Below are 144,179 nucleotides of genomic sequence, written 5' to 3'. Positions count from 1 at the left end.
CTTCCACTGCGGTGTACCAATGGCCACAAACTTATGGAAAGCCTCCGACTCCACCAGCTTGTATGGTAATAGCTGGCGAGCTAATAGTTCCGCCACGCCAGCTGTCAGATGCCTAGCAAGAGGGTGACTGGCAGACATTTGCTTCTTATGCTCAAATAATTCCTTCACGGACAGCTGGGTACTGCTGTGGGCAGAGGAGAAGGAACCGCTGAAGGGAAGAGGGCGGCTGTGAAGGTGGATGAGGACGATGCACCTGAAGGAGGAAGAGGAGAAGGAGGGTGGCTTGTCTTTTGAGGGGTGCTGCTTTTCCTCAGGTGTTCTTGCCATAGCTGTTTGTGCCTTCTCTCCAGGTGCCTTCGTAAGGCACTTGTCCCTACGTGAGAGTTGGCCTTTCCACGGCTCAATTTTTGCTGGCAGAGACAACAGATGGCTTTGCTCCGATCTGAGACACACACGTGAAAAATTTCCAAACCGCTGAGCCCCCCTGGGGTGATGGCGCTACGGTGGCATCAGCAGCTGACGTTGAAGGGCATGTTGGCTGGCTGGCCATAACTGGCGATACATGGCGCCGGACACTGCCCCCAGCTGTTTCGGAGGACGAGCTCCCTCTGCTTCTATCATGGAGTCATCTCCTCCTACTCCTCTCTGACTCCCCCTCTGAACTGTCCCCCTGGTCATCTCCTCTACCGGGAACATATGTGGTATCCGTATAATCATCATCATAATCCTCCTGGCCAGCTTCGCTTTCCTCAGACACCTCCTCATCTGCACCAACTTCAGGTGGTTCATCATCCCCCTCCTCACACGATACGTCCATACTATCGCCACCTAACTCAGACGTATGAGGTGGTGTACCTGCGCCTTCTTCTTGTTGTTGCAGTAGTGGCTGGGAATCAGTGATTTCACCACCACCACCAAATAACTCCTGCGAAGTGTCAAATTCCACGGATGTGGTGCTTTTTGTAGCGCTGGTGGCTGCGGGAGATGAGGTGTTCTGTGTTAAATAGTCAAGCACGTCCTGATCTTGGGAAGTGATGGCAGGTGCCTTCTTCTGAGCACTGTATTTTTGGGCAGGTCCGCATGAAATCACAGCAACACCACCTCGCACAGACCTGCCGGTGCCTGGTGGCCTTCCTCTGGGTCTGCCTCTACCTCTTCCTCTACCTGGTTTGTCCATTTTGTCCATCTCGGGTGGATGCTAGGTATATGCAGTGAGGTGGGTTCACTCAACACAACAGGTAGTAAGATGCAGTGAGCTGGGTTCACTGAACAGTAAAGGTATTTAGATGCAGTGAGCTGGGTTCACTGAACAGTAAAGGTATTTAGATGCAGTGAGGTGGGTTCACTCAACACAACAGGTAGTAGGATGCAGTGAGCTGGGTTCACTGAACAGTAAAGGTACTTAGATGCAGTGAGGTGGGTTCACTCAACACAACAGGTAGTAGGATGCAGTGAGCTGGGTTTACTGAACAATAAAGGTACTTAGATGCAGTGAGGTGGGTTCACTCAACACAACAGGTAGTAAGATGCAGTGATGAGGTGGGTTAAGTAAACACAACAGGTACTGCAGTATATGCAGTACTGGGTAGTACAATGTGCAGCTCCCTGTCACACACACAGGTAGTCAGTAGTCACTGAATATGCTGGGCTGCTGGCAGTGGCACACACACTATCAATTGCAAGGCTGTGCATGCAACAAAAGTGTCAGTTTGACACACAGAAAAAAAAAGTACAGGATGAGCTCTGAAAAGAGCTATTGAGGGGTGCTATAAAAGCAATAACAATCAGCCAGGAGCAAGATAACAATAACAATAACAATAATATTTATATAGCGCTTTTCTCCCTGGGGACTCAAAGCGCTGTGACCCTGCATTATGCAGTCTCACAGGCTAGGGAAAAGAGGTGAGTTTTTAGCCTTTTTTTAAAGCTGTCCAGAGAAGGAGCCTCTCGTACTGATTGTGGAAGTGAGTTCCATAGAGTAGGGGCTGCATAGGAAAAGGCCCGAGCACCAAATGTTAAGTGTATCCTGGGAATAACCAGCTTCATCTTGTTGGCAGAGCGGAGGGTGCGTGGAGGGGCATAAAGTTCCAATAGATCCGCTATGTATTTGGGTCCCATGTGGTGTAGAGCCTTGAATGTCAGCAGGCAGATCTTAAAATTGATTCTCCATTTTACTGGCAACCAGTGAAGAGTTTGCAGTACTGGGGTGATGTGTGAGCTGCGGGGGGCATTGGCTAGGAGTCTGGCTGCAGCATTCTGTACTAGCTGTAAGGGGCGCAGAACCTTATCTGTAGATCCGATTAACAGGGCGTTGCAGTAGTCTAGGCGGGAGGATACAAATGCGTGAACCAGGGCAGGTAGGTCTTCAGCTGGGATAAGGTGTTTGATTTTCGCTATATTTCTTAGATGGAAGAAGGAAGACTTGACAACAGCTGATACCTGCTGTCTGAGTTTTAGATTTCCATCCAGGATCACCCCAAGGTTTCGCACAGAGTCTTTATACTGTACAGTATCTCCCCCAATTGCTAGTTTGAGGTGGTGAGCGTTTTGAACTTTATCCATCATGTGTGGACCACCTACCACCAACACCTCTGTTTTGTCAGAGTTCAGCCTCAGCCAGCTGGTGTTCATCCAATTTTGTAAATCCACTAGACACGCATTTATGGATGCTGATGGGTCTTGGGTTCCAGGCTTGAAGGACAGATACAGTTGTGTGTCATCTGCATAACAATGGTATCCTAAACCATAGTTCTGGATTATTTTGCCCAGTGGGAGCATGTAGACTGCAAAGAGTAATGGTGATAGTACAGAACCCTGTGGAACTCCATAGGCAAGTGGCACTGGATTAGAGTAGTGTGTGCCCAGACATACTTGCTGTGTCCTGCCAGATAGGAAGGTCTGAAACCAGCTAAGAACAGTACCCCTTAGGCCACAGTAATTCTTCAGTCGCTGGATTAGTATTTCATGATCCACAGTATCAAATGCTGCTGACAAGTCAAGAAGAATCAGAATTGAGCAATCACCCTTGTCCCTTGCAGTAAGTAGATCATTCATTACTCGGACTAATGCTGTTTCAGTGCTGTGCCTTTTCCTGAATCCTGACTGAAAAGTATCAAAGATGTTGTTAGCTGTAAGCCTGGCTTCTAGCTGGTTGGCGACTGCTTTCTCGATAACTTTTGATAGGAAAGGTAAGTTCGCCACAGGTCTGTAGTTGGTTACAGAATCAGGATCTAGTGATGGTTTCTTCAGGAGGGGTTTTATGATTGCTTTCTTTAGTTCTTCTGGGAAAAGTCCACTTTGCAAGGAGCACTGAGTGATTTTGTGAAGTGCTGGCCTGAACAGCGCTGGGCACTGCATTAAGGATCCAGTTGGGCCAGGATCCAGGTCGCAGGTAGTGGGGCGGAGACTTTGAATGAGAATTCCAAAATCTTCTACACTCAGAGTGTCAAAGACTTGCCATGGTGGTACGGTAGTAGGCATATGCAACGTCCAGTGGTCAATTGATGTTGGTGTAATGCTGGCACGGATGGTAGACACCTTGTTTGTGAAGAAGGCAGAGAATTCTTCACACCTTTCCCTGGAGTATGTGGTTGGGGCTTTTAGGCAGGAAGGATTGCAGAGTGATTCCACTGTGTGGATGAGTTGAGCAGCTCTGTTGTTGGCTGTAGATATTTTGTGCGAGATAAAGTCTGATTTTTTCTTGGTTATTGCTTGTTGGTATTGTCTGAGGTGTTGAACTAGGCTAGATTTGTGCTCCCCAGTCCCTGATTCACGCCACTGTCTTTCTAGTCTGCGCCCTTTCTTTTTTAGATCCATGATGGTTTTGTCAAACCAATTAGCTTTCTGCTTTTTGGTTGCTGATTTGGTGCGCCATGGGGCAATACTGTCAAGTGTTTCATATATCGTGGTGTTGTACTGGGTTACTAGAGTGTTTGGGTCCATTTGGCTGTGGAGCAGATTTGTAAAATCCAGGTTGGCAGTTATCCTCTCCGGTGTTAATTTACTCAGGGGACGGGTTTTGATTGTTTCTTTAGGGAGCTGCTTGATAGGGTGATGTTCAATAGTAAACTGTATTATGTGATGGTCTGACCACACCACTGGGGTTACTGTTATGTTACTAATGTCCATTCCGAGGTGGAACAGTAAGTCTAGCGTATGCCCTCCTCTGTGGGTAGCTGATTTTACAACTTGTGTGAAGCCTTGTGTGAAGATAAGCAGCCAAGAGCCTAACGAATCTGTCCCTAGAAGAACAAGTCTGCAGCAGCTGTCCCTAGTATGGCCGCTGGTGCCTGCCTTATATAAGGGGGGATGGGGCTCCAGGGCTTAGTGTAGCCTGAATGGCTACAATGTGCCTGCTGACTGTGATGCAGAGAGTCAAAGTTGACCCTCATAGTGCATTATGTGGCGAATCGAACTTCCGCAAAAGTTCGCCTGGTGCAGGCGAACGCGAACCCCCAAAGTTTGCCTGGAATCATTCGCAGGCGAACCGTTCGCTACATCTCTAGTTATCAGCCACCATTGTGGCTGTTGCAGCCACTACACTGTGAAGCCACTATGCTAGTAGCAGTAACAGCCACTAATTAGCAGCTGCCAGCACTCTCAAGAATGGCAATATGGCCCTTGGCCTAAAACGTTTGGACACCCCTGCTGTAGAGGCCTCCCATGCCATCCTCCAGTCCTCTGTTGCTGCTTGCGAACCCTCGAAGAAAACAACAAGTGTTGCTTTTATGTGTTTTAATGTGCATGCTGATAAACATTTGCATTAGGCTTTAAAAAGCAACTCCATTGTATGTGCAAGTTTAAGATCCTCTATAATAAAATCCCTGTGTCCCTGCATCCTCTCCTGTCCCTGTGTCCATGTGTTTGCGCTACTGCGCATGTGTGGCACACGGGTGAACGTTGGAGAGCAGGAGAACGAGTGCAGGGGGAGCGCGGCCGTGCACACACAGCGGGGAGCGCAACTTGTGGCATGGGCAAGGTGGTGGTGAGGGGGGTCACAGCCGAGCACTAGTGCCTGTTTTAAATGGGCAGGCTTATGGTTGGTAATTAAATATAATCAAATTATTCCTCCAACACTTTGCTATGCAGTACTGCCATTTACCACAACGCTTAAAAGAGTGCACAGAGTAATACATATCAACACAGCATAGTCTAATGTACTAAATTACTGTATAATCTTGGGGCACGGGGGGGGGGCAGTTAACCTACCAACATGTTTTTGGGATGTGTAAAGAAACTATAGTATTGCTACATTGTGGTGCATGAAAAAACAGCCTGCCTGCCAGTATATAGACAGATTCCGGCTGTCCTATCCCTGTATGCCTCTTACTCACTCCATGCTGTGTATGCTCTCTGATGAGTTAATGTTTCCTCAATCTCGAGACGTGTGTACAAAAGTGCAATTAGGCAAACAACGCTTTGCGAAGCTGTGATAACAACTGTCATGGCAGATTGGATCTTTAAAAACCCCTGATGACTCTTGCGCAAAGTACCATGATCGTTTGAACTCTTGTTTGCACCCATCGCATGCTGTAGTATGTTCCTGCAGGCAGGAAGATGGATTGAGGAATGCTCATCAGGTGATGTTGCTGTAACCCATCTTCCTGCGTCTTAAAGGACTCATGAGGCAAAATAGGGAAAAAAAGTTAAATACCTGCATGACATTTGAGTGCACGGAGGACGCCATCCGCGCCCTCTGTGCCATTCCGCCGGGTCACCGCTGCTCAATGTCCCCCCGGGTTGGCTCCCGGCCCCACAGCCCGGGTCGGCCTCTCCTGCCTCCAGTAAAATGGCCGCCGGAGCTGGCCGCGGCTGCGTAGTCCACATATGCGCGAGTGCAGCTGCACAGCTCTAGGGCCTCCCCCCGATCCACACTACAGGAGACAGCCTGGGGGCTGTGGGGTCGGGAGCCGGCCCGGGGGGACATTGAGCAGCGGGGACCCGGTGGAACGGCACGGAGGGCGCGGATGGCATCCTTCGTGCACTCAAATGTCATGCAGGTATTTAACTTTTTATCCCTATTTTGCCTCATGAGTCCTTTAAGACGCAGGAAGATGGGTTACAGCAACATCACCTGATGAGCATTCCTCAATCCATCTTTCCTTTAAGGTGAGTATTCAGCATTAGAGACTGTGGCCCAGGAGCCAAGCCTTAGCAATACCTCTGTTGGAAAGGATTTTTTTGATTTTCAATAGATGTGTAGAGAGAACACTGTAAGTAAGTTTGGTGAGAGTGCTCTGTTCTTTAGGAAACTTTATTAGACTGTGTTTATGCTTTCCCTTGTCTGATAAACGCATTCTATGATTATGTAGAATAGGGATTTTGGATTCATTTTTTATATTTGACACATACATATTTCCAGGCTACAGAAAATAAATCTTGTACTGCAGAATACATTTGTTTAGATCTCAAGCCTTTTATTTTGTTGCCAAATATGTTGCAATTAATTTCAGATATATACTTTGAATACATCTAAAGAGTGTGGTTTTTATTGTTGTGAACAACTGTACAAAAAAATGGACATTGGTTCAGATTAAGGTCATGGTTAATATTTTTCTAGTCTTTCATCTGATTAGCCACGTGTATTACAGTGGATTCTAATGTGATCTTCTTAAAAGGCAGATGTCGGCCATAAGAGGGGGAAAAAACAATAAACTGATTTGCAGGAAACACTGAATTGATGAAATCTACTCATAGTACCTTTAGTTTAGCTTTAAGATGGAACTCTTGCAAAGGACAAAAGGATGGGTAGAAAAAACAAAGTTTTGTAAAAGTAATACCTTTTAATGGCTAACTGATAAAGTTAAATTATGCAAGTTTTCTGGGATCTAGTCCCCTTCTTCAGGCATATTTCCAGATATTGGCTGAAGTAAAACACTGATGAAGGTACATACACGTAAAAAGGAAAATGACAGTTGTGCTGATTACTGTTTAGCAGTTAGATGTCAGGTGATAAGCAGGCTGTAGCCAGTGAGCTTCATGACAGGATAGGAGGAAAACACTGAGAAATGCACCCTATATGTATTTAGAGAGTTTAGCCTGTCTAATTCCTCCCCACCTGTGCACTGTAATTTGATCTGTTAGCTGTGTCAGCTCAGAAATCTCATCTGCCATAAAAGAGCTGCTAATTGGTAAACACAGGATATTAACAATATGACTGCTTCCATGAAAGCTGGAAGTAGACACACTGCAGACTTATTGCAGGATTTGTGTCAGCTGTAACAAATAAATGTTTTTCTTTAAATGGTATTATGCTGTTTTGTATATTTTAGCGCAGAGAGCAAGTTCTGAGTTCAGGTCTGCTTTATATAATCTGTGCTAGTCACAGTCAGCTGTATTTTAACATTGCTGCTGAGAAACAATTAGCTACTTGTATTATCATCCTTCAGGGTTGGTAAACATCACGGCAGACCCAGTTGGAGCAGGTACCAGATTTCTGTGGTCCATTGAACTCTGTCTGTTAATAACTATGCAGGTCAGAAGTGTTCCAAGAAAGAAATCTGAAAGTAAACTTTGTGCACAGGAAACATTACCTTAGTTTTACATATACATACACAACGCGATCCGGCGGCTCGATTAGCTGCCGGATCGACTTCCGCCGCATTCCCGCGTGTCCCCGCTCGTCCCCGCGGGCGCCCGGATCGATTCTTCTTATCTTCTCTTTGTCTCTCTTCCATTGTCCGCCTGCGGGGATCGAGCATGGAATCGATCCGCCGCGTGATTGGACACGTCATAAAATTATCAATCAAGCCTTCAGCGGCTCGATTGATAAGAAAAAAAAATGCCGTGTATGCCCAGCATAACTCTCATGAAGAATTTGGACCAGTCTATTGAAAAAGGTCTTTTATTTGAATACATAAAATTGACAGTTAAAGATTTGCAACCCACCTTTTTGAGTATATAAATGCTTAGCATTTTGTTTTTACGAATCTTACACGATTCTGCACCATTGGGCTCCTGGTCTCCTTTTGTCTTTTAGATGAGCCTGGGGTTGTTACAATCACAGGAACCATCGACATAACCTACATTCAACAAGGTGACAGTTAAAATCAATGAAAGTGAGTGAGTCTACTGGAAAAAATGACCCATAAAAGTTTACCTTAAGTGTTATAATTTACCTTTATAATATTAAACTAATTAGGAGCCTTATCTACAGTCAGGTGAATTTCTTATCATGTGGACCATGAGCAACTTGGCTGGTAAATTACGAGAATCCCCCACAGTCTAGGGCGATGAAAGCTGTAACCGATGAAAATGGACTTTGTGAACAAGCCCACAGGTAAATTATGGGTGTGCTTTATATGCCTGCTGCTGTCTGGTACATGAAATGGTCAGGCACACTGTGTGTGGACCGATTGTTCTGTAGTGATGATTCTAATTTGTTTATGATTATGCCAAATTTGGCATAACATTTTGCAATTATGGCCACACATAGTTATACTTTGCAATTGATTTTGCATAATCCATTTGTAATTTTGCATAATTACTTTTACTTTTTTGTAATTTCATGCTAACTTAAGTGGTTAATAGCAAAGACCCCATACATGCTATCATTACCAAAATTGCTACTTGAAGAGGAAAAGTGGTAACAAGTAAAACATTTTTTTTTCATAAAGATCGTTTGGTTTTGGAGAAAATCGATTTTAAAAATTTAAAGGAAATTTTCAAAAACATTTTTCTCTAGTTCCCACACTTTCACTTCACATACGTGTATGGGGGCTGTGCTATTAACTACGGCGGCCGCAGAGTGGCTCCCCCAGGACTGCCTAAGGGCTCGTTTCCACTATCGCGAATCTGCATGCGTCCAACGCATGCAGATCCGCACATGTAATACAAGTGGATGGGCCTGTTTCCACTGTAGCGTTGTTGAGGTGCGTTTTTTTCAGCGTGAAAAAAACGCACAAAAGAGCCAACGATTTCGCCTGCGTCGGGAATCCGTGCGAATCGCCGCTAATGTATTTAATAGTAAAAACGCATGCGTTTGTTACATGCGTTTTTACCCGCGATTTCGCGTGCGATTTCGCACCTTTTTCAATTTTATTTAGCCCTGGCAGTGTCATGGTTAATTTCGCATGGCACCCTGCCATGCGAAATCGCATGCGAAATCGCGGGTAAAAACGCATGTGGAAACGCATCCGCATGCGTTTTTACAAGCGTCGGAATGCGGCCGAAATCGCGTCGCAACAGTGGGAATGAGCCCTAACACTTATTGGTGTCAAGTCCTGGGGCCGGAGATTAGCAGGGAACACTCGTGCGCATGTGCAATCGTTGACAGGCTGTGTAACAGAAGAAAAGAGCTGTTATTTGTAGGTACTGCGCTGCGATCTCCTGCAACAATGTACAGGGGACAGCTCTGTCACTGAGCTGTCCCATCGAGTGGCTCACAAAGTGATTGCTCTCAAAGGCTGATGCCTATTAGAGCCAATCACACTGATTGGCTCTTGGGGGGAGGGAAATTAAAAGATTTTAATTTTTAAAAAGTTAACATCACAGCAGCAATCAGATGCCACCAACAGAAAACTCTGTTGGTGGCTAGAAAAGGAAGTAAAATGCATTTGTGTGCTAAGTTGTATGGCTCTGCAGCAAACTGATAAAGCTGCAGAGCACTGAATTGTAAAAACATTGCCTGCTCACTAGGGGGATGTAAACCTGTGGTCCTCAAGAGGTTATGTTGGCACAAAAATTACATGTAATTGCAATTATGGCTGCTGATTATGGTTACAAATTATATTGATTGTGTTTTTTTCTGAAATTTGGCATTACAATTTGGCATCATTAATGCAAATTATGGTGCAAAATTACAATTATGCGGAATTTATGTTCATCACTATTCTTCTGTTTGTTGATACATATTTTGAAGTAATCCATCTTGGAATTGGACCAATGACAGTAAGCTGCAACTGAATATGGAAAATATTTGCAATTCTTTGATCATCTTTACTCATTTCTGTAGCAGTATTAACGAACTGTCATTTTTTTTTTCCATGCTTGATTGTTTCAGTCCCTCTTGTTAAACATATTCAAAGGCAGCAAGGAAAAAGACAAGTCTCTCTGCAAGTTATTTTATATGGTTCTGTAAAATGTATATGCTCTGCGTATTTTATTAATTAGTGTTTCTAAACTTATGTGTGCATTTTCAGGAACAAAAAAGAGTGATTGGACTATTCATTGACTGTCCTGAAGTGTTGCATTATGGGAGTAGCTATGTAGACAACATACACATGACTTCCATATTATTGCTCACATTTGGTTTGGTATCAATGCGAAGCACACTTCACAGAAAAGCTGCCTGAAATGACACTAGTGTCCTCTGTTTGGGGCTAGTGTAGTTAACACCTTAACTACATCTGTTATTTGCATATTCACTCATACCCTGGAACTGATGCACTATAGTGGTAAATTCTTGCTCATGTGAAACTGAATGCTTGAAAATACCTATTATATTAGGAGTGCAAAATTGTATGTGAAATAGTTTTATTGGTAGAAGGGCTTTTTTTTAGCTCTTTTTGGCCTGTTACAAAAAAAAAAAAGAATATGCTAATATCTCTACTTTGCAGTGTTTTTGTATGCGTGCCTGGATTTCCAGAAACATGAAAAAATGGTTTGCATGATTTGTGATTCATACAAGATAAAGTATGGGCTTATGTAGACACTATTCCCAGAAACTAGCATATGTGTGGAACTTGGGCATAGCACAGGTTGCACCAAGGCAATGAAGGTGCAAGGGAGCTGTAAAAATGCCACTGATGTTCAGGGAGGGTGTGAGTGTGTGTGTTGGGGGGTGGGGAATTGCTGTGATGGCTACCTACCTTTATTTTTGAAGCCTTAACCTCCTTGCCGGTCCAATTCCCACTGGCAAGGAGGCAGCGCAGCACTTTTAAAAAAAAAAAATTCAAATCATGTAGCGAGCCCAGGGCTCGCTACAGGATAGTCGCTGAACGGCGGCATCCCCCCACCCACTCCGAACGCCTCAGGCGATCAGAGTAAGCAGGAAATCCCGTTCAGAACGGGATTTCCTGCAGGGCTTCCCCGGTCGCCATGGCGACAGGGCGGGATGACGTCACCGACGTCATGGACGTCTGGACGTCAGAGGTAATCCCGATCCACCCCTCAGCGCTGCCTGGCACTGATTGGCCAGGCTGTGCAGGGGTCTGGAGGGCGGCACGGCGGGTAGCAGCGAATTGGCGGGTAGCGGCGGCGATCGCGTACCACACGCAGCTAGCAAGGTGCTAGCTGCGTGTAGGAAAAAAAAATTATGCAAATCAGCCCAGCGGGGCCTGAGAAATCTTCCTGTGCAGGTTACCCCGAGCTGAGCTCGGGATAACCGGCAAGGAGGTTAAAGTGTATCAGATGAAAACTTCAGGTCAAAAAAACACTTACTTACCTAAGAAGATGGAAGCCTCTAGATCATGTAGACCTCTGTTGCTGTTTACAACCCTCAAGGAAATCCAACAAAAAATTGTTGGATTGAAGAACTGGGCCTCACTCCTCTCCATATACAAGCGCACAAGTGCTTAATTGCGCTTGTATGAATAAGGCTGTGTCTGGGCAGTAAGCCGTGTACAAGTGCTTCCCTGCTAATGCGCATATGCGACCATGCTTGCATGGGTGCAGCATAGTTGCACTTGTGCATTAAGAGGAGCAGTGAGCAAGACACGGGAAGCCTCTGCAGCATACAAATGCTTTCCACTTCTTAGGTAACTTTACGTGAAGCAATATGTAATGATGGTGCACTGATGAGAATATTCCTAAAATATATGAGCATGGGAAAAGACATTCCCGCCAATTGCCCTGAAGTTTATGGGCCTGAGAAAACAAATTTTCGCCATGTGCATTGGCGTCTATGGTCTTGAGAGAACTTATTTTTGACAAATACATCACAATAAGTCTATGGACATGAGAAAAAACACTTTCACACAGATGAGAATATTCACAAAAATATGGGCATGCAAAAACACATTTTTGCCAACTGCATTGAAATTGGTGGGCATGAAAAATACATTTTGAAGAAACGTCCCCATTGCGTAAAAAAAATGTGTAATTTGTGAAAGTTCAATAAAATTTGAACAAATTTTGAATCAGACAGAAGATGACTTTGAGGAAAATCTGTGCTCATCCCTAAAACCCACAAAGGGGCCCACAGATTTTTAGCTAAGCCCCTAGTATGAATCCAATCATAGACCACTTCTTACCTCCTACAGAATATTATAGAATTGCTATCTATTTTTAGGGCCATTTCACACTATGCAATGAAATTGCAACACAACCAAGCCAAAAACTCTCTCCAAGCGGTAGTGTTGTGGTGGCACCATACAGTGAGGCATACAGCACAATAAAAGTATGGCTCACAGAAATGCACATGCTACCAGGTTAATGTACAGTATGCAGTGCATTACTGTGTTGGAACCTGCAACACTACGCTGCACTGCACTTAAAGGACCACTACCACGAAACACTTCATTTTTAATCACTCCCATAGTAGTTACATCAATGATAGAGAAGCTTGAGTGTGTAATTATTTTCGTGTTCTTGCATGTAACTTTAAATATTCACATATCACTCTGGCCTCAATTCACTAAGCTTATCTCCTGTCTTTAATAACTCTTCTAGAGTTATCACCATGGTGATAAGCCATGTAGTATTCTGGAAACATTTTACCTCAGGCAAACCTAAAGTTAACTCTTCTGTCTTTAAGTTAACTCTTCAATCCTTAAAATAACTCCAGAGTTAAAGACAGGCTGTTTATTAACTGCGTGTGAAAATAACTACAGAGGAGGTAAATTAACTACAGGGGATGTAAATTAACTACAGAGGAGGTAAATTAACTACAAAAGAGGTAACTTAAGGAATGAAGAGATAAAATAACTCTCTCACTGTGTGGAGGTAAATTATCTTTTGCCTTATTATCTCCAGCATGATCTTAGTGAATTGAGGCTTTTGTCCTGTAGCGTCAGCCCAGGCACTAAACGCTGATGGATTTCTGCAAGTAGAAATACAGCATAGGGGAAACCTAGGCAGGTAAACTAACTGTCGGTGTAATCCCTCCCCTCCTCCCCCCTCCCTTGCCCTGAACATGAACATGAAAATAATTACACACTGAAGCTTCTCTATCATTGATGTAACTACTATGGGGGTGATTAAAAACGAAGTGTTTCGCGGTAGTGGTCCTTTAATGTAAAAGTCCCATAAGAATATCATTGCATTGCATTACAATGTTATTGCTAACTGTGCCATCTAAGATTTCTCCTAGGAGAGACTTTTTTATCTTCTGTTTAAAATAACCTTTTAGCACTCTGAAACTAAGTACCAAAAAGTAGGTCAAATGGTTTGTCAAAATGATTCTGATTATTGTCTTGGTTGCTGGTGGGTTAAAGGGCATTTTATTGAAAAAGGTGTAACAATATCACCTAGGAGAAAACTTGGACCCATATACAATTCACTTTTTCTACTGAGTTTTCTTCTAGGTGATATTTTTACACCTTGTCATGAATAGCTTTTTAAACAACCAACAAGCAATAAAAGTGCTTAGTTAAAAGTTAGTTGAAAGAGAATATGAAAATTATCTCCCAGGATATACTGTTACTCAGGAGAAAAAGGTAGAGGCATACCCATTTTTTTCTTTTTCTACTGTATTTTGATAAAACATACCATATTTATGGGCATTTAGAAAATGACATGTCTGGCAATCTGGCATACTGTAGGTGATTCAGATTTACTGGCAAGTTAGTAGTGGACAAGACACGCTGAATGAGCAGGTGGGTTAACACATTTGTTTTTCTACTTTACTGGTTTTTGGAATGTTTTCCTGGAATCACCTCTCAGTCTGCCTACAAGACAGACACCCCGGCATCTGACTTCAGTCAGTGTAACTAAGCAGAGCAACTGTCTGCAGGCCATCTGTTTTGTCAAGGTACTATTTCTTAAGTATTTGTTTAAACAGTGTAAAGCTGTAAATATTGTAAACTTCAAAGCTGGTTAGAAAAAAAAATGATTGAGAAATAACAAACAACTAAAGTATATTTTTCTGATGGCATCTTTCATTTAAACTGATTAACATTATATCTTATACTTACAATAAATTAAAAGTACACATAAATGAGCAATAGAAGCCATGCAAAGGGATGAAAATTGCAAATTCAATATTTTATACAGTAAAATTAAATCTGCATATCAAACTGATCAGTAGTTAAATTCATACAAGCTTGTTAACCGAATGTGAAACTGCCACCATGTAAAGTAATATCCATTAGAATAGACTGATAGGGAAATTTGGGAGATGGAAGTTTAGGGGAAACTCTCGACTATGCCAGGAAAAACAAAACTGGTTTAATCTGCTTACATCTGTGAAACTGTTATTTCTTTTTGTTCTTTGCATGAATCTGCATTGATTATATTGTTGCCTAATTCTTAAAAAAAAAAAAAATATTACGTCATACCTGGAAATCAAGGTTTTCAGTTGGATGCTTGAAATCATAGTTTCTAAAGCAGGGGTAGGCAAACTACTGCCAGACCACAATTCATCCCACCGATGCAGGGCCAGATTCAATTCTGCAGATCTTGCTCCCCTGTAGGTGAACTGGCGTTGCAGACACCGCACCAGTTCACCAGCCACAGCTCAACTGTTACATGCTGCGAGAGTCTGTGTATGCCATCAGGAGGGCTATGGAAAAATGGCATCCATAGTCTAGCACTGGAGTCTACACTTACCTAAAGGATTATTAGGAACACATGTTCAATTTCTCATTAATGATTATCTAATCAACCAATCACATGGCAGTTGCTTCAATGCATTTAGGGGTATGGTCCTGGTCAAGACAATCTATTGAACTCCAAACTGAATGTCAGAATGGGAAAGAAAGGTGTTTTAAGCAATTTTGAACATGGCATGGTTGTTGGTGCCAGATGGGGCAGTCTGAGTATTTCACAATCTGCTCAGTTACTGGGATTTTCACGCACAACCATTTCTAGGGTTTACAGAAAATGGTGTGAAAAGGGAAAAACATCCAGTATGCGGCAGTCCTGTGGGCAAAAATGCCTTGTTGATGCTAGAGGTCAGAGGAGAATGGGCCGACTGATTCAAGCTGATAGAAAATAAACATTGACTGAAATAACCACTCGTTACAACCAAGGTAAGCAGCAAAGCATTTGTGAAGCCACAACATGCACAACCTTGAGGCGGATGGGGTACAACAGCAGAAGACCCCACCGGGTACCACTCATTTCCACTACAAATAGGAAAAAGAGGCTACAATTTGCATGAGCTCACCAAAATTGGACAGTTGAAGACTGGAAAAATGTTGCCTGGTCTGATGAGTCTTGATAGAGTCAGAATTTGGCGTAAACAGAATGAGAACATGGATCCATCATGTCTTGTTACCACTGTGCAGGCTGGTGGTGGTGGTGTAATGGTGTGGGAGATGTTTTCTTGGCACACTTTAGGCCCCTTAATGCCAATTGGGCATCGTTTAAATGCCATGGGCTACCTGAACATTGTTTCTGACCATGTCCATCCCTTCATGACCACCATGTACCTATCCTCCGATGGCTACTTGCAGCAGGATAATGCACCATGTCAAAAAGCTTGAATCATTTCAAATTGGAATCTTGACCATGACAATGCATTCACTGTACTAAAATGGCCCCCACAGTCACCAGATCTCAACCCAATAGAGCATCTTTGGGATGTGAAGGAACGGGAGCTTTGTGCCCTGGATGTGCATCCCACAAATCTCCATCAACTGCAAGATGCTAACCTATCAATATGGGCCAACATTTCTAAAGAATGCTTTCAGCACCTTGCTGAATCAGTGCCACGTAGAATTAAGGCAGTTCTGCAGGTGAAAGGGGGTCAAACACCGTATTAGTATGGTGGTCCTAATAATCCTTTAGGTGAGTGTATTTTTGTCTCCAGTGCTGGGCTTCGGGTGTCATTGTCCCATAGCCCTGCTCTGCACATCATCGTGGGAGATTAGCAGCAGTGTCTGCTGCACTGAAGATCGGGGAGTGATGCTGGAGGCCAAGAGATGAGTCACCAGCCAGGTGAGTAGATTGTTTTATTTTCAGGTGCCACCACTAACACCAGGAATATTAGAGGGTACTATAATTGGGGAGGACACACAGAAATAACTACATTAAAGGGAAATGCTGCCTATGTTATATAAGTGGTGAAATGCTGGCTCATGTTTTTATGTGTAACATTTGGTATGAAATGATGCCAAGTGTGTGTATTTTGTGGGAAATGCTTCTTCATTATGTGTATCTTGGGGAAACTGCTGCCAAATGATGTGTATTTTAGGGGAAACACTGCCCAATTATGTGTATTTTGTGTGGAAACACTGCCGCATTATGTGCATTTTGTGGGGAAACACAGCCTTAATTATGTATATTTTATAGGAAATGCTGTGTAATTAAGTGTATTTTGTGGAAAGTACTGCCACATTATGTGTATTTTATGGGAAAAGCTGCCTAATTATTTGCATTTTGTGGGGAATGCATTATGTGTATTTTGTGGGAAACACTGCCTAATTATGTGTATTTTGTGGGAAATACTGTCGCATTATGTGTATCTTATGGGAAATTCTGCCTAATTATGTGTATTTAGTGGGAAACACTGCCACATTATGTGTATTTTGGGGGAAACACTACCACATTATGTGTTTTTTTTGTGGAGAAATTTCCAATTTAAGATCGCTATGTGGTCCACAAGTCAAACGTCTGCCCATCCCTGTTCTAGAGTCTGCTGCATTTCCCTGGCTGCTAATTAGTTGCAGTGGTGGTCAATGGCATTAGGGTGTGTTCACATAGGTAGCAGTGCTCAGTGGCATACACAGTCAAGTACCACTGTAAGCTGCAGTGGAGCACAGAGTGGTGCCGTCCCATTCAGCAAAGGACAGTATCCTCCAGCTGACTTTGTCACAGGTGAATGATCATGTGAACACAGCTGTCAAACTGCCTGGCTGGATTAAGAAACTACAGACACTGCATCTTTAAAAAATCTTCTTAATGTGCCCCTTTCACATTGCCAAACATGGTGAAGTTACGCCATATTCTTACTGGACATACGTACTACTCTGAGTAAGGGCTGGTTCAGACGGACGTTTGCAGAGCGTTTACAGCCAGCGTTCAGGGCTTGGTGTTAAACGCTCCCATTCAAGTGAATGGGAGCGTTTGTACCAAGCTTTCAAGCGCGTTTACACAAACGCGGCGTTTGGGTCCCGATTTTCTCTGGCGTTCAAGGAGCCCCTGGAAGCTACATGTAGCTTCCAGGGGAGGTTAACCGCGACGGCTAATGTCCCCCTAGGGGAAGAAAAAACGCGACCGCATCCAAACGCACACGAACGCTGCTGAACGCGACGCCAGCAAACGCAACGCCTCCAAACGTCCGTCTGAACCAGCCCTAACTGGCTGTCATTGTCCCAACTTTCTGGATGTTTCAAACTAGATCCATGCCTATCTTACACTCACTAAGGCCGGAACTGATTTCTTGCCAAAACCTCATGAGAATGCCTGGGAAATGAGTTAGAGAAACTGCACTTTCAATGAATTTAAAGAGAAACTCCAACCAAGAATTGAACTTTATCCCAATCAGTAGCTGATACCGCCTTTTACATGAGAAATATAATGATTTTTTTGAAACAGACCATCAGGGGGCGCTGTGTGACTGATTTTGTGCTGAAACCCTTCCCACAAGAAGCTCTGAGTACCGCGGTACTCTGGGCAAACTGCCACAATGTAACAATGTTCACAGACAGGAATTAGCTGTTTACAGCTGTCTCTAACAGCCAAAACAGCTAACAGCAGCTACATAACCTGCCCACAGTAAAAATGTCACCATGTAATAAATGTCAGAATGTAAATCGGGGAGAGGAAAGATTTTACAATGAGCAAACACTGACTAAATCATTTATACATAATTATTGTAAAAAGGAAGCACTTTTTTTATTACATTATTTTCACTGGAGTTCCTCTTTAAAGATGTTGTGTAGCAATATGATCAAAGTGCTGGAGTGGGCAGTTACTTGCACCATGTGGTTACCTGTTTGTGACTATTCTCCCTGTTGTAGTACACCATGTTTATGTGGGGATTCAGAACCTCCCACCTTGTAACCACCTCTGATTCCCCTTGTCCAAGTCACACTGCCGTCTCAGGGCCTCTTTCCAATTGTGAGAATCTTCCGCAATGCTCTTCAAGCAAATTTAGATGGGGAATCACAGTCTATTGGAATCAATAGGCTGCTTCCAAATTTGCTTGCGGGGGAAGAAGTCGTACGACATGCAGCATCATTTTGGATCACACATGCGATTCCCCATAGCTGTACATGGCATTGTTAGAGGGGATCGGATGCAAACCAGAAGAGATTTTGCATCAGCACGAGTGCTGCGTCCGATTCAGATAGAGATGTGGCACCGTAGTGAAAATGAGCCCTTTGGCTTTATTATTTTGCCAAGCTGCAGAGAGTTTCACTTAAGTGACAGTAAGTTTCCAAATATGACTATACATTCAGTTTATAGTGGCTGGCTTGGAATACATTGACCTTATTTTCACTTGGCTGCCTTTTTTCAGGTGAAAAAAAGATGTGTGTTCTTAAAGACCTATAAAGCAAGTTAATTTGCTTTATAACTGGGTGTTATAATTACAAGCTACAAACATCTGTTTTTCTGAACATTAAGGCATTGCCTTGCAAGTTGGAAAATCAGAAAAACGAGAAACAGAACTTCAGAATGTCAGGAATTTGTTTACCAAACCATTGTACATTATGTAGAAAACCAACAAGCAATTTAAAATAATTGTAATGATTTACTATAATTGTAATGATTCTGTAACACTGTCGTTAATAATATATAATTCTACCACAATTTGTACTGTACATGTTAGCAGGATACTGTTCAGCCTCCATATAACTTTTTAGACTTGGAAAATTTGGTGAGACATGCAGTTGTATTTAAGGTTTCTAATTGATGTTCCTGAACTTGATTGACATTTCCCATTTCATTCCTTTCGCTGTAAACAAAAAACACTTGTGTCACCCAATATTACATATGAAAAGCAGAGCAAAATAATTTATTTGATTATGTTTCATTTCTTTAAAGAGGAACCATAGTTATATTGCCCTACTTTTGTTTTTTAACTTTTTACATAATAAAGGTTACGTTTTAAGTGTCTATAGGGTGAAATCTCCCAGTGGGGATATATTTTCTACCAACAGACTGCCCACACAATTAGGGCTTCTAGGAACATTCTTTTTTATGTGTTTAACAGTGTTCATAGACTAACTTGCATTTGCTCTAGAGGCTTATTAAATCTGGCTTCATATGCCCAGATGGTTCACTAACCACTATTTTCAGGAGATAAGGCAAAATCAATACAACAGAGAACTTCTGAGTGCAAAGAAGAAGTAAGCTTTAAGAACAAGTGAACTGATTTTTCTCAACAAAGAGCTATTTGAATGAAACGTAGGATACATACCTTTTAAAATGGCATCTTTCAGCACTACTTCACTGTGATCTCAGAGGATTGGTGCTTTTTATATAGATCATGTAAGTAAGATAATATATGGGCAATACATAGTAGAGAAACAAGTTTGTAATGGCATGTTATGCCAGACTGCATAACATGCCATTACAAACATTTGTGTGTGTGTGTGTGTGTTGGGGGGGGGGGGTGCATTAACTTATTTGTATGTTTTCGGGATGTGCAGGGAAACCGGAGTGCCTGGAGGAAACACATGCAGACACAAGGAGCATATATGAACTCTGTGCAGATAGTGCCCTGGTTGGAATTCGAACCAGGGACCCAGTGCTGCAAGGTAACAGTGCTATCCACTATGCCACCATGCTGCTTAGATATGTACATGCCTAGGATAATTTTTGGAACAAAAGGATTGTTTTTGGCGTCAGTTTAGGAATGAGCATTATACAGATATGCTGCCCAGTTATCTCCTAAGCAGATGATCTATGACATATATTAAATCAATATCTTTTTATTGCACAAAGTGAGAACCTGTGTACACTGTTGTTTATTTACCCTATGACAGGATACGCAAACACTACAACATAGAACAGTAGCTGCTGAATGGAGAATGAGAGATTTAGAAGGTATTTTATAACTTCTATGGATGGTGGTTGCAAGACAGCATTAAACACCAACATACACTGAAAGACTTACAAGTACAGGAAAATGTGAGGCTGCTTGAGTGTACAGAACCATTGATGAAAAGTCTTCAACACTTTGTTAAAATAAATCTTATGAGATAATGAATTGTATGTGTAGCCACAATACAACCTCTCTGCAGACTCTGTAACAAAATGTACACCCTTATTTCTGCATTCCTACATGCTACAATACCTGATCTGATTTCATGTGGCTAACTGCAGCCTCTTGTAGTTCCCCCTTCTCTCTAATATTCCACTTTTCTTGCCTTTGTCAAGGCTTGTCGAGCAAGATAGGGAAGGGGCTGCCTCTGCTATAATGAGAAGCATGATGCATGCCCCCTCCATGCCCCCTCCATGCGAGCTCCCGTCTGCTGTGTATTTTACTCACAGACAGCCTCCCTGCTCACAACGTGTCTGCAATGCTCATACGGCTGTCTGTGACATCCTGATCAGCTGTGATCAGTGAAGAGCCCAGACACGTGGCTCAAACAAACAGCAGTGAGGGAGTCGGATTCCAGTCACGCTTGACTGGCATAGAACAGAGGCAGAAGGTATGCATTCTTGCAAAACCTCTTAATTCACTGAGCAAACTGTAAGGCATGTATAGTAACTCATGAAATGGCCACAACACACGGGCACCCTGCTCTGCCCTGACATCACTTCCGGATTGGCAGCCATGTTTTTGGTTTATAAACAGTTTATAAAACTGTTGTTTTAAAGCCAGAATTGCAGCGGGGAGAGGCAGAAAAGGCACAGAGAAGAAAAGAAGATCAAAATGAGCAGAATGGTATGTTTATTACTATAGAATTTTCACAGTATAGATTCTCTTTAAGGGGTTATGTTTGATCTGTGGAGTATAAATACATGTCATTTCAGTTTGATGTACAATCTGGTTCATTTAGCTGCATTTAAACGTTCTGCTTTCTTTTGAGATCAGCAGACAGCAGTATTTACCCAGATAAAACAATTTGGTTTTGTTTACTATACAGGAGAGCCACCGTGCATTGGACTGTTCAACTGTTTCACTAACATACTATACACAGGCAGCACTGCACTTTTAAAATTTTGAATGAAGAAAAATCAAAGGTGGACCCAAGCAGGTTCTAAGTAGTCTCAGCACTATATGTACATAGTATGTTCATCTAATCATGTCACATGTCACGCTAGCTGATCCTTTAAGTCCCATTAACTGCATTGAGAGGTCTCCACAGATTGGACTTGTTTTTCCAACATATCTTAAAGATGCTTCATTGAACTGACACAGAGGACATTTGAAAGCCAAGATAATGTTATGCATCAGAGCAGGCCATCATCCTCCATAGCACAGTTATGGCACTTATGTGCCCAGCACATCTGAAGTTTTATCACTCACTGCTTTTGGCACTGGACAAAGTCAAGCATGGGTGGGCTTGTTGAATGGTCTGCAATTATGGAGTCAGTAAAAAGCAAGCTGTAATTAATTGTGTATTTACAGTATAAATAAACAGCAAATTATGCATCTCTGTACTATAAAAGGAGGGTGCAGATAACAAACATGCATTCATATAGTACAAAGAATGACAGAATGAGAGGAGGACCCTGTTTAATTGAGTTTACAATCTAGGAGGTAGAGACATGATATACCGTAGGTAGGAGAAAACAGAACAGTTGATAATTGGTGATGGTTAAGAGAGAGAGAAAAGGGGGCAGTTGAGTTAGAAGAGATGGGTTTTGAGAGATTGTGATAAAGAAAGAAGCAAGCATAACGGGTCAAGGAACATTGCATAAGACCTGTCATGTTGGAGTTAAAAGGACTCCGAGCAGTGCAGAAACTATGGAAAGATGCATATCATTTTAAAGCTCTTGTTCTCCTCTTTCCAATGATATATAAACCGCCACCCTACGCCTTTTAGTTTTCACTATTTACGCAATCGAAATTGCAGCGGCCACGACTTCGATTGCGAAAATAGAGAAAACTAAAAGGCATAGTGCGACAATTAAAGTCAGCAGCTCCATTCTGCTGAATGGAGCTGTTGACTTTGAGAAAAAGTCGCCCTGTGTAATACAATATAACTATGGAAAGATGGATATCATTTTAGAAAACTAAAAGGTGTAGGGCGACGATTTAGGTGTCGTTAGAGAGAGGAGAAAGAGAGCTTTAAAATGATATCCATCTTTCCATAGTTATATTGTATTACACAGGGCGACTTTTTCTCAAAGTCAACAGCTCCATTCAGCAGAATGGAGCTGCTGACTTTAATCGTCGCACTACGCCTTTTAGTTTTCTCTATTTTCGCGATCGAAGTCGCGGCCGCGGCAAATTCGATCACGAAAATAGCGAAAACTAAAAGGCGTAGGGCGGTGGTTTATATGTCATTGGAAAGAGGAGAAAGAGAGCTTTAAAATAATATGCATTTTTCCATAGTTTCTGCACTGCTCGGAGTCCCTATAATCTGACCCGATGGTTTAGCCATCACAAATTGATCCCTGTCAGAGTTGCTTATATTCTTTGACTTGGCTATTTATTTTGTCAGTTTCTAACACATCACCTTCAGAAACTTATTCTTCATTTGCTATCTATTATTAGAGATGGACTGAACATCAAATTTAAGAATCGCGAACGCAAATTTCCGCAAAAGGCGAATCTGGCAAATCTTCATAGACTTCAATAAACAGGCAAATTCTACAACCTACAGGGATTATTTCTGGCCACAAAAGTGATGGAAAAGTTTTTTTCAAGGTGCCTGGACTGCGGCATGCCAGAGGGGTATGCATTGCAAAATTCCCACCAAAAATTACCTAGTCGATGCAGAAATCACATTGCATTCCTAAATTGGTGGATTAAAGTGCTTTAAAACATCAGGCGCGTGTGTGTAATGGTTATGCCCGCTTCACACTAACAGATGAAATGACTCGTTTAACCTCCTGAGCGATAATCCCGAGCTGAGCTCGGGGTATATCGCGCAGGAGGATTTCTCAGGCCCTGGTGGGCCGATTTGCATAATTTTTTTTTTGTTACACGCAGCTAGCACTTTGCTAGCTGCGTGTAACTTCCGATCGCCACCGCTCGCCGCCGATCCACCGCCGCTCGCCGTACCGTGCAGCCCCCCCCCTACCGACCCCTTGCGCAGCCTGGCCAATCAGTGCCAGGCAGCGCTGAGGGGTGGATCGGGACTCCCTCTGACGTCACGACGTCCATGACGTCGGTGACGTCATCCCGCCCCGTCGCCATGGCGACCGGGGAAGCCCAGCAGGAAATCCCGTTCTGAACGGGATTTCCTGCTTACTCTGATCGCCGAAGGCGATCGGAGTGGGTGGGGGGATGCCGCTGCGCTGCGGCTATCATGTAGCGAGCCCTGGGCTCGCTACATGATTTAAAAAATAAAAAAATTTAAAAAATAGTGCTGCACCACCTCCTGGGCGATATAATTGTATCGCCCAGAGGGTTAATACACCGTAGTCCGCAAACAACCGCAAAGACCTTCAGTGATTATGTCAAGCGCGCATTTCTTTGTTTTTACTAGTTGACACCTCCAGGACATAAATGTCAGTCCTCTCAGTGGCAATCTTTGTGAAGTGGTGTGTAGTGGCTGCCATGCTTGTGCACACAATCATGAGAGTACAGCCTCTATTTTTAGCCTGAGGTAGTTCAATGACATTTAAGTGACCCAAAAAAAAACACTGATTGTACACTGAGGCCTTATACAGGGGGCAGTAGTGGATACTAGATGCCAGTAGTGGTGTAAAGGATTGTTGGGTTATGGTCAGTGACTACTAGGACCTGCACACCTGTCTCTAACAGCACTGAGTTCTTATACAGGGGCCAGTAGTGGATACTAGATGCCAGTAGTGGTGCGAAAGATTATTGGGTTATGGTTGTGCACTACTAGGACCAACATACCTGTCTCCAACAGCACTGAGGTCTTATACAGGGGCAAGTAGTGGATACTAGATGCCAGTAGTGGTGTGAAGGATTATTGGGTTATGGCTGTGCACTATTAGGATCAGAAGACCTGTCTCAAACAGCTAACTTGTACACTGGCCACAGAAGAGCAATACAATAGCAAGAAAAACAATGTATTAGCCCTAAGAATGGCTTAGTTGTTCAGGATAATGTGGTAGCAGCAAGAATCTGCACTGAGGACACAGAACAGAACACAGGCCTATCTAACTCTCTCCCTTTCACAACACACTGTTCCACATCTGCCTAGCACAGAAGCCAAACACAAACTGCAAAATGGCTTCTGTGCTGGCTTTCTGATAGGTGGGGGCAGTCCAGGTGAGAGCGATTGCTGATTGCCTGCCATGTGCCTGCTGACTGTGAGGTAAGGGGTCAAAGTTTAGCTCAATGAGGATGTATAGGGGGCGGGTCAAACATGCCATGTATTTGCCTGAGGGGGCAATCGCGAACACCCTTTGTTCGCTGCGAAAAAATTCGCCGGGCGAATCGTTTGCCCCATCTCTACCTATTATATTCCAAATCTTGGCAGGTGCCATTGTAACACCTTAACCAATGTTGTTCACCTTACTTGTCAGTACTTTCCATATTGTGACTCATTGGTGTATTTTCAGGTATTTCTCAAACCCAGGGGCGTTACTAGGATCCTGACTGCCCCAGGTGAAGAGGATCTTGTCAAATTAGACATAGGCAACAATAAAAACTAATTTTCTGTCAGGTAGATCTGGAGTTCTCTCAAGGATTATGAATGAAGGGCATGAATTTCAAGCAAACCTCTCCAACTGGTATTCAGGGCATTTTAAAATTGAGTCCTAACATTTCTAGACTCCATCATCAATCAGTACCAGGAAAAAATTGTATAAAGAGGTTTTGTTGTTGTTGTTTTTTTACTTTAAATATAACAAATTATAAGGGAAATTTCATTGTTTGAGATAAATCTATACATGCACATACACACACACATGCACACGTTTTTTACTTTTCTCAGTAATGTGATTTTTTTTCAGCATAGTAGGTTCACTACAGTAGTGCCTTTGTTGTCCCAAAGAAAAGAAAAATTGAACACAGCTTTCTTTAAATAGCTGCACTTGTCAGCACGTATGGTATTCTCCTTCTATAGAGTACGGAAAACCTCTTTGAATAGTCATCCATAAAACACTGAGCTTTATTGTGGCAGCTCATATTTCAAGATTTTCAAAGAATATTGTATAGTAAATGGGCTTGCAAAGAAGAAGAGAGAGAAAATGAAGAAAATATGTACCATCAACTGACATCATACTGTGGTTTTAGGATCACCTCATAAATTATTAAACATAGGTATATTATGGAAAATGTCCTTATCTGTTCAAAGGAATTAAATTCTTAAAACAGTTTCCTTATACAAAGCTTTCGTAAAGCTTATAATACCCAAAGATGTACAATGATGTAAAGTTGTAATACGTTTATAGGGCATGGATTATGATTTTGCAACATACCATAGGCCTGATTTACTGAGGCATTTCCAAGTACATCCTGATTTACTAAGGCGCCTCCATTGGGAATGTCACAAGTGATTCAGCAATCTAGGCTGTATTGAAAATAAATAAATAAATACATCTGCTATTGTTTCAATATTATGTTATTAAAAGTATCTTTCTATGTCAATCATCTGCCACCTAAAAATTTCCACAACTGACCATACACTCAGGCGGCTCTTCTTTGCAGCCATAGCAACTGTACTCTCTGTACTTTTTTAAAAAAAATACAGTTGCTCTCTAGAAACTCCAATTTTGCTGCATGTGAGCTGTACAAGGCCTTGTTAAAATTGGATCTCCAGCCTAAATGTAAAATCTAGTCATCATCCTGTAAAAGAAAAGTTTAGTTACTTGCTCTGCCTTGTCCCTCGAAGCCATCCTGAAGAACCCGACTTCCGGTGCATGGCCCTGACTTCCAGCGCGTGGCCCCAACATCCGACTCGTGTCCCTGCCTCCCCAAACAAAAACACCAAAATATTTACAGGAGTTTACTACAGTAAACATCTTGGTGTTTTTCTCTGGTTAGAGAGGGAAGGTGGGGCCTCACGCTGGAAGTTGGGTGATTCTGGTTCTTCAGGATGGCTTCGAGGGACAAGGTGGCGCATGTAACTATAACTTGCTTTCACAGGACTGCTGCTAGATTTTACATTTAGGCTGGAGATCCGCTTTAAGGTGCACACACACACACGTCACCCCTAACAATTGTGCCTTGATCATTAGTGTAACAGTTTGGGATATAAGCATTATATAGAAACATCACTTGCTTACAGCCAAGTGGCATGTACTGGATAATGGAGAGGGGAGGAAGGATGATTAAAGGGGCACTATGGCGAAAATTAGGGTAACCTGGTAAAATGTAGCCGTAATTAGCTGTACTTAACTTTACAGTCTATGGTGGCGCCCTAGACATGGCGCTGTGCAAGCACCTGACTCGACCTCTGCCCCCACTGTCCCCTGTACCTCCTCTGTGCCCTCCTGTGGCTCCATTGTTACCCCACGTTGTCAACTCTGTCCCCCATGTTCCCTCAGCATCCCCCTCTGTGCCACCTCTGCCTCTACTATGTCCCTCTGTACCACCTTTTCCCCTCCCGCTTTGTGCCGCCTTCCATCCCCCTATGTGCCTCCTTCTGTCCTAGTGATGATCGTAATGTGCTTATTTACTTACGCAAAATTTCACGTAAAATCTCACAATTATTATTATATGTAATTATGATTTTGAAATTGAATTGATTTCACATAATCCATGCAAACTTCCAGGGCCATCCCAGCATTGGATCAGAAGTTTGCTTTAAAATGTATAAAATGTGTGTGCAGTACTCAAAACTTGCTATAAAGTATAGTGTACCGCAGCAAAATGTCATTTTATTGAGTTTAACTACTTGCCGACCGTGTCACGCCGATGGGTGTGGCCCTGGCGGCAGCCCCAGGACCACCTAACGCCGATCGTCATAAAGTCCTGGGGCTTTGTTTTGCAGGAGATCGCGCGCAAACTGCACGTGCATCTCCTGCTCGGTGGGTGGAGCTGAGCTCCACCTTCAGTCTCCAAACGACGATCACCGCTTGGAAGACTGTTAGACAGCGAAATTAACATGTACATCGCTGCAATCTACAGCAGCGCTGTACAGGGGACAGCCGTGCGACACGGCTGTCCCCCTGGGAGACTCAGAAGCGATCCGCTGTGATAGGCTGAAGCCTATCACAGCCTATCGCTGTGATAGGCAGATGGGGGGAGGGAGGGTAATTTAAATAATAATAAAAAAAAGATGTAATAAAAAAAGAGACTATAAATATTGATAAAAAATAAAACAAACAAACCTGGGGGCGATCAGACCCCACCAACAGAGAGCTCTGATAAAGGAAAGGAAATAGGGGAGTTCTGTGGACACCAAGTTGGTGGGGAGAAATGGGGGGGAATCACTTGTGTGCTGTGTCGTGCGGCCCTGCAGCTTGGCCTTAAAGCTGCAGTGGCCATTTTTGTGAAAAATAGCCTGGTCTTTGGGGGATGGGGGGATTAAAGCCTGTAGTCCTGAAGTGGTTAAAGACCATTTTATCCTTGATTTTATTTGCAATTGTTTTTTTCAAAAACTACAGGTCTTTTTGAAAAAAACTTTTTTTACTTTTTCGGATCCATTTTTGGACCGTTCATATCGGCGGGTCGTTTGTAAGTTGGGGACTACCTGTATATCCAAAAAAGTGAGAATGCAGAATTAAGACTCTTATACAGGAAAGGAAATAGGGGAGTTCTGTGGACACCAAGACATGGTCAAGCAGATCAACAAAAATGTCACCCAGAACTACCCTGAGAATTGTTCAAGATGCAAAGAAACAACCACAAATGACTTCAGCTGACATCCAGGTTTCTCTACAGAAAAGTGGTGTAGATGTATCAAAATGAACAATGCCACAAAATAGCCTGCTTAAAATATGCAAAAACTGCACCTAGAAAAGCATAAAAGCATCTGGAAAAAGCCATTTGGAGTGATGGGAACAAAATTAAACTTAAAGGGAACCTTAACTGAGAGTGATATGGATGTTTCCTGTTAAACAATACCAGTTGCCTGGCAGTCCAGCTGATCTCTGTGACTGCAATAGTGGTTGAATCACACCCTGAAACAAGCATACAGCTAATCCAGTCTGACTTCAGTCAGAGCACCTGATCTGCATGCTTGTTCAGGGGCTGTGGCTAAAGGTATTAGAGACACAGGATCAGCGGGCGATTCAGGCAACTAGTATTATTTTAAAAGGAAAAATCCATATCCTTCTCACTTTAGGTTCCCTTTAATGGTTACAACCAAAGATGTTGTGTGTCAACAAGGCCTATGAAGAAAAGTACACCATTCTTACTGTGAAGCATGGAGGTAGATCGCTAATGTTTTGTGAGATGGCAAAATGAATGCAGCATGTTATCAGAGAATACTGGAAGATATTTGTACTCAGCACTCCAGAAGCTGAGCATGGGACACACTTTCACCTTCCATGCACAAGGCAATGTTGACCCACCATTGGCTACAGCACAAAAAAAGTAAAGGTTCTGGAGGTGTGATCATAGTCTATACACCTAAATATTATTGTGCCATTTTGGGGACATCTCCTCCATGCAGTGCATTCAAGACACCCCAATAATTTACAGGAAATGGAGCCATTTTGGCAAGAAGAATGGACAGCGTTACCATCTGACCCACAACTATCACAAAAGACTATAAGCTGTCATTACTGCTAAAGGGGGAAGTATACAGTATTAAATATTGTCCAGGGTATGCAAACTTTTGGACAGGGAGAATCTTAGTATTTTGTTGTTTTTTAATTGCTGTGTTTTCTTTAATGATTTTGTTATTTTAAGTTCAATTTGAATCTTGTGAAAAATATTAGATGTGTTTCTTCTGATTACTTATGTTTTCATTAAAGGGGAACTGAAGAGAGAGGTATATGGAGGCTGTCATGTTTATTTCCTTTTAACCTCCTTAGCGGTAATCCCGTGTGTGAAACGGGGTAAGCCGCCGGATGGTGCCGCTCAGGCCCTGCTGGGCCGATTTACATAATTTTTTTTTTGCTGGACGCAGCTAGCACTTTGCTAGCTGCGCCAGCACCCCGATCGCCGCCGCCGCGCGCCCGATCGCCGCTATCCGGTGCGGCGCACGCCCCCCCCAGACCCCTGCGCTGCCTGGCCAATCAGTGCCAGGCAGCGCCAAGGGGTGGATCGGGTCTCCCAATGACGTCCCGACGTCGCTGACGTCGGTGACGTCATTCCGCCCTTTGAACGGGATTTCCTGATCGCCTATCGCCGGAGGCGATCGGCGGGGCTGGGGGGATGCCGCTGAGCCCTGGGCTCGCTACATGATTTTAAAAAAAAAAATTAAAAAAAAACTGCTGCGCTGCCCCCTGGCGGTATTTTTCATACCGCCAAGGGGGTTAATCAATACCAGTTGCCTGGCAGCCCTGCTGGTCTATTTCTCTGCAGTAGTATCTGATTAAAACTAGAAACAAGCATGCAGCTAGTCTTGTCAGATCAGACTTATAAGTCTGAACCACTGAAACACCTGATCTGCTGCATGCTTGTTCAGGGGCTATGGCTAATAGTATTAGAGGCAGAGGATTAGCAGGGCTGCCAGGCAACTGGTATTGTCTAAAAGGAAATAAACATGACAGCCTCCATATACCTCTCTCTTCAGTTCCCCTTTAAAGAATGGATTGCCTTCTACAAAATCTGCCAGGGTATGTAAACTTGTGAGCACAAATATATATTATATATATATAGGTTTAAAAAAAATGTATGATTACCCCACACTGGAACATAATGTGTATTACAACATGGTGTTCTGCAGGGAACAAGAAATTGGTTAACAACTGCTGACAGCTGTTTTGCAACAATGGGGGTTGATCAAGCCTTGAAAGCCTGTTGCTACCAATTTCTACAGGTGCTGCAAGTTTTCCTACTTACAACCCTTTCAGTTTGTATACCCTAGTGCAGGGGTCTGCAAACTTATTCGTCAAAAGAGCCAAATACCAGCATTACGACAATAAAAATTTATTTTGATAGCCGAACTGAAAAATGGGCATGGCCACGCAACAGAACATGGGCGTGGTCATGGGTGGGGTCAAACATACATGACCTTAAGCAGTGGTAGAGATGGGCCTGCTGGGAAAGTTTGAGTGCCGCTGTAGCGCCCCCCCCCCCCCCCCCCAAAAGGATTGGACGGAGTCGGATATGGGGTTTCTGGTAGTCTAAGGCAGGGCTTTTCAACCTTTTCACTAATTGTACCACTTTTATTGCCTAAACATTTTCAAGTACCCCCAGTGTGCCTGTGCAGTAGATTGGATGCAATCAGGCTTGGCTGTTTCTGCTGGAGCCTGAACGGAGAGCAGCTACTGCGCATGCGCACATACCAACGAGGAGAACTTTGGGGCTCCCAGCACTGGATCCCACCTGCTGAGGAGGAAGGGGGAAACCTCTTTAGGATACAAAGGCCTCCCCTTCCCTGAGGTAAGTACCCCCCAGGGCACTTTTTTCTTGCAGGTACACTTAGAAAAAAGGCATTTGGGAGGGGAAAAGTAGGAGCCATTGGTGGGGCAATCTGTAGGTAGACTGCCAATATAGGTAGCCTTACAAGTTCCTCTCCACCCCTCACTCCCCCTTACTTATAGGTAGCCTGGCCCCTCCACCAGAGAGCTGCGAGCTAGGCAGTGACTCACCACAAAGTTCGGCTCCCCCTTGCTCCCTCCTTGCTGTGCTGCCCTGCGGAATAGTTCACACCTCACATCATCGGTAAGCCAGCCACAGTGAAGAGACAGCGAGTCAAACGGTGCATGGTGACGGCATGTATATTTCAAATACAGGAAGTGAGCAGTGATGTCACTTTCTGTATCTGCACTATTACTGTGCATCATTCACCTGGCTGTCTCTTCCCCACTGACCTGAGGTCTGAAGTATGCCGCACAGCAGCACAGCAAGGAGCAAGGGAGGGGGAGACAAACTTTGTGGAGGCAGGACAGGACCAGGACAAGTGGTAGGTGGACAAAAAAGTGGCAGGCAAACCCAGTGTGTACCACCTGGCCAACAGCAAAGTACCACAGGTGCAAAGCCCTGGTCTAGAGATTAGCCTGTCTCATTAGGCCTTATCAGCAAGTAAACAGCAAGTGTAATTTAGGGCTGTCAGGTGTGGGCTAATATGTAAACACAGGAGGTTAACCCTTTTGTGCTCCTAGGACACCAGAAAGTAAACACTGCAGGGTGGTTGTAAGATTTCTGTAAGTTGTAACAAAGAAATGTTTTTTTACTTTAAAATTATTATGCTGTGGCTTATTTCCTAAGAGCAGAGAGGAAGCTCTGAGTTTAGGTCCGCTTCAAAATCTGACAGAACCAACAGGTTTTGGACTAGTCCATCTCCTCACGATGGAGTTGGATGGGCAGTTGGAAAATCCCTTGTGAGTAGAGGTGGGCCGAACGGTTCGCCGGCGACCGGTTCCAGGCGAACATCGGGTGGTTCGCCTTCACCGGCGAAGGCGAACTTTCCCGAAAGTTCGATTCGCCCCATAATGCTCTATGAGGGTCAACTTTGACCCTCTGCATCACAGTCAGCAGGCGCATTGTAGCCAATCAGGCTACGCTAAGCCCTGGAGCCCACTGCCAGCAGCAGCAGCACATTCAGTGACTACTACCTGTGTGTGTGATACACTTGTGTTGTTTAGACAGCATTGCTAATTCATACTGTGTGTCCCACTGCCAGCAGCAGCAGCACATTCAGTGACTACTACCTGTGTGTGTGATACACTTGTGTTGTTTAGACAGCATTGCTAATTCATACTGTGTGTCCCACTGGCACTGCCAGCAGCAGCAGCACATTCAGTGATTACCTGACATCACTGAGTGAGGAAGAGCAATCTCGCCATGTTGCGCAGTAGTCCAGCACGGCCGTCACAACACACAACAAACAGCTATTTGCGGTGCGTTACACAGTGAGTTTGGTGTGTCAGTGTGAAGCAGTACTCTAATTACACTCCCTGATTGATGTATACACATGCAAGATGTTTTAAAGCACGTTAGGCATGCAATTTAGCATTCAATGTGATTTCTGCCCTTAAAACGCTGCTTTGCGTCACATCCAGATTTTTCCCCGGGACTTTGGGCATGTATCCCACTCCGCCATGCCCCCCTCCAGGTGTTAGACACCTTGAAACATCTTTTCCATCACTTTTGTGGCCAGCATAATTTTTTCTATTTTTCAAAGTACGCCTCCCCATGGAAGTCTATTGCGGTTCGCGAACTTTTCCGCGAACCGAACCTTCCGCGGAAGTTCGCGAACCCGGTTCGCGAACCTAAAATCAGAGGTTCAGCCCATCTCTACTTGTGAGGAATAAAAAGCAGAAGACCGAGAGCCCAATATAGTGTAGTATGTATTGGAAAAGGAAGGAATAAATGAAACGTAAGTATTATACTTACAAACTAGGGTTACCACCAAGGCAACCGCTGTAGAAGCAGGTGGGGAGATTAGACCTGTCCCCACTCAGGATTAAGATGTCGCTCTCTGTGGATAGAAGAAGATGAGGGTGTACCACCCTTCCTCCAAGGGTGGATAACTTGCTTTGTTAAGGTGTACTGAGGCACCAAAAGGATAAAATATGCTAAAATCGTTTAAAATGTTCAGGAGGCGGTGGTGGACCAGCCACTCCAAACAGACACGATGCTGTCGATAATGGTAATAACAATTTATACACATACTCCTAGTGACAACTGGCAACGCGTTTCACAGGCACAATCCCGCTGCATCAGGCAATAAACAAACGGAGTATCACACAGCTAGGGGTCCAATCTAAACTTGGCACCTCTGTGCCACAGAGGTGCCAAGCTTAGATTGGACCCCTAGCTGTGTGATACTCTGTGTCTATTTGGAGTGGCTGGTCCACCACCGCCTCCTGAACGTTTTAAACGATTTTAGCATATTTTATCCTTTTGGCGCCTCTGTACACCTTTACAAAGTTGGAAAATCCCAGTTGGAAAATGGCAGTTGGAAAATGACGGTTGAAAAATGGCAGTTAAAAATGACACTTGGAAAATGGCAGTTGGAAAATAGCAGTTGAAAAGTGACAGTTGAAAATGGCAGTTGGAAAATGACAGTTGGAAAATGGCAGTTGAAAAATTGCATTTGGAAAATGGCAGTTGAAAAATGACAGTTGGAAAATGGCAGTTGGAAAATGGCAGTTAAAATGTGACAGTTTGAAAAATGGCAGTTGAAAAATGGCAGTTGGAAAATGGCAGTTAAAAATGACAGTTGGAAAATGACAGTTGGAAAATGACAGTTGGAAATGGCAGTTGGAAATGGCAGTTGGAAAATGACAGTTGAAAAATGACAGTTGGAGAATGGCAGTTGGAAAATGGCAGTTGAAAATGACAGTTGGAAAATGACAGTTGGAAAATGGCAGTTAAAAATGACAGTTGGAAAATGGCAGTTAAAAATGACAGTTGGAAAATGACAGTTGGAAATGGCAGTTGGAAATGGCAGTTGGAAAATGGCAGTTGGAAAATGGCAGTTGGAAAATGACGGTTGAAAAATGGCAGTTAAAAATGACACTTGGAAAATGGCAGTTGGAAAATAGCAGTTGAAAAGTGACAGTTGAAAAATGGCAGTTGGAAAATGACAGTTGGAAAATGGCAGTTGAAAAATTGCATTTGGAAAATGGCAGTTGAAAATGGCAGTTGAAAAATGACAGTTGGAAAATGGCAGTTAAAATTTGACAGTTTGCAAAATGGCAGTTGAAACATGGCAGTTGGAAAATGGCAGTTAAAAATGACAGTTGGAAAATGACAGTTGGAAATGGCAGTTGGAAAATGACAGTTGAAAAATGACAGTTGGAAAATGGCAGTTGAAAATGACAGTTGGAAAATGACAGTTGGAAAATGGCAGTTAAAAATGACAGTTGGAAAATGGCAGTTAAAAATAACAGTTGGAAAATGACAGTTGGAAATGGCAGTTGGAAATGGCAGTTGGAAAATGACAGTTTAAAAATGGCAGTTGGAAAATGGCAGTTGGAAAATGACAGTTGGAAAATGGCAATTGGAAAATGGCAGTTGAAAATGGCAGTTGGAAAATGGCAGTTGGAAAACGGCAGTTAGAAAATGACAGTTGGAAAATGGCAGTTGGAAAATGACAGTTGAAAAATGACAGTTCAACTGTCATTTTTCAACTGCCAAATTTAAACTGTCATTTTTGAACTGTCAAATTTCAACTGCCATTTTATAACTGTCTTTTTTAAACTGTAATTTTCCAACTGTCAAATTTCAACTGTTTAAAGGACCACTGCGGTGAAAAAAGTGAGCAGTTGAAGGAGAATTGAAGTAAAGGTGTATCTTCAAGTATATCAGCACACCACAATTGTAGAAAATTCACGCTCTTTTATTGAGCCATTATATCCACAAGTAGCCGACAATTGTTTCGGGGCCTCACAGGGTCCTCCTTTCTCAAGGCGTGTGGAAAAGGGGGACCCTGTGAGGCCCCAAAACAATTGTCGGCTACTTGTGGATATAATGGCTCAATAAAAGAGCGTGAATTTTCTACAATTGTGGTGTGCTGATATACTTGAAGATAGATTTTTACTTTGGTATGCCTATACCATAATATCAAGCACCCAACTGAAAAGTGGTGGTGTGCCCATCCATAATCCTCAATACATTGAAGTAAAGGTGGTCACACACGATACAATAAAATGATCCAATTTTACAGTAATTCGATAAAAATGATCGGATCTCCCGAAAAAATCGAAAGCTTTTTTTTCATTCGACTAAAAAATCCGATCGGATTTGCCGTTTTCTTCGATTTTTATCGATCCGGAATGCCAGATATTTTTCTTCAATCCTTCCAAAGATTGTATGGTGTGTGTTAGATTGTGAATTTATTAATATACACAACCTAGCAATTTTGTCAGAGTTTCCAATCATTTTTATCATAATTAGGGAAAAATTTAACATATACGTGTGTGGTACATTGGTCATATTTTTGAAATGTTTCAATCAGTCAGAAAAATTGATTGCAATTCTTAAATTGAACAGATATTTTAAAAATTGTATGGTGTGTGGCCACCTTAAGAGGGATATTGAGGCTGCCATATTTACACTCACCTAAAGGATTATTAGGAACACCATACTAATACGGTGTTTGACCCCCTTTTGCCTTCAGAACTGCCTTAATTCTACGTGGCACTGATTCAACAAGGTGCTGAAAGCATTCATTAGCAATGTTGGCCCATATTGATAGGATAGCATCTTGCAGTTGATGGAGATTTGTGGGATGCATATTCAGGGCATGAAGCTCCCGTTCCATCACATCCCAAAGATGCTTTATTGGGTTGAGATCTGGTGTGATTCAGACTCTTCTGCAGAGACATAGATCAGCAGGGCTGCAAGTCAACTCATATAGTTTAAAAGGAAATTAAAAGCAGCCACCATATTCTTTTCACTTCAGTTGCCCTTTAAAGGAGTTCATTTGCATCCTAAAAATCAAACAAGCTTACACTTACCTGGGGCTTCTATCATCCTCCTGCAGCGGTAACGTCCCACGCCGTCTTCTTCAGATGCTCCGTTCCCCGCCACCGGGTCCCTGGTGTCATCGGGAGCTTAATGCGCAGACACAGTACAATAAATTTGGACGGTGCCTGTGCAGAAAGCTCCCGATGACGCGAGCAGGAGTGAGCATTATGTGTTTGTTTAGATGAATATTAAACCGGGACCGGCAGCGGAGAACAGAGCATTGTAGGAGGACGGCACGTAAAATTACAGCTGCAGGGGGCCGATAGAAGCCCCAGGTAAGTGTCAGCTTGTTTGATTTTTTAGAATCCCACAGAACCTCTTTAAAGAAGACCTAAAGGGTCAATTTGAAAAGGGCGCCTGGAAAAAAGGGCGCCTGGTGGAGCCCATATATGCCAAATTTGGCTACAAAAAAGGCGCCTGGTGTAGCCCAGATACCAACTTCGGCTGCAAAGGGCGCCTGGTGTAGCCCATATAATAACTTCGGCTACAAAGGGCGCCTGGTGTAGCCCATGTATTCCAACTTTGGCTACAAAGGGCGTCCGGTGTAGCCCATATATGTCAAATTCGGCTACAAAGGGCGCCTGGTGTAGCCCATATATGCCATATAGTTTAGTTTATAAAAAGGATGCTGTTATAGGCAAAATTTGTTGGGCTATAAAAGGGCACTAAATATAGTTGAGAAAAGTGATTACTATGACCTAACTTCTCCCTACTCTCACACAGAACCCTCCCCTGATGGTGCCTAACCCTAACCCCCCGGGTGGTGCGTAACCCTAACCCCTCCCTGGTGGTGCCTAACCCTAAGACAACCCTGGTGGTGCCTAACCCTAAGACTCCCCTGGTGGTGCCTAACCCTAAGACTTCCCTGGTGGTGCCTAACCTTAAGACCCCCAGGTGGTGCCTAACCTTAAGAACCCCAGATGGTGCCTTACCCTAAGACTCCCCATGTGGTGCCTAAGCCTAAGACCCCCCAGGTGGTGCCTAACCCTAAGATCTTCCAGGTGGTGCCTAACCCTAAGACTCCCCTGGTGGTGCCTAACCCTAAGACCCCCCAGGTGGCGCCTAACCTTAAGACCCCCCTGGTGGTGCCTAACCCTAAGACTCCCCTGGTAGTGCCTAACCCTAAATCCCCCTAGTGGTGCCTAACCCTTAGACCCCCCCTGCTTGTGATGCCTAATCCTAACCCCCCCCCCCCCCCCCCGCACCCCCGAATCAAAAATCTTGACTATAAAAGGTTGCCCTTTTGTAGCAGAATCAAAACCTTGTAGTCGAAAACCTTGTAGCTGAATTAAAAATATGGGCTACAAAGGGGCTCCCTTTTGTAGCAGAATCAAAAACCTTGTAGCCGAATAAAAAATATGGGCTACAAAGGGGTGCCCTACTGTAGCCGAAAACCTTGTAGCCGAAAACATATGGGCTACAAAGGAGTTCCCTTCTGTAGCCGAAAACCTTGTAGCCGAAAAAAATATGGGCTACAAAGGAGCTCCCTACTGTAGCCGAAAACCTTGTAGCCGAAAAAAATTATGGGCTACAAAGGGGCGCCCTACTGTAGCCGAAAACCTTGTAGCCGAAAAAATATGGGCTACAAAGGGGTGCCCGCTTGTAGCCTATATCAAAATTTGGGCACCCTTTTCACCACCTTGTAGCCCATATTTCCAGAAATAACACTGATGTCTATGGTGGCGCCCTTTTCATACAGGCAGCTCAGGTGCCCTTTTCAACTGATCCCGACCTAAACTTAAGCACTGCACTCAAGGAAAACAAATATAGATGCTGGGAATGTGTGTGTGTGTGGTGTGTGTGTGGTGTGTGTGTGGTGTGTGTGGACTGTGTGTGTTGTGTGTGTGGAGTGTGCGTGATTAGAGCAGAGCTTTTTATCCTTTTCACGAATTCTACCACTTTTATCACCTAAAAAGTACCACCAGTGTGCCTGCGCAGTAGATTGGACGTGATCGGGCTTGGCCATTTCTGCTGGAGCCTGAATGAAGAGCAGCTACTGCGCATGCGCACACACCGACAAGGAGAACATTGGGGCTCCCAGAGCTGGATCCCCTCTACTGAGGAGGAGGGGGAAAACCTCTTTAGGATACAAAGGCCTCCCCTTCCCTGAGGTAAGTACCCCCTAGGCACTTTTTTCTTACAAGTACATTAAGAAAAGAGGGCATATGGGAGGGGAAAAATAGGAGGCATTGGTGGGGAAAATTACATATTAGATTGCTATCAGACAGATTGTCAGTATTGGCAATCTGTAGGTAGATTGCCAATATAGGTAGCCTTGCAAGTTCCTCTCTCCCCCCCCCCACCCCTCCACTGCATACATATGAACTGGCCGACGGGAGAATTGGGCGCAAGATACAGCTGGTATACGGCTATTGCTGGAAGCCACATTACAGTGTTTTAAAAGCAACTTCAGCTCCATCTTCTGATGGCGCCGAGGTTACTGACTGTGCGCCACTATAGCCGTAATTCCTATTACAGCCTATGATGGCGCTGGCTGCACCCAAATCTCCTGCGCTGTTATTACAGCGCTTGCCCCCCTCCCCCGCTTAACCACTTCCCAACTGAGGGGTTTTACCCCCTGACCACCAGAGCAATTTTCACCTTTCAGCGCTCCTTCCATTCATTCGTCTATAATTTTATCATTACTTATCGCAATGAAATGAACTATATCTTGTTTTTTTCGCCACCAATTAGGCTTTCTTTAGGTGGGACATTATGCCAAGAATAATTTTATTCTAAATGTGTTTTAATGGGAAAATAGGAAAAAATGTGGGAAAAAATTTATTATTTTTCAGTTTTCGGCCTTTATAGTTTTTAAATAATGCATGCTACTGTAATTAAAACCCATTAAATGTATATGCCTATTTATCCCAGTTATAAAACCGTTTAAATTATGTCCCTATCACAATGTTTGCCGCCAATATTTTAGTTGGAAATAAAGGTGCATTTTTTCAGTTTTGCGTCCATCCCTAATTACAAGCCCATAGTTTATAAAGTAACAGTGTTATACCCTCTTGACATAAATATTTAAAAAGTTCAGTCCCTAAGGTAACTATTTATGTATTTTTTTTAAATTGTAAATTATTTTTTTTTTTTTTATTACAAAAAAAAAAAAATGGGGAGTGTGGGAGGTAAGGAGTTAATTTTTTGTGTAAAACAAGTTTATTTGTGTGTAAAAAATGGTTAGGGTGTAGTTTTACTATTTGGCCACAAGATGGCAACATTACAAATTAGTTTCAGGCGACCTGCAAGCGTCCTTCCGGACGCTTGCAGGAAGTAGAAAGAGGCTGGGACTTTGTTATTTTTCACAATGATCGCGCTGCTCAGCCGAGCGGCAGCAGGTCATTGCGGGGCTGAGATCAACGAACGGGAATGGATTTTCCCGTTCATTGATCTCCGGGCGAGCGGGCGGCGGCGTGTTTACTAGCGGCGGGCGGCGTGTTTACAAGCGGGAGCGCGGACAGCGGCGGGAGTGCGCAGAGTACGGATTTCTCCGTCCCTGGGGGTGAAAGGATGGAAAAAGGGGCGGAGAAATCCGTACGCGCGGGGGTAAAGTGGTTAATTATAGGTACCCTGGCCCAACCACCAGAGAGCTGCAAGCTAGGCAGTGACTCACCACAAAGTTCGGCTCCCCCTTGCTCACTACTTGCTGTGCTGCCCTGCGATATAGTTCACACCTCAGATCAGTGGTAAGCCAGCCGCAGTGAAGAGACAGCCAGGCAAATGGTGCACGGTGACGGTGTGTATACAAATACAGGAAGTCACTTTCTGTATCTGCACCATCATTGTGCACCGTTCGCCTGGCTGTCTCTTCCCCACAGATCTGAGGTCGGAAGTATGCCGCACAGCAGCACAGCAAGGAGAGAGGGAGGAGGAGCCAAACTTTTTGGAGCCAGGGCAGGACCAGGACAAGTGGCATGCGGGCAATAAAGTGGCAGGCAAACCTGGTGTGTACCACCTGGTCAACAGCAAAGTACCACCGGTGGTACGCGTACCACAGGTTGTAAACCTTGGTCTAAGGTACGCCTTGCAGCAAGGACCAAACGTTTCTAGCTACACCACTATTTATGGCTTAATTTTACTGAGCTCTGAAACTCAACTCTCACAGTTACAGTATTTCTGACTGTTTTGGGCTTTCATCAGGTTCATGAATAAGAAGGAGTGTCTCCATTAATTAGACACAGTTGGAGGAGGAGGGGCACAGTGCATGCCACCTGCAACTTACGATAAATGAAATAAATCTCAAACCATGCATAGCCAATGATGTGGGGTGGAAATGGAAATGACTAAGAGCATGTAATCTTCTCAGTTCTGCTGTGCAGCCTGTCTGCCTCTGTGTCTGCTAGTGGTCTGCCTGTAGTGGTCTGACTATTAGTAGTCAGCTTGTCCAGTGAATTTCAGGGGAATCTGGCTTGCAGTAGAATTTGCATGAATGGTATCTGGCTGTCTGTAGGTTCTGCTTGTCAATAATATCTGCACAACAATGGAATCTGCCTGTCATTGAAATCCCCTCACTCCCTAGGAAGTAGGCTCTGCTCTTCACATATGCCTAACGCCTGCTACACACCATGCAATTTCCTGTCAGATTTTGGGTCGAATCAATATTTTCCGTCAAGTCCCATCTGATTTCTGATTGTTTTTATGATTGATTTTCCAATCACTTCTGTACAAAATCGAGCAGAAAAAAAAAAGATAGGAAATTAAATTGGACCTGTTGGAAATTATCAGTTTGCCCAAAATCTGATGGGAAATTGTATGGTGTGTACCAGGCATAAGGACTAGTTCATATGAATGTTTGACAGCAGTGGGTTTAATATTTGTATTTAATATTAAATACAAATATTTGTATTTAATAGTTAACGTTTGTAGCGGTGGCTGGATAGTGTAATGGTTAAGGGCCCTGCCTCTGACACAGGCGACCTGAGTTTGAATCTTGACTCTGCCTGTTCAGTAAGCCAGCACCTATTTAGTAGGAGACCTTGCACTGCTACTGCCTATAGAGTGCGCCCTACTGGCTACAGCTCTGGCACTTTGAGTCTGCCAGGAGTTCTGTGTTTGTTTGTAAGCTGCTCATAGCGTACTGGTGGCTGGTGGCTGGTGGTGCTTGTGGATCATGGTATAATACCATTTGAACAGTGTTGTTATGTACATCTAAGCCAACAGCAACTGGTCATCAGTTATAAATTGCAATATTGATAAACTGCTCAATAACCATGTACTTAAAGAGAGACTGAGTTAGCAGGGGCATGTGTGCCCCTGCTAAAACGCCGCTATAGCGCGGCTTAACGGGGGTCCCTTCACCCCCAAATCCCCCTCCGTAATGCGGCGGAGCGCTTCCTGGTTGGGGCAGGGCTAACCGCCGCAGCCCTGCCCCACGCGCGTCTGTCAGCGCGTATCTCCGCCTCTCCCCCGCCCCTCTCAGTCTTCCTTCACTGAGAGGGGCGGGGGAGAGGCGGCGATGCGCGGCTGATAGACGCGACTGGAGGCAGGGCTGCAGCCGTTAGCCCTGCCTCCAGGAGCGACCAAGTCTGCGACCAAGTGTCGCAGTGGGGGGTTTGGGGGTCAAGGGACCCCCGTTTAGCGGCGCTATTGCGGCGGTAAATATGAGCTCTGAAGCGAGATTTATTCTTGCTTCAGAGTCTCTTTTTGGCCTCTTGCACACTGCAAGCAATTCAGATTCAGATTCCGCTTTTTAATCAGTTTTTACCTCCGATTCAGATTCAGATTTGCAGTGTGCAGGGAGCAAACTGCAAATCTGAATCTGAATCGGAAGTAAAAACAGATTAAAAAGCGGAATCTGAATCTGAATTGCTTGCAGTGTGCAAGAGGCCTAATAACCACATGTCAAGTGGTAGCATCAAAATAGTTTCGGGATGCCATCATTATACAGCAAACAAATGACAGCGGACCTCAGAAATAGGGGTGAAAGAACTGTTTGGTAGCTACCTAAAGGACAACTGATGTGAGAAAAATATGGAGGCTGTATATTTATTTCCTTTTAATCAATACCAGTTGCCTGGCAGCCCTGCTGGTCTATGTGGCTGCAGTAGTGTCTGAATAACAGCAGAAACAAGCATGCAGCTAACTATGTGAGATCTGACAATAATATCAGAAACATCTGATCTGCATATGCTTGTTCAGGGTCTATGGCTACAAGTATTAGAGGCAGAGGATCAGCAGGGCTGCCAGGCAACTGGTATTGCTTATAAGGAAATAAATATGACAGCCTCCATATCCTTCTCACTTCAGTTGTTCTTTAATAACAGTGCAGCTTGACAATCTATGGGAACTAGACCTAAGCCGTCTCTGGTCTACATGGTGTAGACCAGTGTTTCTCAACATTTTATTGGTATGTACCCCCTTTAAAACCCGTGTACTCACCAAGTACCCCCTAGCATAGTAACCATTATGACAAGTACCCCTCAACAAATATATATTGAATCGTAGTGCATGATAATGGTTCTAAACAACTTCCAAGTATTTACTATTGTTTTTAATTAGCTAAACTACTAATTTGGTTTTGTTTAAATAAGATTTATAATTTTCTAAAACTCTAAATTGGTTATTCTTGGTTAAGTGTATAAAGCCCGAGTACCCCCTGGAACCATCAGAAGTACCCCCTGGGGTACGCGTACCGCATGTTGAGAACCTAGGGTGTAGACTAACCAGAATTTGGACCCTCCAGACACCAATGGATCTACCGTATAAAAGAGTGTATTTTTTTCTGATCAGCATTACAAAAAAATATCCTCTGCTATCACAGAAAACTCAATGGGTGTGAAGGCATTCTGTAGTAATTATATGAGGCCTTCATAAAGTTTTAAAAATCACTCATGCGCCTATATATACCACCACATATACAGTTTTATTCAATTCATAAATTCAAATTCATATATATTACATTAATATGCAAGCAAACACTAGCCAACTTTCTCAGTCCCACCTCCCTATGGTAAACAGTCTGGCACACGCCACAACATATACCTATAGATTGATTCGCTGAGTAAACTTCGTTTTCTAGCATAAAATTGCACCAATCCCTATAGCACCTTTCCAATGTTAAAAAGTGTTTTTGCACCTTAAAAATGGCAATAATAGCCTTTCTTGTTCAAAAATCAATAAAATAAAAATAAAAATAACGTCCTGTGAGCTCACAAAGGTATAATTCATAAATCCAACAGGAAAAAGTTCATGTTAAATAGCTTGGATCTCGTCTTGCAAAGCTTTAGGCATACAATTTCATATACATCCACCAGGAGTAAAGTGGCTAATTCCGCATTCCTTGGTATGCAAATTAGATCTTGCAGGATTTTGTATAAGCAGATTGCATTTGCACAGACCTCTAGAAACAAATAGCGTCCTGCAGAACTTTACAAAAGCAGAACTTTTCAAAAACAGATAATGTCCTGGCTAATTCCGCATTCCTTGGTATGCAAATTAGATCTTGCAGGATTTTATATAGGCAGATTGCATTTGCACAGACCTCTAGAAACAAATAGCGTCCTGCAGAACTTTACAAAAGCAGAACTTTTCAAAACTTTTCAAAAACAGATAACGTCCTGCAGACTTTTCAAACTTCCATTTCTTTGCATAACATTCAAGCAAAATAGCGTGCTGCGGGTCCAAAGGACAGTTCAAATAACTCACGCAGCTTAAGGGGTAGATAACTGATTCCTTTATGCTTACGGTTCCGCTATGTCTTCTGGCAGCATGAGCCCCGGCCGGTGGCTCCCGTGTTAACCTGACGTCTGCCGCGGATGTTAAGCACTTTGCTGAAAAATCGTTCCTCAGATTCAATCTGGAACTGTAGAGGTGACGTCACCACTCCGACAACCCAATGCCTGGGTTGTCGGAGTGGTGACGTCACCTCTACAGTTCCAGATTAAATCTGAGGAACGATTTTTCAGCAAAGTGCTTAACATCCGCGGCAGACGTCAGGTTAACACGGGAGCCACCGGCCGGGGCTCATGCTGCCAGAAGACATAACGGAACCGTAAGCATAAAGGAATCAGTTATCTACCCCTTAAGCTGCGTGAGTTATTTGAACTGTCCTTTGGACCCGCAGCACGCTATTTTGCTTGAATGTTATGCAAAGAAATGGAAGTTTGAAAAGTCTGCAGGACGTTATCTGTTTTTGAAAAGTTTTGAAAAGTTCTGCTTTTGTAAAGTTCTGCAGGATGCTATTTGTTTCTAGAGGTCTGTGCAAATGCAATCTGCCTATATAAATCCTGCAAGATCTAATTTGCATACCAAGGAATGCGGAATTAGCCAGGACATTATCTGTTTTTGAAAAGTTCTGCTTTTGTAAAGTTCTGCAGGACGCTATTTGTTTCTAGAGGTCTGTGCAAATGCAATCTGCTTATACAAAATCCTGCAAGATCTAATTTGCATACCAAGGAATGCGGAATTAGCCACTTTACTCCTGGTGGATGTATATGAAATTGTATGCCTAAAGCTTTGCAAGACGAGATCCAAGCTATTTAACATGAACTTTTTCCTGTTGGATTTATGAATTATACCTTTGTGAGCTCACAGGACGTTATTTTTATTTTTATTTTATTGATTTTTGAACAAGAAAGGCTATTATTGCCATTTTTAAGGTGCAAAAACACTTTTTAACATTGGAAAGGTGCTATAGGGATTGGTGCAATTTTATGCTAGAAAACGAAGTTTACTCAGCGAATCAATCTATAGGTATATGTTGTGGCGTGTGCCAGACTGTTTACCATAGGGAGGTGGGACTGAGAAAGTTGGCTAGTGTTTGCTTGCATATTAATGTAATATATATGAATTTGAATTTATGAATTGAATAAAACTGTATATGTGGTGGTATATATAGGCGCATGAGTGATTTTTAAAACTTTATGAATGCTTGAATGGTGGGGGTGTGAGTAACCCCATTTATCACTGCAGCCAATTGAATTCATTTTATATTGAGTGGGCGCAAATCTACCTGTTTACATTATATGAGGCCTGTTACTTACAGATGGCCTTCCACTTTAAGAGGATGCAGGAAGAATCCATATTTCTTATTTAGGATTGCACTGCATAAACAAACTCTAATGTGTTTGGAAAATAATATTTATTATAAAATGTACAGTACAAGGATCATAATAATATAAACACAATTTTGTATCAAAGTCTTTTAAAGACCAATAATTTATCAAAAATGAGACATGGATTGTACTAATTTGTGTCTCATGGTTACATTACTAATATAAACATATGCAAAAAGCATGACATGTGGACAGATTTTCCTGTTGCATATTAACAAGTTCATATTTCTAAAAGTTCACTTCTGAGCTGAAGTACGTTGACTTTGTACTTGATGGGGAAAGAGCTATCCAGTATATGGATGCGCATATAAGGCTCGTTAGAAAGAAAACAACAAAAAACTATAGCAAAAAATGCAAACTGCTTCCTTAAGAACACATACGTTTACAATAGAAATGATTTTGAACTGTCCACAGTATATTGTTACTGTTTGGTAGAAGCACCTTGTATTTTGGTGATAATTTAAATTTCTAGAATAGTGGTATCAGAACATCTTCAAACAAGCATTAGAACACCTATCACTGTCCCAAGTGAATACTATTAATACTTCTTTGGTAGTAAGGTGCAGCTTAAGTCCATGTGATACTGTATCATTTCAAAACATTAAATAATGCAGATATTCATATAAAGAATTGTACACAATGGTGCTTTTCTTTTTCTTTGTTAATAATTGCTAAACTTTCTTTCTGATTTGACCTCAACATACTGGAGATTGCTGGTAAACCAAAGTAAACCTATGATCTTGGCCTTGATTTATTAAAGCCTTCCTGTTATTAGATGACAAGAGTGCTATGCTCACCTCAAATGGTACAATACCAAAGGCTGCTGAAAGATAAGGGAGTTAGCGGTTACGATTGCATCCACAGGCAAAAGTCCATTGCATTTCAGAATAACTCCAAGCTTTCCTTAAAGGACAACTATCATGAAAAAAAAATGTAAAATACCTACATATGAACTGTACAATTGTCCCAGAGTAAAATGCACTTTAAAATGCTTTCCCCCCTTATTTTGCTGTCACTTGCAGTAAGTAGTAGAAGGCTGACAGATCTGACAGATTTTAGACTAGTTCATCTCCTCACGGGATTACCTTTATTATTTACAAAAGCACTCCTTGGAAATTATCTATACAAAGATGTAAGATAGCTTCCCTACTCCTTCAAAATTGACTTTAACAGTTGGACTGAGCAACTGCAGTTCTCCAAGTTCTTTTATAAATAAAGAAATAAATAACCGAGAATCCCCTATAAATAGATGGACTAGTCCAAAACATTACAGATCTGTTTTTACTGCTTACTGTAAATGGCAGTAACATAGAAAAAAAAATAATTTTTAGTGCATATAATGCTGAATAAAATGTAAATTTATATATAAGTATTTTTAAATGTTAAAATTTGTGATAGTTTTCCTTTAAGTCTTATTTCAAGGGCAAGCTTTCAATTGCAACTGTTAATGCAGAAGCCTTTCAGCAGCTGCCATTATGGTCATGTATCAGCCTGGATGAGGGTTGAGAAAACTGCACTTAGGACCACATATATTTTCCAATCATCTCCAGTGCAGCAGAACTCTATATGTATTATGCTCTAGTCTAACCAATGCAGATATGTGTTGAGGAAGATTTATAAAGAGTTGGCAAAATTTAATGAAGAGCTTCTGGTTTGGCTCTGCTTCATCCAGCATTGCCGATATGTTCTGGTGAATGCCGATATCTTCTGTATGGAATGTTTATTTCTGATGCCTTCGCCAACTAAACTCCAGTAAAATGAGAGGAGAATTCAGTGGAGATTATACTTTAATTGACTGGTTAGGCGGTAGAGCATTTTGGGACAGAAAATTTGGCCATATTCAATAGATATCGGAAAAGTTTCTGTGCCCAGGGAGCTCTCAGCAATTTTACCATTATGTTGCACAATTAGCTCATCCCACCTTATCTAGGTATTGCATGATTTAATAAGATAATGCACACTTTACAAGTAGCATAATGCCCATTACCCTAGTAAAACATGTAACACCTAGGGACTATGAAGCACACGCCGGCTACTTAGTCAAGGTAAGTAACAGTAGAATTGCTATGCACTCTCTGCACATTAAAACTTCTTAGATATTTAGTGAATATGACTCTTTGTACTGGATATTATATTCAAAGTAAAAAAGCCATTCAGAACTCTTTGTACTAATTGTTGACTATCCTTCAAATTGAGTATGATAAAACACTGCTCACACTCACCACTAACAGTGATAGAATACTAGAACAGGAGAAATAAAACACCTTTGTGTACAAACTGTAGCCTATAGATCTAATATGCATCTATAGCTTTGGTTTGGTTAGTTTATGCCTTCTTGCATTCATGAAATTGCATAGGTTACTGACTGAACAATATCCTTTGTCTTTAAAAATTATTAAAGATGAACTATTGCAACTAATGATACAGTATATGTTGCACTTGTACGGCAGTCACGGGCATTTAACCTGTTCAGTTGCTTCTCTGTGTATTAATATACATGTATGTAAGTTGATTTTGTGTCACTGCCTAATATGTTTTTAGCTGTGCATTTATAATATCCTGCATCTCTCTTTGACGAGTGTTGTACCACTAGAGTCCCCTGAGGATGAAGAAATTTGTTTCCATACAAGCGAGATTGTGCTCCGGCAGTCAAGTGAGATTTATCTGGAAGCTCCCACATTATTTCGGCTTTTGGGATTCCTATTGACATGCAGTTCAGTTGAATGGAGCTTCCTGGTCTTGCATATATCACAGGGGCGGGGCTGGAAGTTATACGAGGTGGATATGCTATCACTATGACAGGAACATTCATTGTGGAAGAACCATATTGTGTGGTGGCTTTACATTGGTAACTTCCTCTGTCGTAGACCGAAGTGTCCTTCACAACAAGGGTGCCATTTGGCAAGAGAGATATACGACCTTTAACCTGAGGACCATCTATGACTATTCCATTTGGAAGTGTCCAAGAAATAAGGGGTCTTTGTGCTCCCTGTGTGCTGCAATGAAGTTGTAAAGTTTCTCCATTGATTATGCTTACTAAGTTATTATAATTATTGCTCATTTGTGGTTTTCGACCAATCTGCAATGTGACCAGTCTATCTGTGGATCCAGCTAAATTCACAGCTCTGCAGCGATAGGCCCCAGCATCAGTAAGAGATACAGATCCAATGTGCAGTGTACCATCCTGCTTGTGAAACATCCTGTGGAGGTGATTGCCACTATGAATCTCTGTATTATTTGGAAGAATCCATATCAGGTCAGGTTGTGGTATCCCTACAGCTGAGCAGTTAAGCTTGGCAACCTGACCCTCAGCCACAAGTACATTTTCATTGTCATTGGCAAACTGAGGTTTTACTGCTGGTTCGGTGACTGTCAATTGTGCAATTAGTTTTGCTTCCCCTCCTTCATTCCTTGCAATGCAGACTAATTGTACAGAATCTGTTTTCCTCAGAATTTTGATATCGAGGGTTCCATTTCGGTGAACTGTAATTCTGTTTCCGTAGTAGGGAGCCGGAAGGATTACTCCTTCAGGAAAAGCCCACATAACACGTGGTGATGGGATACCTTCAGCTTTACAATCTATAAGCAAGCGTGTGTCTTTCATTGCTGATTCTTTTATTGTTATTATTTTATCAGAATAACCATTGATTTTGGGAGGGAGTACATTAACTTGAATTTGAACAACCTTTTTGTCTTCCCCACCACTGTTCTGTGCAAGGCAAGTGTAATTTCCACTATCCGATCGCTGAGCTTTCTGAATTAGAAGATTACCATCTTGGTAAATTTGATACTTGTCTGATGATGTAGGTATTGGCCGATTGGCTGGTGAAAACCATGTTATTTTTGGGACAGGCTCTCCTTTGGCTTCACATGAAAGAGTAACAACATCCCCGTAAGGCACATTGATAATGGAATAGGTTTTGTTCTTTATGGATGGCTTTTCTGCCACTATTTTAACACTCACACGCATCTCGTCTTGTCCCATCTGGTTAATAGCGTAACATGTATAATCACCTTCCTCTTTCATTCCAACTTCATTGAAGTATAGTGTCCCATTATTGAACACAACATATCTTCGTGTTCTTCCTCCACTGTCATCTGACTGCATGACATTATTTACCATGCTGCCATCTGGAAGGCTCCATGAAATTTCAGGATTTGGAACACCGGTGGCAACACAATCAACCTTTAGGTCTCCTCCAAACAGGACTTTATGGTCAGCATCATTTTTATATTGTATCTTGGCAGCCTTCATCATGACATTTACTTTAAGTACCACATAGTCGTCTCCAAGCTTGTTTCTTGCCATACACAAATAATCTCCAGCATCTTTTTCTGTGACAGAGTAGATGATAAGAGTTCCATTTGCAAAGGTCTTGATTCTTGAGTCAAAACTGTGAGGAAAAAATAATATATTTGTCAATTAAAAGCCAAAAAAGAAAATCATCTTTAAATATCAATCAATCTATTTTTTATTATGAAATCAACCAGTAGCATATTTAAGTCTGGCTCTTATTCAGATAACTTTGTCTCCTGTCCTGAGTTTTCCCTAGGAGCTAATTTTTCATCTCCTCTTTAAAATAACTTTTCAGTGCTTTGCAATTGAAAAAGTACCGAAAAGTAGCTGAAAAACTGCCTTAAAGGATACGCCCAGGCATTTTAAAAAATAAAATTCCACTTACCTGGGGCTTCCTCCAGCCCCTGGAGTGTGCCCTCGCCGCAGCTCCGGTGACTCCCGGTGTCCTCCACTACAGGGGTCGGATTCTTGTGCGCTCCACAGCGCGGGTCATGCGGTCTGGCCGACGTCATCAGGACTGTAATGTGCAGGCGCAGTAGTTCTGTGCCTGCGCAGCACAATTCTTATGATGTCGGCCATACCACGTGACCTGCGCCATGGAGCGCACAAGAAGCCAACCAGGCGAGGCTGGCTTCTGCAGCGGAGGACACTGGGAGCCACCACAGCTGCGGAGAGGGCACAGGATGGCTGCCAGGGGCTGGAGGAAGTCCCAGGTAAGTGACATTTTATATTTTAAAATGCCTGGATGTATCCTTTAAAAAATATTTTTAATATGTTCTTGTTTGTTGTGGTTTCAAATGCATTTTATTGACAAGGGGCCTGATTGACAAAGCGGTGCTAACAGTTAGCACGCTGGTGAAAAGCCCTTTATCACGCCTAAACTCAGTTTAGGCATGATAAGTTTAGGTGTGATAAGTTTAGGTGTGATAAGTTTAGGCATGATAAGTTTAGGTGTGATAAGTTTAGGTATGATAAGTTTAAGCACCAGCTGCGTTAGCACCGCAGTGCACAGCTGATCAAAAGTTTTGCGCTAGCAAAGTCTGGTGCACTTCGCATAGAGTTTAATGGCGCTGCTTTGCATGCGGGACTTTGCACGCTATCTACACTTATCTAAACTTAGCATGCCTAAACTTATCACACCTAAACTTATCACACCTAAACTTATCACGCCTAAACTGGCTTTTCACCAGCGTGGTGCAATGGTTATCACGCCTAAAGTCTCTAACTGGGTTAGCACCGCTTTGTGAATCGAGCCCAAGGTGTGAAAATATGAAATAGGAGAAAACTAAGGAGAAAAAAAATAACTGCATATGGGCCTATGAGTCATACATCTGAGATTTTTTGACTGTCTTAGAAGATCCTGCCACTGAGTTCAACTGCAATGTTCTTCCTTGTTTTGATATCCTTTACTGTTCATGCATGACTTTCAACTAGGGGCCTGATTCACAAAGCGGTGCTAACAGTTAGCACGCTGGTGAAAAGCCCTTTATCACGCCTAAACTCTGTTTAGGCATGATAAGTTTAGGTGTGATAAGTTTAGGTGTGATAAGTTTAGGCATGATAAGTTTAGGTGTGATAAGTTTAGGCATGATAAGTTTAAGCGCCAACTGCGTTAGCAACGCAGTGCACAGCTGATCAAAAGTTTTACGCTAGCAAAGTCTGGTGCACTTCGTATAAAGTTTAATGGCGCTGCTTTGCGTGCGGGACTTTTCAAGCGATCTAAACTTATCTAAACTTATCATGCCTAAACTTATCACACCTAAACTTATCATGCCTAAACTTATCACACCTAAACTGGCTTTTCACCAGCGTGGTGCAATGGTTATCATGCCTAAAGTCTTTAACTGGGTTATCACCGCTTTGTGAATCGAGCCCTATGTATTTTTAGATTTTTACATATGGTATCCATTGCTTCTTGATGGACTTAATGGATTATTATCCTCCTCTTACGTTATACTGTCCCGTTTATTTTCCTGTTTAAATTACTACTTTGACTAGGAAACACCATATTATACCAAGCTGTTATTTATTATTATTATTATTATTATTATTTAATCTTGTTATTGAGTTCTTTTTACTATTGTTACTCCAGATAAATGGTAACAGTGAAAGTATGCATTGTGTTTGTAGCTCTGTTTAGATACCTCCGACAATAACTTTAAAATAGGTTAGGGTAAATGATAGACAATAACTAGGTTAGGGTAAACATTTCCTGAAATTTAAAACTGGGAACTATGTAAGGGGAAGGAGCGAGATGGCGTGCTTTTAAATGCATATGTTAGTTTGGGTACTGAATCTTCACACTGCTACCAAACTCTCAGAGCTAAAATTAGCAGCCGGTAATTTCACAATTTAATATTGGCACCTATAGCAGTGCCCAATTTCTGGGTTGGTAATGGCATCCAAATTACCTGCTTTGAGAGAGATGTTATTAGGTTGTTGCAGAGTTTCTTTGTGGATCTGCTATGTTTGGAGATTGCTATTGCCTCAGTTGGAATAAATCATTATTTATCTATTCCCTTTTCCACTCACTGGTTATAGAATATCTTTATACTGTATCATGACTTGGAAAGAGATCCTTGTCCTAAAAGTGATACTGTAGTGAGAGAGATATCAAAGCTGTCATATTTACTTTACTTTAAAAAAATGTTTATGTACTAGCTGTTCTGCTTGATCCTTTGATTCCAATATTTTTGAGCCACAGTTCCAGAACATGCATGCAGATAACTTGCTTTGACTAAACATATACAAAACTAAACACTGGCTTGTTTCAGGGGTGTGATTCACACACTAGTGATGTGAGAAAGATCAGCAACATGGGCAGGCAAGTGGCATTTTAAGTGGCACTTTTCACTCACTATCTCTAACTTTTTGTTTATTCAGCTTGCAAGGTGAATGAAGGAGCTAAAAAGTACAATGATTTTTTGTGATTTCTTAAGTCTCACATTGCACACAAACAATTTATGCATCATATGCATAGTACTTTCCTTATAAAAAGCCAAAAAAAAGGCTCATCAGTCATGACAAACATTGGATCAGTGCCAGGTTCATTGCGGATTGAGCACATTTCTTGGGGTTGATATATTTAAAGGTGGATTGTATATGTTGTATGTCATATGGCTGATGCAGTTTGATAAAGGGCTACTATGACCGAAACAGAGGTCTGTCACTGATGCAATAAAAGAGCTTTATTACTTATAGTGGTGCTGACCAATTTGTTGTTCCTGGACTTATGTTGTACCCCTTGAGATACTGGGGTAGGGATCTTGGCACACAACCTTTTTTACATGGTGCTCCTTCAGCAGCTGATTGTAAAGCAGTTAATTTAATGGGTGCCACATAGACTGCAATGTTAATTGCAGACATCACAGCACCCAGGGGGGTAATTTGGGGGGCAATGGCTCCCAATAAATATTGGGATTAGGCTGCCAGGTCCATTTATTAGCATAAAGGCGATGGTTACATCCGCGTGGATTGCGGCTGGGATGGCAGGTTAGTGTTCAATATCAGTGGATATTGTGTCGAGGTTTGGTAAGGGTTAAGTATCAAGAGGGGGGTTGATTAGGGCTAGCATCACTGGGGATGATGGTTAGAGTTAGGCATTGGTGGAGGTTTGTTAGGGCTAAGCAGCGACAGAAGTGTCGGTTAAGGTTAGGCATTGAGAGTCAAGGCTCATATAGCTCAGGTTAGGCTATATCAGTAAAGATTACTTACTAATTCATAGGAGAATAGCAGAAATTTACCAAAATTCTACTTGCAGCTATCTCTGGTGGCTAAATTCCCTTGGCGGCCATTTTTAAATGTATGTATATACTGTAAGTCAGCACGTTGCCAATATAGCAATTGCTGTTAAGGTAAAAAAATGAAATTTATCAAGAAGGCAAGATAAAAACTAACAAATGGAGCCGCACCACCCTTATTGATTCTGTGCCTGCTGTAAAACCACCAACAAACTCAAATAAACAAGGCAAGATCATTGGCTACTGGATTACTGGCTACTGGATTAAGGCTGGCAGCGTTACCACATGATGGGGATTTTAAGATGTGTGTCATAAATGAATGTGCACTACACCCTGTTGTGATTGTACTCCGGAGCAGGTAAAGTGGTGACTACAACAATGCTCACAAGGGTTCAGTTTGCAGTGAAGTACCAACATTATAATGGCACTGACAGAAGAATGCCTTTACCAACTAAACAGGCTTCCAAACAGGGGTGTAACAATAGCCCCAATGATTCCCCCCCACCACAGTTATTTTTGCGGGTAGGGGGTCCAGTCTGCAGGGTGTTTGCTGGGGGGGATACACACAGAGTCTTGATATGCCCTTGTTTCCAAATTGCCTAGATCTTATTCCAGTGTACCACATTTGGGAGGCAGCACTGAAGGCACACTGGCTCACCCACTAACCCCTGTGTTTCCTTCCCTGTTGTCTCCCCCCCACTACCCTCTAGATGGTAAGCTTGCAAGGGCAGGGAGTACACATCAACTATGTATGTATTTGTATGTATTATATTCAATGTCATGACTGTACAGTGTCTATTACTTCTCATGTATATTTGTTCCCCATAATTTGTTCGTACTATGTAAGATGTTGGCGCTATATAAATAAAAAATAATAATAAAATAATAATAATAAATTGGGAACACTTAACTGATATGTCCAACAAAAGGATCCAACTCTCAAAGACACTCAACGACAGTATATGGACCTGGATGGAGGACTTACAGCTGTAGGCTGTACAACACATCAGCTAAATTCCAAATAATCTTACTGATGTGTGCAAACAAACTGCATATATACTGTATAGATAATTCTAAATAGCACTTTCTGCAAATTCTGTTTTCTTATTTTGATGTTATAGGTTAAAGTAAAAAAATCAAGGTTGAACATTGAACCAAGGCAAAACCTCATACTGGCATGAGCCAATGCTTTTTTATTTTGCTCCCGTACAGAGCAATGGTGACTCATTAAACTTTATATCTCGCATCTGCTATCAGATGTGTTTGCAAAGCCAAAAATATATTACAATAACTGGTGCACTGGTCCCTAGAGGCAGAGTTCACCCTGTGAGTGACCACAGGGGAAGGCTGGTTGAAAACCACCAGAAGTATCACAAAACAAACAACCACCACTCCATGAACTGTATACCAAAAATAGTCTATTAGTAGATAAAATTGTGTGACCCTCATCCCGTATCGGTTGAAAAGGGTGCCTGAGATGCCTGTATGAAAAGGGCGCCGCCATAGACATCAATGTTATTTCTGGAAATATGGGTTACAAGGTGTAGAAAAGGGCACCCGAGTTTTGATATGGGCTACACCAGGCGCCTTTTTTGTAGCCGAAGTTTATATGGACTACACAATTCGCCTTTTTTGTAGCCGAAGTTTATATGGGCTACACCAGGTGCCTTTTTTGTAGCCGAAGCTTATATGGGCTATACCAGGCGCCTTTTTTGTAGCTGAAGTTTATATGGGCTACACCAGGCGCCTTTTATTGTAGCCGAAGTTTTTATATGGGCTACAAGCGCTGGAAGCCAAATTATTTCATTCCCCACTCTCCATGGCGGCATGGAGGGGGAATAGTAATTAACACATCCCAGAGTTTTTTTGTAGCCAAAGTTTTTATATGGGCTACAAGCGCTGGAAGTCGAATTATTTCATTCCCCCACTATCCATGGCGGCATGGAGGGGGAATAGTAATTAACACATCCCGTGACCCTCATCCCGTATCGGTTGAAAAGGGTGCCTGAGATGCCTGTATGAAAAGGGCGCCGCCATAGACATCAATGTTATTTCTGGAAATATGGGTTACAAGGTGTAGAAAAGGGCACCCGAGTTTTGATATGGGCTACACCAGGCGCCTTTTTTGTAGCCGAAGTTTATATGGGCTACACCAGGCGCCTTTTTTTGTAGCCGAAGTTTATATGGGCTACACCAGGCGCCTTTTTTTGTAGCCGAAATTGGTATATATGGGCTCCACCAGGTGCCCTTTTTTACAGGCGCCATTTTCATATAAACCCCCTCATCCACCTAAAAGTTGAATTCCTAAAAACACAATGTGGGCATCAAACACCAAGGAGTACTCCTGGAACCACTCATGCCAGTCTCTCCTCACATTCACTCACAAAACTGGATTGGCCAATCCTAGCACAGCGTGTGTGTGTGTATGAACGGTAGAGATCACCCCAAGAGGTGTTACTGACAAAAGTCTATGTAGGATTAATTTGATTAATCAAAGGCATCCAAAAGCTTATCCTATGACATATCTAACTAGCCCCTGCAATGCAATTGCAGATTTCTTCTCTTGGTTTAACCACTTGCCGACCGCACACTCATACCGTGCGGCAGCAAAGTGGTAGCTGGAGGACCAGCGACGCAGATCTACATCGCCAGGTGCCTCCTTAATTAATCAGCAAAGGCCACTCGTGCGAGCGGCCGTTTCCTGTTAGATCACGGAGCGGGTCTCCGTGAATATCCTGATCGCGGCTCGCAGAATAAATGTAAACGCAGGAGACGTTTGTCTCCTTTGTTTACATTGTACGGCGCTGCAGTAGCAGCAGCGCCGTAAGGCAGATCGGCGATCCCCGGCCAATCAGTGGCCGGGGATCGCCGCTATGTGACAGGGGACAGCCTGTCACTGGCTGCACAGGACGGATAGCATCCTCTGCAGCCCAGATCACCACGGGGGACAGGGAGGAGAGGGAGGGGGGAATTTCGCCGCGGAGGGGGGCTTTGAGGTGCCCCCCCGCAACACCCAGACAGGCAGGAGAGATCAGACCCCCCCCTGCACATCATCCCCATAGGGGGGAAAAAAGGGGGGGCGATCTGATCCCTCTGCCTGCAACCTGATCTGTGCTGGGGGCTGCAGAGCCCACCCAGCACAGATCATAAAAAACAGTGCTGGTCCTTAAGGGGGGGTAAAGGCTGGGTCATCAAGTGGTTAAACAGCTTCAAGAGTGTACACCCTCCTATTGTCAGACTTAATTCAGCATAGTTCATATACCTTCACTTCCGCATCAGCAGGCATCATAGGAGTCCTTTTACCTTGATCTTGCCAGAAATCGGTGCAAGCAGCCACGGCGTCCCGCAGCTAACAGGTACCTGTATCAGATGGGCTCGCTCGCCGCAGTCAAACTCTCCGCTCTGGAGGCGTGTTCCAGGCTATTCCTCCAGCCCCAACATCATTCAAACCCCGCTCACATACGTTACGCCCACTAACACGTGAGCTTCCTCAGTGTGATTATGCAATGGTGGCGTGCAGGGACGGGTCTCCCTCCTTTTCATTCAGACAACCAAGCCTCGCTTTGGGTTCCTTCCTGTGCATTTGCGTGCCAGCAGTTTTTCATTAACTCCTTCATTTCCCATGCTTCATTAGAATCAAGTTCTCACAGTTTTTTTTTCATGTTTGCACAGCCACACAGAAAATAATCCCAAAACAACAAAATCTGAAAGGTCTGCAGAAGTGAGGAAAAAGGTTGCTAGGTTGGCAGTAAATCTGCAGTAAAGTGCTCCAAAACTTTTATTAACAGTAATTAGAAAATATCTTTGTACATCATAACCATGTGACCAACTCTTAACTGTCTAAACTTCAGGAAGTTAGCAATTAAAAAAATATAACACTATTCACTGCAGTCTTTAGCCTGGAACCCACTAGCAGCGTTTTTTTAAGACCCTGTGATTTGAAAAGCTCTTGCTAATTTAATGCTATGGTAGATTTTTTTTTTAAATCACATCCTTCAAGTGGGATCACACACATAGCATTACATTAGCAAGAGCATTTCAAATGCTCAGAAGGCTTATGCTGGGTACACACGGTGCGTTCCCGCACTCGATGCACCGCCCGATTTCCGGGCGCTCGATTATCTCCAAGCATTTCCGAGTGCATTTCGATGATTGTTAGGTCGATTTCCATGTAAAGTATGCCAAATCGACCTAACGATCCATCAAAACGCGAATCGGACATGCCGGAAATAATCGAGTTGATGCAAATCGACGGGAATCGAGCGGCGCATCGAGTTTGGGAATGCACCGAGTGTATCCAGCATTAGAAAAGCACTGCTAGTGGGTCGAAAGGCTTCACCCTGGATACTGGATGATTAATTGAATTGTTCTGCCTGAGGGTTACAACAAGGTGAATGTGTGATTACCTGAAGAAAGAATCCACCAGACGCTTAGAAGGAAGTCTCCACATAATCCTTGGCCAGGGATCCCCTGCTGCACTGCAGTCCAGGCGTAGAGTTCCACCATATGTCACGTCTGTTTTCTGAGGAGAGCTTGCAGTAATCTTTGCGTTTAATGGATATTTTTTCACATCCAGATATACTATTCTCCTCCCTGCACCAACAACATTTGCAGCAATACACTCATACTTTCCAATATCCTTTGGCGAGCTGTTCCTTATGTAGAGGGTTCCATTGGGGAATACAAACAGGTTTCCATTTGCAAACTGAGAAGGCCGAACCTGTGTTCCATCTGAAAGCACCCATCGAATAGTAGGTGGAGGAGCTCCTTTGGCTGAACAATGAATAAATATGCTGTGACTCTGAGGTAAAGTAATGTTCTCTACTTTTTCCTGTTGAATTAAAGGAGGCAAGGGGGATACTTGAAGCTTCACGGTTAGACTATCAGCTCCAGCCACATTGCTGGCAACACATTTGTAGCTTCCACGGTCAGGGAAAGTAACCTCCTTAATAATAAGGCTTCCATTAGCAAAAAGCATTATGCGAGACTCTGCTGTAGAAATTGTCCGAAGTATTCTCCGATCAGGCAATATCCAAGAAATATGAGGAGAAGGTATACCGGTGGCATTACAGTCCATTGTGATTGTATCTCCAAGATATATTAAAATATCCTTGTAGCGAGATGATAAAAGTTTAGGTTGCTGGGCAACAACTGCCAAAGTGACAGTCATTTTGTCAAAGCCATGCTTGTTCTGAGCAGTACACATGTACTGCCCACGGTCCTGTAGCTGAAGATTCTGAATGTGTAAGGTGCCATTAGCCAAGACTTCAAACCGCTGTATCCTGGAGTTTGATGACATGACTGCCCCTGGGGAAATTAACAACAGAACATTAATTCTACTAATTCTACTAATCCAATCATTTCACCATGTTATTGTAAAAAATATTGTTCAGGCTAGCAGTGATGCAACAGAACTTAATCAACTGACAGCGTGGCAAGCTCAAATGTCATATTTTTGTGCCAAAATAAAGTATAAAGTAAACAACCTGTTTAGCCACTTCCCCTCCCCTGGGACGAGTAACAATGCCCTAGCAAAATGTCTCTGTGCAGGGATGTAGCTACTACATCCCTCCCTGCTGCACCTTCCCGCTCACCTCCGAGCTTGTTACTGCCGATTGATAGACTAGCCGCTAGATCAATGAATGGGAATGCAGTTCCCATTCATTGATCTAAGTCACTGTGTGAATGACCACAACCGTCTATTAGACGGCTCAGATATTAACTAAACCCATCCACGCATCACTTCCTCTATGTGTGCTAATACTACGCATGACAAAGTGAGCGGTGAGGACATCTTGTGGCCAAAAAGTAAAATTACATCTACATTTTTTTTAATAAAGGACATATTTTTACATGTAGAATTAACCCCTGACCTCTCACACTCCCCATTAGCTACCAAAATTAAAGAAAAATAAAAAAAATGTGCAAATTAAAAAAAGTACGCGAGGTGGAGCGTTTTGGCACATGGCGCGCACCATGTAGTGCCTAAATAAATAAATATAGCCACTTTGCTATAGTGCGCGGCCCGCATAACTGTAATTCACCTTCCTGCTCAATTGTTCATTTTAAATAATACCAAACTCTCCCCCCCCCCCCCCGCCATAGTGTGTTTATAAAACCTAGTTATGCATCTCATTTATTTGCACTACCTGCAATAAGAAACCATTTCTCACTGTTCCTTTAGGTATCCTTACTATAAAGACACTGGGCAGAGTGTGGAAATGGTAATGCCTTATTACATATCAAAGAGGGGCAACAGGAACAGAATATGAGATTTTGCAATACTCTAGCTGTAGTGCTGGGCACAAAGAGTTTTTCTTTCATCAACTTAGAGAGGAAGTGGGCTTGGTCAGGCTTTCTGTTTCACAGTGAAAAATAGCTGTTGCTCCCTCCTAGCTCCTCCTGGACAGAAATTGGTGATAGGATAGGTCGAGAATTTTGGGGAGGGTGTGCTGGGTAGAACTATCATCAGGTTTTTATGGCTGCTCCTTATTCCTTGCTCCTAGAGATGCCAGGGTTTGCATTTAAGCCATGGTGGTCCCAAGGAAAGGTAGCACGGTATTTTTTTTTCCTAATGGAACACTGACAGCAGTAACAAGAGTTTAGTTTTTTCCTTCTATCCAGATTTTATTATTGTAAATATTAGCATATCAGTGGCAGCAGATTAGGAGACTTTTACAAACTTAAATATTAAACACAGGGGAGAGATTTACTATCCACTAACCACGTATTCAGTACAATCTTCTATTATATTATGTTGACAAAATCACATGTGAATTTGGCATTTGGCATAATTTAAGGAATCATATTGTGATAACTTATGTAGTCCCACCATCAGGCCTCTTAAAGAGAATCTGTATTGTTAAAATCGCACAAAAGTAAACATACCAGTGCGTTAGGGGACATCTCCTATTACCCTCTGACACAATTTCGCCGCTCCTCGCCCCATTAAAAGTGGTTAAAACAGTTTTAAAAAGTTTGTTTATAAACAAAATGGCCACCAAAACAGGAAGTAGGTTGATGTACAGTATGTCCACACATAGAAAATACATTCATACACAAGCAGGCTGTATACAGCCTTCCTTTTGAATCTCAAGAGATTATTTGTGTGTTTCTTTCCCCCTGTTCTCATGCACTGAAGTTTCAGGCCGCTTGTTTCTTCCTGCAAACAGCTTTGCCTTTGTCTGTAATTCTTCAGTATGTGAAAGCCCAGCCAGCTCAGAGGACGATTTATCCAGCTTGTAAAAGATAAGAGAGCAGAGAGAAGCTTCCCTAATCTAAATAATACACAGGCAGTGTGCAGAGAGGGGCCTGGAAGGGGGAGTTCATAGCAGAACCACAACACTGAAGAACTTGGCAGCCTTCCAGATACAGGCTGACAAGTCTGACAAGAGAGAGATAAGTTGATTTATTACAGAGACAGTGATAGTATAAAGTGCTGCAGTAAGCTAGAACACATTAGAATAGCTTTTTGAACTTGTAGGATGATAAAAAACAGGATGCAATTTTTGTTACGGAGTCTCTTTAAATAAGCAAAGAGTTGTATGCAAAGTGCAAAAACTTAGAGCAAAAAAAAAAATCATGTTTTACTTATCTCTCTATGAAAACTGAATTCTGATCTGTTTCAGAGGAGTTACAGAATTAGGGCCTGATTAATGTAGCACCGGTAAAGCTGGCATGCCTCGACAATATTCCTGGTACTAATGTCAGTAGATTACCACACATTCTGCAATTAGCAGGAGCCGAGGTACATGAGTAATGCAATTGTTGCTATAGTAATGCGTGTTACACAGGTAATGTAAAGCGCATTACCATAACAGTGCTTGTGTTACCCATGTATTGCGGGTTGCACTAAATGCACAATGTACGGTACTATGCTGGCGTTAGTGTCAGTAATATTGCTGCTACCTGCTAATGGCAGTTTTTACTGGACCTATGCGAATCATCAAAATGTATTCATGTCTAAGAAAAGTCCCAAACTCTGCTTGTATTATTTGTTTAAATAAAAGCAATAAAATAAATACATAAAAGAATGAAACTTAAAAGGGGGATTTACCTGTGGCAACTTTTGTCCAAGTGATGGAAGGCCTAGGCTCACCAGTAGTTTCACATGGAAAAACCGCATCCATTTCATAAGGCAGAGATACAGACTGGAATCCAGTAGTTATGATCTTTGGTTTGCTTTCCTGCAGTCTGGGAATTACTGGTGGTTGCCTTGTTGATGTTGCTTCACCTGTCACAAGCCGTGGCCTTTGATGAACATTAAAGTAATGCCAGTAGGGTCGGGTTTGTGAAATATAAGGTGTTGTAATAGTAGTACTTGTAGTAGAAACCAAGGCTCTGGTGGTAGCTGGAGCAGGCACTGTAGTAGTTCTTAAAGTTACACTAGATGTTGTTGTAAATGTTCTGGGGGTTACATGATCTGGTGCTACAAATGATGGATGATTTGGTTTAGAAGTGGCAGTAAAGAGAAAAGGTCTTGTTCTGTTGAAGCGATGTGGATTTCTTGGATTTATATAGTATGGATTTACATGATAAGGAAATCTTATTGTTGTACCTTTATTGTCCGTGATGAAACTATTTCCAAATGGCCTGTAATGGGGTGTTATTCGTTGCCCTTGATTGTATTTGTTTGGTGTCACTGGCCGTGGCCTGTATAATGGAATTACTGTGGTGGTAGTTGTAGTGGGTGTTGTTGTCATCACATGCGGTGTATATGTTTTTCTTTCTACAAGACTTTGTGCTGTGTATGCTGTTATTTCTGGTTTATTGGTTACTGAAAGAGGTTGATTTGTGATGTAATAGCGAAGAGGTCCATGTGTTCCAATGTAAGGTGGTCTTATGGTGGCTCTCGCAGGATTGTAATAAGGTGGAGCTATTGCATGATGATGGTTAGGCACTACTCGAGGATTATGTTGGTATTTTGGGTTGTAAACAAGGCTGTTGTTTGATTTTGTGGTGTAGGTATCCTTAAAGTTTTCTTCCTTTGACTGCACAAACATTTTGTTCTTGTTGGAAGAATGTGAATCCAGTTCATTTTGCTTAGAAGAAAGGGTGATTGATTGCATAGATTTTGTAACTTTTGTTGGAGCAAAAGGTTTTATAGCCTCATGACCACTGCTACTCTTAGGAATCGAAGGTTGAGTAGGCTCAAGATAAATGCTTGGGGAGGTTAAGTGGAAACGTGTGGTGGCAATTAAAGTGTTTCCTGTAACTGGAGATATAGTCGTATATTTTGCAGAACTCTGGGTTGTATGCTGATGAACAGGCCTGCTTAGGGTCCCTTCACCTCCTTGAGAAATATATACTTTTCTGTCAAAAATTTCTTCCTTCTTGGCAGTGGATGTCATTTTTTGTGTTGTTCTTTCTATTGTTGTGGTAGGAGGCTGCTTAGGTATATTTCGTGCATTGTTAAAATGGTTTATGAAATAGTGAGATATTGGTGTGGTATGTAGTGGCAATGTTGGGGAAGGCAGCCTGGGAATATTATTTTGTGCATTATTTAAATCTTCCAGGGGTTCATAGATCTGAGCAACATCAGTGGTCATTGCTTGTGGATCATCTATATCTATATAAAGTTCATCATTATCATCGCCATCATCATCATCAGTGTTAACTGAATCTGTTGCAGGCCATGATGGAGGAGTGGGTGCGAGGGTGTAAAGTTGTGTAGTACTAAGATAATCAAATAACTTATCTTCTTTTGTAATTTCATTCTGGTTTGATATTGTTACATATTCTTGAACACTACTTGTGCTGTCTATATCAGCAGATATTTCTTCTGATTCTTCTCTTGTAACAGGTGGGATGAGTGGCAGGTCCAATATTTCAGATAACTGTGTTGTTTGTACTGAAGGTGTGGTATATTGTGCTATGTTACTTCTCTCTGATGTGCCTGAAGTCTGGAGAACTGCAGGTTTAAATGATGTAAGAATGTTTGGCTGCTGAGTGATTTGAACATTTTGATAAATAGTGCTATCTAGTGGTTGGCTGCTTGTTGACAGGTCTGCAATAGGTGATTTTTGTGTAATACTATTTATATCACTATGCACAAAAGGCACGGTGGGAAGAAACTTATTCTGGCGGTGTCTAAAACGATTTGGTCGAAATTTTCTTCTTCCATTGTTTTTTCGTCTAGGATACTGAATGTTGCTATAAGTGACAGGTTGTGAGGTTTTTGTAGTTACTTTTGCAATATCAGATGTTACAGCTTGTCTTTGCACACTGGAAACACTAAGAGTTGTGAAAACTCTTTGGGAGTCATATATACTCTTTATGCCAGTAAGTTTTTTATTGGAACTAATGGAGTGTATAGTATTTTTATCTTCAGTTGCATCTTCTACGGAAGAAAGTGTATCTGGAGCAGATAATACAGGCACTAAATCATCATAGCTGGCAGTTGTAGTTAATGATGTCGGCATAAAGCCTGTAGATGTAATTATTATATCATCCAGGGTATTTGAATCCCTTTCATCATTCCCAGTGACCGCAGTTGTAGCTGGGGGCAATATGCCATGTTCTACTTCCCAAGAGGTATAGATATCCTTATTAGAATGTAGATCTGGTAAAGTCGGTTTTGGTGTATGTGAGATATCATCTATTTCATTTGAGGCAAAAGGTTCCTCAAGAGGAACTTGTGTAGTCATCACTATTGTGGACGGCTTATGTCTTCTGTATGGTGGTGTATCATAGGAAGATGTTGTTAACATTTTAATTACATTATTTTCAAAACTATCAATAATTGTATCATAGTCTGTAATGAGGGTTTGAGTTTCCACAGTAGAAGACTCGTCAAAAAGGTTTTCTTGTTCATCTGTTGTGTGTATGTTTGTTTGTTCTGTAATCTCATTGCTTAAATCATCATCTTCTGTAAAAGGTCTTAGATCTTCACCTGTTGAATAAATAGAGTCATCTGTATCAATATTTTCAAGTGTCGGAATAACAGAATTAGAAGTAGCCAACGTGCTCTGTAAATCAGGTGGTTCTTCTGTCAAAGTCTCTTCAGTCTCTTCTATTAGTGGAAATTCACTGTAGTCAACTGTTTCTTCTTTAGTCACAGCTGAAGAAGTGTCATCTGGCAAAGTGGTGAAATCCTCATATTGCCTAATGGTCACTTTTGGCGCGGACGTGACAAATAATAATTCATCTTCATCTGCAGATGCTTCCTCCACAATTTCAGATTCTGACTCTGACACAGATGGTGGCTCATGTAGGGAAGATGGAGTTGTAACCGCTTGACTAATTGCTGATGACGTAGTGGCTGCTGATGTGGTCAGAAGAGGAATTTCTGTGGTTTTTAGACCATTTCTTCCTCTAACCTTGGCTAAAATGCTGGCCCATTTCTTAGGATCTATTTGTTTGTTTTCCCCTATTAATCGTTTTCTAGATTCAAATTTCCTTCGTCCTTCTGCTATATTACTGTCTTTATCTTGGTCTGTATTTTTGAACACAGTTGTTTTCTTTCTCTCTTTTCTGCCATATTTGCTTTTGCCTCTACCTGCGGAAGAACCTTTTCCAGTTTTGACCCTATCCTTCACATTATAATATTTTTCTTTCTCCTCTTCAACCTCTCTCTCCCCTGACCCTCTGTCATCATCTATCAGTTCATACGTTGGCTTTGCAGATCCTTGTTTTTTAATGAGTGTTACCTTATTTAAATGTTCAGAGAGCTTTTTCAGAATAGCTACTTGCACACTGTAAGAGTCTGCTCCATACTGATTCACCGCAATACATCTATAAAGGCCACTGTCTGTAATTTTCGTATTTGGAATGAGCATTGAGCCATTATTTAAAAAGTATGCACTAGTTTTATTTGTCCCCAGATTAATAATAATATTGTTTGGTAAAATCCAGTTCACTTCGGCATCTGGATTTGCATGGGCATCACAAGTTAAAATAAGGGGTTCACCAACTGTCTTGGTGACCACTTTAATGTTGGTTTCAGAGATGTCATTTGTTGGAGGCTGCACAACTACCCTTATAGGTAAGGTGTCAACTTCATGCTTTACTTTGGCGATACAATAATATACTCCAGAATCAGCAAAATCTGTTGTCTTTATTACTAACTGGCCACTTGGTGATATGGAATACCTACTATTGCGGTCAATATATGGGGCTTTTAATATTGTTCCATCTGGTAGACTCCATTCTATAGTGGGGTTTTCAGAATACTTTACGTTGCAGTTTATCTGAGCAACTTGTCCTTTGATAACACTGTAAGATGTCTTCATTCTCCCATTCCTGTTTATCATGACCCAACTATTCTTTGGATGCTGAATATCTTTTGTGTGAAGTGATTGTGAAAGTTGTGTAGTGAAAGACAAAGTAACTTTTTTTGCAGTGCTCAGCCTTCTGTTCAGCTGAACCTTGACAACACTTTGCATCACCCATTCCGGCTCAGCAGATATGACGGCCTTCACTCCTGTATAGTAATAGGAATCATGGTCTAGATTTTGCTTATATCTGTATGTTAGTTTTGAGCTATCTGTAAACAATAGTTCCCGTTCCAATTTTACAGGAACCTCGCTATAGTAAGCTATCAGCTTCCACAGTCTTTCATAGTTATCTCGGGTCATGGGACATTCTAAATTCAAAGCAAATGTTGCATTGATATCAATTTCTTCAAGGTGAAGTTGGTTCCACTGAATTTTACTGAAGTCCTCTGTTTTCTTTATCTGGCATTCTAAGTTGACTTTATTTCCATGTTCGTCTGTCATATTTAGAATGATGTGTCCCAGAAAATCTTTATTTATTTCCATAGACAGCTGATCATCATCGTCATCTTCAGAAGCATCACTGCTGTTTATCCTGAGTATTGAGGAGATAAACGGTCGTGAACAAGACATGTCCTTCAAACCTTGGATTTCTTGATTTTGGAGATGTCTGGGAGCTGAGCACATTGGGCACAGCTGTCCGTTTTCATAGGATCTGTCTTTCTTGCATTTTAACACACCTATGGAAATATGAAATATTACAATCTGAAATATAAAGTGCTACAGATGGAACATATGTTAAAACAACATATCCATACAAATACAAAGACTTCAAAGCAAATAAGGTCTTTACTAGGCTGCAAGTAGACATAATAATCTTATTAACTACATTCTTTGAACTCAAGGACACCTGCTACACATTACATTAGATTTAGCACAGGTGTATATTTAGTAAGAAAGCATTACAAAACTACACAGCTATTTATGCATATCATATTGTCAGCTTTTGTAATTATAAGTCTTGCTCGAGTCATCAAAGACAACTTGTGGTATGTTAATTCACCAGCTATATTTAGCTTTGTCATATAAAGATTATGTTCATACAGATGCTTAAACAGGAATCTAATGTAGTAAATATGATTAAATATAGTAATGCTCTTTAGTCTTTTCTCTCCATTAAAATGCATGTATTCACTTTTTATTACCCAACAGGCTGATTTGCATCAATTCCTAAAATAATGTCATAACAAAATATGGACAAGGGAAACTGAACATTTGTTGTGAAACATATAATCAGTGGTTAAAATCTGCATGCCAGAACAAATAAGCTGTTCCAAAGATATAAGTTGTTAAAGAGAAACTCCGACCAAGAATTGAACTTTATCCCAATCAGTAGCTGATCCCCTCTCTTCATGAGAAATCTATTCCTTTTCACAAACAGACCATCAGGGGGCGCTGTATGACTGATATTGTGGTGAAACTCTTCCCACAAGAAACTCTGAGGACCTTGGTACTCCTGGCAGTTTCCTGTCTGTGAACCTTGTTGCATTGTGGGAAATAACTGCTTACAGCTGTTAGCAACTGCCAAAAAAGCATGCAGCAGCTACATCACCTGCCAACAGTAAAAATGTCACCATGTAATAAATGTCAGAATGTAAATCAGGGATTTAAAAGAATTTACAATGGGCAAACACTGACTAAATCATTTATTCATAACTATTGTAAAAAGGAAGTACTTTTTTATTACATTATTTTCACTGGAGTTCCTCTTTAAGCTAAAATAGAATGTCAAATGATTATCTCTCCTTAGCTTCCTTATTGGTCACTGGAGTCACATCATATTAAAGGACCAATAAGGAGATTTGAAAGTTCAAACACGCGGGGCAGCGCTAAACATTTGACATTGACTAATTCAGATATCCTCTAAATATTTCATGATATGCTCTCTTTGAAACTGATCCCATTGGAGGGAAGTGTGTATTGATAAATGAATAACTCTTCTAACAAATTAGTTTTACTAGGAAGGTGAATACTTAACAGATGTATCTATCTATTAGTTGTCTGTGTGGAAATTGACTTGCATGACCTAGTAATAATAAAAAAAAAAAAAACTTTCTCGTTGATAATATTGACAGTTTTAAAAACCAGATGGTTGTAGCATCTGACTCAAAAAGTGCTATCAGATGTGTAAGGTGTTTGTTGTACAAAATGAGCTCAACATTTTTATCTGTTCTACCCAGGTGATAAGTCAGCTCAGGATGGTGTCTTTTTGCCCTAAAGTGAGTTATATTTTATATGAACAAGAGAAATAAAAATAAACTCCCTAATTAGATATGAGTTGTATAGCAATAATTAATGGTGCCCATTAATGATACAATTTTAGCGAACAATAGACCTTTCAATCCAATTATTTTGATCGACAGGAAACAGTCAGGCCCATATATGGGTTTACAAAATTAAAAATGATCTGATCATTTCAAATGGAATTGATGCTAAAAATGGATCAATGAAACTATTGATAAATAAACACTATCAGATTGATGGTAAGGTCGATCTTTCTCTAGATTGCATTGTTAATGAGCACCTTAATATATCACCTTGCCCCATTCATTTTCAGCACAGGTGGCCATCAATAATACAATCTTGATTGTACAATATTGCTACATCAATGCAATATGAGGGACTACCTAAAGTATATTCCCTCAGTTTATTCTTCTACTACGTAGATGTGGTAAAATTGTACTATCAAGATTGCATTATTGAAGGGCACCTTAGATTTCAGCAGAAGTCTGACTGAAAATCAATAACATTGCTAGGGTTGTACTGCTTGATGTTGGGCACAGGAGAGGGAAGGTTAGTGTTAGACACAGGAGAGGAAGCGTTAGTGTTAGACACAAGAGAAGGGAGGTTAGTGTTAGGCAGAGGAGAGGGGAGGTTAGTTTTAGGCACAGGAGTGGATAGATTAGAGTTACGCACAGGAGAGAGGCGGTTAGTGTTAGGAACAGGAGAGGAGAGGTTAATATTAGGCACAGAGGAGGGGAGGTCAGTGTTAGGCAGAGGAGAGGGGAGGTTAGAGGTAGGCACAGGAGAGAGGAGGTTAGTGTTGGGCACAGAGAAGATGAGGTCAGTGTTAGGCACAGGAGAGGAAAAGTTAGAGTTAGGGACAGGAAAGAGGAGGTTAGTGTTTGGAACAGAGCAGGGGAGGTCAGTGTTAGGCAGAGGAGAGGTGAGATTAGTGTTAGGTACAGGAGAGGGGAGATTAGCATTAAGTATAGGAAAGAGGGAGATTCGTGTTAGGCACAGGAGAGGGGAGGTTAGTGAACATTAACTATGTACTGTAATTGTTTTGATGATCAATTATCCGGTTCAACCGTAATAGCGATATTTTGGGTCCACTAACAGAAGTAAAGCTGCTATTTAATTTGTTCAGATTAATAGAATTGATTCAATAGTCCAAAGAGTCATATCATTGATGTCCAGAGGAGGAGAGGTAGTGTTAGGCAGAGGAGAGGATAGTGTTGGGCACAGGAGAGGAGAAGCAGGTCATTCGGCGCCTGGCCCTCAGTGCCGAGAACCGAAGCTGGGCAACGTCATAGCATTAGTCCTATGCTGCGCGCCCCGCACAAGAGTAATTCGGTGATCTGGCAGTCGTGAGACCCCTAATTACTGAGTTGCTACAACTCGGAGGGGAAGTAGTATTTAACGCCGCCCGAGACTTGAGCAGCAGCAGGGTGAGCTGTCATTCAGCTCACCCTGCGTCCAGCTTACTGGCAGCAGAGGCATACGTAGGCAGGAGAGGGGAGGTTAGTGTTTGGCACAAGAGAGGACAGTGTTAGGCAGAGAACAAGGTAGTGAGTACCGCCGACCCGGCTCAGCTGTTAATGCCGAATCTGCAGTTAATGGGCTAATATATAATTATCAAAATGTTGGACACTTCAATCTGATCAATCCTGACAGATATAGCCCCTCCCCAATAATGCAAAGAGGGGAAGTTGTCTCTCTATTTAATTTGTGGGTTATCCCTCTCCCTCCAGCTCTCTCTCCTTTATCCTTAGTTTCTTTACTATGATCTCTACTCTCTCTCCATCCTCCAATTCTCTACTTTCTCTGTCTTCTCTATATTATCGGAGAGCTGCATGAGTTGGAAACTGAGATAAGCCAATAGCAGTAAAATATTGGCTTACCGAGCCCCTATCCTAACATTAACCCTCCAATTAAGGTGCCTAATCTTAACCCTGCCTAGAGGTACCTAACCTTACCCCCCAAGGAGGTACCTAACCTAACCCCCCCCTCCTAATGCCTAGCCTTAATCCCCCTAAAAGTAATTACATCTCATCCACAAAACTACCGATAGTAGAAATCATCTACAATCAGCTAACAACATTACATTTTATGTAAATGCTGATAGGCTACTACTCGCATCGGGCAACCAAATAAGCGGTTCGGTGCCCAAGTCATGGTGCTGAAATGACCTGATATGTTCTCTCAACCATCTACATCGCCTCCATCTTAACCCCCTCTCTCAGGCAGGCCCATGCATTCTTCATATTGCAGGTAAGCATGATACTTACTCCTGCAGTCAGCTGAATTAGGAGAACAGAGGTAAAGTTTTGCAGGCATAGCTTCTGCACTGTGCCCTCTATCATCTGGCGCATGAGGCACTAGCCATACCTGCCATACCCTAGATACACCTCTGGTTTAGTGAAACAGTGTACTTATAATTACAGCAAGGCTTTCTCCTAGATTATTGTATGCTGTGAAGCTGTTGACATGTTTAATGATGTTCTAACTAAACCTACAGTATCTGTTTTGCGTAGATAACAAGGATTCAATGTCTAAAGGGGTGGGAGCCGAGGCAACTCAGGAGAAAGACTTGTTTTGGTAAACTTGATTACCTTGCCAAAATACCATTGTACCTCCTAAGACAGGTGCCAACCAAACTGTTTGCTGCCTCTTCCCCTGACATAAATGTAAATATATCTATAGACTAATTGTCTCTAAGGAACTACTGATTCAAGTTATTCTAACCAGATCTACAAATCTGCTGTGGTTTTGCCACAAGCAAGTATTTGCCCCCATATGCAATCGTAGTACCTTAAAGTGACCCAGAGATGTCAGCTATTAAAGATTTTTTAATTACCCGGTGCTCCCGGTATTCAACTCAGTCAGGTCCAGTCTGCGCAGAAGGCCCCCTACTGATGTCACTGAATACCGGAGCTGATTGTCGATTAACGGAGGCATGCAGGAGGATGGCAAGGGATGCATCCATGCTTATGGGGCTGGAGGAAGCCCCAGGTAAGTAAAAATCTTTAATAGCTGACATCTCTGGTACACTTTAAATCTTTGAATATCATTAGCATGCAATTTTACATAAAAAAGAAAAATATTTTGTTTTTAAAAAAGACTTACCATTAGATTGTTCATCCCATTCAAGTAGCCACTTTAGTTGGCAGTCACAAGCCCATGGGTTCCCATGAAGATACAGGTTCTCTAGTAAAGGCATTGTTTGAATCATACCAGCAGGAAGAGTTTGTATCATGTTATCTGATATATACAGATGCTTTAATGTTGATTGTCTAAAATAGTCTAAGAAAATGAAAGTGCAAAAGGTGTTGGGATGAAGTTGGTGAAGTAAATTTCCTTCTAGATGAAGTAGTCTCAATGCTGTTAGGCCATTAAATGCGTTGGGATGTATAAATTCTATTTTATTATGGTCAGCATGTAATCTGGTAAGACCAAACAGTCCGTGAAATGTGTGGCTGTTAATCACTTTTAGCTTGTTGTAGCTCATTTTGAAAACCTGTAGAGAAAATAAAAATGCATAAGATCCAAATAAGAATGCCTCATTGATAGTATTTATCTATCTATCTCTGTCTATCAATCTTATTCAATGTGCTAGACCTATTTTTTAGTTAAAACACACAGAAAAATTACTTATGAAATCGGAAATCCAGTACATCAGCCATTTAAACTGACTCCCAAAAATATAATCTTTGCTAAAATGACTATCAATTTATTGAACACTAGAAGACCCAAGCCCGTTTAAAAAAGGGCTTTAGGTCTTTCTACGCACGCAACCGCCGCGCGCCGAGCGTGCGCCAGACGCAGGCTCGCGCCCGCACCCGCCCACCTCGCTCGCTCGCCCGCACTCACCCACATCGCTCGCTCGCCCGCACTCACCCACATCGCTCGCTCGCCCGCACCCACCCACCTCGCTCATCCTCCCAGCTCCCTGGTCCCAGCTGTCCGTTACTGCGCACATAACAAAAAACCTGGGACACAGGGACACTGCAAACTCTGGACGCAGCGACACTTCAGTTTTATTGTATAGGATTCTTGGATTCTTTAAAAATATGTTTACTGTTATTTTTTTAAGTCTTTTTGTAAGAAAATAAAATTGTGCAGTGGACATAGGGCCCAGTATAGAACAATCTATTATAAGCAGGTTAAAATGTTTAATGTAAAAAAAATAATCTTTTACTGATGTCACTGCATTAGAAAGCATTTTTGGAGTGAAACTTAAAGGTCAACTGAAGTGAGAAGGATATAGAGGCTGCCATACTTATTTCCTTTTAAACAATACTAGTTGCCTGGCAGCCCTGCTGATATATTTGGCTCCAGCAATGTTTGGATACCACCAGAAACAAGCATGCAGCTAATCTTGTCAGATCTGACAATAATGTCAGAAACACCTGATCTGCTGTATGCTTGTTCAGGGTCTGTGGATAAAAGTATTAGAGACACAGGATCAGCAGGGCTGCCAGGTAACTGGTATTGTTTAAAAAGGAAATAAATATGGCAGCCTCCATTTCCCTCTCACTTAAGTTGTCCTTTAAAGCACAACTGAAGATAGAGGGATATGGAGGCTGCCATATTTATTTCCTTTTAAGCAATACCAGTTGCCTGGCTATCCTGCTGATCCTCTGCCTCTTAGCCATAGACCCTCAACAAGCATGCAGCAGATCTTGTGTTTTTGACATTATTGTCAGATCTGACAAGATTAGCTGCATGCTTGTTTCAGGTGTGTGATTCAGATACCACTGTAGCCAAATAGATCAGCAGGACTGCCAGGCAACTGGTATTGTTTAAAAGAAAATAAATATGACAGCCTCCATATTCTTCTCACTTCAGCTGTCCTTTAAGCCTGTAGTGATAGTTGGCCAATGGGAGCAGCTAAGTGAGTGAAGAAGAGGTGGATACAATGTAAGACCGATATCATAGGCTAGGTTTCCACTGCTGCAATTCCCGTCCCTTTCCCCGAATGCAAATTCTGGCAGTGAAACCCAGCAGGCAGGAAAAAAAAGGACTGTTGACAACATAAAACCACATCTCACATGCAAATCCCTGTAGCTGTGCACATCACCACTAGAGGGGTTCAGATACATTCTCCCACCACAACAAGTGGTGGCAGCACCTTTAAGATGCATGCCAGAACAGTGGAAACTTAGCCCAAGTCTTTCTCCATAGACAGTTGCGACCTCCAGCCCATTTAAAGTCAAAAAGGAAAATTATACAATGAAGTAGTATTCAGTAGGTGAACCTTCCCATGATTTCTCCAGGCATGTAACTTCAAAAAATCTATTCAAGCAAATAGTTACATTTAAATTAGTTTTCCCATACTTCCATCTTTACTCTGCAGCCCTGAGACATTCCTTGAGTTTGGCTAAAGTCACAAATGGCATTCTTAATAGGATGGGCCTCTGAGGTATGCCTAACAGGAAGCCAAGGATTAGTTGACTAGGAAAGTATACAGTGTATTTAAGTAATAGTTAGCTAAAAATGTAGACTTTAGGGGTACTAGTAAACCCAAATCTGGCCTGCTGCCACCTGTAGTTTCTGTACTGGACAACATCATTGCTTCTAACTATATCGGAGGATTAAAGTGTAACTGTCGGGCATAAAATCAAAAATCAATTCTTTATTTTTATCTGGTAAACAAGTAATAAGGATGCTGACCAGGCCATCTAAAAGTTAAAAGTAATTATTACATTTCTTGTTGATAAATGATCATTCCCCAGTTTACCTGCCTCTTATTTGGTACATTCCTGCACAAAGGAAGTTGCAGGGCATGCATTTCTGGGTTGTCTTTTGTTGCTTCTTTACTTTCCTCTCAGGCTTAACTAATGCGGCCTGATTGGCTGAAGCCTCTCCCCCCCTGTTTTCCCCTGCCACACCTCTGTTCCTCTCTGATTGGCCAATATTTCTCATGCTGAGACAATGCACTTTCTATTGCAGAGCTGGGTGGGAGTGCCTGAAGACTGGGAGGAGGGCAGGCAATGCATACACAATCATAAAGAGGAGTGTAAGGGAGGAAATTACATCAGGATTGGCTTCAAGATAGACATATTTAAAATGGCGAATTCTAAGAAGGATTTTCCCTTTTTTTACTATAGAAAAATCACTAAAGTCAAAACGTGGACAGTGCAATACATATGTTATGTGCATAGAGCAAGTATTTATCTACTTATACATGTGTTTTTTTTCTGAGATATTATGGCTGACAGTTCCTCTTTAACATGAAATGGGGCCCTAGGTAAGATACGAAATTTGACTACCCCTTCTGGGGAATGGGGATCAGAAAAGTGTAATGTAAAATGGGTGTGGATTTAACGGTTAGTAGAATACTGGTAGATTTACAGATATTCTACTATATCATTTTACCATTGTTGGTAAATTTACTGATTTTCTGCTTTTCTGTTTCCAAACCCTCAGATGAGCCCTTCCCTTCCTACATATGCCTAACACTAGCCCCTGCAAAATTCCTGCACCTGCCATAGCCCTAAATATTCCGTGCCTAAATTACTGCTTAGGCTATAGCCATAGTGTGTACAGCGGCCTATGGTCACGCCCAAATGATCAAGCACAAAACTCACTCAAAATAACTGATTCAACCAAAATTGTGCCAGCCAGAACATTCAGTTTGTTATTCAAATAAACTTCAAGATTCCCAATAGAGTGACCGACTAGTTCCTGTATGGTGGTGGTTATTTTTCTCCAGACCTATATGGTGGTTGCAAGTCTTTGTAACCCACCTTTATCAGTATATTACTACCGTTACTTGGCCTCTCCTTTTTGCTTTAGGTGACCTTGGGTTCTGGGAACCACAAGAACTACCTTCATCTAGATCTTCTGCCTTGGGGATTATCTGGCTCCGATTTATGTAAGCCTGCTAATATGTATTATCTCTGGACACTGAATTGTGATGGCAAGAGCTATAACATTTTTGACAATTCTTCTGTTAAACATCATAAGACTTTGCACAGCAATAAAGTTTGCTCAGTTACCACACATGTTTGGAAGCTGATGATAGTTATTCCTGTATTCAACTCATGCATTCAAATCCTACATCCTACATTTTTATAGTAAAATTATTCAACTCTATTTGAATCCCTGTGAGCTGAATTGCTTTCACAAAACACTAAAGTACTGATTTTAAGGCTAGTTTACCCACAGGAAGAGATAAGCAGCGGGAGGCTTACAGTGATGTAAGTGTTGTATACAGTGACCAAGCACATGACTTCATTGCTGTACCAGAGCAAGCTAGTAAGAAAACATTGCACGCTGTTAAGCAGCTTCCTGTTGAATGTTATTATCCTCTTAGAGCACAAGTGACACTTTCATGTCATTTATTTAAAAGCAGTGTTGGACACATGTAATGAAAATTAAGCATTTTACCTGCAGAGAACTCAGGTCTCTAAACGCACCATTGGGAATGTTCTGCACCTCATTACTATGTATTAAAAGCATCTCCAGTTTTGATAGCCCAGAAAATGCATTCTCAGGTACTGACTGAATACTGTTGAATCTGTAACAAAGCAGAGCAGAGATGTGAATAGTTCTGATGTATAGACTCGCCATACTAGATACATAATGTTAGTAAATACATAATGGTAAGTAAGAGGTTGCTGTGCTTGTAAACTAGGTAATCACTTTAATGGGGCACTCCCTTCATACATCCACATCGCACACTTAGAAGCTCAGCTTCAAAAAAAAATGCTGCATATGAATGAATGGATGTTTATCTCAAATATATATATACTGTATGTATTTCAACAGCAAAATTAAATGAATAGTAAAACCTTGAATTGAGACTTACTTGATTTGAGAACGCTTGGCAATACAAGCAAAATTGTTTGTGAAATTTTGACTTGATATACAAGCAACGCCATGATATACAAGCTAAAAAAACGTATACACGGGTCACGTCATCACAAGTGAGCCAATGGTTTGTCTCCCTTTATCGCTGCAGGATTGTACTTAATTGTACTTAAAGGAAAGCTTAAAAAAAAAAATCAACTTACCTAGGGCTTCTTCCAAACCCCCCTGGACTCATACTGTGTCCATGACGTCCTCCTGATCCCCTCCGGCCAGCAGCAGCACCCCCGCAAAGCTGGGAGGTCGCCACCCTGATTGGGATGCCGTGGCTGAGTTTGTTCTGCTAAAATCACTACTGCACATGCACAGAACAATCCCAGCCATGGGAGCATAATCGAGGTGTGTGAGGCTCAGGGCAGCACATGTGCGGTAGCCTCTGACTGGTGGCAACTGCCCAGCTTTGCGGGGGTCACCGCAGCTGGCCAGAAGGGATCAGGAGGATGTCATGGGCACAGTATGAGTCCAGGGGGCGGGTAGAAGCCCCAGGTAACTAGGTAAGTTGAAATTATTTTTTTAAGCTTCCCTTTAATCTTAGTGTTGGGACTGTACAATGTTAATGTTCCATGAAATCCTCAAAAGTAGTCAAAAGCAACGTTTATTGTATAAGTTCCTTGTTACAATCCCACACAAAAAAAGTTTAGGATGAGCCAACAAATAGCAATGATTCTGTTAGTTATAGTGAAAGTCTTGTTTACATCTTTATTTTATACAGTACAGTACTTTATATTAAATATTTTTCTATAATGTTTGGATTGTGGAAAGAATCACCTGAGTTTCCATTAATCCTTATGGGGGAATTCGCTTTGACATAAGAATGTTTTGGATTACAGTATGTTTACAGAACTAATTATGCTTGCAAACCACAATTCCATTGTAATCGGTAAACAAATCACTTAGACTTTAAGCTATCATGGATTATGGATAGGGTTCGTCACTGTAGTGTTTTCTTGTATATATATATATATATATAAATATATATATATATATATATATATATATATACACATATATATATATATATATATATATATATATATATATATATATACTAGCTGATGGCCTGATGGCCCGGCGTTGCCTGGGTACGTATTTGGCTGGTGTTGGCTGTGTCCACTTTTTCTAACCCTAACAATGAATTACTCAATGGCCTCAATTCACGGAGTTTTATCAAACACTTTATCAAACGTTTGATAAATTACCTCATGGGTAAAATCTAATTTTGAATTCACTAAGGTGTTATATATTTATTGAATGTTTTACTGATAAAACGATTAACAAATATATAACACCTTAGTGAGATTTTACCCATGAGGTAAATTATCAAACGTTTGATAAAGTGTTTGATAAACGTTTGATAATGCTCCGTGAATTGAGGCCAATGACTTAGTTTGTGAGCTTTCCGGTCTTTGGCATCAATAATTTGCATTGAAATGAAACAAATCTGATTGGCTGTACGTGGCTCCACCCCTTTTCTGAATTTGAACCCCAGTCACCCAATGACCAACTGTACCAGGTTTGAGGCTTGTGCCATTAAGGACCTGAGCCCACTAACGCAGTTGTGCACAGTTGTGTCCGCTTTTCAGCAACACATCAATGTTAAAGATTCTGAAAAGCAGATACAACTGCACACAACTACGTTAGTGGGCTCAGACCCTTACAGTGCAAGAATGGCAGCAATGAAATATTCCCCTTAAAAATCAATAGGTGGATTCTGAATGGCTTTTGTAGGCTCCACCCACTTTCATGAATAATCCCAGTCACCCAGTGACACCCTGTGCAATGTTTGAGAACCCTACCATTATCAGTTTAAGAATGGCTGCAGTTTACATTTTCCCAGTGAAATTTGTATTTGTCTCCACTAACTTTTTTGGTTATGGGGATAAAAGTATCCTATATGTTATTCCAGGTAATGTACTGTGTGTGTGCCACATTTCATTCAAATCCATTCAGCCATTGTTGCCTGATTAAGTAACAAACATCCAAACTTTCACATTTATAATATTAGTAAGATAAGATATACAGTATATATCTATATACAGTGGGATGCGAATGTTTGGGCCATGTTGTTAATCGTCATGATTTTCCTGTATAAATCGTTGGTTGTTATGATAAAAAATGTCAGTTAAATATATCATATAGGAGACACACACAGTGATATTTGAGAAGTGAAATGAAGTTTTTTGGATTTACAGAAAGTGAGCAATAATTGTTTAAACAAAAATAAGCAGTTGCATAAATTGGGCACCACAAAAAAGAAATGAAATCAATATTTAGTAGATCCTCCTTTTGCAGAAATTACAGCCTCTAAACGCTTCCTGTAGGTTCCAATGAGAGTCTGGATTCTGGTTGAAGGTATTTTGGACCATTCCTCTTTACAAAACATCTCTAGTTAATTCAGGTTTGATGGCTTCCGAGCATGGACAGCTCTCTTTAACTCACACCACAGATTTTCAATTATATTCAGGTCTAGGGACAGAGGCGGCCATTCCAGAATGTTGTACTTGTTCCTCTGCATGAATGTCTTAGTGGATTTTGAGCAGTGTTTAGGGTTGTTGTCTTGTTGAAAGATCCAGCCCCGGCGCAGCTTCAGCTTTGTCACTTATTCCTGGACATTGGTCTCCAGAATATGTTGATACTGAGTGGAATCCATGCGTCCCTCAACGTTGACAAGATTCCCAGTCCCTGCACTGGCCGCACAGCCCCACAGCATGATGGAACCACCACCATATTGTACTGTAGGTAGCAGGTGTTTTTCTTGAAATGCTGTGTTGTTTTTCCTCAATGCATAACGCCCCTTGTTATGCCCAAATAACACAATTTTAGTTTCAGCAGTCCACAGCACCTTATTCCAAAATGAAGCTGGCTTGCCCAAATGTGCTTTTGCATACCTCAAATGGCTCTGTTTGTGCTGTTGGTGGAGAAAAGGCTTCCTCTGCACACAGCAGAGTGTAATGTGTAAAGTGTGTAACTCCATCTGCAGCAAGATGATGTTGTAGGTCTTTGGTGCTGGTCTGTGGGTTTAATCTGACTGTTCTCACCATTTGTTGCTTCTGTTTATCCGAGATTGTTCTTGGTCTGCCACTTCGAGCCCTAACTTGAACTGAGCCTGTGGTCTTCCATTTCCTCAATAATGTTCCTAACTGTGGAAACAGACAGCTGAAATCTCTGAGACAGCTTTCTGTATCCTTCCCCTAAACCATGATGGTGAACAATCTTTGTCTTCAGGTCATTTGAGAGCTGTTTTGAGACCCCCATGTTGCTACTCTTCAGAGAAATTTAAAAGAGGAGGGAAACTTACAATTGACCCCCTTAAATACTTTTTTTTTATAATTGGATTTACCTATGTATGTAGGTCAGGGGCCACTGAGCTTACCAAGCCAATTTGAGTTCCAATAATTAGTTCTAAAGGTTTTGAACTCAATAAAATGACAGCAGTGCCCAAATTTATGCAACTGCCTAATTTTATTTAAAGGGACTCCGAGCTCTAAAAATAATCGAAATTGGTACTTACCTGGGGCTTTCTGCAGCCCACCGTAAGTCGGGAGATCCCACGGCGGTGTCCTGGCTCCTCTCCCAGTCTCTCTGCACAAATGGCTCCTGGCGACACCGGGCCCGAGTGTCGGGCCCTCTCTTCCTGGATTAAACCACGCATGCGCAGTACAGTCACGCCGGCTGCCGTGATGATGTGAGGTGGCTGGCGTGATGACGACTACCGTCATCTTCCTGGAAGAGAAGGTCGACACTCGGGCCCGGTGTCGCCGGGAGCCATTTGTGCGGAGAGACTGGGAGAGAAGCCAGGATGCCACCGTGGGATCTCCCGACCTATGGTATATATATATATATATATATATATATATATATATATATATATATATATATATATAATGTATGTATAATATTGTCACAGTTTTCCATGGTACTTTTCTGTACTACTGTATGCATCAGCTAACTGTACACATAAATGCACAAAAAGGGAAATACAGATAATGCACAGCGGCATAGTAAATGTATAGTACATATAAACAGAAACTCTCTCTCTCTCTCTCTCTCTCTATATATATATATATATATATATATATATATATATATACATATATATATATATATATAGAGAGAGAGAGAGAGAGAGAGAGAGAGAGAGAGAGAGAGTTTCTGTTTATATGTACTATACATTTACTATGCCGCTGTGCATTATCTGTATTTCCCTTTTTGTGCATTTATGTGTACAGTTAGCTGATGCATACAGTAGTACAGAAAAGTACCATGGAAAACTGTGACAATATTATACATACATTATAATGAAAATCATGCTAACAAAAGTATTAAATATTTTACATAATGCTAGCACAGAGCCTTTTAATGTATGCTTTGAATGAAAGACATAAAAACATTGAACATTAGATCAAAATGCAAAGATACAAACCCCAAATTAATTCTTTCCACATGTTTTGGTATCTTTGTTGGTACTGTTGCGAGTGATCGGAAAGTGCAATGGACTTCAGTGTTAACATAACAGGCACATGGGTGAGGACAGGATAAGGTACTGTGTGGAAGTCTTGAGTATATGAGAAGCACTGGCAAAAACCATAAATGTATTTGGCTATGCATTCTACTTAATGTCTTCATTTCATTCCTACAAGAAAGAAAAACAATATTTATTAGGAGACTAATATGTGTATTTTCAAACCAAATACATAACAATGAAAATATTACAACATACTGTATTATGAACTTAAGTAAGAATATTCTAGACAGATAACACTGTGATTCATTGCATTTCATCTATAAATTCCCTACACATTTACACATCCCTTTTTAAAGTGAACCCCAAGGTGAAAAGTATATGGAGGCTACCATATTTGTTTCCTTTTAAAGAGACACTGAAGCGAAAAAAAACTATGATATTATGATTTGTATGTGTAGTACAGCTAAGAAATAAAACATTAAGATCAGATACATCAGTCTAATTGTTTCCAGTACAGGAAGAGTTAAGAAACTCCAGTACTTATTTCTATGCAAACAAGCCATTAACTCTCTGACTAAGTCTTAGGCTATCATTCATGAACAGGCTGTCGGTAAACAGAATCAGTGCGGGAAAACACCGCTGGCGGATTTTTAGACTTCTGGGTGGGCATTCATGAAGATGTATCCATGTGCGGAAGCAGTGCGGAGATTCCCCGAACTAAGCTGGCGGTAGGCAGGTGGTAGGCTTGCGGAGACACGGAAGCTGCCGAGTTGATACATTTCTCCGTGTTCCGCTCTGCTGCAGCTGCCTGGGAGGTCTGTGTGTCTCCATTCACTTACAATGGTATCGTCACCTCAGAGTGAGCGGTACTTCCCGACCTCACACCGCTTGCGGTGATCTTCATGAATGAACATTTTGCTACATTTGTACCGATAATCACCGCACAAGGCGGTGATTTATCACTCTGGTCGGTAGTGTCATTTTTCCATGCGGAAAGAGGCTTTATGAATGCTGACTTTGCCGAGTGGTCGGTAAAGTCAGCTGTTTTAAGCATTTCCACATGCGGAAATGCTTTATGAATGATAGCCTTAGTCGTGGAGAGGGCTGCTATCTGACTTTTATTATCTCAACTGTAAGTGAACTGTTTACTTTTTCTCTGCTAGCGGAGAGGTCATTACTTCACAGACTGCTCTTAAAGACTCATTTTGAATGCTGAGTGTTGTGTAATCTGCACATATTATAGAATGATGCAATGTTAGAAAAAACACTATATACCTGAAAATAAAAGTATGAGAATATTTTCTTTGCTGCTAATCTTCTAGTAATTATTCATAGTACACAACCAATTCACTATATCATATTTTTTTTTCCGCTTCAGTGTCTCTTTAAACAATACCAGTTGCCTGGCAGCCCTGCTGATCTACTTGGCTGCAGAAGTGTCTAAATTACACCAGAAAAAAGCATGCAGCTAATCTTGTCAGTTCTGACAATATTTTCAGAAACACCGGATTACCTGATCTGCATATGCTTGCTAAGGGTCTATGGTTGAAAAAAAATATTTTTGATTAAAAGTAAATATATATGGAAGCCTCCATAAAACTCTCACCTTGGGTTCACTTTAACTGCTCCCATAAGTGTAAGAATGCAGAACTTCATTCTGCAAGATTTTTAGAAGCTGTTCAAAAATCTGTTCACATCTGGGCAGATTGAACTGTTGCAATTTGCCAGATTTCAGCCAATTAAATTAATTTCCCAGTTGAACTGCTATAGGGTTCCTTTGAACATTTGTAGCTGCTAACAGTTCTTGATTTAATGTTAAAGTAGGCTGATTACCTAGAGAAACGTATACAGAGGCAATAAGACTACACCTGAGCAGCCTACCTAATGCTAAATTCTCGCCCCTAGCCTCTTATACGTGAGGAGGCTGCTCTGTTGCCTTCTTAGTTCCCTGTGTATACCCTAGGTGATGCACATGCACTTCTGTCCCACCCAGCCAGAGTTAGAGAGCAGGGAAGCATGTTGCATTGGAATACTCACTCACCAGATTATAAAACCCTCCCATGATTCCACTGAATTTAAAGTATAATACTGTTTTTATTCTTACTTACTAGGGGGAAAATGCATACAAATGTGTGTGTGTGTGTGTGTGGGGGGGGGGGGGGGGGGGGGGGCATTGTTTCATTTCTTGTTCAAGATCTTGTTTTTTTGTCACAGTGGGCTGGTATACCTTACTTTGTGGTGACAGGTTCTCTCCTTTCAGTGATTGCTATCAGGGGAAAAAACTCCCCTTTTCCTTCAATTCTGCAGCAATTCATAGAGGTTATTGGGTAAAAAGCTGCTCATATCATACCTAAACACTGGAGAGTCCTTCAGCACCCAAGGCTGAGACACCAAGGTGCGGCACTCCATCTCTCCACCCCCCGCCCAGCCGTTATACACTGATTGCTATTAGACTAAGAGGCACCCCAGGGCCCCAACACCTTAATCTCTAGTTATCTGGCTTGCAGTCACTGTCATGTATTCCCTTTGTTATTTCTCTCTGCTTAAAACACAATAGGGGAATGACAGCTGAGTGATTTGTGCTCCCCCTCCTACACTGCGCCCTGAGGCTGGAGCCTCTCTTGCCTCTGCCTTGGCCCGGCCCTGCTGGAAAGCACCTTATTTTAGAACAAACATCACATGACTAATGATGCCATAGGCTTAATTTGAGTCTTTGACAGTCTTGGGAACATGCAGAATCTTGGCACTGGCCTTCAATAAAGGGTACATCATTGCCAACTGCCACTCTTTCAAAGGGTTAATAGGGAGGCACCTTCTTGCCTGCACTCATTCAGCAAGACACCAACTGCATTGCTAACCACTGGGCCTTTCTCATGGGAAAGTTTGGTAAGTGAACAACACCTGATTAGCCGTGAGCTCTAAATGTAGAAAATTGCTTGCTCCTCCCTAACACCATATAAGTGAGCCGAATGGAGTCCCACAAATAGCATCTCTGAATTCCCCACTGAGGCATGTATTGATTGCAACCACTGGAAATCCATGCTTGCTGAGGGGGGGGGGGGGGAGGCATCAATATACTTGCAGTCATTTTCTCAAATCTGCCTTTCTAACTAGGTCTTCTCTCCTCATGCCCTCATTCATTTTCTGCTGCTGGTGCTGCTGTGAAATCACAGAAACACCTGCATTAAGAAATGGACACAAGCAGTAACAGCCTTGTTAGAGAGTGAGAGTGAGCAACATACAATGATTATGTACAGTGTATTATCAATCAAAAGGATGATCCAATAACTTGACCAAGGAGGATCCAATAACTGGACCAGCCCCAGAGTCCAACTAAAAATCTTTGGAGCCAGAGCTTTCTGTCATGCTGCCCCTACCTTGTGGAATGCCTTGCCAAACTTAATTAAGACAGCTCCAACCCTGTACACGTTTACACAAAAACTGAAAAGCCACTTGTTTAGTCGGGCATTTATGATCACATAATGTTTTCCCGCATAGTCCTCACTATGTAATGATCTGAGACAAGCTTATGTGCTTTGGGTCCTATGGGAGAAAAGCGCATTAAAAATTTAAAAATGTTTTGTCATTGTTGTTGATGATTGGGGTTTGTGGTAAATAGTCATCAAGTGCATGATAGGATGAGCAATGGAGAATAAACAGCCTCATGGAACTGTAATACATCAAATGATTGTTTAGACTTCTGCTGAGTTTGCCAAGGCAGTACATAGTCCAGTACTACACAATTAATTTTAATTTGGAAAATGATTGACTGCTTGCCAGGTCAGACTGCTATTGACCTGTGAATGGCAACCCTTTACGTAGACATAACAACTGTGCTCTGAAGCTGACCATGTAATGCACAGCAATAACTATTGTCAGGGAGTGGTAAGTGAAGGGTTTTACTGTGTACGTGAAATCAAAACAACTCCAACATTCCTACAGAAATGTTCCCAGAACCCCTTAAATGTTTTCCAAGCACCATTGCCGACGTGCACTCTGCTTTACTGTAATGAACAGTTAACCTTCAGGCTAATGTAATGCTGGAAGTTGAGTTTACTAATTTGAGTAGGGTAAGCCCTCAACCAGTAACAGGAAGACAAGAATTCTTGGAAATCCTGAATCCCACACCACATACTGTTGTCATGCTTCAAACATACTTAGAACTATATTTTCACTAGTTTTAGGAAATTATATCAGCTGCTGACTGAAATGGGAGGGTAATTATCAGTACCAGTGGCATATGAAAGAAAGAGTTGTATGTTTGCAAGGAGAGGTGAATAAAAGGACAGACAGAAAGAGGAACAGAAAATGAGGAGATGGTGCCATGGGGTAGAAAGCTGGTGAAGACCAAGAGTTGTGGGGAAGGAGATAGAGAATAAGGTAATGGGGAAGAAAGTCAAGGGGGCAAGGGAAAGAGAAAGGAGGTGAAGAAGCAGGTCATTTGGGCGCAACTCATGGAGTCGTGCAACGCCAGCTGCAATGCTATAGTCCACATCCCGCGTAAGGATAATTCAGACCCTGAATTATTTCTCCTTATGAGTTGCTGCGAGCCCAACTGACCGGGCAGTGTACTAATACGTATGTAGAGGTGACAGACATGAAGAGCAGTAGAGGTGTCAGCGAGATGCAGATGGGTTTGCAATCCTTTTCCTTAGTCAGTCCTGGACCACATGTTGGACTCCTGCTGGTGATCCTCTTGGAGGTTAATTCAGTAACTATTGATAAAAGATTTAATTCTGAGATGTTAAATCTCTCTTCCCTCCTCAGCAGCAGCCATCTTTCCCCTAGCTGTACCTTACACTCCTGACTACATTATGCGTACAGAGGGTGGAATGGACAGGTTAGATCACAGGGCATCCTCCTGTCACCTACCTCCCCCTCAGTATCCAGGAATGCACTTCCACAGGTTCTGTGACACCAATCACACACCTGGCTAATTCTGCACATTATTTTTTACAGAAGTTATCTTACTGTAAGAAAGGGACGTCAACAAAGCCTAGAGAATATGTAAATGTGTATTTTTAGGAAATATGAAACGTCCTTCAGATCAGTAGGTAAAGGAGAGGTAAGAACTTCACTGTATATGACACTTATTTCATGCTCCAAATGAATTTGCCCACATATCCAAAGCATACTGCTGAATTTCTAGGAATTACCCTTTAAATGGGTAACTATGAGAGAAAAACTGTAAAAATGTAAGTGCATACTGTATGTACACATACTTACATGTGTCCCAGAGTAAACTCACTGTAAATGATTTCTTCCTATGTAGCTGTTATTTACAGTAGGAAATTTAATTGACAGCTCTGAATCTCCCTCCAGTTTTGGACTAGACCATCTCTTCGGCTTTGTTCACATCTAAAATTGAAATCGTTGACGGCTGCATTTTGCATGTTTTTGCGCAATTTTTTCCCCTCCTGGCGCTCCACTGCGCGCTACGATTTTGTAAAATTGCTTTGTAAGCACTTTTGCAGAGCAATTCCGTTTCTTCACCTTCTGACGTCAGTCAGAAAGTAAACTCTTTCACCCGGAAATGAATAAATACAATGTACTTATTCATAACAGCGCGAACGCAATCGCCGGATAAAGCAATTTGTGAGCGTTTTGCGCATTTCCTATACCTTACATTGTAGCAAAAACGCCCCGAAAAAGGTACATGCAGCGTTTTGCTGAATGGAAAGCGTACACAACACACTGATTTGAACTATCCCATAAGGAATCATTGCACAAGCGATTTCAGTGCGAAAATCGCCAGTGCTGAAAAAAAGCGCAAAACCCCTAAGTGTGAACAAGCCCTTCATGGGCATTTTTCAAGTTTTCCTTTATTTTCAATAGCCTTCTTTGAAAGGCAGTGGTTGTTCCAACTGGCAGAATAGTGTGCACTGTGCAGTGAGTAGGAAGACCAGCCAGCAAGTTTGTATGAGTTCGTGCCAGGGAGTGCTTTTGAAAAGCATGAAATAAACCTTGATAATACGTAAGCCTTCCAGAATCTGTCAGTAAGAGATTCTGAGCTGTCGGATCAGCAATACCTACTGTAAGTGACAGCTGCCTAAGACATAAATAATTTACAGTGCAATATACATTGGGTCAAACATATACCTTTAGTTGAACTCGTTTAAATGCAATTTAAATTTTACATGTTTTGCCCCTAGTGCCCCTTTAAGTAGAGATTAAAAAAATACAAATGTACTTTAACCTATTCCGGATGCAAACAAATGAAATTTACACCCTGTTTGCAGCCTTCTCTCTCTGCCTGGATGAAGATTTCAATAGTCTGGCTCTACACACTCATAATACAAATATATATGATAAAATGTATTGCTTTGAAAGTAAGGTTTTCATGCTCAGAGAGATAACATGTTCTGTGAAGTATGCTGCTGTGTTAAAAACTGACAGTTCATCTTGCTTTAATAAATTAATGATGCTATAATAACAGTATGACTGACCATGGTTGTTAGAAAAAAAAGTATGAAAATGGTTAGCAACATCTGCACATTTTTAAAGAATTTCAAAGCATGACTTTACATATAGGTTATTGTCATTTGTGTTTTGAATTCTATTGTATCAAGCGGCATATTTTATTTGAATATTTATGAATCAAAATGACCTTAGTGTCATCTCCAATAAAGCTGTATCTGAAATCTGATACATTCAGAGTAATCCGGGTCAGAGTGCTTCTTCTGTGTTTCTTTCTCCCAGGGGGAAGTTAAATGTACACAGCCAGTAAAAATATTGCTTTGCATGATGTCATAATAATGCATAATATGTGGTCAGCACTGATATATACATTGGTATAGTGATCTCCAATTCAGGAGGGCTCATTTTTCATCTGTGCTCAACTAGAGAGGGTTTTGAAGATGAATTAAACTCAGATTTTCTACTCAATGGTTAGGAGGGATTGACAGAGTTTTAGCCAAGTCAATTCAGGGCCAGAAATCGGCATTCTGGGATTGATTTAAGAAAGATGAAATTAGGCTTTGATTTCCAGTAGGCTTTTTTTGTTGAATGAAATTTTAAGAATTTTAAGTGACAGTACACAGTTAAAAAATCAAACTGCAAATGGTTCCCACTCCCAAGAATTGTTATCCCCATTTCTCCAAGCTGACTAGTAATCCCTCATGTAATTTAGGGAGAACCTGACTGTAAAGGTCATCTGCATTTGCAATCTTTTGTTAACTCACATGGAGTAGAGGAGCTCTCCCAATGGGTACAATAACTCCACCTACTGTTGTATAGCACCTGCTTCAACAAGGCTTCCTTTGAATTGTTGCATAAAGTGGGGGCATGTCAAAGAGATACCCTTTTTATTGTATTTCAACTAGGGAAACTCTGGTTGAAATAGATCTTATGCCCATTCACCACTTACATGGCAGGTGCTATGCATTAATGGGTGGAGCCACAGCACCCATTGAGAGTGAGCACTCCTCCTGTATATTTGAGCCAACACCAAGGCCCGGTTCACACTTGCATCTGGTGGCAAAAGGATCCGTGAAAGCAGATCTGATTACCAGTCCACCAGACCTGTTTTCATGACGTTTTCCTTCCACTGCTTACGTTCCATTTCCCCGCATACCCCACGCCCCTCAACCCCACCCCCAAAGTGCATTTTGCCCCTTAGAATGGACTGTTTGTTTACTAGTGTGAAGAAACGGTCCGTTTTTTCAGGGCCCTCAATGCAGAGCTTCAGCATCCGTCTCCATTCTGATGGGCTCAGTTTTCCGGGAAAAATTGGTTCAACAGCAAGCTTATGGTCCGTTCAGCAGATTGTGTTGAACGGATCCATTCTAACGGACAATGTTAACAGATCCATAGGTTAACATTGGATCCGTTCCCATCCATATGATCTGTTCCCTTCCGATCTGGGAATGGACCGTTTTTAAACTCAAGTGTGAACCAGGCCTTAGCATTAGTTGCTGATGAACTCTACAACTGGGTTTTCAATACATCTTGAGACACATAGGAGGCAGCCCTCTCCACAACTGTCTTGAATATCAGAGAAGACAAATGGGTGGCTGAAAATACCACTGATGATCCGGTACAGTCCCCAAGTCAGTCTATATGGGTGGTAAATTAATAAAGCAGTACCAGGAAGGGTTGGTATATGTTCTTTACTATATGGACTGCTTCAACTAGCTGCATGTGTGTTGGGTGATTAACACTGTCCCCCCTTTGTTCCTTGGCATAGACTCTATCTTTTGCCTAGGAAGGACTAAACAGCTGTAAAATCTTGATCTGCATACTGCTCTAGTGACAAAAATCATTGTATTCAACTGTCAGAGGTCCTGTGGATCAAGCAAACTACTGTCTGAGCAAAATTTTATTGGGACACCAAAAGCATTACAAGATTCTGAAAGTGATATTAGAGATGCACAAGCATTTCAGATCATTTTCATTTTGTAGATGCTCTCTCTATAACCATGCATTTTGGAAGTGACATTTACCATTTCCAGTACAAAGTGTATAGACAAGTTATGTACACACTGCTGGAAGCCAGGTAGAGCATGGATTCATCATCTCACTGGAATGGAATGCAATGTTGGCAGACTGTAATTGCTGTCATATTAGTGCTGATGCCTTTTCTACTTAAGTATAGAATATAAATCAAACTATTTATTTTGAAAGCAAGAAATGACTATCCTGTACCCATTACATGTTTGGAATGCCAATCCCTTAAACCTGAAGGCTAAATTGCAGCAGCTGTAGCCAAGAAAAAGTATGAAAATGTAATTATCAATGCAAAAATAATGCCATGGTGGGGATATGTGAGATCTTTTGGCAGAACATAATATAATATCCGGTACAGACAGCACACCATTTAATGTAGCTTTGATAGGAACTACTTAATGTACCAAAGATAAGTATAAGTGCCCTGCAAAGAAATATTTCTTTAATATATTTTCCAATTTGTAGCTTAATATATGTACCTAATCATCTCTAACTGAATGTCATGTTGATAGCTGGATTATGATATTCACTGTACAATGGCAATGCATTATCATCATTCTGGATACACATGAAAAAAAACTATGGTCCTTATTGAATTCACATTTTCTCCAAGTTTTCTCCTATGTGGTAATTCACACCTTATCAATAACATGCCTTTTAAGCCACTAGCAAGCAAGAAAATAATTAGATTAATTTTAACAGTACTTTTCCCACCTACTTTTTGGTACTTTTCAATTGCAAAGTGCTGAAAAGTTATTTAAAGATGAAAAATAATCTCCTTGGAGAAAATTCAGGAGAAAAAAAAGTGAATTGAATAAAGGCCTATGGTCCATATGCAATTAACCTTTTCTCCTGAGTTTTCTCCTAGGAGATAATTTTTAATCTTCTAGATAATAGGATAACAGAGGCGCCAACAGGATTAAAAACAACAAAAAGAACTTAAAAACCCATCTTGGTAATAGAGGAGGTAGTGGTGGACTTACCTCCTCCAAGCAGAACATACGACTGTGGATTTTCAGTCAAAACAATTTTATTGGATACTCCAAATAAAGTGCAATGCGTTTTGTGGGATAAGTCCACCACTACCTCCTCTATTACCAAGATGGATTTTTAAGTTCTTTTAGTGTTCTTTATCCTGTTGGCGACTCTGCTATCCTATTATCTACATCAAGTCCACCCTTGGTGGAGGGTTGTACCCTTCCTCCTTCTACTACAGAGAGCGACTTTTAATCCTGAGTGGGGTCAGGAAAATCTCCCCACCTGCTTTGACAGTGGTTGCCTAATTGGTAACCCTGGTTTGTGAGTATTAACTTAATATTATTACTCTTTCAATTATACATTACCAGCACATAGTACACTTTATTGGGCTCTTGGTGTTCTCTCTTTTTCTCATTTTTAATCTTTTATTTAATATAACTTTTCAGCACTTTGCAATTGAAAAGTAACACAAAGATGGTGTAAAAAGTACTATCAAATTTATTTTAAGTATTTTCTCGCTTAATGGTCGTTTAAAAAGCATTTTACAGTCTAGTTTGAAAATATCACCTGGGAGAAAACGCAGGAGAAAAAGTGAATTGCATATTGTCATATGTGTTCATAGAAACATAAATCAGTTAGCACATTCTGTTATTCAAAAGCAGATAAAATGCAGGCAGAGTACATTTAAACTTTAAATGTTTGCAACAGAAAAATTATGAGGCATGCTCTTCTACTGGTCTTTCACCCAGACATAGGTCCCTCACTTTTCAATGGTGGTGGTGGTGGTGGTAGCAAGCAAGATCTGGGTCAGAATATAGTACCACGATGGTACATAAAAGGTGTTGAAGGGCCATGGATAGACTATCTGACACTAGGGGAATGTAGTTGTGGTGGGGAATCACTGTAAGCCCCACAGAACATCACTATTTGTAACGTGAGTTTTGGAGGAGGACTTTAGTTGGTGGTGTAGAGAAAAAGAAGAAGGCTGTTTAATTTGACGATCTATTGACCTTTGATCTGTGGCAGTAAAAAGTTGCATTTTTATATTGCAAAAAGTAAACATTTTTTGCAGACTTTGAAGAACTTTTTTTATAATCATACTCCAATTAAATTCATTAACAAAAAACTTAAGTTGAACTAGGTCTTTAAATTGTTGCCTTGCTGAAGTTAACCAGAGCTTTTGGGTTTACATATCCAGTGCTGGGGAATATAACTAAATAGGATGTGTTCCTTTAAGTATTCCACTTCAAGCAATATCTAAATGAATGTCAGTAACCACAGAAAATTGAAGGTTGAAAGTCTGCAAGTAAAGCACTTTTTGAGCAACAATATTGTACAGATGGCTCAGTCAGAGTCATGTCTAAAGCTGTGTGCTACACCTAATTAAGTCTCGGAAACCTCTGTTTCTAGAATTTGGCCAATTTAAAATTGTCCCAGTGACAATTTTCCTCTTTATTCACAGATGCCAAGGAAAGTGCTGAATATACTGCCAAACTGCCTTTACCACTTGAAATATATTTTTGACATTCACTCAATTTTACTCACGTGGGAACAGTAAGAGAAATATTTTCCCAGAAATGTATATTATTTAAAAGTAGCTAATTGATAGTCACCTTGTCCCTACTCAAAAAGAGCACGATAATTTATGTGACTTTCTATTTTAAAGCTTGCTTAAATTGGGAGAATATGAAAGCTGCCATTGCTGGCTTTATTGTAGAAATTACTAGTTGTCTGACGGAGCACGGTGCCAGAGAACATGCACGCTATTAAGAGGTTCTAATTCCTTTTTGTCTCACCTAGTTGAGTGCAATGAATGACTGCAGCCAGAAAACCAGCATGCCAGATTCATTTTCTTAGAATGAGATAAGCAATGGAAGCTTTAATAAGTCTTAATATATGTTATTATTATTATCATCATCATCATCACTGTCTTACTGAGTTCCAAGGAGTCATGGAGAACCAGAACCTATAGGATTTTCCAAAAAGGGCCTAAAGGAAAAATGAATATTCCAAATTCAAAAGGATATTCTAGATATAATTTTAGTCTCTTAAAACAGGAAATATGCACGTACATGTAAGCATAAGCAAGACGTTATTCTCACAATGCATTAAAGCGGAATATAACCCTGCATTTCAACTTTGCTCTAAAACATTATTTACAGCATATTATATGCAAAAAGCATTTTTTTTTACTAGACCAGCATTGGAAGGGTTAAACACAGAGGTTTAAAGTTCCGTGGAGAGATATGCAGAAGTTCAGATTGTTACATTCTATTTAGTCAAATGTATCTATTGAGAAATGTTACACACTCTTTGGCTGTCCTCCAGCTCCTTCTCAGTCAGAGAGAGTGAGTCACATTCAACACTTAGATACATTTATGTAAACAAAATGTATCTATTTCAGCTTCGGATGCTTCTGCTGAAATCTCCAGGAACTTTAAAGCTCTGTGTAACCCTTCCAATGCTGGTCTAGTAATAAAAAAAATGCTGGTTGCATATAATATACTGTAAATAATGTTTTAGAGCAAAGTTGAAATGCAGGGTTATATTCCGCTTTAACCCCCCTGGCGGTATGAAAAATTCCACCAGGGGGCAGCGCAGCAGATTTTTTTTTGGGGAAATCATGTAGCGAGCCCCGGGCTCGCTACATGATAGCCGCTGCTCAGCGGCATCCCCCCGCCCGCTTCGATCAGGAAATCCCGTTCAAAGAACGGGATTTCCTGGAGGGCTTCCCCCGTTGCCATGGCGACGGGGCGGGATGACGGGACGTCATTGGGAGTCCCGATCCACCCCTCGGCGCTGCCTGGCACTGATTGGCCAGGCAGCGCACGGGGTCTGGGGGGGGGGGGGGCGCGCCGCAACAGATAACGGCGATCGGGCGGGGGCCGGCGGCGATCAGAGTGCTGGCGCAGCTAGCAAAGTGCTAGCTGCGTCCAGCAAAAAAAAAAATTATGAAAATCGGCCCAGCAGGGCCTGAGCGGCACCCTCCGGCGGCTTACCCCGTGTCCAGCACGGGGTTACCGCTAAGGAGGTTAATTGAGCACATCGTGTAAGAGAAGGCGTATCTTTTTGCTTGCATGAAGCAGAATGTTTGCAAAAGCCTGCTGTATAAGGAAGCCAAAATTAATTTTAGCATAGCCGTTGTAGTAGTAAGTATAAAGCAAAGTAATCTTATGAGCAGCTGCAGACTAAGGTAAGCTTTTGTTGTATAACAGTCATGGCCAGGAAGGATACCTTTAAAGTGTACCTGAGATGACATATTAGGGCCCATTTATACTTACGTAAGACATCCTCAAGACCCAAGGGGGCTCCCTCGTCATCAGGGGCGTAACTAAGACCCACCGGGCCCCTCTGCATAATTTTTAACCGCCCCACCCCCCGGGGCCCGCTCAGGGCCGTTTTGGGGGGCTGGAGGGGTCGCAACATGAGGGGAAAGCTATGGCCACAGTCGGCGGGGAGGGGGGACGGTCCCCCCCCTCACCTCAGGCTCTCCCCTCCAGCTTCAACCACATGTGTTCAGAGGTGGGCAGCGGCAGCTACATACCTTCCGTGCGCTCCAGCGTGGACGCTTCTCTCTCTAGCCTCTGACGCGACTTCCTTCTGCAGGTGCATATGCTGCAGCCTCTATTGTTACGCCCATGCTCGTCATCCTCCCTGGCCACTCCATTCTCCCAGGATTGCCTGGCAATGTCGGGGCTCCCGCAGTATTACTGCGCAGGTGAAGAATGAGGCCAGATGTGGAAGCGCAAGGGCAAGTAGTGGGAGAGGATGACGAGGGAACAAGGGGAGAATGGGGCGTTACTCGCTATTATTATTATTTAGTATTTATATAGCGCCAACATCTCTCAGAGGGGCTCACAATCTAAACCCTACCATAATCACATGTCTATGTATGTTTCGTGCAGTTGTGTATGTATCACAGTCTAGGGACAATTTAGGGAAAGCTATTTCAATTATTTGTATGTTTTTGGGACGTGGGAGGAAACCGGAGTGCCTGGAGTAAACCCACGCAGACACGGGGAGAATATACAAACTCCTTGCAGATGTTGACCTGGCTGGAATTCAAACCGGGGACCCATCGCTATAAGGTGAGATCGCTAACCACTACACCACCGTGCTGCCCTAAAGCAGTGCACAAAAGAGACTAATTACAAAACCTCCGGGTGAGGGTCCTCTTCACTCCTGCAGCTGCTAGCTGCTCTGCTGCATCCTCGTATGGCTCCTAATGTGTTAACTGACATGATGCGTGTCACGTAATGCATCGGGAGCTGTACAGAGTGGATGCATCAAAGCACATCAAAGCAGCTGGGAGCTTCAGTATGTGAAAAGGACCGGTGCTCGGAGGTACTGTATGTAGTTTCCGCTGAGCACTGCTCTGCATTTGATCTGTGAGAGAGGTTAGTGATACTTTTAGGCCCCAGTTGTTTGGCTTCTCAAGCAACTGGCAAAAACACATATCTGACATCAGACAACCCCCACCTGTGCAGGATAACGGGGAATTTACTGTATATATTATACAAATGGAGATACAAGTGAATCTTCTTTGTATTATCTTCTAATACCTACCAATGTCCTATCATAGTTTAAAGTAAATTTTTGTGAGATGCCTATTAACTTATATGTGTGTTTTTGGGATGTAGCAGGAAACCAGAGTGCCCAGAGGAGTCCAAAATACCACTGCGGATCGCTCAAACTCACTCTTATCACGCGCACGACAGTCTGCACACACGGCCGATGTAGCGGGCGAACGACTGAACGACGGGACGTTCAAACGACCAGTCGTTCGCAAAAAACAGACGTGTGTATGGGCCTTAAATTGTCATGTGGATAGGTGTTGATAGTCTTGGCCATTAACAGGGCTATATTACACCTGAAACCAGTGTTTACAGTGTTTACCTCATGGCTTTGTCTGATAACAAAGTTAAGGTATTTAGCCTGCACATGTATTCTCTCAGTCTCCATCATAATCTGTAGTCCAAAGCCAAGCAAAATATATGTATATGGGGAGACATGTATTGCTTTAAAAATCTTATTCTTACATCAGAAGTGGCTCTGGAGGGTTAAAAACAAAACTCCTGTCACCGCCATAAAAATCAAGACCGTTGCCATTGCGCCACTAGAAAAAAAAAAACAGCATGTCTCTGGAGATCTCACTCTGACAGCATGAGCTTACTGACCTTGCACTGTCATTTTTTTTCCAGCATGTCAGTTTCTTACAGCAGCATATTCAGAAGGCCGCCACCGCACCCAGTCCATCAGCTGTTTCCAGGTGGCTGCCTCTAAAGGACAGAAACTTTTTCATGTAATTATTGTACATGCCTTTACATTCTATATATGTTAAAGTATCTGGTGGCAGTGGTTGTGGTGAGTGATAGTTACTTAGCTCTAGGCCCAGTTTGGTCATAATGTGACTCTACCTGCAACTCTATTCAGTTATTCAGAAAATATTTTACTCCTGTGATCTACACTACACTCCAAATAACTTGAAATAATAAATACATCAGTAATGGAAGTGTAATAGTCGAGAAGGTTAGAGAAATCTTTAAAATTATTATTATTAATAATAGTATTATTGTTAAAATTATTATTATTTAGCGTCAACATCTTTTGTCAGAGGCGTAGCTATGGGTGGGCAAGAGGAGACACATGTCCCCGGGCGCAGCACTGTAAGGCGGCGCAGAGCATGGCCACCACACCCCCAAGTGAGTGAGAGGCAAGTCGCTGACTACCCGAAGTGCCCCTGCTTCTCTCCCTCCTTCTGCAGTGGAGTGCAGAAGTGTTAACAGCAGCAGAACAAGGGGGGCACACCTGGCTAACTATAGGGGGTACACCTGGCTATCTAAATGAGGGGAAGGGGTGCACATCTGGCTATCTAAACAGCATTTGAACATTTGGCTCCACCCATGACCACTCCCACATTCTGATGTGTGACCATGCCCAATTTGTCCAGAGGGGGGCGCAAAAACTGTGTTTGTCCCTGGGAGCTGAAAATCCTAGCTATGTCTCAAACTTCTTCAACAACAGCTTGTTGAAGAGTGCGTGTGGCTATGCTTTCCTCCGTGCACTAGTGCGGCCACATTGCACAGATGCAAGGCGCTTTGTGCCTGTGCAGTAGCACGCAGCTCAGCTTTTATCGCCCAGCCCAAGAAAATTCATGCTACTGCACAGGTACTAGGCGTCTTGCATGGTACGGCCACGCTCATTAACGGACAGGAATACAGCCACAAACTTCCAGAGGGTCCCTGCGATGGATCGGTGGTCTCGAGTAGGACGTGGGGAATCTCTGCAAAAATACAGTGTCTTCCAATGAGGTAATTATCTAACTTTTGTTTTTTTTTAAAAAAAAAAAAATTGCAGGTGTACCTTAAAATGAATTTAAATCATTTCTGAATTAGTATGCATTTAAGATATTGGTACTCTGCTATGTTTAGTGCGGGCGTGTCACTTATTGCAGAAAGATCAGCATAACAGCTAGACAACTGACATCACAAGACTCTTCTAATTCCTTTCACTTTCTTTTAAAAAATTAAATAGAGTTAATTTTAAACAGTACATTTTGCACAAGTAATCTTTCCAGACCCGACAAGACAGCATTATTCAGTTCTGCTGCAGTTGCCAGATTTTCTTTTCTTTTCTTTTTTTTGCTATAGGAAACTGGACTTAATCAGACGCTACTAGTTTTTTTCAAATATACACATACAGTAGTTAGAGAACAATGAATGAGTCTGTCACATATCAGTAGGACTACATCAGAATTTCTTAAGCATGCCCTCAGGCCTTACCCTCAATGCACACAATAGATAGATACACTTGATACAATAATTACATGAACAAGTGAACTCCCTTGTTATATAAGTTATGACATGCTCATATAATGAGGATATGATAGTATCAGAAATCCTATCTCATTAACTAAAGTTGATGAATACCATACTATGATGACTTTTCAATGCACAAATGAACTTGTGTAGTAAATAGAGGCGCAAGGAAAAATGGACGCCGGGTGAAGTCGGTATAAGTCTAAATGATAAATACCATTTTGAATAAGGCACCAAATGCAAATGAAAAAATACCTACAATGGTAATGGCAATAGTAAAACATTGGTAAATGTTACCAATATTTTACTACACATCTAAGGCTACTTTCACAACGGGATGTTGCGTTTTGATGCGACGTTAAAGTCGCAACGCAAACTAACAACGCAACGTCCCAAAAATGTCACAACGGAACTCTATGCCCTGTTATCGTCACATACAGTAGGCATACAGGCAATGAAAAGTATGTTTCCAGGTCATTACTGAGCATGTGCAAACAGTCCAACGCAGTTAATAACGTGTATAACGTACAGCATGCAGCACTTTCTAATAATGCTACACGTTACACACAAATGCGACGTGTGCACTGTGAATGTTGCACAGACTTAGTATTGCTGTGCGTTAGTCCACGTTAAAACATTTTCTAACGTGCGACTTTAACGTCGCACTGTGAAAGAGGCCTTAACCTACTCTTACACAGAAACTTCTGACACCTAACCCTCAAACCTCTATTCCTGATGCCAAACCCTAAAACACCCTTCCTCATGCCTAATCCTGACACCTAACCCTAAAATCCCCCTTCCTGGTGTCTAACCCTGACATAACCCTAAAAACCCCTTTACTCATGCCTAACCCTAAAACCATCCAATCCTGACACACAACCCTAAAACCCCCCTTCCTGACGCCTAACCCTAAAACTGCCATTTTTGATGCCTAACCTTAAAATCCTCCCTCCTAACTAGGGATGCTCGTCGGATTCCGTGGAATGGAGATTTCCATGATTCCGGTTGGAAATTGGCAATTCCGTTCCAGTATGCCAAAATGGAAAAGCTATAACGCTACTCGGAAACAGCGGAATTTCTATGTGGAATTCCGACGGAATTTAAACAAAAGCATGTAAAAGCTGCATTAGCCAATCAGAAGGATCAGAAGGGGATAGACCCATCACAGAAGCTTAACACATGATGATTTCTGCATTAAAAACGGAATTTCGGCACCAATTAGAGTTTTAACAAAAACCAACCAATCCTACGTTAGCAACCAGCTCCTAGCTACCTATCATCAGCTATATCACCCATTTTGTATATAAGAGAGGTGTGACAGTCACAAAGCTTGTGGGTTTCAGTCTGGTGTTGGAGAGAGGAGAGACAGACCCATATTAGTTGTTTCAACATAAAACAATAGTCTTTTTAAAGACTGTATATAAAACAAAAGTCTTTTTAAAGACTGCGAGAGAGAATTAGATTGAGTGTGAGCTATTATTAGTAGTAGCTAGCTAGGTGTATTTGTGAGAGAGTGACAGTAGATTGTTAGTTTGAGTGATAGATTGTAGTGTAGTGTACTAGTAGTTGCCGTGTGGAGAGGGTTAGACAGAGCCAGCCAGGCCGCAGGCTTAGTGTTTGACAGAGTGAGAGAGTTAGGTGGTGATTGATTAGTTGAGTGTAGTGCAAGTTTTTTTTTTTGTTTTGTTTTCTAAGTTTTTTTGATTTATTTTGTTTTTGATTTATTTTCTTTCTTTATTTTACTTTGGTTTTGTCGCTCATTCCCCTTCCACGATAAAGTTTTTGGCCCCAAAGCAATGGAGTGTGAGCAGCAGCAATTTCCTGCCACTCCTAAAAGAAAATGGAGTGATGGTGGTGTTGGTGGATCACGTCAAGTACGTGATCAGGTTGATGGTGGCAGCAGCAGCAGGAAGCGTTCCCGCCTAGTCAGAGATGTCTTCCCTCTGTTCAAACGCAGGAAAATTTTCACAGAGCAGCAGGCGAACAGAGTTATTGATTATTTAGATCAGGAATAGGTGCAGCAGCACCAGTAGTGGTCTGGTTCCTCATGACCAGAACCCGACCGCAGCTGCTTCTCTTGATGAGGTTGCTTCCTCCCAGTACTCTCCTCCAGAATTAAAGCACACCTATGTCGATGAGAGAGATGTGCAGAAGGATTGGGATAAGGCATTGGAGGAGACCATGGGACTAAGGTCCCAAGAAGTGGTGGGTTCTGTGGTGACAGAAATGGCCCCTGTGTTTTCTTAATCCAGTTGTAATCCATCACAACTGGGAGCTTGTGTCACCACCAATCTACATCACCACCAGTCAACTACAGAGGTGTTTTGTGGCTAAGGTGGAGGGTCCTGAAGAGTAATTTATGGGTTCCAGTGATTTGGTTGAACTGGATGATGTTTTGGATGATGAGGCAGCTGATCCACCGTGGTTGCCATCTGGTGGGTTAGGCACTAGCAGGCATGAGCAGCATGGAGAAACAGAGCAGACGGTTGGCCAGCAGCCTGCAAGTGCTTTCCCATCTGTCAGTACCCACCAGTCTAATGTTGAGCATCGATGTGCTAGAACAGGTTGCACAACTCACACCACTACTCCATGTGCCTGCACGTCCCTTTCATGGAATTATTTTACTGTTCTGGAAGAGGGTGAATCCAGGGCAGTCTGTTCTCTCTGCCATAAATTGGTGAGCAGAGGCAAATCGGGCACCAGGTTCGGCACTTCAGGGCTGATAAGCCATCTGCGCAACCACATCAGACGGGAGTTCGAATATGTAAAGAATTACAGTAAGATGGGTGGAGGAAAAGCAGCAGCAACAGGCCCCTCCTCTTCTTTTTCTAGTCGTCCTGTCCCTATCCAACCTGCTCAGTCAGATTCTAGTTCAAATCCCTCTGCATGCCAGCAGTTTCAAGGCCAGTGAGGAGCAGAAGTCCTCCCTATTATCTTCATGCTGGACAATGCTCTTGACAGGGGGAGGAAGCCCTACTGAGCAGTGGTCAGTCAAGTGGGGGAGTGAGTGAGCATGCTCAAGTCCTGGATGAGGAGGCAGAGCTTGTGGAAGCGTAAGAGCCCATCTTCCGTGGGTTGGGAAGAAGATTCTGATGATGTGTAGCTGGAGCATGACGACAGTTCTGACAGCCAGGAAGAGGTGATTAATGGCAGACATCTCTTCCCTATGGCTGCGCATATGATCCAGTGCCTCCGTAAGGACCCCCGGATTAAAACTCTAAAATCAAGGCTCGACATGTGGGTGGCCACCATCTTAGATCCCCGGTGCAAAGGGAAAATGTGGCAGTTCATACCCCCCTCCCAAGCAGATGCCAGGATGAGCCAAATTCGGGACGCCCTTCTTCGTTGGGTAGAAGATGCATTTCCTGTGAACCTGCTGAGTATGTTGAAGGAATTTTATCAGCCAATGCCAGATACTCCTTCTAGCAGCAGCACCACCATAGGGCAAAGTAGTCACCGCCATCGGATGGCCCGTATGGTGAATGATTACTTGGGGTCGGCCAGTGCTCCAGACAATATGGAGAGTAATGATGACCCCATGAAGTATTGGACAAAACAACTGGATACCTGGCCTGAACTCGCTCAATATGCACTGGAGGTTCTTGCATGCCGCGCCGCCAGTGTTCTTTCTGAGCGAGTATTAAGTGCTGCAGGTGGGGTGGTCACCGACCAACGGACCCGTCTGTCCACAGACAATGTGGACATACTAACGTTCATAAAAATGAACGAGTAATGGGTCAGTGATAATTACAAGGCCCCTCTCACTGATTGACAATGAAGATTGGACAGACTAAATTAAAATTTTGCTGTAATGACTGCCGTGGAACCACTTCTAGGTCCCATGGCCTACGACAACTCCTGCTGCTCCCAAAACAAAATTATAATGACTGCTGTGAGACCACCTCTAGGTCCCATGGCCTACGACAACTCCTGCTGCTCCAAACAAAAATTGTGATGACTGCCGTGGAACCACCTTTAGGTCCCATGGCCTACGACAACTCCTGCTGCTCCAAAAAAAATTATAATGACTGCTGTGAAACCACCTCTAGGTTCCATGGCCTACGACAAATCCTGCTGCTCCAAAAAAAAGATTGTGATGACCGCCGTGAAACCACCTCTAGGTCCCATGGCCTACGACAACTCCTGCTGCTCCAAAAAAAATTTGTGATGACCGCCGTTAAACCACCTCTAGGTCCCATGGCCTACCACAACTCCTGCTGCTCCCAAAAAAAAAATTGTGATGACCGCTGTGAAACCACCTCTAGGCCCCATGGCCTACGACAACTACTGCTGCTATTAAAAAAAATTGTAATCAGGATTGTGATTCAGCCACCACTAAAGCCAAAGTTATCAGCAGGACTGCCAGGGAACTGGTATTTATTTAAAAGGAAACATTCATTACGTTCCCTTTAACATTGTGGAAATGGTTCCGCTGGAATGCAAAATTCCGCGGAATACCACGGGGATCCGCCAGAATGTAGCGGTTACGGAATTCGTTACCGCGGAATCCGGAATTTCCGCGATATCAGAAATCGCCTGTTCCGATCATCCCTACTCCTTACATTGTAATTTTATAAATGATACATTTCAAAATGATGATTTTCAAACATCAAAAACTCATAAATACAAAAGACAACATTTTCAAAAACCATAATGTTCCAGTTTTCAAAAATGAAACATTTTGTTCAGATGGGCCCGGCACTCGCTATTTATTGGTTGCTCAAATTTCTGCTTTGGCTCCCAATATATGATATTTTCATTAGCATGTATTGGGCACCCAAATCGTCCATTAGCCACAGATGCTCAAATTTCCTGCTTCCAAATTAGCACACAATGCCAACTGGGAACCCAATGGCTGCCACCCTTATTTTGCAGTGCTAAAGTGCCAGATTCAAAACGCAACCAGGACACTATCTGCGGGGAGTTTGAATGTTTTCCCCATGCTTTCATAGGTTTCTGGGAACTTCAGTTTCCATTACTATTCCAAAAACATAATGGTAAGTTGAACGGTTTACCTTCAATTTGGCTTTTATTAGGGATATTAGACACAAGTTTTTTTTAATCCTTAAAATCAAGTTGTAATGCAATCCAAAAGAACAAGGGAAAAGAAGAAAGGAATATTGGGAAGGCAGGTAGATTATATCACTGGATTGTAGTAGAAGATTGTAATAACCAACATGTGTTTTATATCATTAAAATATGTTTATTTTCTGCAATTTATGGTAAATAAGTTAGAGTAGAAATGGCTATTTTGACCTCTTGTGGGGGAATGTATTTGACCACGCCTTTGTTATAGGTGGGACCAGAAAGCAACACAAGTCAGCCTCATAGTATTACCTACAACCCTTCCTGGGTACGGGAGGTGAAGAAGAGCCATTTTTAAAATTAGCACAGGGACAGAGTGTGTTGCAAGATGGGGGAGGTTTTGCTGCAAAGTATCCCTCATGTTCAAAATTATCTTTGTTTTTTATCAGCCAGGAAGCAGTTTTCCCCAGTGCTCTTGAATTTTTTGCCTGGCTATGAAAGTGAATAAAATGAAATCAAACACTGTTGCCATCAGAATAGTTCAAGAAGGGCATGAGATTTATTGGTGGCAATGGAGAAGGCTTTGGGGGCTTCTGCTGTAGTTGATGCTGGCTACGAAAAGTGAGTTTTAGTTAGATTTAATGGCTAGGGTTAAGCATTGCTTAGGAGAGTTAGTGCTAGGGGGCACGATAAGCAATGTTAGGCTAGCAGGTTTGAGTGGTCAAGTTTAACAGCTGGTCAAGTTTAATCGTTAGCATAGGGTCCCTACGTTAACGGTGGATGCATCTACATCCTACAGATACAATGAGCGTATCTACAATTGGACACATGTCTGATATAGGATACAAAAACTAAGAGCAAACTTACCTAAGGTCTATCTGTCAGTTTTGAGCCCAGGTCCCTTTAAATTTTGCTCTTTGTATTTGCCCAGCCTTGTGAGCTCCTCATGTGATGATTATCAGCCTGATTGAGAGACTACCATTTTTCGTTGTGTATTGTTTAGTGTGTGCACAGGCACAGGGGGAATCTGCTGGTGGTCCCCTTCTGATGTCAGACTGCACCCTGCAAGGGGCTCATAGCCCTGTGGTCCACCTCAGGTAAGTTTGCTCTTTGACTTTTTACCAATATCAGACATGTGTCCAAACGTTGGTACGCTCATTGTATGTGTAGGATGTGGACGTATCCATAATTAGCGTAGGGACCCTTTTAGAAGATTGGCCTTGATACTGGCAGAGGGGCCTCACCCACATGTCAGTTATATATATATGTGGTACCAACAATCTTGTTTATTTTGGGATGTTGTATCTAGCTATCTGTGAGTTTTGAGTCCAGGTCCCTTTGAATTTTGCACTATTTTACCTTGTTAGTTAAAGTGGATCCGAGGTGAACTTTTACTCATTGTATAATTGTGTTCCTTTCCTATTGTTTATAGGGCATTCCTCAAGCCAAATACTTTTTTGTTTTTTGTTTTAATACTCTAATTCCCTATAAACTAAATAAACCACGCCCACAGGTTTTCAGAGAGCCTTGGCAGTAGCAAGGGCTCATGGGAGCTCAGTCTGGGCAGGAGGAGGAGGACGTGTTACTAGCCATTGATTTCAGAGGCAGAGGGGAGGAGGGGGGGATTAGGTTTTTTTCACAGTCTGAGTGCTGTTGGTGCAGATAAGCCTGCCTCTGTGTAATGTTTACAAACAACATGGCTGCTGTCATTGTATTACAGGAAGAAATAATCATTTTCTATTAAATCTGTTTGCAGATAGATTTGCTGTGTAAACTATCTAAACTTTAGATAAGATATATAAACAAGTTACTTGTTATACTTCGTTTTTCATCTCGGATCCGCTTTAATTAGACCACCTGCATTCCTAATACTTGATACTATAGATTACTTAGAATAACTTTATTTTGTTCATGATGATGTCCCTTTAACAACTGAATTTAGTTTTACACTATAGGACAGTTTTGTACAGTAACACAAAATGTTTTCCAGATGTATAGTATATAAACAATAAAATAGGAGAATTAAGCTAGTGGAACCTCAGCATAAAACTCACAAGTATTTGCACTTCATTTCTAGTCACATGAAAGAAAATACAATGACACCTTGTTACATAATCTCCTCAGAAGTCCGTTTCCTTCTAAGGTTTTGCACCTCTTCATTTGCCAAATTAGTATTCCAGCTTTGAAGATTCCCATACATTTCCTGCAAGGTCTTCAACCAATCAGCAAAAGAGAAACATCCAGCTTTTTAATAACCAGGATCATACTGTTAACACTGAAGAATGTTCAGGCTTCTCATAAACTGTCTACCAGATGGTGAACAGCAAGCTACTGTTTCCAGCATTACGGTATTGTAGAGCTGGTAGTACACACTGTAAGAACAGCATCTGTTGTGGCGTTTACTGCATACCTGCCAGATGAAATCTGTCTCCTTTGTTCAAGTCCATATTTTTATGAAGTTGCAAGATTATCTCTTATGCATTCTGATAATGGTGAATAGCAAAATGTACTGTATACCATCTATGGTAGTTAGAAGAACATAAAAGGATTCCCCTGTTGCTCAGCAAAAGGATAGGTCATAGCTGAATTATGATTAAACACAACTCTTCAAGTTACCTCTGCAACCTATGTTACTGATATTAGACGTTTTAGGATATAGACTCATATTTTATTGCCATTGTTTACATTAAGAAATGACTCATTACTAGGCCAAACTCCTACTTTGTTTGTCCTGAAGAGCTGATAAGATCAGCAAAATGACGATAAGTGGTGGTGTTTGAATTCGAAACATTGCACCTGAACACCACACTGAACCTGTGGCACATTTCACGTGACACCATACTTCCTCCTTCCAAAACCGAAAGAATAAAGTGTCAGAGACATGTGAAACGCGCTGTGAAGTGAATGACCCATAACTCGGTCAGCAGGTTCAGTGCTGAATGGTGCTAAAGTGTGGAGAAGGAAAAAAAAGCACATGCGACAAGTAGACTACATGGGCGCCGCCATAGGCGCCTATACAAAATAGCGGTCTTTGGGCACCAGAGCCCAAATTTGGGTGCCCGATATATAGCAGGCGCTGATACAGCACCCATTATAAATTGGGCATTGTGGGGCGCTCAAATGCTGCTATTCTGCGGCGTCTATGGCGGCTACCATTTAGTCCACTTTTTTTTTTTACTCCGGGCATAGTGCAGTAGGTGTAGGTACACTCACAGTGTGATCAGGTTCAGGGACAGATTCCAGTATTTGGCAGTTTTACACCTTGTGCTCCCCTGATCATCCATCTTCCTACCACTCTGCAGCTGGTGCTCTTCAATTACTGTCCTCTCGGCAGCCTCAGCCTGGAACTTCAGTTCCCCAAGCCACCTGTACTGCTGTACTGTCGCACTCAGAAGAGATGTGATTACTCGGCTGGTGTCTGCAGGAGAAACATCCCTTCATCTGTTCTGTTACTACAGAGAGCTAGAGGCAGTTCCCTAGAGCCAGGAGTGACGAAAATCCTCCGGGCAGAAATTATATCCCATAACACCTGTGACACCTTTGTGCCCCCAATGCACACAAATATGGGGAATTAATATTGATATTTTATGTTTTATAGTAAAATATCAGTATTTAAGAACAATATTTTACTATCTGCATTACTGGGCACCTTTTTTTCCAGACGCCCTTTTTGCATGTATGCATTAAAGTGTGGTGAGCGGATGAATTCAGAACTATGTTGAACTATTGATGATGCGAGTGTAGAAAGACTGTAAGGGGTGAATAAGAGTGATGTGAGGGAATATTATCGGGAATATTCAGAGGCAAATGTTTCAAACAGAGATAAGCCCAACATTTAGGTTTTTGGTTTTTTTGTATAAGACTAAATAAATTATAACCCAAACTTAACCTCCCAAGCATTTAATTTCCCTGCAATTTTGGTGTAAAAAAATGATACAATATTTTAAGCATTTCTGCAGACCAAGTTGCAGTCTTGCAAGCTGTCCACAAGGATGCATAAAATATTAAAAAAAAAAATCTTTTTTTTTTTTTTTTTTTTTTATACTTTATTATTTGCTGCTATGGGCAGTACTGCTGCCCATAGCTTTTTCACATTTAGATTTTTTCTATATTGGATCCATTTCAGATGTTTGTACTGAATCCAATAAAAAAATGAATTTGCCGTCTGATGTGCTGCATGCGCCCTACTCCAGGGGGTTCACTCAGCATCATCAGAGGGACACACCGGGGGACGTGATCACCGGGGACAGGAAGCAGATGAAGAAAGAAGAAGAGGAGATCACAGCCGGGGATCGCCGCTAAGAAGACAGGAATCCACTTGCAGTGAAGCCGCGAGGTGCCAGCGAGAGATCCCGCACACCAGCGAGTGATGCTGCAGGTGAGTAGTAGCAATTACTGGATGAGCCTGACTCATCCTTAATGATTCCAGCTATCTTTTTTTCAAGATGAGTCAGGTTCATCCATATCGCTAGAAAGGTTAATTATTTGCAGTGTCTGCGCAGGAGGTTAATGCCGTGCTCAGTAGAAGCACTTTTGGCCCCTTAGCCTGACTCAACAACAGTGGCAGAAGAAAGGCTACAGATACTTTTTACATGGCTGTTTGAGAGCGGGTTGTGGGGCACCACACAAAATGGATCTTCTCCACTTCTCCAGACGTTATGCTGCGGCAGGTAAGTAAAACCGTTAATTAACAGTTAAACAGTTAATAATGTATTTTTTTTGGGTGCACAAACCTCATTTTCTGCTGCAGTGGGATTAGTGCCTGTCTGCCTGGTCTCCAGTGTGGATGCTGGCTTGTTCAACTGTGTTCACAGCTTGTATTTACTATTTAGGAAACTCAGGCTGTATTTGACAAGCTGTTTGACATGCTCATTTACATAGATAACTCTAGTTTTTTAATACTTGTAGCACTGGAAAACAGAAATGGATTTCAGACAATTTCTTAGTAGGACTAGTGCTATATATACCTACAATTTTGAGAAAACAAATTAAAGACCATTCTAGGAGCTATACGCGTCTACTCCTCATAAGCCTTCTCAGTGTACTCTACAACCACACCATGAAGAAGCACACATGTGCGAAACTGGTTGGTGGGCAGAGCTTTGAAACCCCCTGCACACCCCTGTCTGTTTGGGCTCTCGATGTGTAAGTGATCTTGCTGGCATCTGATGCTAACAAACACCATATGTATGAGCAGCCAGGTCTACAGACTGCCTCTCCATGGAAGCATTTACTTCCGAGCATACCACTCGTGCCAACCGAAGCTCCAGCAACATCATACACTTTGAAGCAGTGGTGACTGCATACCAGACTCAACGCTGGATGTTATGCTAACAGGCAAATAGCTTCTAATTCCTGATAACTTCTGTTCTGCATGCTGTTGTCATTCATTACCTACAAGCTTCATCATTATGTGCTTTGCATTATGCTGTATGAACTCTCTGTTTGTTAGCCTATCCTCCTGGCCTATGCTTTCAAGTCCACTTCATGGAGGTCTGTGATTGGGACTATGCCATTTGCTGTGCATGTGGCAAAATGTGAGAACTTTGCTCCTGAGTTGTAAGAGTCTGCATAATAAGAACTTTAAAACGCTTTAAAGAGAAACCGTAACCAAGACTTGCACTTCATCCCAATCAGTAGCTGATACCCCCTTTCCCATGAGAAGTATTTCCCTTTTCTCAAACGGATCATCAGGGGGCTCTGTATGGTTGATATCGTGGTGAAACCCCTCCCACAGTGTGATGTGAGCCCAGGTTCTGACATCACACTGTGGGAGCCTTGTTGCATTGTGGGAAATAACAGCTGTTTCCAACTGCCAAAAAAGCAAACAGTATCTCCTTCCACTCACATCACCGGCCAGCACTAAAAATGTCACCATGTGATAGATTTTAGAATGTAAATCAGGGAGATGGAAGATTTTACAATGGGCAAAAACACTGACTAAATAATTTATACATAATTATTGTACAAATTAAACACTTTTTTTCATTATGTTATTTTCACTGGAGTTCAAAGCTGTTAAAATCTGACAGAACGAACAGGTTATGTCACACAATTTTCAGATGTTAGAAGGTTTCATACTGTTTTTAATGTAACTTTTATCAATACTGTATGCGTTGGTTTATGTAAGAATTTGGTGCATTTGGTTATCATTTAACAATAGTATTTGAAACCAATAAAGTTGAGTCTGTTTTACCTTGAGTAGTGTCATTAGATAGAAGTGTGGTTGGACTCAATAAGATAATACGCATTCCAATTGCCCTTTTATATCAGCTCAGTACTTGTGACAATTAAAGATAAACCTGAAAAACTGATAGTTTTTGCAATTGTCTCTTATTTTTTTCACGAGCTGTAAGAGTGATGAATCATATATTATACATAAACAATGAGCTTGTGGAGTTGGGTTTACTGAAATCTTATCAATCTTTACTGTTACTTCCAGTATGTAAACAAATTTAGATCATAGTACAGTGGCATAGCAAAAGCACTTTTACTTTTTAGCACTAGAGTCCCAGATTTAAATAATAACCCAAACAGTATCTGCATGGATTTTTTCTGTTATCCACATGTTTGGGTTTTTGTTTTTTTGTTTTGGGGGGGGGGGGGGCACTCCAGTTTTCTGACACATCCCAAATACACACATTAATCTGTTTACTCCAGGAATCTGATCTAATAGTAGGGATATTCAAGTATGACTGTGGTTTGGATGAGATTAGTAAGATCCACTGAGAACAGTTAGTGACGTGACCATTAGAGATGGCCCGAACCTGCAAACTTTTGCGAACCGCAGGAGACTTCAATGGGGAGGCGAACTTTGAAAACTAGAAAATTGTATGCTGGCCACAAAAGTGATGGAAAACATGTTTCAAGGGGCCTAACACCTGGAGGGGGGCATGGTGGAGTGGGATACACTCCAAAAGTCCCGGGGAAAATCTGGATTGGACGCAAAGCAGCATTATAATGGCAGAAATCACATTGAATGCTAAATTGCAGGCCTAAAGTGTTTTAAAACATCTTGCATATGTATAGATCAATCAGGGAGTGTAATTAGAGTACTGCTTCACACTGACACACCAAACTCACTGTGTAACGCACCGCAAACAGCTGTTTGCGTAGTGACGGCCAGGCTGGACTGGTGCGCACCATGGCCAGAGTGCAGGCCGTGGCAGTTTTCAAGCCCATATGGTCGCCGGGCTGTGGTAGCTCAATGATAGAACAACAGTGACTGTCCAGCTGATCAAATTTGGTCTGACCACAATGAAGCAACGACCTTATTATCTTTGGTGTGCTACCCCCGGAGACACTCATATAGCCTGCGGTCATTGCTTCATTGTGATACGCAAGTCCCTTCACCGCGGCAAGGTAATGATCAGGAAGGGGAATGGGCACATGTACATGCCTTTTGTTTTGTTGGTGCAGCCACAGTGCAGCCAGAAAAGTTAGGCAGGCATGTACACGCACCAGAAAAATTATTATAGCGGCCGCTGCTAGCAACGGCCTAAAAAATTCAGGAATCCGCCTGGAGTCCTGGACCCTGTTGGTGGTAGCAGAGAAGGCAGTCAAGCGGCCTGCGGGCAGAGGTGCTGTGTGGGGAGCGACTTAGTCTTGGGGCAGGCAGACAGTCACACGGCATGCAGGCAGAGATGCTGTGTGTGGGGATTGACTTAGTCTTCGGGCGGGCAATAGCCCCCCGGGATCCATGCCTCATTTATTTTGATAAATGTGAGGTACTGAACACTTTTGTGACTTAGGCAACTTCTCTTCTCAGTGACAATGCCTCCAGCTGCACTGAAGGTCCTTTCTGACAGGACACTTGAGGCAGGGCAAGACAGAAATTGGATGGCAAATTGGGACAGCTCTGGGCACAGGTCAAGCCTGCGCACCCAGTAGTCCAAGAGTTCATCTCTGCTCACAGGTTCTATATCCACACTTGAGGCCAGGTAGTCGGCTACCTGCCGGTCCAGGCATTGGTGGAGGGTGGATCCGGAAGTGCTAAGTCGAGGCGTTGGACTAAAGAATGTCCGCATATCCGACATCACCATGAGATCACTGGAGCGTCCTGTCCTTGCCTGCGTGGACATGGAAGGAGGATTACTGGCAGTGGTACCTTTATTGCGTTGAGCTGTGACATCACCCTTAACCGCATTGTAAAGCATAGTTGACAGCTTGTTCTGCATGTGCTGCATCCTATCTGCCTTCTGGTGAGTTGGTAACATGTCCGTCACTTTGTGCCTATACCGAGGGTCTAGTAGCGTAGCTACCCAGTACCGCTCATTCCCCTTGAGTTTTTTTTATATGGGGGTCCCTCAACAGGCTGGACAGCATGAAAGATGACATCTGCACAAAGTTGGATGCAGACGTACTATCCATCTCCTCTTGCTCTTCCTCAGTGACGTCAGGTAAGTCCTCCTCCTCCCCCCAGCCACGAACAATACCACGGGAACGTCGAGCAGCACAAGCCCCCTGCGACGCCTGCTGCGGTTGTTGTTCTTCAGCCGCTGCCTCCTCCTCCTCCAAAGAAACACCTTCCTCATTATCCGAGTCTGACTCCTCTTCCCCACACGACTCTTCCTCCTCCTCCCCCTTCTGTGCTGCCACAGGTGTTAAGGAAACTTCTGATTCTGATGTAAATTGCTCCCGCAACTGTTCCTCTTCACGCTCCTCCACAGCTTGATCCACCACCCTACGCACGGCACGCTCCAGGAAGTAAGCGTACGGGATCAAGTCGCTGATGGTGCCTTCAGCGCGACTCACCAGGTTGGTCACCTCCTCAAACGGCCGCATGAGTCTGCATGCATTTCGCATCAGTGTCCAGTTGTTGGGCCAGAACATCCCCATCTCCCCAGATTGTGTCCTTCTACTAAAATTGTACAGGTACTGGGTGACAGCTTTCTCCTGTTCTAGCAGGCGAGAGAACATGACCAGGGTCAAATTCCAGTGAGTTGGTCTATCACATATCAAGTGTCTCACTGGCAACTTGTTTCTCCGTGGAATGCCTGCAAAGCATGCCATGGCCATGTAAGACCGCCTGAAATGCCCACACAACTTCCTGGCCTGCTTCAGGACATCCTCTAAGCCTGGGTACTTTGACGCTGGTGTGGGGTCAGCCACTGATCCACCTGTTTGTTAAGAGCAGCAAGGAAAGCTGCTCCAGTGTGACTCTCTGCTTTAAGGCAAGACATGTCTAAGATGGCGTGACACCGTCGTACCTGGCATGCAGCATAGGCCCTGGGGAGATGGGGCTCTGTAGCTGGAGAGGAGATCGCAGCACCAGTAGAGTTGAACTGCCACTCAACCAAGGAGGAGGATGCCAGCGAAGAGGATGTAGCAGGAGGAAAGGAGGTGGCAGGAGGCCTGCCTGCAAGTCGTGGAGGTGTCACAAGTTGGTCCGCTGCACAGCCACGTACTCCCTGCTTGCCATTGGTCACCAGGTTGACCCAATGGGCTGTGTAAGTAATGTACCTGCCCTGACCGTGCTTGGCAGACCAGGCATCCGTGGTCAGATGGACCCTTGACCCAACGCTGTGTGCCAGAGATGACACCACTTGCCTCTCAACTTCACGGTACAGTTTGGGTATCGCCTGTTTTGAGAAATAATTGCGGCCTGGTATCTTTCACTGTGGTGTCCCAATGGCCACAAATTTATGGAAGGCCTCAGAGTCCACCAGCTTGTACAATAACAGCTGGCAAGCTAACAGTTCCGCCACGCCAGCTGTCAGATGCCGAGCAAGGGAGTGACTGGCAGAAATTTGCTTCTTTCACTCAAAGATTTCCTTCACAGACACCTGGCTGCTGTGGGCAGAGGAGGCAGGAACCACTCAAGGGCAGAGGCGGAGTGGAGGAGGGTGGCTGTGAAGGTGCAAGGGAGAAAGCAGCTGAAGATGCTGCACCTGAAGGAGGAACAGGAGAAGGAGGGTGGCTTTTCTTCTGTGTGCTGCTTTTACTCGGGTGTTCTTCCCATTGCAGTTTGTGCCTTTTCTCCATGTGCCTTCGTAAGGCACTTGTCCTTACGTGGCTGTTGGCCTTTCCACGGCTCAATTTTTGGAGGCAGAGACAACAGATGGCATTGCTCCGAACTGAGGCACACACATTAAAACATTTCCAAATCACTGAGCCCCCCTGGGGTGATGGCACTATGGTGGCATCAGCATCTGACGTTGAAGGGCATGTTGGCTGGCTGTACATAGGTGGTGATACATGGCGCCAGACACTGCCACCAGCTGTTTCTGACTATGAGCTCCCCCTGCTTCTTTCAGCAACTTATCTCCTCCTACTCCTCTCTGACTCCCCCTCTGAACTGTCCCCCTGCTTATCTTCTCTATTGGGAACATACCTGGGATCCGTATCATCGTCATCATCATGATCATCCTGCCCAGCTTCGATTGCCTCACACACCTCCAAAACTGCACCAACAGCAGGTACTTCATCATCTTCACACGTTACGTCCATAGTGTCACTGCCTAACTCAGACATATGAGGTGGTGTAACTTGCTTAGCACCTTCATCTGGTTGTAACAATAATGGCTGTGAATCAGTTAATTCCCCACCAATTAACTCCTGCGAAGTGTCAAATGCAACAGATGTGGTGCTTGTAGTAGTGCTGGTGGCTGAGGAAGATGAGGTGTTCTGTGTTAAATAGTCATCCACGTCCTGACAATCTTGGGAGTTGATGGGACGTGCCTTCTTCTGAGCACTGTACTTTGGTCGAGGGACGCATGAAATCACATCAACACGACCTCGCACAGACCTGCCGGGTGGCCTTCCTCTGGGTCTGCCTCTACCTCTGCCTGCTTTGTCCGTTGTGTCCATATCGGGGGGGATGAAGTGAAAGGTATGCACTGACTTGACTAATACAATGTGCAGTCACACAGGTGCAGTTAACAGGTATGCACAGAGTGGTATATCACACTGCGTGTGCTCACGTAGGTAGATGGGTGCACTGAACACAACAGGTAGGTATATCCAGTGATGAGGTTAGCGCACTGAACACAACAGGTAGGTACATGCAGTGATGGGTATTACAATGTGCACCTGTTACACACAGACAGGTAGCGGACACCGGACAGGCACAATGACACTGCGTGCGCTCACGTAGGTAGGTGGGTGCACTGTGAACAACAGGTAGGCAGGTAGGTATATGCAGTGCTGGGTATTACAATGTGCACCTGTCACACACGGACAGGTAGCGGACAGGCACAATGACACTGCGTGCACTCAACTTACGTAGGTAGGTGAGTGCACTGTGAACAACAGGTAGGTAGATATATGCAGTACTGGGTATTACAATGTGCACCTGTCACACACAGACAGGTAGCGGACAGGCACAGTGACACTGCGTGTGCGCAACTCATGTAGGTAGGTGAACAATGGGTAGGTATATGCAGTGATGGGTAATGTGCACCTGTCACACACACAGGTAGTCACTGAATGGGCTGGGCCTAGCAGTGGCACACACACAGTATGAATTAGCAAGGGTGTCTATGCAACACAAGTGTCAGTGGGACACACAGAAAAAAAAATAGATCACAAGAACAAGATTAGCTCTCAAAAGAGCTGTTGAGGGTTGCTATTTTAGCAATAAGAATTAGCAAGGAGCAAGCTTAGAAGCCTACAAGAGCCTAACAAATCTTTCCCTATGAGAGAGTCTACAGCAGCTGTCCCTTCTCTATTTACTGCATGCACACGAGTGAGTATAATGGCCGGTGGTGCCTGACTTTTATAAGGGAGGGAGTGTAGCCTGATTGGCTACAATGTGCCTGCTGACTGTGATGTAGAGGGTCAAAGTTGACCCTAATGATGCATTATGGGGGTGAACCGAACTTCCGGAAAAGTTTGCGGTTCTCCGCGATCGCGAACCACCGGAAGTTTACCATGAACCGTTCGCCGGCGAACCGTTCGGGCCATCTCTAGTGACCATGTGCTTAATAAAGCTGTGCACAAGATGGATAAAGATAAACTCAAATCTGTCTCTCTGCTCTAGCAGATTAGCCACAGTGTTCATTATTTATTACCTTTATGGACAAAAATAATCTTCATTGCAATGTATGGAAGTCTTAAAAAAAATGAAGTTTACAAGTTGGTTTCACTTGGCAGGGAGCACTGAAGGAGTTAAGCCTCAGTGTTCACTGTATGGGCAGAGTTACCTCAGCAACGCTCCTGCAGTCTATTCAAAGCTGCTGATAAGGACAAATTAGACACTTTGATCTGGCTAACCGAGTACAGAAACACAAAGCAGAGGATGTCTTTATCAACTATATGTAGAATAAAGACTTTTCATTGTGTATTGTGCAAGAGTTGGGATCCGCTTTAAATCAATATGAGCTTCCTGCTTTCCTGAGTAGGTGGAGGAGAGAAATTCTAAAATGCATCCCAAGACAAGTGGTTTTTACTATTAAAAAACTCCACTTGAAACTGATAAATTTTTCTTGGATATATCATAACCTGTACAAATGAGAAGTTTCATAGAAAAAAGTTGGTACTGTAATAAAAAGCATAGGGAGCCTACTTGGAAAGTTAGGAAGAAATTCAAAAAAGGGAAACAACTTTGCTACCTAAAGATGAGAAAGATGAGTAAGATGAGTGGCAAAAAGTGGTTGAAAGGCAAAGTAAATCAAGGACAAGTAAGGGGAAAATGTTTGAGTTTACAGTAAGATTACTAGAAACTCGTACTCTGTTATGGACAGTTTCAATGGAATGCTACACTGACAGTCACCCCAAAGAGCTAAATTAAACAGGTACATATTAGAGACATAGCCAGCGATATATGAAAAGATATGTATTTATAGTGATTTGTATACAAACAGGAGAAATAAAACAAGAAGGTAGCTGGTGAGCACAGATTTGCACTCTAGACAACACAGCCAAGGGGACTTTTCAGGACTGTCTCGACTGAGGATTTAGCGTGTTTACATGTGTACCCTAATATCCTCTAAAGATCCAAAATTTGCATCGTGCGGACCAGGCATAAGGCTTCAGAGTTTGTAGACTGCACTGAGTAAATCACTTTTCCATCAAATGTTCCTTATCACTGTGTACATACTTGGGTTTGCTGAAGAAAGAGAATCAATGGCATTCTCTAGCTCTCTAGTCTCCAGAAGTAGTGAGTGTCACAGACAGGCCTTTGAAGTTTTGGAGACACTTGACCCATGGCCTTGGCAGGATTTCTGGCAGTGGTGGATGCTTAGATTGTACCTTTACACTGGCTTAATTGATGTTTTGTTGGAATATCTTTGATACAAACACAGCTAATAATAGTCCCCTTGTTACAGAGCTTAGGTTTAGTCTGCATGTGACAATGACCATGATACCATGCCTTTTTCATCTTTAAAAGAAAATAAGGTGTCAGCACATTGGCAGCAAATAAAAACATTCAAGATACGTTGTTGCTAATCAACTTATTTTGGCCCGTTTGTTGAATGATTTAAAGGGATAATGTAGGGGGTCGGGGGAAAATGAGCTGAACTTACCCGGGGCTTCTAATGGTCCCCCGCAGACATCCTATTTTGGCGCAGCCACTCACCGATGCTCCGGCCCCGCCTCCAGTTCACTTCTGGAATTTCTGACTTTAAAGTCAGAAAACCACTGCGCCTGCGTTGCCGTGTCCTCGCTCCCGCTGATGTCACCAAGAGTGTACTGCGCAGACACGGACCATACTGGGCCTGCGCTGTGCGCTCTTGATGACATCAGCAGGATCGAGGACACGGCAATGCAGGCGAAGTGGTTTTCTGACTTTAAAGTCAGAAATTCCAGAAGTGAACTGGAGGCGGGGCCGGAGCATCGGTGAGTGGCTGCGTGGGCACAGGATGTCTGCGGGGGACCATTAGAAGCCCCGGGTAAGTTCAACTAATTTTCCCCTGACCCCCCTACAGTATCCCTTTAAAAGTGTGATATAAAAAGTTGGCAAAAAGATAGATATCTGTATAACTGCAGAGTTGCTAGCTATACTGCAGAGCTCAATAGCAGGAACACTAGTATGCTATTAACAGAATGTAGCCAACACTGTTTATTATTGAGAACAATTGTGTCACTGGTGCAAGATGCTGCTGAATCGCATACGCTAATGTGTTACCCAACAATTACTAGTGACATTACAACTTTGGCCTCAATTCACGAAGCATTATCAAACGTTTCTAAAACACTTTATCAAACATTTGATAATTTACCTCATGGGTAAAATCTCATTTTAAATTCACTAAGGTGTTATATATTTATCTAATGTTTTACCGATAAAACGTTCAACAAATATATAACACCTTAGTGAATTCAAAATGAGATTTTACCCATGAGGTAAATTATCAAACGTTTGATAAAGTGTTTGATAAACGTTTGATAATGCTCCGTGAATTGAGGCCTTTGAGACTTAATTGGAATAAATGGGAAAAAAAAGGTTGTGATTTGTTGTTGCAATAATTTTGTCACCTATCTACCACAGAGTTTTACGCCAGTATGTTTGTACATAATGGTCTTCATCACCTTATTCTAGATCCTCCGACCCACCAGAAAATACACTTATGCTCTACAAACGTTTGATGCACTTCAGATTGACTTTCTGTTAACTTTAATTGTTGGCGACAGAACTGAAGAAGTTTCTGTTGTATTTTTATTTGGGACACATTTTTACTTCTGATTTTTGTCGTTATTGGTCAATCTCTTTCTGCCTTTGGCAGTCTCCTCCAGTCTGTGGTGAGCTTGTGGCAATTACAAGTCAGATCAGGACATAGTTGTGTTAGGCAAGTCAGCTCTGTGACAGTGGAACAGGGTCAGCCAATGAGGTTAGGTAGTTGTATGGCACATCTGGTAGGGGTCAAGTGGCCAATTACAGACTAGAGGCTACAAAAAGGTCAATCAGTCTGTGTGCCATGGAGTTTATTGATTGTTATGTGTTCAGAGCTTAGTGTCGTGATACGATACACCACATACCATTGCAGATTATGTTCTTATGTTATAGTCTGTACACGTCTTTTATGTATTTATTTCGATCTTCACATACATGATCCATAAGCCAGATCATGTATCAAAACCATGCCTCTCTAATAGAGTCAGTTTGTTAATTTTTCATTAAATTCAGTTATTAACATTTGCGTTAGATGTAAATTATTATATAATAACCGTGACACTGCAGCCAAGAACGTAGTCAGAAAGCAGATTTAATTAATTATGAAAAGATGTCCTCAAGCTCTTTAAGGGAGGGTCTGAGAATGGATCCAACAGCTCCATAAATGTCAGGAAATAAATCATTATAACTGATATTATATCTTCATGATGAATTTCTCTTTCATGTCTCAAACACAAGCACCCATATTACTGGCATCAATCAACTATACACGGAAACATTTCATATGAGAGAGAAAGAGACCTCTGTGACCTTTGGCCTGACTGCTAGAAGTTCAGAATGAATTGATAAAGCAGACCGATCTGTTGATGATAATTAATATAAAGGTCAGAGCCGGGACAAGGTCCTCCAGCACCCAAGGCTGAGACACCAAAGTGCGCCCCTCCATCCCTGCCTCCCCAGCCGTCACACACGGATTGCTATTAGACTAAGAGGCGCCACAGGGCCCACAACCTCCCCAACACCTTAATATCTAGTTATCTGGCTTGCAGTCACTGCCATGTATCCCCTTTTCTTATTTCTTTCTGCTTTAAACACAATTAGGAATGACAGCTGAATGAATTTTGCGCCCCCTCCTACACTGCTCCCTGAGGCTGGAGCCTCTCCAGCCTATGCCTCGGCCCGGCCCTGATAAAGGTATTGTAACATGAAAACAACAATTCTGCAACCCTCTGTTTCAACTCTGCCTAGCTGCAGTGAAAAAATGGCATGGGGGGACCACAGTAGCGGCACAAAGGGACAGAGAGAGAAACTGGAGTTACATACAAATTCATCTTAAGAACAAACTTATAGTCCCTATCTTGTTCAATAACCAGGGACTACCTGTACACCAGAGGTGCCCACACTTTTTCAGCTTGCAAGCTTCTTTGAAAATTACGAGTCAAAAATGATCTACCAGTTAGAATCTACCTACAGGTGCAAGCCACAACTGCAGCACATGCACAGCAGCAGTCCATCAGTGATTACCACAAGCCACAACTGCAGCAAATGCACAGCAGCAGTCCATCAGTGATTACCACAAGCCAGAACTGCAGTACATGCACAGCGGCAGTCCATCAGTGATTATCACAAGCCACAGCTGCAGCACATGCACAGCGACAAACCATCAGTGATTACCACAAGCCACCAGTCAGTTAGATGTATAACATAGAGTCCTCCTCCATAAGCCAAATTGAACAGTCAAAATATAATGGAAGACACCAAGAGCCCAGTATAGTGTAGAATGTACTGTAAATTGGGTATGGAAGGTAAGTATAGGTAGGTTATACTCACAAACAAGGGTTACCGTCCAGGTAACCACTATGTCGGCAGGTGAGGAGATTAGACCTGTCCCCACTCAGGATTAAGGAGTCGCTCTCTGTAGATCGGTAAAAAGGAAGAATTCCTCTCCACCCAGAGTGCAAACAACTGCAATAGTAGTACAGAGGCGCCAACAGGGTAAAAACAATATTTCTTTAAAATGGATAAAATAAAGTCGGCAGCGGTGGACTTACCCATCCAAAACAGACACAAAAAAATGCCGTTTTAAGCAAAAATCAGTTTATTTACATACTCCGAACAAGGTGCAATGCGTTTCGTGGGTATATCCCACTTCTTCAGGCAATAAATAGGAGCATATCACCAATGCGGTCCGGTACATAGCCTGGCGCCAAAATTGTAATCAGCAGTAGCACAAAGTGCTTCTAAATGTATGGCTTCCCACCTTGCAACATCATAAGCATCTACACTGTTGTGCAAAACTTCAGGGAGAGCAGTAAGCGCATCGAAGTCAAAGAGACAGAGTACAACGCATATGTCACTCAGGCAGGAGGTGTGGAATCTACCCAGAAGTCCTTTGCAATCTACCGGTAGAACACAATCTACCCAATGGGCATCCCCTGCTGTACACAGTATTCTGGTAGGAACATCAGTGTCAGGCAGCTCCTGCAAAAGCTTTTCTTACTATGAGTTAATAGTATGAAAAATATGAAGGTAGCCATCTCTACAACTTTTTCACAAACGTAATTTGTCTGGGTGTCAAAACTGCGCTGTTGGCTTAACGTGAACCTCCAGACTAAAAATCTACTCAGCAGCACTGAAAAGGCTTGGTTGTTTCTTTAACAGTTTCACAGCATCAGAACTTTGTATTCCTTACCCAATCCTCATTTTTAGCTGCACAGAAGAAAACTGCCCGGGCATTTTTCCCCTGATGCTGTGCAAAGCATGATGGAATTTCTGATGTTCTTGTTCTCCTTATGCTGTTTTTTGAGAAAATGTATTATATTACATTTTGAATTTGAGATTTGAAGCCTAGCGCACGCAGCTTAGAGGGGTGATCAGGACACAGGACACTTGGAACTGTGTCTCATGCTCCTTGTCTGTCACCTCCTTTCAACCTGCCCCCATGAAAAATATGGCTGCCCCCATGAAATCACAAACATTTACCTGTTCTTTTAAAACAGAGTGGGTAAGAGATTATATTAACTATGTATTTAATTAACATAACTAATGTAACTTAATGACAGTATGTTTGTTTAGGCTGAAGTTCCCCTTTAAGTACTTTGAGTGACACAACTGCAACAAGCATACAGTCAGTAAAGTTAGACTATATAAACTGCGTACTTACTGTGGTGGTTGCATGGTTCAATATCACCACATATAAAATCAGGTGCAAGATTGTCACCCCGTAGATGTTACTGAGTTGGTTGCACTGCTGTGTAAGTGACATCAATGCCTCTTCCATCAGCCTAAAAATGCCATGCACAGGATGAAAGTTATGGACAGGCCATCTGCTATAGATCTATATGTAAAAATTCTGTAGATCTATATGTAAAAACTTTTATGCAGCACCACATAAATTAGAAAAAGTTAAAGCTCTTCAGTTATTCCTGCTGCAGCTGTTCTCAAACATCCCTCCTGTCGGTTGGATTCCATCTGTAAAGCATAATTGTGCAGTGACACCCATCATCTGTTATTATGCTGCATCCATACTGATGGATCCATCCAGACTTGTCTGGCTGCACATCTGGATGGATCTATCAAAGTGGATGCATCCTACAGCACAGCCATCTCATCTCCTATTGGACAGAAAATTTGTAACCAGACACCTTTTTTGTCAAACGCAGCAAGGGCGGCTGGCAGATGTTTTGGTAAGTCATATGCTCATAAAGGAAGTAGAGCCAACCACTAAACCTCTCCCATCAATCAGTTTTCCAAATTGCTACAAGTAGCAAAGGACTGCAGCTGGGGGAAGAATTGTAAGATTAAAAAAATGATGGAATTGCAAAGCTCTCATGAAGTCTCATATATCCTGTATGTGTTCAGCCAGTACTAGATTGGATCTCCATCCCAACATTAAGGGCTGGTTTACATTGAACACTTAAAAACTGATACATTTTATCAGTTGCAGTATAAAAAAAGCTTTCAGTTGAAATGTGTAGATGTTAACTGACCCATAGGGAAACATGGACATTAACTTATCTTGTGCTGTGCATCGGTTGTTAGCTGAGAGCAAATGATTCATTGTAAACCAGCCCTATCCCATCTAGCACAGAATATGGCTTTACAGATTAAAGAGAACCTGAACTGAAAATAAAAAGTCAAAATAACCATACACAGGTCATACTTACCTCCCGTATAGTCTACTCCTCAATCTCTTTCTCCTCTCATGGGTCCCATTTGTCCACTGTGATCAATGGAATTCTCCATCTTCCATTTTAAAAATGGCCATTACCCCATAACAGCTTCCTGGTCAGCACACTGTTAAACTGTAAAATCACCCACTTGAGCCATAGGGAAACATGGACATTACCTTGCACATACAGTAGTAAATGACAGCTGCTGATATATAACTGACAGCAACTGGTATATTTCAGTTCTGACAAAATATTGATCACGGTAAAAAGACAATGGTGAGCTTCTGAGAGGAACAGACGGTGGCGTTAGTATGTTACATAGTTACATAGTTATTTGGGTTGAAAAAAGACACACGTCCATCGAGTTCAACCAGAGAAGTAAAACACCAGCCTGCTCCCTCACATATCCCTGTTGATCCAGAGGAAGGCAAAAAACCCTTACAAGGCATGGTCCAATTAGCCCCAAAAGGGAAAAAATTCCTTCCTGACTCCAGATGGCAATCAGATTAAATCCCTGGATCAACATCATTGGGCATTACCTAGTAATTGTAGCCATGGATGTCTTTCAACGCAAGGAAAGCATCTAAGACCCCTTTAAATGCTGGTATAGAATTTGCCATAACTACTTCCTGTGGCAATGCATTCCACATCTTAATCACTCTTACTGTAAAGAACCCTTTCCTAAATAAATGGCTAAAACATTTTTCCTCCATGCGCAGATCATGTCCTCTAGTCCTTTGAGAAGGCCTAGGGACAAAAAGCACATCCGCCAAGCTTTTGTATTGCTCTCTAATGTATTTATACATGTGTAATAGAACGCGGAAAAGCCGCCACGTGTACTGGCAGCAAGGCGGCTGATTCCGCGTCCAGTGCGGCGGTTTGCACGCATAAGCGTGCGCCTGGTGTGGCTGGGTCTGTTAGTTCACACAGGTTGAGGAATACGCGCGTGCGCGCTGAGAGGCAGAACCTTTTTGACAATCGAGGAGGGATCAGCTGACCAGGTTGGTCAGCTGACCTCAGAGCAAGTGGCTATTGGTTGATCACTGATGGGTGGCGCCGGAGAGTGCCGCTCTATATAAAGTTACTTCTGGTCAGTCTCAGGTTGTCTGCCGTTGCGAACACTTATGTGAAAGCACTCAGACCATAGTCAGATCCTACAGTGTGTTAGAACCAGGAGGACCTGGGAATTCACACTGAGCCAGATTACTTCTGTGTTATCATTGTGTTATACTTCAAACTAGTTCCAGGGTGTTGAGACCACAGACCTCACACCCAAGACTAGGTATTCTGTGTTATCATTGTGTTATACTTCAGACTAGTTCCAGGGTGTTGAGACCACGGACCTCACACCCAAGACTAGGGATTCTGTGTTATCATTGTGTTATACTTCAGACTAGTTCCAGGGTGTTGAGACCACGGACCTCACACCCAAGACTAGGGATTCTGTGTTATCATTGTGTTATACTTCAGACTAGTTCCAGGGTGTCGAGACCACGGACCTCACACCCAAGACTAGGGATACTGTGTACCATCATATTATACTCCAGACTAGTTCCAGGGTGTTGAGACCACGGACCTCACACCCAAGACTAGGCATTATCTGATTATCTGTTGCCGACCTGGCTTGCCCGACCTTGAGAGCTATCTCTCTCCTTTAAGAGATAGTCTCCAGATCTACTAGTGACATCCACCTTCCAGGTGTCACTCAGTCAGGTCCTTCCTACTTTCAGCCTGGGGCTCCACCCCTTTAGAGGTCCCAGGCTGCTGGAAGGTTTTGGCACTTCCCAGAGGGCGGTATCACCCATACTGCCAAAGACCACCTGCTCCTCGGGTGGTCCAACTCAAAGTCATTACTGTTGCACCAAACACTCACACTATATAGGTGTCCAGAGGTTAGTTATACTTGGATTATCGGTGATTCTGCAGATCATCAATAATCAAGTATATATCTGTATTCTTGGTGATACTGCAGATCACCAATAATCAGATTCTCTCTGTGTGCTGACACCGATCGTTACAACATGTTAATAAGATCCCCTCTAAGGCGTCTTTTCTCTAGACTAAATAAACCCAGTTTGTCTAACCTTTCTTGGTAAGTGAGACCTTCCATCCCATGTATCAATTTTGTTGCTCGTCTCTGCACCTGCTCTAAAACTGCAATATCTTTCCTGTAATGTGGGGCCCAGAACTGAATTCCATATTCCAGATGTGGACTTACTAGAGTTAAACAGGGGCAATATTATGCTAGCATCTCGAGTTTTTATTTCCCTTTTAATGCATCCCAAAATTTTCTTAGCTTTAGCTGCAGCGGCTTGGCATTGAGTACAATTATTTAACTTGTTGTCGATGAGTACTCCTAAGTCTTTCTCCAAGATTGATGTCCCCAACTGTATCCCATTTATTTTGTATGGTGCTAGACCATTGCTACGACCAAAATGCATGACTTTACATTTTTCAACATTGAATTTCATCTGCCATTTATGTGCCCATATAGCCATCCTATCCAGACTCTGTTGCAATATGTCCCTATCTTCCTGAGAGTTGATGATTCTGCACAATTTTGTATCATCTGCAAAAATAGCAACATTGCTTACTACTGCATCTACTAGGTCATTAATAAATAAATTGACCAAAACAAACAATACCAAGCACTAGGAAATATATTATGGACTGTAAATACCCTAGATCAGGGGAGCCTCACAGTTGTAAAACGCATCCACAAATCCCAATAAATCCACTGAAGTCTCCAAATAACAATCACTATTTATTGTTTATTGCATACAAAACCCCCATTAACCCACTAAAAAGAGCAGCCTATGATGTATATTGCACCAAATATACAGCCGGCATGTGTCACACAGACCGCACACATCACACACACCCATGCAAACCGTCCTTGTAACTCCCGGGAGTGATGGAAACCACCATCATCAATCCTTTGATCAAGAGGCCTGCTGGGAAGTGTAATTCAGTGACTTCTCTTCATTGGATATGCTGGAAACATTTTAACAAAGTTCAATGTCCTGCATCCAAGTGCTCTGGGCTAAGCACCTAACAATGATACAGTTCATATCAGCAAGACAGGCGGCCAGAGAAGCTTAAAGCATAAGCAGAGCAAGCAGGCAGACACACCACAGCGTATACAAGAGGGCTCTCACCACCTCCTGTCAGTGATCCACGGTACCCCGGAGGGCTCTCACCACCTCCACAGGGCCACCACCGCGATGGTAATCACTTGATCGGCATCCACACTGCCACTTTCGCGCTAAGAAGAACTGTGCCCACTTGCTGATCGCCGCCACCGCCGTTACTGGTATCCAGTTCCACGCTGTCTCCACACGTGTGCAGTCGTGACGTCACCACGCTGCTCTCGAGCCGTGACTAGTATTGCTCGCCTATCCGCACTTAAGGTGCAGCCCATCCCTGCTGTAGAACCTGTAGCCGACTGCAAAGTCTGCCCAGTTCTCCAGGAACCCAAACTCCTCCTGCCTACACCAATTTCTCAGCCACTTATTTAACTCCCTAAGCTCCCTCTGTCTCTCAGATGTAGCACGTGGCACTGGCAGTATTTCAGAAAACACCACCTTGGAGGTCTTTGCTTTAAGTTTATCTCCAAGTACCTGAAAATCATTTTTGAGGACCTTCCATCTCCCACTAACTTTGTCATTGGTGCCAATGTGTACCATGACAGCCGGGTCTTCCCAGCCCCACCCAATAATCTGTCACTTCTTTCCGCTACATGCCGAACCCGAGCACCGGGAGACAACAAACTGTACGGCATTCACGGTTTCTTCGACAGATTACCCTATCTGTGTGCCTAATAATTGAATCCCCTTCCACCAGTATCTGTCTAGCTCTAGCTGCACTCCTATTCCCTTTCTCATTGCAGCAGTCTGCCCCTTGGTTGTTAAGGGGCACATCCTGCTGCAGCATTGCTACTCCAGAATCATCCTCCCCAATATTATGCAAATAAGCATACTTATTAGGAAGGGACAACTTGGGACTAGCCTCCCTGCCACTTTACCCCCTAACCCTTCTAACTGTGACCCAACTAGTGGCTACTTCTGCTTCTTGCTCCGGCTGTACTCCGCCCACCTAATATTCATTTGCAGCTACATCGTGTGTTTATTTTAAATAATTTTACTTGCTTCAGGTTCCCTTTAAATATCACTATGGCCAATAAAATCAAATTACTTCCCTAGTCGCATGCTTTAAATTATGCATACAAGCAAGCAGTGATGTCACATTTGTCTTGCATGCATGCACTATTCTTAAAATATAGGATGTGATGCTGTGGAGGAGTCAGTTATGATCTAAAAGACTTGTAAGGGGAGGGACTTTCTTGCCCCCATTTACTTAGAAAATCACCATACTAGTGTATTATCTGTGCCATATGGTGGGACAAGTCTACAAATAGTCTTCCTTTACAGTGCCAAGAAGAAATTTCTTTGTAGTTTCAATAAAAAAAAAAATAATAAAAAAATTGTTTTCACCTGAGTCCAGTCGATGTTGAGGCATATTGTAAAAAAAATTGGCATATTCTAAAAAAAATAAAAAAAAATACTGTTGCATTGCCAGTTTTGTCATCTACACCTGGAGACTATTAGATGGCAAAACCGCCGTCTATTTATACGGTACAGTGCTGCGATCTATGGCAGCGCTGTACAGGGGACAGCCATGTCACTCAGCTGTCCCCTCCAGAGGCACAAAGGTGATCCGCTGTCATAGGCTGATGCCTAAAAAACAAAACAAATAAATAAACAAATAAACACAGGAGCAGGGATCAGACCCCACCAACAGAAATCTCTGTTGGTGGGGAGAAAAGTGTGTGTGTGTGGGGGGGGGGGGGGGGGGGGGGATCACTTGTGTGCTGAGTGTACAGCCCTGAAATGAAGCCTTAAAGCTGCAGTGGCCTAATTGGTAAAAAAATGGCTTGGTCACTAGGGGTGTTTAACATTGCGGTCCTTAAGTGCTTAAGAAGATAACTGTCATCTTCTGCTTAGTAACCAAGCAGCTCGGCTTGACCCAAACCCCTGGATGAAGCCCTCCTACTAAAATGCGATGCTTGGCGTGATCTGCCTTCTTAAAACAGAAGTAAACTTGCAATAATTCAACTTTAAGGCCCCGTTCACACTGCAAGCGTTTCCAGTCGCGTTTTGGAAACGCGTGCAGGTGGCCGACACGCACGACATCAGACATTGCATAGAGTGCAATGTCTGATGTTCACACTGCATGCGTTCCGGACCTGTGTGGTCCGGGAACGCATGCTGCACGCACTTTTTGTAAAAACGCGTGGCTGTCCCATTCACTTTTCAGTGATGGGATCAGCCACGCAACGCACACAAACGCGGATGGCGTGCGTTCGTACGCGTTGCGTTCCGCACGCATGGCCATCCGCGTTTGTGATGTGAACGGGGCCTAAGTTAACATTTGTGGTCACCCATTTGTGGTTACTGAATATGCAAATTATTATCTTCTACTTAAACGATTTGATTAGCACGCTGCAATTGAAAAAGTACTGATAAGTAGGTGAAAAAGTACTGGCAAAGTTATTCTGAGTATTTTCTTGCTTGCTGGTGGCTTAAAGGGGATTTTATTTATAGGACAAGAAATATCACCTAGGAGAAAACTTAGAGGAAAAAGTGAATTGGATCAGACCCCATTTCCGTGGCTGTAGCTATTCCACACTGAGAGAGGAAAAATAAGCCGAACAATTGGACAGTAATCTGTAGTACTGGTAAGTTATTAAGGGATATACAAATCTTATTTTGAATAGTTTTTGCTTCCTGGGGACTAAAGGGATATTTTATCCATAAGGTGTGAAAAAAACTTCTGTGAGAAAACCCAGGAAAGAACAGATTCAGAAAAAATGTACATACCTAAGGGCCTGTTTCCACTACACACAGATTGGGTGCAGAATGGATGCAGAAAAACTGACTCCAATGAATGCCTATGTTTCCACTAAACGCAATTTTTCTGATGCAGATTTTCTCATAGGCATTCATTGGAGTCTGTTTTTCTGCATCCATTCTGCATTCAATCTGCGTGTAGTGGAAACAGGCCCTAACTTTTTCAGAGAAGTTTTCTCTTTGCTAAACAAAATGTAAAAGTCAGTCTGCAGTCCTTAAGTATGTTTATACAATTTAAGGTCTCAGCTTGTACAGTTGTTGTTATGATAATAAAAGGTAACAGCCTAGTCCTTGCTTAGACACAGTGACAGCTGTGGCATTTGGTGCAGAGCTTTCAGTTGTACAAACTCTATGAATAGCATCATCAGAGAAAGTAAACAGTATGCCATTCATGGGGTCATTAGTTAATTAGGGTGAAAGAAGACACATTTCCATCAAGTTCATCCTGCTACAAAACTAATCAGTGCTTCCTAGGCACTAACTTTGTGCTAGAGAGCTTCATTTGATGAAAAATGCTGGTTTCCATAACTGCATGCTGTCACATTGTGCCTGACTCTGTATTGCTGATTAGTGCTATTATACCAATGCCTAGTCCTAATGTTCTATCTAGATCTCTTTTAGTGTAGTAAAGCTATGTTCAGTGCAATCACCCAGTCATGCCTTTTTGATTTTGTTGAAAGAAACTGCACATGATTAGATGCCCCATCTGCGTTCACCCTACAGTCCCCAATAATGTGAACCACCCACTGTGTTCCCTCCTTCCAGAGACTCTACTGTAATTCACACAAGGGAGCTTTGGGGTAGAACTTAGGGCAGATAAAAACTATTTTTGTGCTCAAAATAATCACAATAATAATAACGTTGGCAAACGCCCTACAGATCAATTTGAGTTGTGTTTATAGCCCTTCCTTGACACAAGTAAGAACTCAGTGTGGACATTTTGTGTTTATACTTACCTTTTTGGTACCAGGAACCTGTTTTGTCCATGATAAAAAAGGACCCAACACACAAAACGATAGCTTTTATAGTTGTCTACATGCTTTTGTTTTTTATTCTGCCAGAAAGCAAATTAGAGGAACTTAAAGAGAACCCGAGGTGGCCTTGTATTACGTAAGTGGGGCACAGAGGCTGGTTGGTCACACTAACACCAGCCTCTGTTGCCCCATCGTGTGTGTCAAAGACCCCCCTGCTCGCCGCTAAACTCCCCGCAGTGCTGGCGACACGCAGCGCGTCGCCAGCACAATGTTTACTCTAGCGCTGTCTGTCAGCGCCGCTCCCACGCCTCCTCCGCATCGCTGCTACCCGCCCTCGTCCCTTTCCTCCAATCAGCGGGAGGGAAGGGACGAGGGCGGGTAGCGGCGATGCGGCGGAGCGGCGCTGACAGACAGCGCTAGAGTAAACATTGTGCTGGCGACACGCTGCGTGTCGCCAGCTCTGCGGGGGTATAGCGGCGAGCAGGGGGGTCTTTGACACACACGATGGGGCAACAGAGGCTGGTGTTAGTGTGACCAACCAGCCTCTGTGCCCCACTTACGTAATACAAGGCCACCTCGGGTTCTCTTTAAAGAGAATTTGTATTGTTAAAATCACACAAAAAGTAAACATACCAGTGTGTTAGGGGACATCTCTTATTCCCCTCTGTCACAATTTCACCCGTCCCCGCCGCATTAAAAGTGTTTAAAAACAGTTTTTAAAAGTTTGTTTATAAACAAACAAAATGGCCACCAGAGCCGGAAGTAGGTTGATATACAGTATGTCCACACATAGAAAATACATCCATACATAAGCAGGCTGTATACAGCCTTCCTTTTGAATCTCAATAGATAATTTGTGTGTTTACCCCCTGCAGCTCTCACCCACTGAAGAGTGACAGGCTGATTGTTTCTTCCTGCAGACAGCTCTGCCCGGTGTCTGTAATTCCTCAGCATGTGGCAGCCCAGGCAGCCAGCTCCTTTCACAGCCTAACAGAGGATGATTTATCCAGCTTGTAAAAGATAAGAAAGCAGAGAGGCTGCCTAATGTAAATAACACCCACGGGAGTGTGCATAGAGGGGGTGTGCATAACAGATCAACAACACTAAAGAGTTGGCAGCCTTCCAGACACAGGGCGACAAATCCGACGGGAGAAAGATAAGTTGATTTATTACAGAGACAGTGATAGCAGAAAGTGCTGCAGTAAGCCAGAGCACATTAGAATAGGTTTAGGAACTTGTAGGATGGTAGAAAACAGGATGACATTTTTGTTACTGAGTCTCTTTAACCAGAACTTTGTTCAGAACTAATCAGCTAGCAAGTGTTGAGCAGCTGCCAAATCTGATAACCCATATGCAAAGTTCAGCTTCTGCCCAGTTATTGTGGTTTCGGTACAAAAAGAAATTGTGCATTGAAAATTTGAAAGTTCAACTGTAGAATTCATAAGAGTTGGTGAATGTATGCAGGCCCGGCCCTAGCCCATTTGCCGCCTGAGGCAAGCTTTAAAGAAATCGCCGCCTGCTACGCCGCAGGAAGTGACGTCAGTGGAGCGCACGCTGGAACGAGGAAGAGGTGAGGGATCCCCGCCCGTTGCCTCTTATAGCTGCAGCCAGCGTGTGCCGCCCCCCCAGAAGTGCCGCCTGAGGCAAACGTTTCACCCCGCCTCATGGGCGGGCCGGCCCTGCATGTATGAACTCTATCGGTAGGTGGCTGTTAACTAATTAAGCGATAGTGGTAGACATAGTTCACAGTACCGTCCCATACCGATACACATTTTAATCAGAATTAGGAGAGATATGAAGGCTGCCATTTCTCTTTTTTGGGGGGGGGGGGGGAGGAGGGGTGGAGTGTTAAGATGCTGGGGTTTGTTTAACAGTATTAGTCACACCCCTGCATCATATCTTAAGCATCAGAACTTTCCATACTCATTCTGAGTAATTGGTCCATAAGACTTTGAAAACAAGAGATCAAAAAAGAAGTCAGCAATATAACACCCTCTATATTCCGCTCACTTCCTTGCTGCCATTTCCCACATGCAGGGGTACCCACTACCCAGCGATGCACACTGCTTGCTGGTGTGCGACATTGCATTTCCTACACTGCGCCACTCTAGCTAAAAGCATTAGCACAGTTATGAAGGTGGGGCCCAGGCAAGTAGAAAGAGGGTGGTGCACAACACTCTGCAGTACTAGTGATGTGAACAAGCTCAAAGTTCCAAAACTGCCTGAAGCTGAAATCGCACCTCTTTGCAAGCCTGGAATATGTACTCTTGTACTGTGGAGTTCAGACTGCCTCAAAACTTACCATCTCGCTTCATAAGTAATTACTTGCACAAAGCAGAGCCTGTTACTCAGTTTCACCATTTAAACTAATCTCTTGGCTGGCAGCAGACCTAGACACTCCTATATCACTATCTCTGCAAATGATTCAATTATGTAGCTGTCATTTACATACACATTTTACATGTTTAGACATAAGTATAATAAGAATAGGGTTTTCTGCTGACTCCAGCAATATGTAAAGCTGAACTGAAGTTACTGCCTTTTTTAACAATGATGGGGTTTCTCTTTAATTTCAAGTTTAGGCTTTCATCTTCTTAGGACTCACACTCATATGGGTATCACATTATTATTATTTAGCATCTTATATAGCGCTGACATCTTCTGCAGCGTTTTACACAGTAGTCTTGTTACTACTAACTGTCCCTCAGAAGGGCTCACAATCTAATTCCTAACATAGTCATATGTTCACTTTTAGGCCATCTAGGGACAGCTTTGGGGAAGCCAGATAACATATCTACGTTTTTTTGGGATGTGGGAGGAAACCAGAATGCATGGAGGAAACCCAAATGGCCATGTCCGCAGCGCATTTGTACTACAAGCATTTGTACTTTGTAGTAGGAAGTCAGCCTTATCCCTGCCTACGTACCCACACCTAAAACGATAGACATAGGAAAGAATCTGTAATGGCCGGTTCACATTGGTATAAAAACAGTTAGCGGAACAAAACTGACCAGAAACTAACAAACGTGAATGGATCTCATGTTAATCAATGGGATTCATTCACATTACTCCATTCAAACAGATCCGTTTGACCCATTTGGTGAAATGGAGCGCAAGTTTTTCTGGGTGGATGAATGTGTCGCATTGACTGATCGCCAATGGAATGGAGGGTCAGAGATGAAAAACGCTTGCCCTTTGATGAATCAGTAGTTGCACTGATCAGTTTTTGATCCATGCAGTGTGAAGCACAAGTAAGAGAGAGATCACTTAGGAATATATACTTAATGCCTCTTTGATAGATATCACAGTAAATTATCCATATCTCACCTAAGGCATACAAAGTATTGGCAACACATCAGAAATAAAGTGTTTCCTAATCTTTGCTGCGGGCCCCTGAAAACACACGCATGCTGCAGATTTCCTGAAACTCTACAAACTCTGGCTTCTATGTGGAGTTCAAGTTCCATGATTACAAAAGCTGAGGTCTGATCACCTTGCACATAGGTGCTGTCATCTTTTCCTCCTCCCCTCCTGACAGATCTAGGAGGCGTTTGATTTAATACACTGAGAGGCGGAACTATTTGGCCAGAGTTTCCTGACAGTTTTCCAACTGAGCAGAATACAGCAACATATTGATATGCTGATGACTTAACCAGCTACACAAGCAGCAGAGGAAGTTTTTTCTCCTTCTGTCCCATTTTATTGTCCCATTTCTCTGTCTGGAAGAAGTCAGTGTAGAGATGGACACACCTGCCCCCTGCCTGCCATCTCCCTCAGTGACACATGACTCCCATTAGCAAACTCTGCTACTTAACAGGGGCTCTAATGAACTTTATTAACCCTTCCTTGCTATCCAGTGACTAGCTTATCCAACCAAAGAGGAGAGGCAGAAGAAGGAAAAGGAATACATAACAAATGACCTTAACTTTCCAGTGTATTCATTAACCTGTCTTAATAAATTTAAACAGTTTGGCAGCGTTACAGTTAGTAAAACTGACAGCATAACTCATTGCAAAGAGCACTGCTGTAATTTATCACCTTGCAGTCATTCAGAATGCAGGTCTCATAAATTTGCAACGGGCAAGCTAAAACCCATTCGATTCTGACTGCTTTCTGGGAGTCATAATAAGTCACCGTACATGAATTATTTTTTTGTGTGCAATTACTGCTATTATTTATTCGTGATATTACCATACAGCTATTAATAATAAATACATGTTAAAAATATCATTTCCCAGTTTGTTTAACCTGTAGAATAAACATAAACAGCAGCAACAATTTCATAAATAACACCTATTAATACAAATATAAAACAATGAAATATTAACTGTGCTTTTATAAAGCATTATACATCACACATAATAGTCTTAATTACACAGGTGTACACAGAAAAAGTATCAAAGGAAATTTAATTTCACTATCATAATTCCACTATTATTACATTCACAGCCAGGTATGTTTTCATTCAGTAAAACATGAATATACTATAAATCAGCACAATGAATATAATAAAGAAATGTTAGACAAGAAATATGACACTTTACCTCGATGGTGGCAATTCTGTCACACAAGCCTGTCACAGTCCATCTTCTATAGGCTGATAATAAAATCAGTAAATGGGCTTTTAAAAGTTTATGAGTGTGTAAAGTATCACCCTTTGCTGATATAGGTTCAGTTCTGCAGACTCTGTGCTGTCACTGTATCCACATGGAATAACTGCAGGGGGATGATAAGTAGAGACACAACCACATATCCATTGAAAATCAATTCAGCAGAACCATTCCATCATCTAGAACATGAGTACTCCCAGTAAACAGACAAGTTTGATTTGGTACTTGAGAACATTAGAAAGTCACTGTGAGAAGTCTAAAGCAGAATTTCATTTCCCAATTGCATAGCATCCATTTACAACGAAGCAGAAAAAAAGAGCAGTGATCCAAGATAGTAGTGAATAACCAATGCTGGAAGCATGAACCTTAAAATAAGGACGGGTGCTGCTCCCTCCTTCTTTTGTGGAGTGTTTAGAGAGGAGGGAGCTGCTATGCTTTGAGCTCTGTGGTGGGCGTCTCTGTGCTCCTGGTTAGGACCTGATGCAAAGTAAAGGAAGGCTGGTGGATGCTGGAAGAAGTTGCATTAACTTTTTTTTTTTTTTGCTTTTAACTGACTGATGATGTAGAAGGGCTGAATGCAGTAGACGACATAAACTCCCCCAGGCAAGGAGACAACTGCAGTGCAAACATATCATGCTATAAGCAGTGAATATGTGCAAACAGTCAACTTAAACATCTGCTTAAGAAGAAATCCCTCATTGTTTGCAAGTAAAGAGATCTGCAAATAATCAGATCATAGCTTCCCTGTCCTCAAAGGCTGCTGTGTTACACCCATACTTTGTGCACCATTCCTGACACTGACGTCCAGCTGAAACTTGAACGTTATTGACAGTAGTTTACAGTAGGAGCTCAAACATTGTGTCACCTCTTAGTTTAACAGCATGTTTTCCCTAGGTTGTAGTGAAACCAAAATGTGTTGCAGTCAAAGAGGGGGAAGGGAGGAGGGGATAAAAATCACTTTTATAATACTGGCCACATGTGGAGGTTTTAAGGATCTGATGATAAAAGTTTTTACAGTCTCTGAAAAATAGTAATATGTATGTGATTTGATCTTTCTAAGGGCTGGTACACACCATGCAAATTTCCCATTAGATCGACTGGCAGTTTTCCATTGTTCTATAATTTCTGCAATGCACGCCTTATGTTATGCCAACAGATTCTGTTGCATCTTAATGCTAATGCGTCAATGTGCCATTCCAGTCTAATTTAACCACTTAAGGACTGGGCTTGTCCGCGCTGATCTGTGCAGCGTGGACTCTCCAGCCCACAGCACAGATCAGCAGACAGCCAGGGCGACCAGACTTCCCCCCTTTTTTCCCCACTAGGGGGATGTCCTGCTGGGGGGGGGTCTGATCGCCACCGGCTATTTTCGATCAGCGGGGGGGCTCCTCAAAGCCCCCCTCCGCAGAGATTTTCCGCCTCCTTCCCCTTCCCTCCCTCTTCTCTTTCCCCTGGGCGGCGCAGGACGGAGATTCAGCCTATCAGCAGCAGCGCCGTATGTGTTTACATTTCGCCTGCGAGCCGTGATCGGCGGCTCGCAGGTTGTTCACGGAGACACCCTCCGTGAACTGACATGGAAAGGCCGCTCGAACGAGCGGCCGTTTCCATGTAAAACCAGTTAACACCTAGGTCCGCCGATCGACTGACCATGGTCGTTAAGTGGTTAATATAGACTGGAATGGCACATTTACATTGACGCATTAGCGATATAATTGTATAGTCCAGCCCAATGCGCCACAAAGCCCCTTTGTGAACATAGCCTTAAAGGACATACGAGGTGAAAAACAGAAATAAAGATCAAAACCTGTGTGCATTGTTGTTCTATGGAGGACACCATCCGCTCCCTCCCTTCCATTCCACGCAGTTTCTGTATCCGTATTCAGCCCCAGGTCACATCCCGACCCCACATCACGGGTCGTGCTAGCTTTCCCCACATAAGATGGCCGCCAGGATTGCCGCAGCTGCGCAGTCCGCATAGACGCAAGTGCAGATGCGCAGCTTCAGTGCCTCCTCCAGCCATGTTCACACTCCCACGTCTGTGGGATGTCACACGGCTGGAGGAGGCCATAGAAAAACTATGCACATAGGTATTGATCTTTATTTCTGTTTTTCACCTTGTAAGTCCTTTAAACTGCATAATGATGCTTAGTAATGCTTATTTCCTCAAAAGTTATATATTGCAAACAGCATACAATTTGTGACCCGCATACAATTTGCAACAGTATAACGAAAACAGTTTTGTACAGCAGAGATAGCCATATTAAGAATTTATGCAGCAAATGACATAAGACAATTTTATATACTTACAGTATCTCACAAAAGCGAGTACACCTCTGACATTTTTGTGAATATTTTATTATATCTTTTCATAGGACATCACTGAAGATATGCCACTTTGATACAAGATAGTCCATGTACAGCTTGTATAACTGTGTAAATTTGTTGTCCCATCAAAATAACTCAACACAACCAGTATTGTCTAAACGTTAGCAATATAAGTGCGTACATCCCTAAGTAAAACATGTTAAAATTCTGCCCAATTACACATTTTTCCTTCCCGGGGTCATCTTACTTGTTACAAGGTCTCCAATGTGAATCGGGAGCAGGTGTGTTAAATTTGGTGTTATCGCTCTCACACTCACTCATACCTGGAATTTTAACATAGCACCTCATGGCAGAAAATTTTCTGAGGACCTTTAAAAAATAATTTTAGTCCTACAGAAAGATGGCCTAGGCTTTAAGAAGATTGTCAACACCCTGAAACTGAGCTGCTGCATGGTGGCCAAGACAAACACTGGTTTAACTGGACAGGTTCCACTCTGAACATGCCTTGCCATGGTCAACCAAAGGAGTTAAGTGCTTGTGCTCAGCGTCATATCCAGAGGTCGTCTTTTGCAAATAGACATGGGCATTTCTGCAGAGGTTGAAAAGGGAGTGAGGGGTCAGCCTGTCATTGATCAGACTTTACACCACACACTGCATTCAATTGGTCTGCATGGCTGTCATATCAGAAGAAAGCTATTCTAAAGATGATGCACAAGAAAGATTGCAAACAATTTGATGAAGGCAACCTGGAGCCATGTCCTGTGGTCTGATGAGACCAAGGTAAAATTATTTGGCTCAGGTGGTGCCAAGTGTGTGAGGCGCCAACTAGGTGAGGAGTAGCCAAGTGTGTCAAGTGTGTCTTGCCTACAATCAAGCATGGTGGTGGGAGTGTCATGGCTTGGGGCTACATGAGTGTTGCCGGTGTAATGCCGATTTATGCTTCCTATCGAGACATGCTGCAATCCGATCTGGGCATGTGCACCAGCACTTGAGCTCAGTTTGCCTGATATCCTTCCGCCGGCTTGTCGATACTAACTACTACTAAGCATCCCATAGGAGCAGGTTAGGAGAGGTTGTAGGTTAGTGTTAGGAGTAGAAAAGGGAGGTTAGCGTTAGGAGAACAGATGGGAGGGTTAGTGTTAGGATAGGAGAGGGGGTAGAGTTAGGGTTACGAGTGGAGAAGGGTGAGTAAGTTAGGCAGACTAGTAGCATATCCCGATAAAATTGCATATTTAGACACCTTGACTAATCGATTGATGCTACCAGATTAGCCTAGGTAGTACATTTCGACAAAGTAGGACAACTCGGCACTACACCGGCACTGGGGAACTACAATTCATAAATGCCAACATGTCTTTATTCAATGAAACTATGTAACTGTGACATACTGAAGCAGAGCAAGATCCTGTCTCTTTGGAAACTGGACTGCAGTGCAATATTCCAACATGATAGTGATCACAAACATAACTCCAAGATTACCACTGCTTTGCTAAAGAAGCTGAAGGTTGTGCTGGACTGGTCAAGCAATGTCTCCAGACCTAAACCCTATTGAGCATCTGTGGGGCATCCTTAAATGGAAGGAGGAGGAGGAGCACAATGTTTCTAATATCCACCAGCTTCACCATGGAGGAGTGGAAGAGGATTCCATTGGCAAACTGTGAAGCTCTAATGAACTCCATGCCCAAGAGGGTTAATGCAGTGCTTACAAATAATGGTGTGCACACAAAATATTGGCAGTTTGGGTACACGTTTGACATTCTTCACTTCTGAGTGTACTCACTTTTGTTGCCAGCAGTTTAGACATTAATGGTTGTGTGTTGATCTATTTTGATGGGACAGCAATTTTGCACTGTTATACAAGCTTCATGCTGGTTACTTTACCTTGTATCAAAGTGCCATATAGTCAGTGTTGTCCCATGAAAAGATATAGTAAAATATTTACAAAAATAAGAGACGTGTACTAACTTTTGTGAGATACTGTACATATACAATAAACCATAAGCTAACAGTTGCCACATAAAGCACTATGGCTTCAATTCATCAAAGGCTGTTCAGAACAAAAAACAAGTCGTTAAAATACCGCATTCGGTATTTTAGACTTGTGTGTGCTAATTCATCAATATTTTCACATGTGTGGTAGATGTTCGGTAAGTTACCGCAGTGTCTCTGTGTTGTTACGCTATTCCCTGCAGTGAGGGCAGTACAACAGAAAAGAGGCATTCCCAACATCCCTTTAGATGTGAATGTTATACTGCTGCTGCTTGCTCTGAATCTGCTCTTAATCTGTCCCATTAGTCTTAACATGCTATTTACTTGCTGCAGCTTAGATGAACTGCCAAGAAACATTACACATGCCCTGCTTAAGTGATTTTCCGCAGTAACTCCCACTAGCATCTCTGCATGTTCAATCAGGCACTCAAAGGGTTACACTAACGAATGGTTCCAGGAAAACATCTTTTGTCATTTTCTCTCTGCCTGGGGGGGGTCCACCGGAGAAACCTGCGCAACCTATCAGCGGCACATCCAGGAGACAGGGACTCTTTTTATTTGCTCCCTGCTCCTGTCAATCATAGGGACATCCACACACAAGGTATTTGAAGCTAGTTTCCGACAGAGGAGAGCTGGAGTAACAACCAAATGTGTTACCGAATGCTGTAACATTGATGAATTGACATTTACTGACATGTGTTGAGGTATTTACAGCACGGTAATTTATCTCACTGCTTGGTAATTTCAGCTTTTCATGTGGTAACAGCTTTGATGAACTGACATTTTCCTAAGAGCTCAGTAAAGTCAGCTGTTTGCAGCATTACCGAACGCGGTAATGCTTGATGAATTGAAGCCCATGCCTCTGTGGTCTAACAGAAAGTCAAGGTCTAGTTGACATAGAAAGTACAGTAAAACCTCGGTTATCCAGAACCAGAAGACTTAAGCAACCAGAAAAAGGTTCTGGCCTTGCAGGATGCATAAATCTACTTTTGCACAACCTCTATTACATTAAGCTAAGTCTGACCTTTGTCCTATTTTGTTTTTAATCACTGTATTTCAACACTAATACAGAATTTATGATAAGTACACCATGTGGCGTATAGTAATGTTTTTTCACCTAGGCCTATTTTTAACAATTACTCCAGAAACTACACTTATCCAGCATCAGCCAATCCCTTGGTATATATGTTATGGCCAGAACCTGACGTCTGGCCACTTCGGGTTCTGGCCGATCAAAACTAGAAGTAGATGTATCACTGCGGCCAATGTGCAAAATGTATCGAATACTGGAATCTCAGTTCTTCTATTAAGGCTCTGGCTCCTCCCCTTGCCCACCCTCTATTGACTTCTGTCAGCCGGAAGAGGGGGGGGGGGGCGTATGCAGCCAGAGTAATTTGTCGCAGCGAAGCAGGGATTTGTGACATTTGTTCCTGCAGAGCGGGTGCTGACAGAAGCAATGTCTGCAGCGTTTCCGCTCTGCTTTTCTGCTGCTACAAACGACTCTGGCTGCATGGTGCCCCCCCCCGGCTGACAGAAGTCAAAAGGAGGTGGGCAGGAGGAGCAGCATAACGGACAGAAGAACAGACTTAACAGAAGAACGGACTCCGGAGCTGCCAGGATTCGATTCATTGCTCACATTGGCTGCAGTGGCACGGCCACTTCTAGTTTTGACCGGCCAGAACCCGAAGTGGCCAGACTTCATGTTCTGGCCGTAACATATATACTAAAGTATTACGGTAGTTAACTAACTGAATAACTATATATGGAATACAGAGCACTGTATGCAGACATGCAACTTATCCACAGATTTTTCATTTTTTTTTTACTTTAGATAGACTTTAAATCTCAATGGCACTTTCTATATTTTCTCAGGGAAATTACACATACCTGTTACTTTACTTTCCAACTGTGTCAAAAACTGATGTCTAAATCATCTGCCATCATAAAGGGCTAGCCTTCCATATAAGGTAATATAAAAACCTATAAAGCAGCGTTACCTTTCTGGCTTGTCTACTCTGTGGAATAAACTGGAAAATTTGAAATCCCTTCAGGTCTGCAAATGCACACGACCAGTATTTGAACTGACTTTATATATCTAATATTTATTTTTACTTTTAGCGGAAATATTAACATTTCAAATGGAAGTAGAGTGTTTTGAAACGGAATGGATGAGATTTAGCCAGAGACTGTCAGAAAGTGAATACAAGTGGAGTGGTAGATTAAATGGTATGATATCTTTATACATAGCCCTGCTGGGACTTGACATTAAAGACATTTGCATCATGATTCAAAACGTCATGCCCTTGGAAGCCAGGCATGAGCAGAATGTTCTCCTAATATACAAATCTCTGCTCAGAAGCCTTGCTAGCTTATACCCCTAGCTGCCAATAACTTAGCTGGCAGCAGGGCTGAATTTATGGAAAGGCCGCAAAGTCCAGAGCCTTGAGTAGTTGGTGCCCAAGGGGGGGTGGGTGGATTGGGAGAAGGGGTTGCTACATATGGAAGAGAAGATTTCAAGTGGAAAAGGTACAATGAAAATAGGCAACAGCATATGGAAGAGGAGAGTTGCTGCTCAAGGCTGCTGTAAATGAAAAAGATGGACTGCTGTACATGGATATACACAGTAGAGGGGGCTGCACATGGAATGAGTCAAGCGCTGTTGCACATGGATAAGGAGCAACAAAAAAACTGGCCTAGGGGCAGAAAAAGTATAAATTCGCCCTTGGCTAGCAGGTGATGTGTTGGCAGGGGCTTTTGTTTTCTAGCATGGCTTCCAATTTCAGGGTCACTGAAGATGCATGTCAAGAGGTTTCTGCCCATATCCTAGTATTGACTCTATATTCTGTGTTATGCTGGTTTCTGCTACGTAGTATACAATTGTTCCAATTATTTTTATGTTATTCACTTATATACTAGGTTTACAAATACAAAGTGGAAAAGTAGATCTTTTTCTTTTGAATCGGAAAAAATAAATATCACAAATAAAGTTATATTTCTTTAGAGCTGAGCCTGCTGGTTTCTTATACTTGTTTTGCTGCAGTGAAGTAAAACTAGTGCCCTGTAGAATAATAGGACATAGTATTAAGTTAACAAATAAAGGGACTTTGGTTATGTATGTTTTTGGATAATGGTTTACTGGAACAGGCATTTTCTCTTGGAGGAGTTCCATGCACGATACTTCAGAGAATCCTAGAAGCCAGAGAAGGCCTAGGACTATCCCAATGTGATGGTAGACAGATCAGAATTGGATGACAACTGGTGGGGTGTCTCCATTTTTGGGGTTTGGTGGAGGTTTACTGTCTTAGTCATTGTACCAATTACTCCTCCTGCCAGGAATATTTTGGGCTACATCTACTGGATACACAAATGCAGTACTTTTTCTAAAGGATTTTTTTTATCCACAAGTGATCCATTTTTAGGGACTGCATTAAAGAAGGAACTCTACTAAAAATAGTGTATTGGATAAAATTGCTTCTTTTTTACAATACCTCTGGAGAAGCAATATTGCGGAATGCGTAAGGGAGCATGTTGGGGGGGGGGGGGGGGGGGGAGACAGGGCGCTGGGGCCAGCCACACACACACAACAGGTAATTCAAAAAAATGAATGCACATTTTGGTCAGATTATTTATATGGAGCAGAGGATAAGCTACTAGTACATTGTGACCAGGCGTTTGCATTGTTCATAGATTCCTTTACTACTTACTTAGCTCTCTGAGTGTCTCTGAGTGCATGTTTAGGCAGATTCAGTTTGTGAGTACATTTGGTTGTTAGACTTGTTGATGCTGTACATTGTATATTTGTACAGTTTGTTACCCGTAATCCACATGTGGTTATAAATTTATAAATTGTTTTTAGCATCTTTTCCCCAATAAAGTTTACATAATTTTACATCATTGTTTGGTGTCAGGCTTTGTATTTAGATGATTGCAGTCAGACATGGATGTCTTTCTCTTATATCTTTTTTACAATATTCATTTATAAATCATTTAGTCAGTGTTTGCAGAAAATCTTTCCTCGCCTTTTCCTCTCCCTGGTATACATTCCAAAATGTGTCACACATGGCAATGGCTACATCTTTAATCCGTCAGATGTAGGGCTGCAGAATATTCATTTACTGGGAGTTCCGGAACCAGTACAAAATATACCTGGTCTCCCAGAATGTTCTGGGAGCAGAACTCCGCATAGCTAAACAACCTAGGCAAAGCATCAATGGGAGGGCATGGCTACATACCAATATACAGCAGTGTATATATATATATATATATATATATATATATATATATATATATATATATATATATATATATATGCGTGGGTCTCCTAATTAATTTACTGTGATCTACTATTCTGTATTCTTTAATGCACAATCGGGTTTTGGTCAGCAGCCAGTCTAGTTTATATTATGCTAGAAAACACATACTTTGTGTCTTCTTTTTATCTGTGATAATTTGTTTCTATTAAAACAAAAATTATATTTTTATTTTTTCATTGCTATTCACACACTGTAAACAACACAAGTATGCTAACTGACTCAGCAAGTGGAATGATAACGTTTGTGAAGGTGGTAGTATGTCAAGTACATGATGGACATAAGAGGGGAACACAGATTGGCTAACGGCACATATTTCAGAAAGTTCAACACGGTATATACTCCATAAAGGTTAAATTTAGGCGTACATTATATTATACAAACAGCAAAATTGACTAGTGGAGTCCGAAGGAGGTGGTGCAAGGAGCGCCCCGGCCCAGGTCTCAGCCCCCCCCCCCTGCAGCTTGAGTAGTGGGCACAGACACCCCACTGCTGTTGCTTTACCTCCTCGTGCTCCTCTGCTGGCTCCCGGCCAACCACTCCAGAAAGTCTGGATCTCCCTTGTGCTGCATTGCACAGCAAGATTCACACCTCAGATCTGTGGCAGCCTGCATTGTAGAGGCAGTGATCATTGCTTAGTAATGTTAGCCGCATACAGGAAGTAGACAGATGTCACTTCCTGTATCTGACTGGCATTACTTCATTGCAAGACACCGGTCACCGCTGATATGCGGTGTGAATGCTGCCGGGCAATCCAGCACAGGGGGATCAGGACTTTGTAGAGGAGGGGATGAGGAGCCAGCAGAGGATCCTCAGCCTGAGGAGGTAAAGCAGCGTCGACACTGGGGGGGGAGGGGGGGGGGGGAGTCTAGCTATATAAAAGAGGGATCTGACCATATATATATTTGTATATCAAACATTCACTCATACTGCGCCAACCGCATAAGGAGTTCAATGTCAGCAGCTTATAGTAGGTTCGCACGTAGATAAAATTTCAGGGTAAGGTACAGTCTATATAAAGATACCGGTGCGCACTCCACAGTAATCAATATCTGAAAAGAAAGCACAAAGCTCCCATAGCGTAATACTGTAATTGTAACTGTAGAAGGTCAGCAACACACAGTGACCATAACATTAGAATCCTCAATCAATCAGACAGGGGCTCACCAAATAGTTGCCACCTCATACACCAGGTGGATCTAGCGCTTAGGCTGTTATCCAGCCAGTAAGGATAACCCAGGAACGATTCCACTGATAAAAGTTTATTAAGCATCCACAAGGATCCATAGAAAGTAAGGTGCACAGCAAGTTAGATCTCTAAGGCACTGTAAGTTAAACGCCTCGGCATCCCACCAGTGAACTTTCCCAGGAGCATACAAGATACACGAGCGCTCTATTCCTCGAGTGTAATGACGTTAGCACGCACTGGCACAGTGCCCCGGAGATCTAACGTGCTGTGCACCTTACTTTCTATGGATCCTTGTGGATACGTGCCGGAATAAACTTTTATCTGTGGAATCATTCCTGGGTTATCCTTACTGGCTCGATGACAGCCTAAGCACTAGATCCATCTGGTGTATGAGGTGGCAACTGTCTGGTGAGCTCCTGTCTGATTGATTGAGGATTCTGATGTTATGGTTATTGTGTGTTGCTGACCTTTACAGTTAGGCCCCGTTCACACTGCACGCGTTTCCAGACGCGTTTTGGGAACGCGTGCAGGAGGCCGACGCACGACATCAGACATTAGACATAGACTGCACTGTCTGATGTTCACACTGCATGCGTTCCGGACCAGTGCGGACCGGGAACGCATGCTGCATGCATTTTTTACAGAAACGCATGGCTGGCCCATTCACTTCAGTGAATGGGATCAGCCACGCAACGCATATAAACGTGGATGGCATGCGTTCGTATGCGTTGTGTTTCGAACGCACAGCCGTCCGTGTTTGTAATGTGAACAGGGCCTTACAGTATTACGCTATGGGAGCTTTGTGCTTTGGCTATATACAAGGGGATCTGGCTATATACACTGGCTACAGTATATACAGGGGGACCTAACTATATACACTGGCTATACACACGGGGGGTTATGACTATGTACACTGGCTATATGCAGTGAGGAAATGACTATATACATTGGCTATACACAGGGGATCTGACTGGCTATGTACTGTACATTGGCTATATACATGGGAGATCTGACTTTATACACTGGCTATATACAGGGGGGCTCTTACTATATACATTAGCAATATACAGGGGGGGGGGGTATGACTATATACACAGACTGTATACACAGGGATCTGACTATATACACTGGCTATATGTAGTGGGGAAATGACTATATACATTGGGTATATACAGGGGGATCTGACTGGCTATATACATGGGAGATCTGACTTAATACACTGGCTATATACAGGGGGGATCTTACTATATACCAGGTGGGAATGAAGGTGCCCATAGACCTAACAATTATGGGCAGATTCAACAAAGGGACGAATTTATCTGTAATCAAATCTGATTAGAATTAAATTTGTCTCTTGTTGAAGCTGCCCATATACTACAGGCCGATTTCAGCATGAACTCTACAGGTAATTGTCTGAGCCTGCTGTGTCCGCACTGCCGCTGCCCCCCTAATGTATGTGTGCCCCCCACTGTGTGCATTATACATTACCTGGCATGTAGCAGCCTCCACGCTGTGTCCGTCCGTTTCGCGGGGTTCCGCATATACGGGTACATGCTGGCGGCGCATAGCGTCTGACGTCAAAGCGTGTATGCGACTGCCTGGCGAGATGGGCGGACACCGCACGGGGGCTGCTACAGGACAGGTAATGTATAACACCGGGCAGCAGCAGCGGCAGGGGTTTCAACATTTCATCACTCGTTCTCACACCCAACCAACCAACTTAGGCCCGACATCTTGCAGCATGTGCGATAGACTGTGCAACCAATTTCTGTCCCAAAATTGGTCGCTTTGTTGGTCGGGCATGCACTTGGCGGCACCAATTTTCATCCAACTTGATTATAATAATCTAATTGGATGGTCGATCGGCTGCCAAGTCACCTGATGTATGGCCACCTTTACTTTAACAAAGCCTTAAATAAAATAAACAATTTTGTATGGGGGAGAAAACTGCATCCTGCTGAAGTCAGATAGTTGTTAGCTTACTAACAGCTTCTGGACAGAGCCTCCAGAGTGAAATTTTCTAAGCCTTCCCCACTCATCTGGCACCACTGATAGGCTGGACCAAGAAGCTGGGCAGAAATAACAGTAAGTGACAGTGGGCTTGGCCACAGTTATGTGGCAGCTGCCAGTTCTGTATAGAGAGCCCCATTGCCACAGTTGTTGCATACAGACACTGCCGTGCCACAGAGCAGGGTTGACGTTTGTGAGTAGAGATGGCTCGAACAGTTCGACCGCAAACTTATTCGCACGAACTTCGGTGGTTTGCGTTCACGGTGAACCTCGAACGATATGCAAGTTCGACCCGCCCCCTATACTACATCATTAGGGTCAACTTTGACCCTCTACATCACAGTCAGCAGACACAAGGTAGTCGATCAGGCTACACTCCCTCCTGGAGCCCCCCTCCCCCTCATAAAACACAGGCAGCGTCAGCCTTTTCACTCACTCCTGTGACTGCAGTAATTAAGAAGGGAGAGAACGTGCTGACATAGGGAAAGCTTAGTTAGGCTCTTGTGTTAGGCTTGTTAGGTTGCTCCTTCTTGCTGATACTTATTGCTAAAAAGCACTCCTCATCCTCAACAGCTCTTTTGAGAGCTAATGTTGTTCTTGTGATCTATTTGTGTGTGTGTGTGTGTGTGTGTGTGTGTGTGTGTGTGTGTGTGTGTGTGTTGCAGCAGCTGGACCTTGGCCTCTTGGTAATTCCTACTGTTCCACTGCCAGGCCCAGCACATTCAGTGACTACCTGTGTGTGACAGCTGCCCATTTGTAATACCAATCACTGCATATCCACCTGTTCAGTGCACCTACCTACCTACGTGAGTGCACACAGTGTTATATACCACCAGTCACTGCACCTGTTCACGGTACCTGTGTGTGTGACAGCTGCACATTTGTAATACCAATCACTGCATACCCACCTGTTCAGTGCACCTACCTACCTAAGTGAGCGCACGCAGTGTTATATACCACCAGTCACTGCACCTGTTCACGGTACCTGTGTGTGTGACAGCTGCACATTTGTAATACCAATCACTGCTACCCACCTGTTCAGTACACCTACCTACCTATGTGAGCGCACCCAGTGTTATATACCAGTCAATCTGTTATATACCACTAGTCACTGCACATGTTCACGGTACCTGTGTGTGTGACAGCTGCACATTTGTAATACCAATCACTGCATACCCACCTGTTCAGTGCACCTACCTACCTATGTGTGCGGCCCTAGCCCAACGTATAGTGCTCTGAAGAAGGCACGTCCCATCAACTCCCAAGATTGTCAGGACGTGGTGGACTATTTAACACAGAACACCTCATCTTCCGCAGCCACCAGCG

The 144,179-nt window shown here is 42.5% G+C and overlaps 1 protein-coding gene across 3 annotated transcripts; it reads right to left on the bottom strand.

Moving 5' to 3' along the window:
- Positions 1-44,734: 44,734 nt before the first annotated feature.
- On the bottom strand, positions 44,735-131,296 carry MXRA5 (matrix remodeling associated 5). Of its 3 annotated transcripts, none has more exons than XM_068269917.1 (7): positions 130,965-131,296; positions 79,504-79,713; positions 74,601-74,730; positions 70,335-70,725; positions 60,770-65,665; positions 57,120-58,020; positions 44,735-49,070 (listed from the first exon to the last, which is right to left on the bottom strand). In XM_068269917.1, exons 2-7 carry the CDS (start codon positions 79,704-79,706, stop codon positions 47,165-47,167), a joined length of 8,427 nt encoding a protein of 2,808 aa, XP_068126018.1. In that variant the 5' UTR covers positions 79,707-79,713; positions 130,965-131,296; the 3' UTR covers positions 44,735-47,164. The 3 variants fall into 3 exon arrangements, with proteins under 3 accessions (XP_068126018.1, XP_068126019.1, XP_068126020.1); XM_068269918.1 differs by lacking the exon at positions 130,965-131,296 and adding an exon at positions 105,397-105,454; XM_068269919.1 differs by lacking the exon at positions 130,965-131,296 and adding an exon at positions 90,904-90,957.
- Positions 131,297-144,179: the final 12,883 nt, after the last annotated feature.

This window comes from Hyperolius riggenbachi, chromosome 2 (assembly GCF_040937935.1).
Source record: "Hyperolius riggenbachi isolate aHypRig1 chromosome 2, aHypRig1.pri, whole genome shotgun sequence".
NCBI classification, from domain to species: Eukaryota; Metazoa; Chordata; class Amphibia; order Anura; family Hyperoliidae; genus Hyperolius; species Hyperolius riggenbachi.
The sequence above is the reverse complement of the archived record's forward strand: the minus strand, read 5'-3'. Positions and strand labels throughout refer to the sequence as shown.

Coding starts and splice junctions, on each gene's coding strand:
- MXRA5 (XM_068269917.1), bottom strand. CDS start 79,706: ATGAAGACATTAAGTAGAATGCATAGCCAAATACATTTATGGTTTTTG. Junction 74,731..79,503: donor GTGGAAAGAATTAATTTGGG/GTTTGTATCTTT, acceptor GCTTTGTTACAG/ATTCAACAGTATTCAGTCAG. Junction 70,726..74,600: donor GAGACCTGAGTTCTCTGCAG/GTAAAATGCTTA, acceptor TTTTCTCTACAG/GTTTTCAAAATGAGCTACAA.